This window comes from Ixodes scapularis, unplaced genomic scaffold (assembly GCF_016920785.2).
Source record: "Ixodes scapularis isolate PalLabHiFi unplaced genomic scaffold, ASM1692078v2 PGA_scaffold7__128_contigs__length_106722199, whole genome shotgun sequence".
NCBI classification, from domain to species: domain Eukaryota; kingdom Metazoa; phylum Arthropoda; class Arachnida; order Ixodida; family Ixodidae; genus Ixodes; species Ixodes scapularis.
Genome location: NW_024609882.1, coordinates 23,737,838 through 23,882,016, shown reverse-complemented (window position 1 = coordinate 23,882,016; position 144,179 = coordinate 23,737,838). Strand labels below are relative to the sequence as shown.

At 43.5% G+C, this 144,179-nt stretch overlaps 1 protein-coding gene across 1 annotated transcript; it reads right to left on the bottom strand.

Annotated features, from left to right (window-relative positions):
* Positions 1-40,507: 40,507 nt before the first annotated feature.
* On the bottom strand, positions 40,508-136,513 carry LOC8031753 (para-nitrobenzyl esterase). Its single transcript, XM_029973504.4, has 9 exons — positions 136,106-136,513; positions 78,245-78,445; positions 54,455-54,715; positions 54,121-54,261; positions 53,090-53,279; positions 49,646-49,717; positions 44,418-44,576; positions 43,590-43,738; positions 40,508-40,867 (listed from the first exon to the last, which is right to left on the bottom strand). Exons 1-9 carry the CDS (start codon positions 136,511-136,513, stop codon positions 40,508-40,510), a joined length of 1,941 nt encoding a protein of 646 aa, XP_029829364.4.
* Positions 136,514-144,179: the final 7,666 nt, after the last annotated feature.

Below are 144,179 nucleotides of genomic sequence, written 5' to 3'. Positions count from 1 at the left end.
ATATATATATATATATATATATATATATATATATATATATATATATATAAATCTGACGCTGTTTTTTGCACAGCATAAAATGTTAACAGGTATTCCGAGCAAACACTTAGGCACTAACACCATGCGCTGAGGAAGGCATGAAAAGCTCTCCCGGTCAGAGGACAGTTTCCTAAAATTGCAAAAGAGTCTACTTATCATGTTTAAAGCAACCGACCTCTCCTACGGGAAATAAACCTCCGTATATATTCATGAGAACATGGCACAGTCCGCAAAGTCGCGAGGACTATCAATCTTCCTAGTTGACAGTTGCGAGACCCAGCGAGGAGTCGGGAATAAACAACCTCCGGTGACAAAAGTCTTTGCAGATAGATATATGCTCTTAACTGACATGGTACCCCTTAAGGGCTAAGAATAGGATAAAGCCGTCCTAAATTTCTTAGTTCATTCAATCTAACTACACTTAGCGAAGCTTAGTTTAGGTTGGCTTTGCAACCAACTGCACGAAAACGGCTATTTAAAGATAATTATACGGCCTGCCATTCCATCTGCTATTTGCGCACCTTGTGCGTCGTCTGAATTTAACCAGTGACGTCACGCGCTTCGCTGCCTTGTGATCTCGCTTTCCATAAGTGCTCTCTATGTTGCCTATGTTGTCCGATGGGCAAAAAAAAAAACATTTTGGTACCCTTGCTCGCCGTATAAAATTGGGTGATCATTTTTTTTTTATTCATTCCTTTAGTTACCTTTAAAAGCCCCGAGGGGCATTACATTAAAACAAAAAGGGGAGGGGGGCAATAACGAAAAACAAAAAAAAGCAAAACACGTACATATCAAACATTCATAATTCAGATTCTTACGGGACTTGTAAATAAAAAAGAAGAAATAGTAATAAAAAATAATGCAGATGACTATTTTCATAGAAATTCCCAGGTTGAGATCGGTTATAATTTAAGCTCAAGTTTTCATGTGGCCAACAGACAGCCTCGCCACTTTTTCAGCACTGCTTTCACAATGGCTGTCAAATGCTCTGCGGGATTCCGTTTGCCGCGACTTTATTCCTCGCATGTTTAGCCAAATAACAAAACAAAATAGTGTATTTTATTTTATTGTTTGTTTAGTCCTGACTTCAAAAGGATACACAAACCCGCCGTAATTCAGCGGCTGTGACGTCTGAAAGGCCCATTCTCGAGTCTGTTTTTCTATTCTTTGGAGACCACTTACAATAATATTAAATCCAAACCCCATTTTCGTTTAGTTATTCATAAGAACGAGAATGTGGAGCCGTTCACCTCCTTTTTTTTTTTCTTGTTTTGTTCGCGACGTCCGCACCTTCGCACACGAAAAAAAACAAAAACGTTGTTTGGTGGCGGTGGTTTTGTACACGTCAGACATCTCTTGTCAGCGCGTGCGTACCCTCTCTCGATTTTTCTGTCTTTGAGTTTCTTTTCTTCACTTCATATTGATTTCTTTTTGTGCCTTGTTACTAACTTTTTTTTTCTTACTGCGAAATCGAGGAAACACGCCGGCCGCCTATCGCGATATGTTAAAGCGGGGTACGACATTCGTGGTCTTTTTATGCGCCTGGGTATTGCCATTTTAGATTGAGACAGGCCGCGGCGTTGACAGTGATTGAGATACCATCATTGGAACAGCCGGTTTCCCAGCGCTCTCTTTCTCTAAGCGCTGCCGAAGAAAAATAAAAAAAATGGTTTCCTAGTTTACGTCAGGACAGTAAACATACCATGGCGAACCAACTTGACGGCGTCTCCGCTTCCTCATCTTTGCATCGTCATCACCGAGATTAGAGACAATTAGAGTAGGGGGCTCCAGCGCTTTGCGCAACCCTAAGGTGCTTGGTTCACCCAACGCGCAAAGGTCCCGTATTCTAAAACTCCCTAATAAATGGGGCTCAGGGGGTGCGAGGTGAACGATGATATGGTAAAAGGTAAATTCACATATATCGGTAAAGGTGGGAGGTGGGGGCTGGGGACGGTGGCGAAAAATTTTTCCTTCTGGGTTTTGTATGGTGTGTTAGACAGATTCGGTTTTGCCTAAACTGCGCGTCTAAACATCGAAGAACGATCGAAATCTTGAATATAGGTCCCCAGGCCTTGGCTTTTGGTCACTATTCAGAGGTTTGCTTATAGTTTGCATCAAACTCGCAGAGAGGACAGGAAATTTCAAATAACGTGAAGGTTTTGCGACATGAATGGGTTTAATATCCACGCATTCTTTGGAATCTTCTGTCCCCTCTGTGAATTGAATACAAGCTATCAACAAATATTTGAATGATGACCAAAAGTTATTTTAAACGACAGGAGCCGTCAATTTTAACCTGAAACCGTTGAGGCTGTCCTCAAAGCTTGCGACGTCGTTCATCACATCTACGTCCCCCATCATCCTCAAACAAACAACTTGCCTGAACGCTTCCATCGAACTCTCGCTGATATGATCGCGGTGTACGTTGCATTTGATCGTCACAATCGAGTCACAGTCCCGCCCTTCGTCAGATTCTCGCACAACACAGGAATACAAAGCTCCTCCTCTGGTTTTCTCATTTTCTTTCTTTATGAACGAGAGGCATCTTGCACTATCGACACTATAGGAACGATTTGTCGATTAACTATACATGTCGCGCGGGCAACAGCCTACAGCGAGGACTCGATACGATCGGACACGCACTGCCACAACTTACGCGCCTGGAGACCTTGTGTTGGTGTGGATACCTATTAAGAAACAAGTAATAGCAAATACGTTTCTGCGTAAATATATAAGGCCATATCGTATCACCAGAGAACTGAATGCCGTGACCACGCGGAACACATTTTGCCACCACGTGATGACCGCTTTAGACATGACGACATCATTCGTTCTAACCTCCTCAAGAAATATGTTCCGCCAGTACTGCTCCCTTCCGAACAATGAAGTTCCAGTTACTTACCAACGCAGACCAGCTAAAAGCCGCGGCAAAGTTTCTGTTTGTCGTAGTGCTCCGCACTGCACACTAACCGCACCCTCATATCACATTACAACTCCACCATCTTCATTTTGCTGGGGAGGGGTTGGGGCCGGGGGGGGGGGGGGGGGGGGGGTAATGCGACAAAACAACTTGACAGTGCGTCAATTTTACCTTCTCGCATCTTCATCACCGAGATTGAATGGGGCCCACTAGAGCCACTAAATGAGCCACGCTTAGAGTATTGTCACTCTGTTCCCAGATATTGTTGTTGGTGCTTGGTGCTTGTGCAGAGCAGACACGACTGCCGCCCATCATGATTTCAAAAATACGACTTTCTCGGCATTAGATTCGGTGTCAGGAAGCTCATGTAATATTGCTTTGCTCTGTAGCGAACTGTTTGAACATTTGTGGAGGACGAAAAAGCGTTTCCTGTGATTTCAGAAACAGCCTCAGATAACTGGCAGCCATGAGATTAAGCCACAAGATAAGTTCGTGTCGTTACTCTGAGGCTCAGCTTATTTAGTTGCACTAGGGCCCACAAGGGGCTCGCGTACGCGCTCTAACGTGGGCCATACCATGTTGGCACTCCAAAGTAAACGGTTATAAGACTACAGCAGTCTGTTTTCATCACAATATTCGCCTAAACTCGAGCTATGGAGTGTCTCTTTCTTTCTTCTTCTTTTTTTTTTCTTGCCGTCAATACAAAACGATGCCGGGAAATTTACGCACGTCACTCCAAACGTTTCGCCCGTGTATCACCGACTTTCAAATTTTGCATTAAAAGCAATTACGAAAAACTAAAAAAATAAAAATAAGAGGAACATGCGAGACGCGAATAGACACCTCTTCGCCTACTTCGCGCGCTTCTGGAATTTTAAGCATTCTTGTTTCTTATAAATTTGTTGCCCTTAAGGACTCGAGCCTTTAGTTTTTCTTCAGATTGCTCTATCTGTTAGGTAATCCTAAAAATATGCCTGCACAATTCTATAAATCGTTCTAATCAAGCGATTCTGGTAATAAAATACAAAAGAAGCTCATATTAGTTCATATTAAAAAGAAGTTTACATAAAAAGAAATGATATTGACTTAAAGAAAAAAAAAACGATAATTACGACATCAATTTCAAAACGTGTCATCAATCAGGTTACATTTAAAGTAGTGAAATATTCGGCAACACGAACCGCCAGCCGCAAGAAAGAAAAGCTTATCGCTAACCGAGCATGTATTGACCCATCCTTCTGAACCTCATATATTGTTTTAAGCTTTTTGTCTTCGTTTTCTAGGGTATCTAACGTGCAAACGTGATGGAACAAAAGACACCAGATATGTTTCTAAACAATCGCATGACAGAATAAGAATAACCGTTCAAAAATAGTTTTGTAAAAAACGAGCTGACCGTTGAATTACGTAGTTTTCAGCAGATTCTCTCTCACAGCGAAGCTTGCTGAAGTCATCTTTATTTTGTATATTTTTAAATTATTGCTTCTTTAGAAATGAAAAATAGACCAACTGTACCTAGAGCGTTATAATAAATTTGCCACTTTAAAAAGATATCCAAGGCAGAAGGCTTCATTTACCCCTCATGCCAAAGAAAATCATAATATAATAAAATAAAACTATAAAACAATATATATGTAAATCATGGCCACGTTTTTATTTCGTTGCCTTTCTCACGAACACAATTAACCGTACGCTTCAACTTTTTTCACACATTCATTCGCTTGTTTTTGTATTTAATAATTTCGATTTAATTTTTTCCCCCATTTGTGAATAAAATGTTTTGTCCCTTCTCTTTCATGTTTTTTATTGCGTGGGATCTCATTATTATTTTTTACTAACTTCATTTTACTACTTTTTCTACGACATTATAATCTAATAGCACTGTAAACTAAGCAAAGAAAAAGATAAGTAGAATTACTCTAATCTACCGCAGACAACAACAACCTTCCTCTTAGCCGGCTGGCACTGCGAAAGATCAAACTGCCGCAAACAATAAAAAAATACGCATTCACAAAAAAAAGAGAGTTTTTTTTTTTTTTTTGAGGCCAGAATAAAATTTTAGGAAACGAAACCAACTTCATTTCCTCGGTCCACGAGTCTCAAAAAGCCTCCCCAAGTATCTCAAAAGATTCGGCTGTTCGCACTGCATCCACGTACCGCCATTTTCGGCCTTTACTTTCCTCTCCTGCTAGTTTTCCCCCTCCCCATGCTCTCTTCCTTCTTCCTTTTTTCTCCCTCTCCATGACGCTGATGCTCTCCAATCTGAGTCTTTTTTTTTTTTTTTTCTGCTTTCGCTGCCCTCGCCTTCTGGGAGAGGAGGACTCTAAGAGGATTTTCTTCCCTGCTGAAAACCGAGCTACTTAGGTCGATCCTCAGAAGGCGACTTAATCTTCTGCGCCTATAAACGAGTGACCATTTTAAGAAGAAAAAAAAAAAAAGTCTGAACTGCATGATTGATTTCTTGTTTACTTCGACAGCGTTTCGTCTTCGTCTCCACTGTCACAGACAGCCAGCATTGCGGCTGCCGCTGGTGGTAACAGGCGGTAATGTTTTCTGCAAGTCAACTGTAACAAAACGTTAGATGGTCGGTGTAGAAAATGCAGCGCCATGTTGTTATTTTCCACGACCGTTTTCTTGTGTAATTTGAGATCATGTTTGTCACATGAAAGCACGTGCGTATCTTTTCTTTCTATGTAATCGTGTGGTTTTTTTGTTCTGGCACTTGGCTTTTGAACCTCGTCTTCTTCAGAGCAGATAAATTTCGAAGTCGTTCAGTCACCACCGGCCGCGCGACGGGTTCGGCCACGTCGTAACAGTCGCAAGCTTCTATTGTCGCAGTTGGCTTATAATGTGTAGCGCGTCATCACTTCGACGATGCACTGTTTCGACGGGGAAAAAGAAAGAAAAAGAAAAACTCTTCTTGGCATGCGAATGTAGACTACACACTAAAATTATCAAAAACAAAATAGAAGTGATTTCAACTTTCAATGAAACGTTTGGCTTCATTCAACCCCACTGGGGTCTCGTGGGCGAGATGACAAATGGGGAAGGTTCTGCGCCGTGGATTGAATAACTTCATAGCGTTCTAAGTAAAGGTAGCCTCTCTGCAACGCAGTAACAAGTAGCCATAATAGTATCAAAGTTTGAAAGGTCTACACATCGTGTTTGGGTTCAAAATATTTGATGTGTGCTAAGCGTCACCTTTACATATATATATATATATATATATATTTAGATAACACGTGTTCCGTGATGTACTTTGTATTTTTACTTTATTTCTTTTTAAAGTTTCATTGCTTACTTTCAATTTACTAACATGTTTTCTTGGCTCACTTTAAGACGCTTTTATTCCCTACTAACATGTTTGGTTACCCAACCTGGATTTTACGCTTCACAGGAAGCCTATGGAAGCATACGAAGGACACGTTTATTTGTAAAGCGCAGACGTTTTTCAGAAAACGCTTTGTATTGTGTAAAAAAAAAGAAAACGTCCTCTTCTGAAGCATTCAAAGGTATTTTTCTTTTATGACTGTTATTGTTACCATGATAGTCTTAAGAGAAGAGAGGTATTGAATGAAAATAGCTCTGAAGAGTGATTACTTTCGACAAACGCTCCCACAGCCAAGGCGCAGACTGTTGTAATACCGTCTATCCTGTAAGCTACACGCTCTTTCGGACCGGCAAAGTACATCCTTTGTTCAAACTTTTCCCGGCCTTTGTCATGCATACGAGTGCTTGATTGGCCAACTCCGTCGGTTTCACAAAACGGCTAGCCTGTCTTGTGAAACAGATGGAGAAGTTAAAAAAAAAAAAATTAATAAGGTCGCCTGCTCATCTTCAGGAGAATTTTCTACGAGCACAATCCATTCTTTAAACTAATCCAAAATTACATTTAAAAAGATCAGAATAATTACGAATGCTTAGTTCACTGCTACATAATGCATATTGTAACCAGAAGCGAGTTTGAAAAAAAAAAACAAAAAAAAAAAAACAGTAGCCATATTAAGCACCTTATAGCATTTATAGATGTAATGCTTGCTATCACCAGTTAAAACAATAGTCCCTTTTGAGTAAAGTTCCCTAGATAAGAGCTATTCCTACAAGTAGCGACATTTTTTGAAGCACGGACTGGGTTACGGTGCAGGTTTTAGGAAGCGAATGGGTGACGCACAGCAGAAGACTATGCTGAATGACGCCATTTTGTTCCAGCGGAACGTGCTTTGTCATTTCTATTGCATGGTTGTCGCTACTTGTAAAAAGAAGTATCGAGTGACTCTACTTTTGACAAGTCCGAGCCATCGCCCGTCCGCCGTTGCGTTATGACGCGCTCCGAGCATGTACTGGACACGAGGGTTTCATCAGCGTTTGGCGTCAACTCGTCATCTGCTCGTATTGGACACGAGTCTGACATCAGCGTTCGGCGAGGACTCGGATCCAATCACGCGCTTCGCGTCCAAGCAATGGCGGCTGCCAATGTTGCTCGATGGACATTTGAAGGTGGGTTCGTTACAAGCAGACGAAAAGCGCGGGATCACGGCGCATTCACCGCGCGCGTTCATAGTTTAGATCGTGATAGTAGACGCACAAAAAACGACGAGCGCCATGACGATGCGATTTTTGACGCGGCTGAATTGGCTTTATCGGATTGTGTCGGCTGCGGAAAAGGAAAGCCTTGTCGCCGCTGAGTTCCGCCGTGCCGTCGTCGTGTGACCCTCGAGCTAAGCCTCGCTACGCTGTCGGGCCCTCGAACATGTTCCGGCCGTTTACAGAATCGCTGTTCTCGCTCCGAAACAAAGCTTATCTCGGCTTCAATCTCGGGACGTGGAACTCCATCAAGGCGCTTTCGTAAGCGCTCGCGTGCGATCTCGGGCACTTGTTTGAGCGGGAGATTTCGCTGTCGCTGGATAACCTCACCATCCGGCCAGGGCGCGTTGAATGTGGCCGGAACCGCTTCGCTCGCGCTCGGAGATAAAGCTGTTATATGTTTGGAAGCGGGTTTCTAACCGCATCTCGAAAAAAACTCCGTATTGTCGCTTTATTAGGTGGGTCTATAGAAGTTCAATGTACACGAGAAAGGAATTTTTGAGTTGGAATTTTTTTTCTTATGTTAATGAGGTCGACGCATAGAGCACCTGGCTCAAAGGCAACATAAGTTGACTACACTTATGTTCAATACACATAAAAAAAGAAACTTAGTAAATATAGGATAGCTTTTGCCTTCCTATATTTAAAACAAACCAGTAGTTAATATAAGTTTTTTTTTTTGTGTGTAAAACGTATATTAAAACATTGCATATCCAAGACGATTTGTTCTTAAAAGCCCTAAAATTAAAGCATCTGAAAAATGAGGACACCAAACACAGTCTCAGATACATAATATAGAGTCCGCGTCTTTGAGGTGACTACGATTTGGTCTTTATCAGTATCAGATTTTTTTTAAGGGTAATCAGCTCATGATTGTTTTTTTTTAACAATATTTTGACAAGGTTTTTAAGGGCTTGCGGTGTTAACTGCCACTGCCACAGCCACTTACACTGACGGTGATAAGGGACTTCAATATTTAGAACATGCTTCTGGAAACGAACGGAGGCAAGCAGAGCAACCTAAGACGGATTGGTGACTCGCGCTCCGATTTTCTATGCAAGAAAACCACCGCTAGAAAACCACCACGGCTTTACTCACCTTTTTTTTTTTAGTTACGTGGTAGGAGTGCTGAGAACCCAGAACACTTTCGAAGTATTGAACCGACTGCAGCTTATCTTAAATATTTGACAACTAATAGAATACCCAATTTTTTTAAGCCACTAAGAAAGAAACGTAAAAAATGGAAACTGTGAACTTGTCGTCGCGGTGAGTATAACAACCCACGTGAGTTTTAGAACTTTGGACGGAGTGTTCCCGGCCACTTGTTCAGTAATTTTTGTTTCAAAGACATGAATTAAAACAGTTTTCGTTAGGGAAAATTTTTTGTGATTTTGGGTTTTCTTGCGCCTTGACAAAAGATAGTGGTGCGCGCTAAAAAACAAATGTTTTGTTTTTCGTGGTTACTTCCGACTCTAAAAAAGAAATAAAAGAAAAAAAAAACTTTTGCAGTTCCTTTTATAGTTTACCGTTCCGACATCACAAAAGAAATTAATCGCTATAAAAGAATGCTGGATAACGGCTGCCTTTGTGGTAGATTCGCGCGCTTTTATTAACATTACGCTCAGACGAAACCGCACGATCCTAAGCTCTCCTTTTTCAAACTAGATACATCCTATTGAGACCAACTTATTTGAGAGAAAGACGCCATCGGTGAGTTTGCGATAACCGCCATCATTATTACCGTCCGCTATAATGAATCCCCCCCCCCCCCCCCCCCTTCCCGGTAAACTTGGACAGCAGATGTTCCGAAACAATGACGACGTCGACGAAGACGATGACGAAGAGAAAAAGACAACGAATGCGTCGTAATTTGAGCCGGAAAGAATGATTTCTATAGAGCGGGGGGAAGGATGTCCGATGGGGATGGTTTCCCGTTCTTCGATTCACTGCAGTGTTCAGCAGAGTTTCTGGGATTCTACGTACGGTGCGGAGTTCAGAGAACTGCGTCCTTACCTGTCACCGTTGTTGTTATGGTTTCGGCGTCCGTCGGTGTTTTTTTGTTGTCGTTATGGTTTCTAGAGTTTGCGCTGAAGAAAGTATAGACCCCTTATGGAAACGCAGCGATCAATATTGGCGGTCATCACATTTTGTTCCTTGCACTTCTAGATCTTGATCAAGTTTTAGGAATTTAATAAATTATTTATGTATTTATATCTACACCTGTTGCAGTGGGATGCATTGCATGACTAAGAACTGTCACGAGACGTTTTAAAACAACAAAACTCGGGCGTCAGTGAATCCATAGACACAAGGACGGTCGAAACGTACGTACTTTAAGTAACGTCTAATTCTAACCAACGTACGTAGTTACTAACATTAATAGGGCTAAAAACAACGTGAATCTGATGATTTCACTAAAAAGTGGGTAGAAAAAGCAACTATGTCATTCCCCGCTGACCTGTCGTTCATCTTTTGAGGGTCCCTCAATAGAGGCCATTTCAACTCGTGAACAACCTAGAACCCATAAAGGCAATTCCTGTTTCTCATGCGTGCTAGGTTCCTTTCGCGTCATCCTTTTATCATTTCGCTTTTTCCATCCTCCTGCTCCTCATCCAGCCACTGCACGTTTCATCGTATATGAAGCACCACGCGTGCTTCCACAGCTATTTACCTTACAAATTCTCGCGGGCCTCCCGCGCTACTTACTTGTGAGTTTGGAGAGAGAAAGAAAGAGAAAAAGAGAAAGAGAGGGAACTGGGAAGGAAAGGAGAGCTTACCCGCTTCATGAATAATTCCTCAGAACACTTACGCCGAGTTATCGCCGTCACCGTCGGTGGTGGTCGAGGTAAAACCGACAGTGAGACAAACAACAACAAAACAGAAAAAAAAAAGAACAGTAAAAAAAGAAATAGCCTGCGGAAGAAAGAGGCTCAGGAAACTGAGACGATGGAAACGAAAATATAAAAAAGGATGACACTCGAAGTGAGATTTTGGTTGTAAGGTGTTTTGCGACACAACGCCGGATTTCTCAGTTTTCCAAGGAATTCCAAGGATTTCCCATGGCATGTCTTCGTTGCAGTTTCCTTGAAACTAGTCCAGGCTGTTCAATGAAGTAGTACAACAATTTTGAATTTTTATATATGAATACGGGTTAATACGCTTGGTATGCTTAAATGTGTGTGGATCATCCTACCAACTTGAGTAGCTGAAATACAATTGGATTCAGCAGAACTAACAGCTCGAGTGTCCATTTCCAGTCCTAAGAAGAAATAACGAATTTTATTCACGTTGATAGCATGTGCCCAAAGAATTACCGCGAAGTGCTGACTTTGTGTTTCTGGTTTATGATTTTAGAAAACTTTGTGAAAAAAACAAAACAAGAAAAAAACATAGTGGTTCCTGAAGGAGCATTCTTTTTATTTCAATTTATTTTCCTGGTCCATGACGTACCGAGGAATGAAAGGTCGACAGTTGTCGTCTTTAATGATCAAGCCATTCTAGGACTACCCAAATTATGCATAGGCCTGAAGAACCTAAAGCAAAACAAAAGCTGAAAAGCGATATCTCCAAAGCACACTGGGACAAATTGACGGGTTGTAGCACGATCGCCTCGCGTGCCGAATCCCGGTCGCAAACGACCTGCGTCTTTAGCCCCACGTTTCGAAAACCCCGCGTTCAATTACCCCCGTCCCGTATTTTCCACGTGCCCAAAAGCGCCTTCTTCCAACCCTCTCCGCTCTTCAATCAGCATTGTTCCATTTTCCATGTCCCATGTTCAGGGTCTACTAAAGGTATTTTAAGTAAAAGAAACAACAAAATAAGGTTGACTTAAACTGCCGAAAAACTTAGGTTGACGTACAAGCGGCCAATTAGAAAAATCTGCATCACCAGCGATGCACTACTTTGTCATAAAGGCGTATTCAGACGCAAAATTAGAGACTTTATCTACCTAGATGAGTACAAATATTATTTTAGAATGAGGTAAGAAAAAAGTGAAACTGGTGTTTGGTGCTGTGATAAGTATGACGCTATGACAGAACCTACTTCGTCGGAACTGTGGATTCGGGCGTGCTTCAGGGTCGACGAAAGCTTCGGTTCAATGCTTATTGATAATAGCTGTAACTTAAAATGTCTTGCCTGTGACTGCTATTGTTTAGCTTATTTTTACTTCTAACATCGCAAGACGTGAATATGTTTAGTGCACGCCGGAAGAAAATATTCTTGAATATTCTCTTCAAAATATTCATGAGTCCCGGCTACAGCATGATTACGTTACACAAGCTCGAGTGCACACTTACTGTGTCTTAGTCAAAAGCGGAACGCTCCGTTGTTACGTTAAAGGGGCGGTGCAACGATTTTATGATTAAAAGAATTTGCATCTCGTCATTTTTACGCTGTTTATCGTGTCCCGGAGGACAGAGAAAACACCTCCTTCATTAGAAATGTCGCGGTTCCGCTGCATAATCGCAAAACAAAAGTCGAGCTTTTTCCCCCATCTGCAGCCCCAAGTGGCAGCCGAAGGAACTACGGCGAAAAAAATTACGTGACCTCGCTCGGCTCTAAGCTGCAGCCTAACGCCCGCTAATGTCAGCAGAGAGAGGGAGAGGAAGCGCCCTCCGATATAGCACACGGGAACCCACGCGGCACTCCGAATGACGTCACTAGGAGTGCGACCAGGTATGACCCTGAGGACTGGGAGTGAGTTGAGGGGTGCCCGAAATGCCAACATTTATCTTTTTTTTACGCAACAACTAGGGCACGCAAGCGAAATCGGTTTTCTGTTCTTTACTTCAGAAGTGTCAGAGGACAACTTCCAGAAATCTTTGACCGAAGTCCGGAAAGTGTTGCACGCTCCCCCCCCCCCCCCCCCCCCCCCCCCTTTAAGGACCCGGCCACCTGACACGGGGGATTCGCGTCATGGCCGGGCTTCTGAAACTGAGGCTTCTGAAAGCAGGGCAAAAAGAACGGTGCGTTTACTGCGGGGAATTTGACACGGGGCTTTTGACATTGGGTGCTTTCGTGCACCACCCAAATGGACATTGAAATTTTATTTTAGGAGCACGTACCTTCTAAACAGAAAACAATTACTATAGAATCAACAAACAATGGCATTCATTACACAAAAATAAGAAGACAAATAAAGGCTCTAGATGCAACCTTCCATGCTCGCGCAAAATAAAATTCTAGGTAAAAAAATAATCGCAGAATGGTTAAATGGATGAAGAAATACACTCATGAGTCATAACTATGTGAATTCACGCATCAAAGAACCATCGAGTTGACTAGTGCACTTCTATAAAGCGAAAAGATGAAGTGCATAAACAGTCTAGAGAACAAAAAATACACGGAAACAGTTTTTTGAACTTTAGAGACAAGCCAATGGCATTCTCAAACACCAAACAGGGCGAATTAAAGAACAAAGAGAGAGCTGATCCCAGGGTCGAACTGTCGTCGTTTTTCAGCATCCCGATTCCTTCTCCGCGTGGGTGACTGAAACAAGAAGGACGTTTTACGACAAATCTTCCGAGCACCGGCTCTGCTTCCGGCGGCGTTTTTGTCTAAACTACTCAAACACCAGAAAAAAAAAGCAAAAAAAAAAAAAAAAAAGACAGACCATATTTATTTGCATTTGGATCCGTAAGTTCCCGACACAACTTCAAAGAGACATCGTCCTTTCGTACTCTATTTGGACCTTTGCCACCGCTTATTTACCTTCGCGTGTTGCGAGGGAATCTTTTTTTTTTTTTTCTATATTGCTATCTATCCTGTGGATCTCTTTTTTTGCGCGTATATTTTGCGCACACGTTATAGATTATGCTAACATAAAACAATTTTAAAGTTTGCTACAAATTCTTAGGGTCTTCAAGTAGGACATAAGTCTATCTGCTTTTCCAGACGATTTCACTGTTCCGCCGCTGTCCCACCAACCGATCATTTCACTAACTACTGACCCCGATATCATACCAATCATATCGTCGCTCCGCATAGGAATGCCTATGAACGCCTAGGAGCGAATCACGAAGGAAAAAGCGTGGTCATTATGCGGAAAGTAAGTCGTCTGCTTCTTGCACGGGGGTTGCAGTGACGTCAGAAGGACGCCGAGTTCTGATTGGTTGTGAGTGAAGGATAGTGGGTAGACCTCAAAACAAGCTGCCTTGAGGTCTGCCCACTATGCTTCAATCAGAGCCAGTCAGAGCTCGACGTTAGTCAGACGTCACCACAACCCCCCCCAAAAGGTAGCAGACGAACTTGCGGAACACATGGGACACGCCACGCGTTTGTTAAACTTTTAGTGACTATACAGGGTGTGCGGAGCTAAACAAAAACAAACATGGCCGAACTTCCGGGGTGAGTATGTTGCTTCCGGTTGTTAATTGTTGTTGTTGCTTATTTTAAAGCAATCCGCTTTCTAAAGACCCTTAGGACACTTTGTTGTATGTTTCCTGACCGTCTTTTTCACCCCCTTCCCTCTTCTAAATTTAGCGGCGAAAACGACGTCACATGACTCGAGGTCACGAGACTTTTACACAAATTTAGTTTTCTCGCTAGATTTAGCGGAAGAATTGACGTCACGTAGCCTGGACCATCCGCCGGTGGCAAACGTACAAAATCGATTAAAACCGAACAAAACAACACCGGTGGTTCAATATTTTTGCCCTGGTTAAAACCGAAGAACACGGGTCGTTGAACCTTTCTGCCCTAGCGACGGATATTTTCCTCAAAACCCCTCCTTTGTTGTGCCTCGTCAAGTGTCTGCTGGATTCTGCATTCCTACAGTGTCTGTTCGGTGGTCGCAGTGGTTCGTGGAAGCCAGGAACACTGACTTTGGAGAACGCGTCCCTTTAAAATAATGAGCACCGATTACTCTCGCTGTTGCTATATTTATTCACGTTGATTAAAGGCGTAGAAAGCCCATTTTTTATGGCATTTTTTTTTTAGAAAAAACGTTGAGGACAATTCGGTGCAAAAATAAATAAAATAAATCGATATTTTTTTGTTAGCCCATGATCACTGTTCTAAGCCTCGTTACGACTCGTCCAGCCGAAATACAGCGGTGCTTTATAAAGTAAATAAACACCGAAAAGGCACCGGCCGATTTTTTCATTTATAAACACCGGAAAAACTCACCGTAGTTATGACCGATTATTGTTGTATCGGAACTAAAAGCAGAGCGTTTCTTGTCTACAAACTCTAGAGACTGATCTTTAAAGGTAGTACATCGTTATATCTGGTACCGTTATGAGTGAATTGCACTGCATTGTTTTCTCTTTAAGAACAAAACCATACTCTGTTTTTGACCTCTTTTGTACGCGATACTATAATACTTCTCTTGTTATCTGAACGAAATATGATTAACCGCTAATGCCTCTTTAAGATAAAAAAAAAATATAGCATATCATGAAATATCGTATTGTGCTCTCCTTGAGCGTATAGAAGGGGCAATTAACGAACAGTAACAAAAATCAAGCCGCATTCGGAATATCTTATGGTACAGAAACGAGAATTATCTTGCGAACAAAATTCACATATTTTAGCAACTAGGGCGGGGGGGGGGGGGGAAGTGAGGGGTCGCTCGCGGGCTCAAGAGGAGCGGGGTCGCTAAAAGACCCGCCCCCCCCCCCCCCCCCCCCCCACACACACACACACTATATGAGTGGGGCCAACTCTGCCCAGCAGGCAGTCGCCACTGGGGAGCCGACAGGTAATAAACACTTTTGTTGTTGAACTTGATTCCGGGTGTCGTACCTCCCTACGGGCAGCAGCAAGGCCAAACCGCTGCATAGTTCAATGTTGAAATCCGTGTTCGACATCCACTCATCGTTAAAAGGAACTGTGTCCCTTCAGCAGCTCGTATAGAACGTGCAGAAAATAAACTCTGCCCTAATTATCCCCCCAAAAAACTTTCACCATTGATCTGAAACTTTTATTTGCAAGGTTCTAGATCGCATTTCTTCCTCATTCTCCAAACATAATTAAGGTTAACGAACACAACATTCGAGCTGTTTCCTCCCATGTGGTTCATTAGGACAGCAGCTACATGGGCAAGCTAATAAATCGACTTCGGTTTTCTGCCGATACTCTTCTTGATCAGATGGTGTTATTCCTGTCTTGTAAGATGTTGATGCAGGGACAACGATGAGTACCAATAAACTTACTGAGTGGGTGTTGCTACAAGTAATATATGGCTGAAGAAAAATATAAATAAAACATAAAGGGACACTAGAGGAAAATACCAAAATGCATAGACAAAAGATAGACAAAAAGAGTGAAAGAGATAGGGGGGGGGGAAGTAGAGAAGGAGAAAGAGAGAAAGTGAAAGAAAGAAATTAAAAGAAAATGAGAGAAAGATATAGGGAGGGAGGGAAGGAAGGACGGAGAGTAGAATCCCGCAGTGTTCATAAACCCTGACCGAAACAGGGCACCTCCCTCGACCGGTTAATCTGCTGAGTCAGAAATGCGGTTGCTCCTGAATGGCATGCTTTTCCTGCATTGCACAGGTTAAGGAAAAAATTGCGCCTTGCGTGATAGTGCTTCCAATGGGAAAGCAAGAAGAAACGAGCAATCATGCTTTTCTGTAAAAGTGTGAATTACCGGGCTAGTTGGTTATTTAACGACACGATTAAAAACGGCGCAAACGGACGTGACAAAAGTAGAATGAGCGCACAGGACAGACGCTGACTGACGCCTAAATGTTTGTGGGAAATTCCACACGCGTATCGTGTCTAGTTCATGTTTGTGCTCATCCAATTACATATATGTGTGGGGTCATATTACGGAGTAAAATCAGCACTAGATTAACCCGAACGCTAGCTCGGGTACAGCAGTGGTGTCACAAGTAAGTATGTATGTCAGTCGTTTGTCCGGAGAGTCGGGGGTATAATGAACCTTGCCATGAAATGCAAAAGCGATCGTATATGGTGTTTTTATCGTGATGCAGATGCATGTGACGCTGGTGTTCCTGTAAATCACTGGGATAATACGACATTATAGTCTGTAAGTTGTGATATTTATTATTTCACTACCATGTTAATCAAGGGTAACTCATTAATTGTTGTGTGGTTCATATATCATCGCTGCATTATCACAGTGAGAATAATTGTACAGCGCGTTATTTATTGCATTCCGGGCAATAATTCCATTATAGCTGAACGTGTTACTGTCTATGCAGGATGCGACTGCAAGGGCGAACATATTTGTCCCGCCTTACAAAATTCCAATTCCAACCGTACATACCTAAAATTGGGCACGCGAACCTAGTTTCACCAGAATTTTCATGCCTATTTTGCGTTAGAACTCAATTCTGAGGTAATAAGTATTAAAAATAAAGCAAAATCGGAGACCGTGTATTTACTATGTCATATACCAGCCTGGTTGCCGTCTGCATGCTGATTTATGAGTTCGCTCCCGGGTGACATGCGTAACTCAAAAACGCAAAAAAAAAAAAAAATAGCGAAGGGTGGGGACGAGCGAGAGAATAGTGATAATACATTTAACGAAATATATGAGAATGAACAAACAAGCATGCAGATGGCGAACATTCGGTATAGACCTTTGCATTGCTTATCCCTCTAGGCGAAAAAGGCTGAGTCACTAAGCTGTGGAAGCATGCGCAGCGTCTCATATACCGTATAGCAGATGAACAGCGCATGCTCAGAAGGCGTTTCAGCCCAGCAGACAAAGAAGGCAGCGCGCAGAGGGCAATTTTCGCAAAGGTCTACGGGGCATAGAAAAACCACGGCCGCAGTTTTTGCTTTATTTGCAATATTTTAGCATCTTTCATGGCAGGTTAAAAAAAAATACACAAAAAAATTTCTTCCAGAACGACGTTCGCGTGCCCAATATCAGGTCTTTACGTTTCGAATTCGAAGTTTGCGAGGCGCACCAAATGTATCAGACCTCACGGCCGCACTCTGTATATCAATCGAATATATTGTCTGACATACAACATAAATAACTAGCGAGAGAGAAAAAAATATAGCAAGAAAGCTAAAGACAGCTTATGTAGGTGTTGAGGTGCTCCGTGGGTATCTTCGCACTATAGCTCCATCCGCGTGCCTGCTCTGTGGAATATACCAACGTGAGTATTAACAATCATGTCTCAAATCCACTTACGACCGAACAACCACAACACAAAATCGTGGAATGTCTGTAATATCTTCCGTACATACGAGTGTTGACAAGTTTTAATGTCAACTCGTATATCACCAGTTTCCGTGCCTTAGGTCAATTCGACCCATATAACACCCGTCTCCTATAACGCAGGCGGGAAACGTGAAAAAAAAAAGCAAATCCAGCAAAACTGTAAAACTAACATTCTTATCGTGTTTACACAGCAAAGGCAAAACAAGGCTCTTTCTCATATCCGGGCCAGTTCGCACGTTGGCGTAGAAAATGCAAAGACGTCGGGAAGTGGGCAACGCACGTGCGCCGAACGATCGGGCGCCCAAACACAAACGAACAAAGAAAATCGCATGGTGTAATGGAATATCTTGTTCGGGCTTCGATAATTGAAATTCGAAGTTTTTCTGAACAAACAAGAAGCAAACTATTACAGCGAAGCTGCTTATGGCTAGAGTGCCGTGGATTTTTTGTGTGTGTGACAAAAAACTCTAAGCTCGCACCGCACCCACGCGCCGCACGTGCCTGCATCTGCAGCGGTAAATGCTCTAAAGCAAAAGCCTAAAACAAATGGCATCTTACACGCGCGTTCGTCAACGCTTTAGTCTGGTTATTTACTTCCAATCTTTTATACAAGGAAGGAGTGCGCGTGCGGCGCGTGGAACACCATTCCCTGCATTCTAGCTAATTGAAGCTTGGGTTGCCGTTTTCCATTTTTAATTTCGTTTTACTTCTCTCGTCGTAATGGGTAGGCCTCGTGTAGTCTAGACTCCCGAAGAGCAACGCGCCACGAAGAGCAACGGCGGGAACGGCAACGAGAATGTCAGCTTCGGCGGCGGGCGGCACGTGTGTGTGCGTATCTTTTTTCACGATGAACACCGTTCAATAGAATTAGTGTGTTCCTTACCTTTGTTCGAAATTCTGCGTCACGTCTGCGTTGTATGCTAAACAGCTTCGCTGCTCATTTACCTTCACAAAGTGAAAGGGCTCCCAATTTTTGGGTTTCCGCAGAATCTTTTAGAAAAAAACTAAGTAGGCTTAGATGCTAACTGTGCACGAGGAACAAGATAAGGCAAATAAGGCTGAGCGGAAAATTCTTAGTGTTAAGAAATCGCCATAAAAATAAGGAGAACGTAGAAGGCTGTTTAAATGCTTCAAAGGAAATCTGCAGTTTCTTTTTTTTTTTAAATAAATAATTACCCGCTCGTTATTTTCTACAGTTTGACTATTTGGTAATTCTTGGTAAGGAGATTATTAAATATGCTATTTTGAGTACTCGTTTCTCATTTCCAAAAGAAGCACAAGGGCCCTAAACTCGTCAAACACGAAGTTGGAGTAGAAAGTTCGTGGAGCGCGCCGAATGGGCGCTGGCGACAAAAGCGCGAAGTCATCGTCGTGATAGTCTAATCGGTGCGCTCCGTCAACTTCGACCCCAACTTTGTGTTTGACCGATTTAGAGACCCTGATTTCTAAACTTTCGGAGGGAAACTTAGAACTTTTCCCTTTAAATATAAATTTTCTGAACGACATGTTTATGAACGTTGAATGTAAAGTTAAGGCACGAAAATTAATTTTTTTTACATTACCTGAGTGATCAAAAAAAAAAAAAAAAAAAAAAGAAGTCGTGGCTCTAATCAACGTTGTACATGTGAGAACCGACCTTAAAGGCCGGTTCTCACATGTAGTGAAGCGCTGATGTAGCGCTCCTCACGTGCCGTCAGCTACTTATCGTCTGCCATGAGCAACAGTTTTGACGGTGCGATACAAAGCTGGTGAACGCTCCCGTCAGCACGCGCTTAGCGCGAGGTAAGCGCTATGCTTGTAGCGCTCCGCTGCATGTGTGAACAGGCCTTTACGCTGTCATGTGAATTGGGTACTAGAAATGCTGTTAACTGAGCTTCGCAGGAGCATGACATGCGAAACTTGTGCTGGTGCTTGAAAAGGAGGTTATGAGAGTGTAGAAAGTTTATTATGCTTGAATAGAGAATATGCTCCAAGAGTTAACACGAAACGTTGGTGAGAGAGATGGGACGATAGTCGCTGATTAGTTGGCGATCATCTGTTTTATAAACGGTAATGACGTCAGAAATTTTTCAATCGGACGGATTTTTTTTAGCTCCATCCGATTAGTTACAATGCTTACAAACTTTTTTTTTTTTACTTTTTATCAGGCAATTTTTAGCCCCACGTCGAGCCCCTCTATGCATTTGTCTACAGGGAGGCTTCGTGCTGTCAGCACGAAAGCTCCGCAGGTGCACGCGGCGGAGCCGGGGACGGAGTTTTCCGGGTTGTTGACGTCACGACATGCGTCCGCGGAGTTCTCCTTCGGGTGGATACCCCTTAAAAGGGAAGGGGGGGGGGGGGGGGGGGGGGGGGGAGCTATGTGTAGCAGCCACCGTGGTAGCAGCCAATACCTCCAGTGTCGGCATAACAAAGACAACGAATCGACTCCTTGGCGCGAACCCAACGGCATGCGGATTAAACAGAACGTTTTCACCTAAGCTTGGCGTCGGTCGCGCCATCTCTTCCGTCCTCAACATCGAACGCGCTACAAAAGATAAGCCGTGATCCTACTACGAAGATTAGACTCTGCTCATTTAAGAGGTACGTTTCGTCTGCTTTGGCCATAGATCTTGTATATACAGGGTGTTTTTTTTTTATTCTTACACATTTGTTAAAAAAAAAAGAAAAAAAAAAAAAAACAACCGTGACAGCTACACTAATGCGGTTTGTGCAGGTGGGTTATACGGCAAGGCGGACATTATGTGGGTGGCTAATCTTTGGACAAGTTGTCTAATTAATTAAAATTCGTTAATTAACTTTTTAATTAATCAAAACAGACATATGGTTCCAATTAGAAACTTGCTGAGCGTCATCCAAAACCCCTACATCAGTAATTTTTACAAAGACTTTGAGCGCGTGAAAAGCGCTGTAGTGCGCTGAAGTTACCACTCATGGAGCAGGTACAAGGCCGGGGCGAGATAAAAGACGGAAAAATTGCGCGGGCGCCTTACCGCAACCGCTAGCCTTGTACCTGCTCCACTTTAGTGCACTACTACGCTTCTCACGCGCTGAAAGTTTTTCTGAAAATGTCTGATTAAGGGGATTTGGATGACGCTCACCAAGTTGCTAATTGGAATCATATGTCCATTTCCACTAATTAAAAAGTTAATTAACGAATTTTAATTAATTAGCCGACTTGTCCTAAAGATTAGCCACCCACATGATGTCCGCCTAGCCGTATAACCCAACTGCACAAACCGCATTTGTGTAGCTTTCACTTTTTTTTAAACAAATGTGTAAGAATAAAAAAAAAAAAACATCCTGTATATATGTATATATATCGAGAGAAAGAGAGAGAGACAAAAAAGCTGATATTTTATTTACTTCTATGACACGATGCGTTTACGTTCTTAGCTGGTTTAGATGCTATTTCTTCAGCTCAAATGCAAAAAAGATTAGAAAAGAAACATATATTTACTAGAGAAGGATAAATAATTAAAAAAATCGTAAAGAGGCAAAAAAAGAAAAAAAAAAATGTGGGTCATGAGCAGTGACGCGTCGCACGCTGCCCTAATTAACTAATTAGCTCATTAGCTTCCCGGGAACGCGGATGAACACCAGGCGAGTCCGCGAGAAAACAGAAGTCGCATCAACATCACCCCCCCCCCCCCTTCCCCCCCCCCCCCCCCCTCCCCCCCCACCATCCCTCTCTACTCCGCTTCTCGATGGACCGTAACAGGCTCCACGAGCCATCGGAGCCAATACATTGCGATGCTAGACTCCCGTGACCCTCGGTAGGGGCACAAAGACGTGCAGGGCCCGTTGACACGTGAGGCGTTTACAGCGTTAGATGGACTGGGATGGCCTATAGTGTCCCTCATGGTCCACCATAGGCCAAAACGGAGCATTGCTTCTTCTGCTTACACGGTGCGTATTCCAGCGCAGCACTGACTGAAGTATTTTTTTCCTCCCGTAGTTTTGTTGAATTGATTAAAAGTTTGTTTGATTTGACCTGGAGCTGTTAATACTCCTAAACACCCCTCAGAGCGTTGCAAAAGCTGTTTAAACTATGTACAACCATTTACATCGAGGTAAGTTCATTGTACCGACGGGACATCGGCAGATCGCTGAGACCATCGAGTTTGATCTGGTTTACGCGTCCGCTCACGAGCCTCTTCTTTGTCGTCAACGTTAGTGCGTTCCCACGCACGCGGAAACAAGATGCTGTCCGAGATGCAGCATTCGTCCCCTCTAAAGCGGGTTTCATATGCAGCGATTTTGGCCCTTGAGCGGCGCGATTTCTGCCGTCGCGGCGCTCGTGCCGCTCAACCGCTGGTGCTGGCCAGAGCGCCGTGACGGCAGAAATCGCGCCGCTCTAGGGCCAAAACCGTTGCATGTGAAACAGGCTTTACCGCTCATTCACAATGGAAGCGGATCCGCGTTCGCAAAGCGGTTGCGAACGCGGCTGTATAAAGCTCCAGTACAATTGCACGCGCACTTGATGTCATCGAGTGCGCGTGCAGTTGTACTGGATCTTTATACGACCGCGTTCGCAACCGCTTTGCGAACGCGGATCCGCTTCCAGTGTGAATGAGCGGTAACGGTGAATATCGGTCAGCAGGTTTCTTGGGTCCTGTCGACCGCCGAAGAGCTGGGACGGCTTCGACTTCTGCTACGTCAGAGTGCGCTGGGGAGCTTTACCTTGATCGGGTGGCTCAGGTATCTTGCTCACCGGTGGTGCGGGTGCCGTGCTCTTTCGGGGACGAATTTGGTTGATGTGTCGTGACAATGCGGGTACCTGTTGTTTCCTTAACTGCCCCCGGAAGCAACTTTTCTTCTTCACCAGAGTTGCGTGCCAAGAAGGAGTCGCCAGCGCAAAGCTTGCTTGCAGTGTCTTCCTCCGAACAGAGAGGAAAAGAGACAGAAGGCGGGAATCCAGGCGGGAACGAGTTTGTTACCTTAGAGCCACTGGGACGGAGATCTTGCGTTGTCCAGTGGCGTCCTACGGTAGTTAAATAGCAGATTTGCGAGACGCGTAGAAAAACCACCAGACTCAATTTTTTTAGATACCTTTCATGGTGTGTACGGCTCACTCCGCGAGGCCGTTTGATTGTGAGTGGTACAGCGCTGTACGCAAGTGCTTCACTTTGTTGTTCGACAAGATCGTGGCAAATGCTTTGGATGTAAACTGAGTGCCATTGTAACTCAGGATGGTTCATAACATGCCAAACGGGCTGAATTTTCTCGTAGTGCCTTGATTGTGGACTCGGAAGTGGCGTGTTGCATAGCGATCGCATCTATCCACTTCGATTGTGAATCCACTGCGACCAAGATCATCGCACCGTTTACTAATCCAGCGAAATTTATGTGAACACTTGACCAGTTCTCCTTAATCGCAGGCGGCATTGACCTTGCTTGTACACAGGTGTGGCCATTGTTCGCCAAACGTTTGATCTCACCATCAAGTTCAGGCCACAACACAATTGTTCGTGCGACAGATTTCATTCATGAGGCACCCTGGTGCGTCTCGTGCAGAAGCTGCAGCATCTGATCTCGTGCAGACTCAGGAATGACGACTCGGTGGCCCCAGTAAGTCAGGCCTTGGAGCACGGTCATTTCTAGCCTCCTCGTAAAATAAGCTTGCATGCGTGAATCAGACGCTTTCCTTTCCCGTGGCCAACTTTGGAGTATGTAGGACTTTACAGTACTGATGACCTTATCTTTTGAAGTCAGTTGGTGGAGCATTTGTGATGAAAGATGAGTGTTGTCGAGCTGATGAAGTGAATGAACATATTCAGGTAGCTCATCGCTCGATTCCTCTGGAGTGTCTAGTAGAAATCGACTGAGTGCCTCGGCGTTTTGGTTGTCTGGCCCAGCTTTGTATTTAATCTTGTAGTTATAGGCTCCCAGCAGCAAAAACAGCGCTGGGTCCAAGACGCGGCCATGACTGGTGTTGGGCGGTCCTCAGGAAGGAATCTGCTACTAGAATAAACGATTGACCAAGAAGATAGTCGCGAAACCTAGACACTCCGAACACCTACGCCACTGCCTCACGCTCCAGTTGAGAGTAGTTTCTCTCGGCCTTCGATAGGCTTCGGGACCAGAATTCATTGGCTTGTCAATGCTTCCAACGCGATGCCAGAGCACCGCTCCTTTTCTGTACGGTGATGTGCCACACTGTGGGCCCAACGGCTTAGTCGGATCGAAGTGAGTCAGCATCTTTGCTTGTCCCAGTGCTTGCTTTGACTTTTCGAACGCCTTTTGCTTCTCCGGACCCAAGGTTCAACGGCGATCCTTGGCTAGAAGGTCGTAGAGAGTGGAGCGAATAAGGTAGCCATGTTCGGGAGAAACTCACTATGGGAAGACAGATGTACGAACGCAGCTCGCTTACGCTCTTGGGGCTAGGAAACTTCACGACATCATCGAGGTTCTTCTCAAGAGGTTGCTGTCCGTCGCTGCTGATTTTGGGTCCCAGGTAGGAGACCTCCGGCATCCGGAAGGTACACTTGTCCTTTGTTTCTCTTGACATCCTGCCTCGCGGCTTCCGCCGCCAGCACGAAGCTCTCCATTTCCTGCAATGTCCACTTGGGCCTAGCAAGCAGTACCTTCTGAACGTTGACATTTCGAATGCCACATGTCTCGTAGAATGCGGTCTAACATGTCGCTGAAGTTGCATTTATCAGCCAGCTACCGAAGTTCTACGATGAACCGCTCACATTAATAATCCTCGTTCTGAAGCCTCATAAAAATTGGCTATATCGTTCTGTCTCGGCGAGAAAACTTTTAAAAAAAAATTTTAATTGCTTGAGCTTAGTTTAAATCTTTAACATTCCTTGGCGCGCAATGCCCAATCAAGACGTCGATTGCTCTTGACCCCCAAAACGAGAAGCGTTCTTTTTTACGTTGTTCACGATTCCGTTTCCCTCGAAGTAGGACTCAATGCGGATAATATACGAAGTCCACTTATTTTTCGTGTCGTCGAAATGTGGCACTTGGTATATCATCGCCGCAGACTCGGAGTTGCGTCCGTTGACTTCAGAAGCTAGTTGAGAACTCGGTGCCACTGCTAGACATTACTGGAGACGTTGCTGAAGCTCCTTAATCTACGTACAACAATTTACAACGAGGTTAGTTCATTGTATACTGACGGGACATCGACAGATCGCCGAGACCATCGAGTTGGGTCTGACTCGCGCGGCCGCTCAGGACAGTCTTCTTTTTCTGTCGTCGACGTTAGTGCGCTCCCACGCACGCGGAAACAGGACGCTGTCTGAGATGCAGCAAGTACCGTTCACCAAACACTCTGCTTCTTCAGACCTAATGAATGTATATATAAGTACACATACATGCGTACGCGTGTACGTATGTATGTACGTGCATCGCTCGCATCCCAATGGATGCTTTTTGTGAGCAAATGTCCATCTGCCCGGTGAGCAGATCTACAATTGTCCCCGTGTCCAATTTAATTCGATGGGAACAGCGAGGAGCTATGTGAGCAATGAATTTCCCGGACTAGGGTCCATTAACAAAATAGGTTCATAGTGGGAACTTGGCCCAGAAAAAGGTGGTTACTACGCTCGATTTCACTTTCACTACGACCGCGGATGAGGCTACGATTCAATGTAGCCAATCAAAAGGTGCCAAGAGTGCAACATGCCGGCGGTCATCGGTTTTGTGCGTTTTCCGTAACCGACTCAACCAATCACGCCCCGTAAATATGCAGCGCGAACCTACGTATTATCTTTTCTTGTGTGCGATTGGTTTATCCGGTTATAGTAAACCTACAAAAACGACGAACACTGGGACGTTGAACTTTTTTTTTGTTTTGTTTTTTTGAGTTACTTGACTGGTACAATTAGATCGTAGCGTCAGCTGTGGTCGGACTTCTAAGAAAAACGAATTTTATATGTTCAAAATGTTTTATACTCTGGCAGCGTTGATGTTGATCTAATGGTTAGTCATTTGCTAAGGGTTTCCTGTTTTTTCGATCATCAGTCGGGACATTTCTTTTAGAGCGCTGCTCTTAGGCGCCCGCTTCCGGGTTGAGTGGAGTCGCCGTCGGCGTCAGCGTTGCCGACGGCGTCGGCGTCAGCGTCGGCGTTGGCGTCAGCGTCGGCGTCGGCGTCCGCGTCGGTGTCGGCGTGACCGCGCACGTTGCATTGTGGAACATTTTCCCAGCGGTTATATTTTCCTGCCAAATTTAGCGGAAATATTTCCCAGCTATATTTAGGGGGAAATTTTTCCGCTAAGTTCAGCGGAGAAATGAACGTCACGTGACCTCAACCCCAACTCAATTTCTCCGCTAAATTTAGCGGGCATAATAGGGAGTTTTCGTAAACCGCGTTTCCCCCTCCGCTAAGCCCTTCGCAACGAAGCCGCTACTGCGCCTGCGGGCCGATGGCCTTGGATGTAGAGTTCCAGGTGTCGTAGCGGGCTGCGGAGAGCGCTGCGGGACGGCGAAAACGACCTACGCAAACTCCCTATTTTCCCGCTAAACCTATCGGAGAAATATTTGTTAAATTTAGCGGGAAATTTAGAGGAAATTTCCCGCCAAATGGGAGGGCAGCAGGCAAGGAGGAGGGGAGGGTACGGACGGGGAGGAGGGGCATACCCTACCCTCCGTACCCTCCCCTCCTCCTCCTCCTCAAAAGCTGCGCTCTAATTTGGCATTACAGAGAATCGTAAACGCCTTTAATTTTTCTCTAATATTAAAGTCGCCAAACTCTCAAACATGTAAGAAAATGGGCAAACCAACAAAATTAAGGGAAACTTAGAAAGACTAGTAAACAACGCAATTCAAATTTAAAAAAAAAAAGTGTGAAAAAATACGTACCTTTCGCCCACAGTATAGAAAGAAACGAAAGCGATAGTTGTAGTACGGTCGCGCAATGCGGATGGAATGGTGCCGTCACGTCCCTGAGGACGGAGGTGCGACGTGGTTATTTCTCGTAGCCGTCGTGGTTGGCGTCGTGGAGGCCACTGACGACCGCCACCTGTGATCCGTGAAGTAGTGAAGCGCGGTGAAAGTTTTTAAAACCATCTAACATTACGTGGAGCAACTGGATACCGCCAGTGAGATTTGGCATAACGCGAGTAACGCTCGAAAACAAGTCCTTGAAGCACACGACACGATGTGATTTACCCTTCGTTTCGCTATTCTTGGCGGGACGACAGTGCTGTCCTCTTCGCTCTCTTTGTGCGGCATGGCGGAGGGGAAGTCCTGACTACCCTCTCCTCGCGGCAAAAAAAAAAGACAGATTAAAAAAAAAAATATTTTTTGAGCGCGCGTTGACGACAAGGTATGAAGACGAAATCTCAGCAAAGTGTCGCCCATAGAGCTATCGCTTTGATATCGCTTTAAAAGAAAGGCAATTCTAGCAAAGACAGTTTTTATTTCCCAGTATTAAAAAAAAATCTAACCAAAATTACTATACATTGTTGGGAGTCAGTCACTCCTTTTCGCTTACTGAGAAAGCAAATGAAATGTTCCCGTTTCCTTGTAAACCCATTTCTTCTAAAGGTACAGAACAAATACGTATATTACGGCTCTTTTAAGTTAGCTTTAAGGTGCAGAATTCTGTTCTGCGTATTTAAGGGAGCATGTCTTGTACGAGGCCTCTAGATTGATGATGATGATGATAATAATAATAAGAATTTATTTTTCTTTAGTATACACAAACAGCCAAACAGCCAACAAACACTATTAGAGCACAAAATGCAAATACATCCTGGCTGTGCGATTTCTTTTTAATGTTGTATAATGCACATGTTAAATATCATTTAGAGCCTAAGGCAGTGACTTGTGTTCGAAAGCCAGAACGGCCGAGTGTAAACGCCGTCGCCATGCGAAGCCAAGCAAACCAAAACGCAGCCACGAGAAATAAAAAGAAGAGGCGCGCTTACAAATGACAGCACGCTAATGAAAGTTGGCAGCGACATGGCACGTTCACAAAGCACGCAGAAAAGAGTCGAACAGAAAGTATAAAATATAATTCAATTAGGTTAGGGGCTAGTTTGTGGCGAAAGGTTTGCCTCATTTATCTGTTCTCTCTTTTATTGAATTTTCGTCTTCAAAGTAGGGAATAAATTCAAGTTTTGCGTTTTATTCAGCTGTACTGCAGAGCTCTAACTAACGTGTTCTGGAACAGCAATTTCTTCTTCGCTACCTTTTTTTTTTCTTCGTAACGTTAGGTTTATACTTGCTTTAATGATAGATCGTTAGTCATCAGAGCGAGGTAGTCGGGCTCTCTCTCTGGCACTGAAAAAGAAGCCAAATGCCGGTTCGTTTTTTAGAACTATTCTTCCCGGAAGCAGTACCGCTGTCGTCGCAACATTGTTCAAAGGAAAGAGTGCGTACGTGTTAGCCCTGCTACATCCCTGTGCACATTGTCGGAATTAAATTTACAACGGTCACTGACTACTGAAAACCGACGTACAAGCTCGGTTTTCTGCAGGGGAGTTAATCCTCTTAGTGTTCCCTTCTCTTAACCTGCGAGGGGAACCAAGTTAGGGCAGTGTAAAAAGTGGAGATGATGTAAAAAAGAAGGAGGCGGGCAAAAGTGGAAAGCGCAAAATGTACGTCGGCCTTTAAGACTCGCAGGTCGTGTAGAGTCCCCGTTTTGTCCGCAGCCAATGAGCTTGCTACATTAGCCGATACTAACGCCGAAGAACAAATGACGAAGCTTGAAAGGGAAGTATAACAAGTCAGAAAGGTCTGAAGGCCTCATACCAAAGTCTGAAGGCCTGATACCACAGTGTTTCGGTGCTCCTTCTTATGGTTCTTTTGGTATCCACGCTGCCTTGTCTCTCAGACTCGTATTACTTTTAACTTCGCATAAGTGAGATTGAAAACTCTCTCTATATATATTCGTATCTACGTTTACATGAGGCATTTCAAATCATATTACGCGTTTCTTTAAATTTTATTAGCACTTTTTGCAGCGACAGGCTTCTATTTGAATGTCCTGTTTTAGTGAAATTATGTCAAATGCATTATTTAACTTTGCATCACGGAACCTACCGCTACGTATGGGATCAAAACCTGGCAAAAAATCATCACAATATGAAATTTCCACGCTTTGCTTCATTCCCCCCTCCTCCTTCCTCCCCCCCCCCCCCCCCCCTTTTCCGGAAGAAAGTGGACAAGCCGCTAAGAACTACTATATAGATATAACAATAATGAAATGACCATCAGATGGACCTAATTAATGTAGCCCCACTCGCCCTATCGCAGAAAAGGCAGTGGTAACACAAAGGGTACACGGCGCGCAAGTAAAAGAGAGGAGAGGAAAAGGCGCCGCGAAAGGGAGTGATCACGTGCGCGACGAAGCTCCGCCCCCGCAGATGCTCCTCGGCCCGGAACAGATGACATCTCCGCCGTGATTCTTTCGTTCATTGTATCACGCGTGACAAATCTTAGTCAACAAAAACAACGTACCCTCCAAAAAAAAAAAAAAGAAAAAAAAAGAGCACGAATGTTGAAGTTTTGATGAAAGTAAGAAAAGGAATGAAATAGTATAAATACGATATGCGAATAAAAGAAAGAGAAAGAGGAGATGAGAGAGCGCTGGGACGTCAGTGAGCCGGGTTTCGATTGGAGGGATTAGCGGGGAAACACCAAAGGCTGGCTGCTTTTTTCTCTATCGGCTGTCTCCCTCCAATCAGAGCGAACAAGAGCGTCGTTCGCTCCTCGTGCAGTGCCTCGCCTTCACCTCTACCCCCTAATCATTCCAATCAGAGATCGGTGTTCTTACGTCATCGCGTGCTCTAATCTCGTCTTTTTCATTTTCTTAAAAAAAAAAAAAATATAAATAAGGTTTAAGGTGTAGCGGGGACTACGGAGGGGAAAATGGGTTGAAAAGTAGGCGGCGCGAGTCTTCCCTCATCCATCCCAGATGACTTCCCCAAACACAGCGGATGCCTCTTGCCTCCCTTCGTTCTCCCGGAGATGCCACCGATGTACCTCGGTGTTATTTATGTTGACGGATTTGTCGCTCCGGCGGGCGTGTTGGGGCCGACAGCGCGGAAGAACGTCGCCGCCGCCACCGCTGTTGGGGTTTGAGGCTGGCGCTCCCTGCATGCTTGTATTCCCCTACGCTCCGTTGACGCATGGCCCCGCGCATGCTGTTGTTGACGATGTTGTGTAAAACCTACACCAACCTTCCCTCGTTTTCTTTTTTCATGTTCTTTCGTCAGGCTGGGGAGAAAGGAGGTGAGATTGCTTACCCTGGGCCGTTTAGATGACGCTGTGTGACGGTTTGAGACTAGAAAAGTAGAGAAGAGAAGTCTCCTTGGTGCAGCAAGTTCTATCTTCGGGGGCGTTTTGGGGCGTGCGTTTGTTCACTTAGCAAACAAATCTCTACGTGTGCCGTTTTGTGCGTGTATCATGAACGCTAAGCGCGTTTCTAAAGGCAAAAGGCACGAGGTATGATCAATGAAAAAACGGTTAAAGTGCAGGCGAGCGGGTGTAAGTTATACATGATGATTGAACACCTGAGACTGTGGTTTAAAAAACAGAAAATCGTGAAGTAGAATCTACTTCACGATTTTCTATTTTTCAAACCACGGTCTCCGGTTTTCAATTATCATGTATAACGAGGTATGCTTTTTTTCTGCGTTAGTATTAAAATATGTAAATCTGGGGTCTCTGAAAACGTTTTCCAGCCCCAAGGGACAATGAAGTGGTTTTATATTAATACTTGGTCGAAGATATGAACGTAAAATTTGCTGATGATTGCATCGTTTATTCACAAATAAATAACCCAAACAACTAGATCAACCTAAATAATGCGCTTTAACGCATCATACATTGGTGCCATAATTTTTCAGATGGAAATAAATTTAAATAAAACTGTATTTATGACCATAACCAATAAAAGACAACAATAATCCTTTTCTTACCAGATAGGCAATGACCTTTTGTAACAAGTCGGTGAATAGAAATACCTCGGCCTCAACATAAGTCAAAATTTGCTTTGGGACTGACCCGTTCACTCCACAACTAATAAAGCTTTAAACAAGCTGAGTTTCCTTAAACGAGTTTGAAAAGTTTTCATCTCCTGCCACTAAATTACTAACCTACAATACTTTAATATGTCTTACGCTCGAGTACGCCAGCGTCGTCTGGTTTCCCCACACAGTCTCCGGCATCAATAAGGTAGAAAGAGTTCAGAGAATGGCAGCGAGGTTTATTTGCAATAAATATAGTAGGCACGTCTCTCCCTCTGAACTTTGCAGGCAACTGGGTTTCTCCTCTCTAGAAAAAATATCGAAAATGGCTAGATTTAAATTTCTTTACGAATTAGCCAATGATCACTTGAGAAAAGAAAATGATATTATCCATACAAGCAAACGATTAACAACCATGGCAAGCTTTATGAGGAAGACGCCGCTCATAATAACTGCTTTAAATTTTCTTTTTTTTCGCCTAGCCATTAACGAATGGAACCGCCTGCCTCAAAATGTTGTTCATTCCTCTTCTATTGAAATTTTCTTTGATTACGTAGATGCCCACATTTCATCAAAAACTAATAATTTATGCTGATTTTAAAAGTGCAATGTATCTATAGTATTAAAGTTAATTACTAATTTTTCATTTTTGATGTCTATATTTGCGTTGAATATTGACTTGCAAATTGTGTAATGAATATTTTTTCTGCTTGTAATATTTCAAACTGTACCACCCTACAACAACCCCGAATGGGGTTAGTAGTATTGGAAAGTAATAAAAAAATTATGCTCTAGAGGCAATACATCTAATGCGCGTCGATCAACCAGATTTTATCTTTTTTGCACAAAGAAAACAGTTTTTTGTTTTGTTTTGGTCATATTACCACTCAGTCGTAGCGAAACACTAAATAAAGAACACCAGGAGTGTCGTCATGTTGTTTGGGGCTCGGCGCAATCCAACGTAGGAAGAAAGTTTCCTGCTCTGTGTAACCCGTAGATAATCTAATTCCCTCCGAGTTCAGCCTTTTCCCATTCAATGGAGGCACGTTGTGTGGTTTACTACATACATCCTTTGCTTGTCTCCAGTTTCCAGATGCGCGTACACGCAACTGTGCGAAACGGAGAGAGATCGACGCTGCTTTGCCAGCAAATTATCTCAACCCCAACAAAACAACAAAAGCAAAAAAAAAAAGAAATTTACAGTGCTGGTTGTTTTAGTTACCATAGTTACCCATAGCTTGAGGAACACAGAGCGGCGGGGCTTATTAATTGGTAACAAAAAGAATAAAACAAACTCGGAACGAGGGACGACCTCCCGAGCTTCTTTTATTCTTTCTGTTGCCGGTCAATGTTACCGAAACGCTCTTCAGTTAATGTAAGGCTTATTAGTTCCCGTTAATTTCCGTACCATTAACTTATTACGTTTTTCGCCCGCCAAGCTGACAAATAAAGGGGGCGGGAGCATTGTCAAGCAGAATTACTACAATAATTAAAGTACGGCAACCAACCTAGTCCTAAGCATGTAGGAGCCCTACGTTTCGAACCTACTTGGTTTTTCGTCAGAAGCGACTGTGGGCATTGAAAAGCGGCGTTTTTCCGACTTCTTCTTTCAGGAAAGTGGCACATTTCTCGATCTTCTTTTTTCACGAATATGGCGAAGCCCGTTTGCATAAACTGTTAGTAAAGCACCGAGGCACCTATTTATGTTTCCTGGCGTCGTTTTAATGTAAGGACACGATTAAAAGCCAATGTCGGTTGTTAGTCTCTGCGTCAATAATGCTGGTGTTGTCGAAATCAGTCTGGCGGTCTTTGACTTCGCAGTGCTCCGTGACTGCGCTGCGCTCATGGTCGAGCTTGCGAACGTCGTTTTTTGTGTTGGCGTATTCTTTCATTAAAGTTCATTGTCTCGCCAATGTAAGTTGCTGGATGATCTTCACAAGAGATCTTGTGCAGATTGTCTGGTTTAAGATCGCGTCCACCAGTGTCAAACCCCAATAAAAAGAAGGGGAACTGGATCTGTATCTTATCTGCAGGCAACTAGAACACCGTACGCTAGCTATGTTCCCTCACTTACACACTTTCCCCGAAAGCGTTGCCTCCACCTCTGCGGAAAAGCAGAGTTTCTCAGAACCTTAGAATCTCGAAGCATTCTCGAAGGTGATGGAGAGAGAAAAAACAAAACACGAAACCGACACCACCAGGTTTGTCATAAACTTCTTTTCCTGAAAACTTTCTTTTTGCGAGACCAAGGTTTTAGCCAAAGGCCACGACTTTAACATGACCACAACGAGACCACTTCTGCCAAAAATGATGGCAGCCCTTGAGGACGGCATCGGGCACCTGAATCCTAGCGATCATGAGCGGGTGCGACAAAAGGTGATCGGTATCTTATCAAGCACCCCGCAGCATGAACCGCACAACATCCCAAGAAAAGAGGAAAGTGCACTCCGGGAGCTTCACGAGGATAAAAAGATCGTGCTTCTTCCTGCAGTTAAGGGCCATTCGACCGTTGTCCTCGACCGGGAGATGTCTACGACCAGAACATACAAGACCTGCTTGACCCCTCTGCTGATGAAAAGTTAAAAAAGGATCCGACATGGCAAGTCCAGGCAACACTGAACAAGATTTTAACTGAAATTTTCAAAGAACATCCAGACTCGAGGAGCCTCCACCTGCAGCTCCTCTGTAGGAATGGATCTGCCCCACATCCCTGAAAGAAGAAGACCGAATAACGCCGTTCCTCAACGGCCACAGTCGCCCCTGACGAAGAACCAAGTAGGTTCGAAACGCGAGACGTATGAAAATATGTATGCATCGCAATATTTCACGTTCTGCAGTTTTTCTCTGCTTTTTTTACTGGTTCGGATAAAAAAGGAGCCAGTTGACATTAGGCACATCAACAAAAACACGTATCCACCCCGCCCCCCCCCCCCCCCCCCCCCCCCCTCGGCCGGAATTTCGTATTGGCGTGCCAAAAGCGCCCGTCGAGACACGCGAATGGAGAGCTCTTACGTAGATCAGACGCATATGCCTGGTGAAAAAGAAATCTCTCTTTTGTGCTTGGTATAGTAAAGACCGTGGTAATACCGACGTCAGCTCAAAGTCTCAAAATAGGTTCGAAGAAGGTATCAAACAACGAACGTGACGATATATATCGTTCAAAGGCACTGCCGGTGAAGTTGTAGCGAGCTACTCGCAAGGCGCATTAAAATTTGCTGTTTCGACTAAAAAAAAATAAAAAAAAATAAAAAAGTTAATTGTTGTATCCGGCAAAAATGCATAGCCCAAGTTTCCAAAGTCACCATGGGTAAATTTTTTGTCACCGACAGAATGAAAGCGGGATCCAGTTAGCGTCTCGCGAAGCGAGCCAAGATAACCTTCGCTGGTGATTGGTCTGCTAAATTGAGTGAAAAACGCGGTTTGGGGACTGCTACAAAGCGTCTTCAGCACACGAAAAGAGTCAAAAATACACTGCCCATAGTCTGCGAAAAACAAAATACCTTGTCTGTTTTTCAGTGAGTGCAGCAGCGAAGTGGGCGCAGGATGAAATTGTGACCATGTGCTATTTCACGATGAAAGTCATTGCCAACCCGCGCTTCAGTTGCATGTTGCATATATAAAGTTGTTTTGCTGCCTTACGCAAACTGACATCGACCCGTGGATGAAGGAGTGAAATAATACATCAGAGGCAGCGGTACATCCTTCACCATTTGTATGTTCGTGAGGCGTTTTCAACAAAGTGTTGCCCAATCGTGAAATGGTCAACAAGTAAAAAAAGGTCTCATTAGTTGATAGCGCGGGCTCAGCAGAAGGCTGCGATGCGACGGAATCGGCAGTCAAGAACTCCCAAGTTCTCACTCTGATCGAAATTGGACCCCAGGAGAGCCGTTCATGTTCATGGTCAACTATTTGCGACATTTGTTGTTGCATAAACGCTCGTTTACGAGGCAGGAATTTGCAATGAACTAGAGGCCCGTGCATGTCATAAAGCACAACAACAATCTTGACAGTGCTAACGTATCAAAAACACCCTACAAACAATCATGTAAGCATAATTCACAATAAAAATCAAGTACCATTTCAAACATGCTCGTAAATAGGGTAAGTCCGCTTTGGGGGAATTGAAACAAATTTCCTGCCTTACACTACAACTAATAATTTTGTACATGCACAACACTATTGGCTTTTTTGGTTTTAGTTAATTTAAGTGGTCGAGCTGAGCCACCATTAACAATTCAAAGGAGGTAACTCCGAGGCTGTTCTGCAGCCGCTGGAACAGCGCAAAGCCTGTCTGCACCGAGGCTGTTTTGTTTTTGAGGAATGAGATTTATAACCACAGTCAAGCGTTTAGCACAAGTTCTGGGGTAACTATGAGCTGCTGCACGAATGACGCACTATTAGATACAGATGGACATCAGCCAATCACAGTAGTCCTCTATAAATCCATTACGCTACCGCCGCCGATACCACAATAAATGACGCTGCTTACAATTATCGTCTTCTCATTTGGAACGCAAACCCTTCCGTTTTCGTGTAAATGCTTGTAGAGTCACCAAAGTCCTGAGTAACACAAGGTGGGGTTTAATATGTTCGCACGTTTTGATTCACAAGACGGTTCGCGGAAATCGGTTTCTCAACCTATCGGGCCGCATTTTCGGGCTATGACAGCAGACGAGCCCACAAAAAGAACCCAAACAGGCCGGCGCCCCCTCAACGCGGCGTACGCCGTCTGGCGGCAGTACCTCTCACTACGCGGGAATCATTTGCGAAGTGGTGGCGTTGAGCGGCCAGGACGGGTTGCTGTTTTTTTCTCTTGAAAGAGGTAATTCCATTTTTTTTATTTTTTCACTGTAAACACCCAGAAGACTCTGGCAGCTCTGTAGTAAATCGCAGCGCGATACGTTGAGAAACCAAATTTTGCGGGCTGTCTAAAGTGCTTTTAACGCGTTAGTTTACTTGTTGTACGATTACATCGCAACCTCGGCGACTCAGGCGCAAAGGATGAAAGGCTCAGGACGCGCTACACCCAGCGTTTCTTTAATTATCGGTGACTATAGAGCACGAATAAATGATTGTATGACATGAAATAACAACTAAGAAGGCACGGCTGGTCAATGATTCCGAAATGTTTTATTCACAAAAAAGGCAATCCCCCCTTCCCCGGAAGTAAAGTATGCTACGAGATAAAACTGTTACATTCAGTTTGCTCAGTATCAAATGCATCAGCGATTATGTACACGTATATCTCTATTTCCTGGACCAAAAATAGCAGGAAACATCATGAAGAAACAACGGAGCGGCTGAAAAGGATGGCAAAAGATGTACCCTCGTTTGGCAATTGTACACATTTGAGATGATGCATACACGTTTACGAGACAACACACAGTCAGACGTCATGACGGAGCAAGACATGTTTCAAAACAAAAGCACCCTTAATGTTCACCATAGTATACTGAAGCTGGTGCGTGAAGTTCTTAAACCTCAGTCTCTACTGTTTTATTGGTTTGGCGTTAAGACTACGTCGATTATTTGGACTATGTTGCTCGCCAGTACAACTAAAACTGATTTTACTCAAATTGATAATTGAGCTTGACATACATATTTCCGATGGAACGCGGAAACTGCTATTTATGCGTTCCTACATTTATAACCAAGTTTTAATGTTCTATATACTTGGATACTTCCTAAAGGTAACCTTGCATCTCTGTTTGCTGTCTGGATGTTTCTACCTTTAAAAAAGAACATGTGCCGCGCAGTACTTATAAATACGGCTGCGTTCCAGAAAAGCCACACTTAATTTTGTTCGTGGAGCAACGACCCTGTCATCTTTGGCACCCAAAGCGGCTTTCAGCGCTTTATGATAATCGACACTTTAAATTGATCGAAATGCTTCCTTCGCGAGATTGTAGTCATGCGTCAATAACAACAGACACGTTTCAGAAAAGAAAACAATAACAGTGACAACGTTATTCATAAAGCAAAACCTACCTGAACTACGCAGTTGAAAGTTGAAAGTTGAAACGAATCAACACTATTTTCAATTGTAAAGCGAGTTGCGTGTACAGTCGTCGTAAACTTAAGAAACTATGAGCGTTTCGAGATCATTATTGCGAAGCAATAATGGGATGTTCAGGGCGAACATCTCATTATCGCTCCGCGACCAATCAGATTACGGTATGAATCGACAATAGCCGCGAAGAGCCAATCACGCAGCAAGAAGGCTGAAGATGATTTACAGAACCCTGTGTTTTTTAAGTTTTCAGTGACCATAGCTCAAAAGTGCTCATCCGTAGAAGCGCGTCTGAGTGACGTCCTTTGCATTTAATTTACTTTCAGAGGAAGTAAACGACATGTGGTTGTTATTTTGGGGCGACTTCAAAATCCTCTGCACCAGAACGATGATGCTAATCAATAAAGTTATAACGTTGTAAAAAAAATTTACATACGCGCATCAGAGATAAAGAAGTACGAATTCCGATGAGGCAAGTAGAACCGGAGCCGTGCTTTGATCTGGACAAACATGGTTTTCAGATTTTTGTTTTGTGTGTGCTTTGGATGGAATTTTAAGGGTAGAACGGGAAATAAAAAGAAAATAGTCATGTTTAGGAGATAATGAAACTCAGTAACCAAAACTACTTAAATAAACGAAAAGTTCGCAATATATATATATATATATGTATATATATATATATTTATGTTTTATATTTATTTTATAGAATATATAACAAAAATAGCACAATAGCCTATAGCGAGATGCCCCGATAGCAAAAAGGGAGTACTAAACAAACTATTTGATGCAACGAAGACGAAATGAAATCAATACTAAGGTACAGTAATATATTCAGTTCCTAATCATAAACAAGGACGAAAAAAAAGTGCAGTTGGAGAGCACAAAATATTAAATTAAAAATATAAGCTTGGCGAACATATTTTTTTTCTTTGCATGGTCAGAAAGAATTTTGGCATCGACTGTTCAGAGAAAGTCTGGTATAATAAAGCGGTCCGCTGCGTAAGAAGGGCTCATTATTAATGCATTGAATAATCTATAGCACGAAATAGATCTTGCGTTTTTACTCTTATTGTCTCTTGGTGCGCTAAAATGCGGCATCAGCTTAGTGGGTCGAATGAAATATTCTTATACAGTTTCAGCTGTACAATCTCGGAAAATATGAGCGTGAACGACACGCCAGCCAGTGTTTTTGGGTATACCTGAGGTTGTAAAGAAGCGCTAAATCAAAAACAAATGTTCAAACACAAAATTCACTTCCAGCTTTTGAATTTTTTCTTCGCTGAAAGAAGAAATAACAAAGCTTGTGAGGGATCTGAACATTTTTAATTCGGCAAAGAAAAATACTTTCGCAGCAAAAGGTGGGTTTGTCTGTCAGAGTTTATGATGCCCAGAGGGTACTACAACAATATCTTGATAAAGGTGTTGTAAGACCAAAATTTCACCATGAAATAATTATCGAGAAGGGTTTTACGACACCTTGGCCGGTCTCTTCTAAATATACTTATAAAAACAATAAAGGATCTTAACAAAACTTTACGATGGCTTTGGAATTCTACTATAGCCATAAAACCCCTTTATCGTTTTTTTTATCATATACGGGTGCTCTATGCAGTTACCCTCTGTGTTGCTTCAGTTATTTTTAATTGGCTGTCATTTTGAACGAAGCACACTCTAAAAAAAAACAAAAAAAAAACGTGCGTCCACTTTTCCGCACAACACTCGAAGAGCCAATCACGGCAACTTACGAAGGCAGCTCAGCGAATGACGATGCCGAAACAGAAGTTTAGACCAAAAAATGCAGTCTGAGTTGTGACATTAAGCAATGCAAAACGTAACGCTTGCATTGCTTAATGTCACAACTCAAACTACGTTTTTTGGTCTAAACATATGTTTCGCCATCGTCATTCGCGAGCTGCCATCGTAAGTTGCCGTGATTGGCTCTCCCAGTGTTGTGCGGGAAAGCGGGTGCATGGGCTTTTTTTAGAGTGCAACTGCTGAAAACAAAACGTGGTTGTTGTGCTGCCACAAATATTCTGCGAAGTTTAACATGATTTAGAAAAGTATTACATTGATGACGCTTGTCGTATCTCGCATTCATGCATGATGAAGCTGTTTTTAACTTTTGTAATTCCTACCCTAGCGGGTTTAATAGTAGTGGATATTTAAACTGAGGATAAAAAAAAACAGAACGCTGAAAAAACGCCTATATTCGCACTTCAGTCCTGAAGTGAGTATTGGATTTAAAATAATGTAGTCAAATTCCAAAATTTAGTCCCTTGAAAATATCTAATGTTTAAAAAAATGTTCGTGAATATTGGGCTAAATAATAAATACTACGCGGTACTCCGGTCGGCTTGATGTTATGCTATTGTTTGTTCTAATTGTTGTAAGTGCAAACTTTAATTATTACCAAAAGCTTCGTGAAAAAATAGGGTAATAGATGCTAATTTACACATTTTGTAAGCAGAAAGCGATTTCATTTCTTAACGAACTATGTTTTTGTAGCTGCGAATTGTCTACTTGATTTTTCACCATGGTTTTAACAAGAAAGTGTTTTTGGGCGCCAAGGAAGCGATAAGACATTAAAAGGACGATGTTTTACTTAAGCCAGAACGTTTGACGCCGTGAGTTCAGGCACTGATATCTCAACCCTCCTACAGGTTTCGAGAATGCAAATGATTGGCCCTTCTGTTAAACAAAATAGAGCCCAGTTGCTATTGCAGCGTTTCTTGTCATTCAGTGTGGTAGCAGTAAAACGTTATCGTTTGTACGACCGTGTAAAAAGACGAATAAAAAAAGTTCTCGCTTCAACAAGGCACAAAATCAGTGTTCTTTGAATGTAAAGAAAACAACAAGGGCTTCAACGCCACCATGAGTTCCGGAAGTAGTTAAACAATGTGCTGCTTTCAAGTTTGTTATGAAAGCTCTAAGGAACCTTGATTTTGAAATACAATGAATTTATGTACCGGCATTTGAGGTGAGCAAATTAGTAGAAGCGCATATATGATTCTACGAAAGTTTTACATTAAACTGCCCCGTAATGCGTGCGAAGTAGCTTTAAAAGCTTTTTTATTGTAAACAGCCACTTGTGTTCTAGAGTTTATCTCGGCTTTGCAGCTCGTCAGAGTATCATTTATATTACCTAAGCAGAATGCGAATAATTAATCACTTTGTCTTTTATAGGGTACAATAGGCTTCTAACAGCGTGTCGTCTTTATCTTTTTTCACCAAAACAAATTGCCGTCAATCTCTTTTTACACCTCAAATTGCCCTTCATTGACTGAATATTAGGGTAGACAAGAGAAAGCGGTCCGCGTGCTATGCACACATTCATATCAAGACGCCTGGAACGCACCCGCCGCGATTGTGCCTTGCAGAACGCTCTGTTACTGTTTTCTTCCAGTTAACCACACACGTTCGTGTTCTTCTCCAGTACATAAGACAATCACGCGTGGTAAATACGGCCTCACCTCGATGGCACATCCTATTAACGACCGCCATCGGTAAGCGAAACTGAAAGAGGCGGATATTTCCCGACAGCCTGCTGCTGCTTCTGCAAGCCGGCAACGAAGCGTTAGCCGAAATAGTGGCCGAATGGGATTGAAAAGCTACTTTTAAGGCCTGTTCATACCTTCACCGTAGCGCTAGTTCAACGTGGAATTAGCACGGACCTTGCTGACTCAGTGCTGACTTCATGCTATATTAGTGATATATCACTGATACAGCACTGATACAGCTCTGAATCAGTGCTCAGTTACGTTCAAGGGAGTGCTACACCAGCGTAGCGTTGATTTAGGGCTGCGATGTTACGTGTAAACCGGCCTTGACCCTTCCACTCGTCATCGGGTGAAGGCGCCACATCGTGCGTCGAGGCGTCCACGTTTTTAGCTGACCCAGGCGTACTGCGTGAGTCCCTCCGAAGTCCAGAACTTGCACTCAGTCTTCTGGTACGAGTTGGCGGGGACGGTGTTCCACGTGACATTGCCGAACGACGACGACGTGAGCCCGCCGCCGGTCAAGATGGCGACGACCTTGGGGTAGCGGAGCCAGTCCGGCACGGGCACGGAACGACCTCCGGACCGCACGAAGGACAGGACGAGTTCCTGGACGGCGTCCCTGAGGGACAGGTCTTCGGCCGAGGGTCCCCCGCTGGCGGCGGGAAGGAAGAGGTCCAGCTGATCGAAAAAGGCCACCAGTTCCCAGGGATGGAAGCTGTATGGAGCTTCGTGGCCGAGGAGCTTCACCTGCGGGGAGGGATCCAGGTGTGACAATGTGTGCGCTCGTTGAACTGGACAGGGTACGCTTACTGATAACCATAATATAATAAGAACCAAGGTTCCATGAAAAGAACGCTGGTGCTGAGATGCCACTAGAGATCTGCTTCTCATCACTGGCTGATTAGCCGCCGCATCTAAAATATTCCACATATAAAAAAAAGGCACGATTAACTAGGCGCATCTTCTCTGGAAAGTTTGGATTCGGCAAAACTTTGCGCATGCCTTTATGAAGCAGCACCTTAAAATGCGGTGGCAAACAATTAAATACATACTGCATTTACTTTTTGGCAACTTCTGTGTGATTTGTTAGTTCATGAAAATAAGTAATGTTTTTAGTAAATCATTAGAAAAGTTCCGCCGTTTTGACAGGACCATGTTAAGTGTCTTCACTGGTCTTTACTCCCAGTTTTTTTTTCTTTTCCCCAGCATGAGTAGCAGTAAGTTCAGCATTATAAGGTTTCCACGCTTATTGCTCTACCGTTTTGTGATCTATGGTGTGCGGCAGCGTTTCTCGGACGTGCCGTCGCTCACATTGAATTGGTTGGTTATTAATGACAGCTCTCGTTGTTTTTCCCCCTATGACTTGCAACCCTGGGTTTATATTTGCTTGATAATTTCCTTTCTTTCCTCAAGTAGACAACCACTACAATATAGTGAGCCTCTATTATGATCCATGGCTGAGTGTATTCAAAACGTAAATATCAGCTAAGGATGTTTTTTGCTTTAAGTTTTATCGCGTATGTACAATGAGCGTGGCGACCGACACATTCGCCCAACATTGCATCATTTTTAGCATAATACATGGGAAGATGTTCGGTCTCCTTCATTTTTATTTCTCATTTTCGAAGCTAACAGCACCACCTTCAAAGGTAGGGTCATCAACTAAACGACAGATGTGCAAGCAACAAAAACAATCTTATACGCATGAGGTGGAACGACATGCGTAGCTTATCATAAGCACAAAGCCACCTAACTTCGCGAGTCTCGTACTCAAAATGAGACGTTGCAGTACTTGGCAAGGAACCTTGCTCGCACCTCACTTATGCAGAAACGCGTCGCCTCTTCGCATATTCCTGCATACATAATATATGTTGACACCCAGCTCAACTCTCTTATTTTCTTTTGTTGTGCCCCTTTCTCCTATTCTGGATTATGTCTTTACTATACTTTTATTAGGCATATTTGCTTTCAGCAGTAGCCGTTTTTAGTACATTTTTTCCGGATTGAGTGAGGCAACGAGTGCTCAAATGTTAAGATAAATTTATTTACGGCTCACAAGCCTCGACACGCATCATTTGGCCTTGCGCGTTGAAAACAAATTTTCTTAAAAAACAAAGAAGGCAGACACAATTTTACACCCGCTTAGCACTGAACTGGGGCACCAAGCTTATAATTTTAAACAAAAGCGATCAATACAAAAAGAGAAAGAAGAAAAGGGTAGAATCAGAAAAAGTCATCTAGCAAGATGGCAGCAAGCGCGATTCCTCAAGATTTCTCGTTCCTGTTTGAAGCTTTCGAGCACCCAGCCCCTCGAAAAATACGCAAACAAGCAAACACAGCTTTTTTTTTTTCGCGAGGGTCGTCTGGCTCAGAAGCTTTAGTTTATTGCGTATGTATTGATGCTGTGCCGACGAGATGGAACATAACACTCCAATTTTAATGTGAAACATTTCGTTTTGTCGCGTTTTCCTTTTTTAATTCTCGAGATGAGTCTCAGCTTTTGCGTTGAATAGTATTCGAATATTTTGTGCCAGCTTTTATGGTTTGTATACTTGCTTGAAAGCGTTAAAATACACTAACAAGAAACAATTTTTAGAAAAGCTTTAGACCTAGCCACATACCGGCGTGTCTGCTAAAATACGCGTTAAGCCATGAAGTATTTACAGAATATTACCTCTAAACATTTATTGTTTTTGAGCATCACTTACCGTTAAAAATATTTGCTTATTAACCACGTTTGTGCACACGACGTGTTTTTTTCCCCAAATAGGTCAAAGCGCATGCGGTTGTTTTTGTTTTGTTCCGCTAGCCTGTTTGTTGCAATGGTTCGCCGATAAAATTAGGCAAGGTCATAAGAGTTTTAGAATATGAAAACATTATACATATTATGTATCCAGCACCGTATATATTGTCCACGGGTTATGTTTATGTAATAAACGCTCTCAGATTCAAACATTTCTATCCTCTAAAGTTTATCAAATACAATGACAATACAATCTATAGATATAAATAAATAAATATATATATAAATAAATATATATATATATATATATATATATATATATATATATATATATATAAGCATAATTTTTTGTTTACCTTTTGACGTGCCTTTTTATGTTATTTATTAAAAAATTCAGCAATGCAAAAAATGAAAGGTCCGATATTTTGTTTTGCTGTTTTGGTTTGTGCACTACCCTCCTAGCTCCGCCTAAAGTTGGTAATATCACACAATAAGGAAACAGATGGTCCGAAAGTTTTATGTTAAATTAAAAAAAAAAGCGTTCTCAAGCTGATAGTAACAAGACTCTTCTACACTCTTTTGGCAAAAAAAAAAAAAAAAGAAAAACCAAAACAACAACTTCAAATTGACCTCACCAGAACGAAAAGTTCTACCCCCGCACATAAAAGTCTGAGCAAGGCTTCTCTACTTATTTCAGATGGTACATCTGTGCAATTCGTAGCTCACCGGTCTGGACGGCCGTACGTCCGTGACGTATCTATAGATGGGACTCTGGAAGCCTGATGCCAGGTCGAATGCCATGCTGGCCGCGGGGCACCCGACCCTCAGGTCAGACACCATGCCGCTGTAAACCATCTCGGGTGTCACACTCGAATCTGAAAATAAGAAAAAAATTAAATGGGAACCCTAACGTTTTCTAATATTATAAAAAAAAAAAAAAACGTTATGTTAATTATACCCAAGCGTTTTAGCTTGACTTTACTGCGCCAAGCAAGGATCAAGCAGAAAGACTCGTTTAGAATCCCTCGACAGATTCGGGCTAAGCTACGAAGATTCGGGTTTTGAAGAAAGGGGAGCGGAGACAACCTACTGCTACAGTTATTGAGTGTTCAAGAAACGCAGGGCCTAGTGATTTCTTTGCTTGCATAATTTTATTATAGCTTCGCAGCCAATGAAGTTGAGACGTTAGAATATATAAGTTTACCAAAGGACGAATAAGAAAGCAAGGAACGTGAACATAAGAAGCCCCATCCTGCGCTTCTTTAATTGTTATTTTTTGAATGTCACTAATTTTAAAACAAATAAAAGAGCCAAAAAAAAAAGAGAAAGAAAGACGGCAGCGTTTTTTTTTTTTTTTTGCTTTTGAATATCCTCCATCTTTTTAGCTGCACTCATTTCTTTGTATCTGTTACGCTGACAGGCTCAATAGTCACGGCCGAACGTACGACCTCCCCAATTAGGCGTTCGTGCATCATTTCCCCACCCCTTTTTTAAGAAAAAAAAATCGAACAGAACTTGGAGGTTTTTCTAATTCCCGTGAAATACTGGACGTACCTGTTGTATTGGTGACATTGTACAACTGCAGCGCCATTTGCGTGATACCGGATCCGAAACTGTCCAGGCTGGTCGTGACATACTTCTTGTACTGGTTCCACGACCAGTGTCTGAGGTCGTCCGGACCGGGCCAGACATCGATGGCTTGGGTAGAAGAGCCTGAGAAACGGGATGAATGAAATGATTAGTGGACATACTGATTCCGTTTAGGTAGTGAGGGAGACGGTAGCTTATTTTAAGACCAGTCTTGTGTGACACCTCCGTTTCAACCCGACATATTTAGTAGAAACCAAGAATCGTTTTGTAACGATGAAAATCGTAATATAAGGTGCGAAGCAAAAACTTGAACATGAGATAGTTTATTACTTGGTGTTTTTTTTTAACACCAATGAGTTTTATAACCCCGATACAATATAGCAAAAATGCTCTTCTTCTTCTAAACTTAAAGAAACTTGATCTAGCCTATCCCTGTAGCTCCGCTTTCGCGGGAAATTTTGAAAAAAAAAAAAAAAAAAAAAAAAACTTATTTCGAAAAGTACCTACGCACAACCCATAAGTGCCTAAAACGAAGTTGCGTTTTCAATATACGACTAATGTCACCCAAAAAAAGAATATACCTCAGTTATTTCATAACACCGACGGGCATGCTTGACTGCGCACGCTTTGGCCATTGTGCCTTCCTAATGACGCACGTTCACTTCTCGAATGACAAAGCGCGCGATCAAATTTCCTCAATCTCAGATGTCCAATTTGTTCTCCTAAATACTCCCGTGTAAGCCTTTAATGATGTAACATTCGCCCAGCGCTGATAAAATAATTAGTGGCCCCTTAAGCTAGCGAAAATGTGGCCATTTTTAAAACCAAAATCGCGACGCTTTGTTTCCGAATTTAGAGGAAGCGCTTTTAATACATGTTTTTTTAGTACATTAATTAACACGATACATTTTGTGGAAAGCAATCAAGTCTTCCAAGCCTCAGGTAATTGCCTGCGGCGTGTCAGATACTGGTAGTGATGAAGTAAGCGTAAAAAAAATACAGAGAAGAGGGCAAAGCGGACACAGCTATTTTTTGCCTGGTTTTAATACAATATCTATCATGTTACAAATTTTTGCATTTTTAATTGTTAGAAGGAAACAGAAAAACTTGAACGTTGTGAACGTCACTTAATTTTTGTAGACTTGTCATCAATTCATGCCGGTCACAGTTCGTTCAGTTATAAAATTGGATAGCCTTGCCTTCTGCTCCTGAGCTCCTCTTATGTTTGCGTGCAATGCATGCGTGTTAGAACGCATAGAATTGGGTCCCTTGAGGATGAAACATCGACACCTATGCCTTCAGAAGCCGTTTAAAAGGGTACACAACTAAAAAAGACAATAGGGTAGAAAATCCAAATATCCCGCCCCGAGTGGTTTGACTGAGTACCAAAACTACGGATAAAAACAACAACACGAGTTATTTGTTCGTGTTTGTGACGCAGCCGTCGGCTGATGTGAACGAAGGCAGCGTAAGCCTCCTGCTGTGGCTCGTGTTCAATCAGCGAAGCACCAAATTACAACGATTCCCGCCCAAACACTGACACGGCGTCCCTGCCTAATTTGTACCCGGCACGCGATCGAAAAAAAAAAAATATTGTAAAACAGTTAGCTGACAGGATTTGAGTTGGTAAATCACTGAGCTCCGTGAAAAATCAAGCTGGACAAAACAACCCCCTGTAGTCCAACCGCCTCGCCGAAAGTCCGTATAGACTTGAGATGTACTGCAGAAAAAATTACGAGCCGGAGCTCCTCGGTTGAGGGCGCACCCCGACTGTTCAAATGCTTGTGCTGAAGAGGCAAATGCTAAAAACTATGAGGTGGGACTTGTAGGTTTTTATGAGGTACGTTGTGTCACACTAGCTGTTAACGCAAATCAACAATGGCTTTTTTGTCTTTTTTTTTTATAAAAGAAGGGGCTCTTTACACAATTACTATTGTTGGTGACAGGTTAAAAAAGCGGACAAGCTCCTTTAAAGATCTTTTCACTTTTTCTACATTAGCAGAGGGAACCCTGGAGGGAAGGCGAGGAGGGACTTAATTCCTCACCACCGTTCGTTTTGTTAAACTAAAAAGAGGAAAAGGCATTGTCGGAAGAATTTTCCCTGCACCCTTATCCTGTCACAGAGTTTAGTGTGGTGAGCTGTGCATATGTCCTGTACTAGCGTAAGCGGTGCGATCTGCACCCCTCCCCCTCCCCATCTCCCTTTCAAATATATTAAGAGAAAAAACAGCAATGACATGTTTATACTACCGGTGTCCAACAGTGTATATCTTAAAAAATACCGAACTAAAAGCATATTTTTGTTAGTTGAGTGGTTAAACTAAAGTCCCTGGTTCCTGGGAAAGTAGTGTCATTGCCTTCCTTGCTTGTTAGCCGGACACCAACAGATACGAACATACAAACAACCAAACCACGCAAGGTGATTGGCTCATCGGTCTCAGTTGCTATGGCAATTCTTCATTTCGGTTCATTCAAATCTAGGAAGCTTCAAATGGGTCGTTCTGAACCCGGCGCGCCAAGGTGGCTATAAAGCGTCATTGTACGGAAAGCGTTTATCGTCAATATAAGCGTATTTGGCACGGTGCGTGCAATACACTTACCAGTCATGTTTATATGCACAGATCTCTTAGAACGGTACTGTTGTGCTCGCGTATTTAAAGACGCGAAAATTATTTTTCAATGTCGTCAAGCACCGACCAAGAATCTGGTGGGGGTGTGAAGATGTGTGCGTGTTTATCCTGTGTGCGGGTAACAAACTCTCGGTATAGAAGAAATGTCTTTATAAAGCAACTTGTCACCGGGAATTGGAATCGGCGCAGTAAGAAGGAAGTGATCATGAAGAAACTGCACATTTCATATAACAAAACGGTGAACACACCGGAAGCCTAGTGCTACTTTGTGAGGATCTAGTGGCTTGAAATAAACCAAATATGCCACAGATGAGATGTTCACCGATAAAAAAAGAAATTCCTAATATTATACCTGTGCCACACGGGCAACTCGAATGCCATTTACAACGAATGACATTTGAGCGGACGGCCAATCAGCGCGCGACACTCCGGGCATGGCGCATTCCACGCGCGACAGATTGCAAGCTGATTCGCCGATCACACAAATGTCATTCGTTGTAAATAGCATTAGAGTTGCCCGTGTGACACGGGTTTTAAATTAGAGCAATATTTTTGTTGCGAGATATGTTTTGAGTTAGGAGCAATTTCGAATATCTGGCACGTCGACCCGGAATAAATGAATGTTTTCTAATCACTCCTTAAAAACACTGAACTAAAAAAAAATAATTATACCACCTGGATCGCAATTATATGCCACAATAGGAACTAGGAGTCGTTTTAAGGAAGTGACCAAAAGTCATAAAAGCAAGCTAATTTCTAACAAATCAATGAACAGGTTTGCAAAGTATAAAAAAGAGTAGATTTACTTTTTTGGGGGGAACAATGCAACTTAGTTTTTGAAGCAGATCTTTACACGTTCAGCAACACTAAACCAGCGCTACCGAGAAAACTTGGACCGTAATAAAAAAAAATGCAGCAAATAAAAAAATTGAAACGTAATAAATAAGCGCGTCAAAACTTGATGTGATTTGCTTCGTCCTCGAAACTTTCTCCCCTTCGTTGAGCATCCAATCGCATTAGTTGAAAACGTGTCGGGATCGGGGCATGAGGACTTTTTGAACTCAATTTTATTTATGGTGTTTCCGTCTGACTGGGAATTTTACAAGCTTATGGCCCCCAGGTAAGGTGCACCTGACGTGAAGGTCACGCGAGCAAACCCGAAAAAAACCTACAACTGCACTCGTCGCAACACTTTCAGAGTTTCGCGAGATTTCAGTTGAGTGTGCATTACCACCAAAGCTCTTTGATGACGAAGCAGTTGTAAACGGCTTTTAATATATTCTAGCTCAGAAAATGTAAATGTTAAACGTCACGAAAGGGTGCCTGCGGGGTATACGTATGCGATTGTAAGTATGGTGCCCCGACTGGCGCTCCATGAGTGCAAGCAAGTGCAGCTCATGAACATAGTCAGGGGGGAGGGGGGGTACGGGCTCCCCCCCCCCCCCCCCCCCCCCCCGGGCCTAGCTACGTGTCTGGTGCAGCTTGCGCGTGAACATAGCTTTGGCAAGCTTTAAATTGCACGGGGTGTCTCTGCACGAGCACAGCCATGGCGGCGGCCAATGGCCTTGCTCGCAATCGTCTGCGGGGTGGAGTGATTTCTCCTATGAATCTAAATACGAGTCGGTGTTTCGCAACCCTTGGCACCAACCAGACGGACCAAGTGGGTCCTGAGGAGCGCGCTTCCCAGCATGATGAGAGCTTTTGAGAAGAAGCCATCGCGACGTTTTGCAGAGGAGTTCAGCTCTGCGCGTCTAAAGGATTTCTGATACTATACGGTAGGCTCTTACAAAGATAGCTACTGGGAACTTTCGACCATCGTAATATTGTGATGCAGTTGGTTTAAACCCTTTTGTTTTAGATAATTTAGATTGCCGCTGCTATTGCTTATATAAAATAACGACTTCTATAAAAAAACGGTCACTGATCTCGGAATGTCACGAGTATAGTGCACCGAAAATTTCACGAGCTAGACTCGACCCGTGTGTCTTTGGGCTCAGGTCCACACACTAGTGAGCATACTTCTGAAGAAACATGCCCGAGCAACCACCTTCATACCAAAGAGCCTCCCAGTCAAAAAATTTCAGTTACGTTTTTGCACCCTATTCGTGCGTCATGTATTGATGTGCGTAATGCGCATGTATCAAGTATTGTCCTTGAGAAAGTAGCTCACGTGACTTTGACTTCTAAGCGGAGTAAAAACTCACTCTACAGACCACATATATACGTGCTTCAATTACCACCTCTTTCTATATGAATAGGCATGGACATTATTGAATAGCGATGTGTAGTCTCCACATCACTATTCTGCGATAAACATTGAACATTTATTTCGGAAGTTGTATTGCGCTGGTTATAAATCTCCTCTATAGCGTCCGTCAGTGACACCATTTATATAAATAAGAACTTTCCGTCGCTCGATAAACATGCAGAACATTAAACTTAATTTTAGTTTTACTCATCATGGACTTCTACTTTTCGGTAGATGATGAGGCAATTCGAAAGTGTCACTTGTCACTACACTTTCCTAAAATCTAGAAAAGAAGATTACAACAAAGTGCTTACCAATGAGAACTGGAATGTCTGATTTGGAATCCGCTTCAACCATCTCTACTGGAGGCTTGGTGAGCAGGGTGCCTGTGAAAGCCAAAAGCTTAATATCATCACACGATGAAACCACATGTTTGTCACTGAGAAAATATTTCATAAAAACGTTCGCGCTTAGGAGCAATATGTTAAAGTATAAATAACGTTCCTGATGGCTATATAATATTTTGAAGACTTTCGCGTCTACAAAATATATCTGTATGATTTTATAACACAAAGTCACATTAATTTATATAAAACAATATATTTTGGTCAATTAAATATATGTGAAGGGAAATACATTAGTTCGTGAGCTTAATTTAAATAAACAATTTTTTTGTGCATAAAAAGACTGCGTACAAAAAGGATGTAAATCGAACATTCTTTAAGCTGCTGCTTCTTGAAATAAAAAAGAAGAAAAAAATAAGAAAACGTATAAGGTTTGCAGTTTTAGTTTTTCCGGCAAAGCCCCGAGATTCCTCAGAAAACTCTTTTAGACCAATTATAAAGACATCATATTTATAATACGCGTTTTGTTTTTTTGTTTCCTCCAAAAATCGAGTGAGAAAAATACCGCTGAAATTAAGTTCGCGGTGTTTAGAAACCACCCAATGCTATAGCAAGCCCCTCTCGCAAAATCAACGCAGTCACCGTAACGCTCCCGGCTTAGAAGGACGGGTGGGGGAGCGACTGTGAAGGGACCGTGACAGTTTAATTAGCGATTTTCTGGCGGCCGCGGAAAGCAGCCACAAAAACAAAAAATAGCAACAACAAAGGCAGGTTTCCGAGACGGCATTGTCTGGCAAAATGGCTCGTTCCTTAGGAGCAATTATTCCACCGAGACGCAGGTCCGCGATGCCCCGATTTAAAGTCTACGCGCTGAGGGACGCGTGAGACCGTGTGACGGCCCTCCTTGCGTCGACCGAGGCGCACGGATACGCAAACATAAATATATTCGCTCGGTGGGCCGCTGTCGCAAAGCCTGCCGCGTTGGCTGTTCCGAATGTGCTCCCACCTGCCTAAATAACGTGCCGGATGAACAGCTCCTCGTAATCTGTTTGACCATAAACACTACCGAAAATAGCTTCACCAATAAAATGAGGCCACAAGAACGTCATCTTATGTAAAACAAATGTGACTTTTTATTTTTAGGCGCGATAAAATGACACGCGTTTGGAGGTTTAGAAAAAAAAACAAAAACAATTGGCGTAATAAAAATACATAAAACTAGAGAATCAAAAAAAAAAAAAAAGAAGACGCCTCGAGAATTCGATAACGAACCTGGTCATTGTAGATGCCTTCCTAATTTTTGTTTTTGTTTCTCGTGATCCGTTTATAGATATCATTTGTTTTACATTAAATCCGAGCGCAGTGGACACTGTGATTTCATAGAGCCAACCAAGCATCTCCGAAAAGTGTATAGTTACGAATGTCATCGTTTTTGGACGCTTGCTATCACGAGCTAGACCAATCACGCAAAAAAACGAAACAAAAAAACTCAAGATTATGGGACATTCACACTGTGTGATCGGTTTAGCCTGAAATGACAAATTCACGAAGAAAACCATCTTCATGGCTATGCGTTTTTGGCACTGCTTGAATGGTTCCATGGGATTCTGGCGCCGATTGCAGTCGAACATGGTGTGAAACAGAATATGGTTTCAAAGCGTAGCTTCGTTTAAAGGGCAACTCCGGCCAAAACTCAAAATGAAATAAATTACTGGTATCGCTGTGGTGACACAAAATACGACTCCGGCCAAAATATTACGTCCGTGGGACGCCGCATTCTCAACTAATGCCGATAACAAAAATGCGACCCGCCGCGAGCCGCTGCTCCTTAGCGGGCGGCCAGCGGGTTGCCGATCGCTAAAGCAACATTGGGCCGTGACGTTCGTATCGTTCTCTTTTTTTTCCTCTGGTGCGGGCGTTGCGCGGAGTGCGCTTCTTTGAGCCGCTACCACCGCTACTTCGGCTGGAGATTGGCGTGTTTAGCCGTTGCTTTTATCTCTAGCCCGTGTAGCTTCGGTATAGCCTTTTGTTTATTTGCTTGTGAGGACTTTAAGACTCGTTTTAGCGAGCAACTCGATGCGCCCAAGACTGCCCAGCTGTTCTTTAAAAGATTCTGAGTGCAACTTGTAGCGCTGTGGGCTGCTCAAACAACCCTCTGCGCAACACGGAGGTGCTTTTTCACAAGTGTCCGACGGACCGGAAATTGAAGAAGGTGTGGGTGAACACTGTTCGACGAGTGGACTTTGGACTTCGGCTTTTACGCACCCGAGGAAAAAAGAACGAAAAGCAGTCGTGTTCAGCCCAGCACACGTGTGTTCGGGCGCCGCGGCCCGCGCCGGAGCCTAAACCCTTCGTGTCTGGGACCGACCCGCAGCGCGAAAGCGAGGGCCCCCAGTACTGTACGTCACTGGCAGCGCGGCGTAAAGCAACGCCGTTCCATCCACGGAGCCCAGATGACAATTTAGGCCTAGCGACGAGTAGGGAAGACCACACACAAGGCGACAGCCGCCGAGTATGGCACCGAACGAGTTCACTTGTTTTCCAGTCGCTAGCTTTTGGGTATACAAGCGACGATTACGGCATAGCGCACGCACGGCGCGGTGGCCGCCGAGTACGGCACCGTACGAGTTCACGGGTTTCCTAGTCGCTAGATTTTGGTTATACGCACTAACTTTTGCTACATATAGTCGATAACTACCACGTATACAGAATTAAAACAAAATCAGCTTACCTCCTATCTTTAGGCGGCTAGCGCAACAGAGGTAGGTGGCGCTTGACCTGCGTACTCGTTGAACAAGGACGATCGTGACGTCACGTTCACATAGCGGCTGATTTCCAGTGTTGCTGGAGCCTCGAGCGGCTAGTTTCAGTTTTGTTGGCCGCGCCCCAAACAAAACTTTCAGGCGTCGATATCTTTAAAACTACGCACAATAACGAGAAAAAAATGACACCTTGCAATTCAGGGACGCTGACTGCACTAAAAACAGTCATAATCCCAAAATCGAAAGTATGGACCGGAGTTGCCCTTTAAAGAAGGTTAGATTTGAACCCGTGCCAACCCTCTCGAATAAAGTCCCGACTAGTTTCTGGATGCACAAACTTGTCAACGTTGGGAAACCTGGCGTTATCTAGCTTAACGCACATGGCAGTCAACTGTCTGCTGCATCCGAATGCGACAACAGCTAATGGTGTATTCGCGCGACGGAGTTTTTCTCGCGGAGCAGCCTTGGGAGCGGACATACGTCATCGAGTTCGGAGGTCACGTAAATTGAATTACTCTTTGCCCCCCCCCTCCCCTCGTGGATAACCGCGGAGGGTCTGTCGGCGCCCTGGTTTTTCAAGTTTTCGCCACGGAGATACATCTCTCGTGCGAATACACTACTATAGACTCACAGAAACAGAACCGTTTCTCACCGTCGACTACGAGAAACTGCTCGGGGAAGATTCCCTGAATGGGGAGGTCGTTTTGATCCCTTATTCTGAAGGACGGGTCGTCTTTTCCTAGGTGCGCCTTGATGACGTCGTGGGCGTCCAGCGCCCTCAAGCAGGCAGCGTCCGTGCACCCTGATCGCTGCAGAAAAAAGGCCTTGTTGTGCTTTGCGACCTGAAAAAAAGCGGAAAGGGTTTCAAGAGTCAGAGGGCTAATCGGTTAGCTTTCTTCGCCATCGGAGGCGATACGGTTTCAGTCGTGGTTTATACCTCACGTACCAGCTGTGACGTCTGACATAAGGAGATGAACATATAAGGCTGCAGGTGAATCTGACGGATGTATGATACATTCAAAGAACGAAAAACTTAAAAATATATTAATTAAAAAAATACCTAACATAAGTCCTGAAGGAAACAAAAACGTTTTTTTATACAGGGTGTTTTAGCGAAGGCTCAAAATTTGTGCCAATAAAATGGTTAAGAAACTTTTTTTTTTTTTTTTTGGGGGGGGGGGGGGGGGGGTGTTAACCACAACGGACGTTAGGGGTTGTAAAAGAAATCATACGGATTATACAAAAATTGATCTAAAAGTTACTGATTATCTGTTTAGTTTGTGAAAATAAACAAATGGATGCAATTGGAAACTTGCTGAGTGTCATTGATAACCACAAAATCAGTCGATTTCAGGAAGGCTTCAAGCACGTGCTAAGCATAGGGGTGAGCTAAAGTCACCACTTCACTCATGAAGCAGGCACAAGACGGGCAACGTGAAAACGTGTATGATACATTCATAGCTTAGTTGTCAAGGGCGGGCAATTGGAAACAAACTTTGACAACAATAGACCTGACTCGTAATGATTATATATCGTTAACCTATATTTAGAATTCTCCCTACAACAGTTTTTTTTTAACGCGTGGAATGCATTCTTTTACATTTTCCTCTGCGTTTTCCTTTTCTTTCGCAAATCTTTATACAGTTGGAGACAAAGTTTTGTAAGTTTGACCGGCGACCCTACCTGGGCGTATGTGCGGTTGAGGACGGACGCCGGTCCCACGAGCCAAGCCGATCTGAATAGAGGACCCCAGTCAGCTCTGGGTGCGGCGGCGAGGAGGGACAAGGCGACGGCAGCCCCGGCATCAGCTCCAAACACCGTAACCTGCATGACAAAAACACACACACTCATATATATATATATATATATATATATATATATATATATATATGTATATATTGACAATATGCAGATGAATGCACAGTATATCGAATGAATCAAAAGTTTTTTTTTACGAAATCACCAAAAGTCAAAATATATGTCGCGCTAATTAATGTGCGGTGAAAATGTTTCATACCTTATTTGGATCTCCACCCAAAGGTCGAATGTTGTCCCGGACCCAGGCGAGTGCGAGCGCCGCGTCCCAAAGACCATGGTTGGTTTCCGGGCCCAGGGCTCCGAGGGCCAGGAATCCGAGCGGGCCCAGACGGTAGTTGAAGCTCACCAGGACCAGGTTAAGCTTGCGGGCGAGGCGGCCCGAGGGACTCAGTCCGGGGGTGTGACCGGAGCCCAGTTGTAGGAACCCGCCGTGGATCCAGACCATCACTTCGAGACCAGCCTGAAAGACAACGCGCCGAATGTTCGCGTGTATCGTATCCTAACTGGGGACACACAGTGCATTTGCTACGTGATCTTTGTACGTTACATAACTTTCAAATTAACTTCTTTTTATTTATGTTGTTTTATATTATTTTCATTTACTTTTTTTATGAAAAAAAAGGGGGCGGGGCGAGGGGAAAGGGGGGGGGGCTGAGAGGGAATAATAAATAAGACAGGCGTTGGGTATAAATTTAAAGAAAAAATATATATATCCGTGATATCATTTATGCATCGCCGTTCAATTATTTAAATTGAAAGAACGTAATTTTCATCCATCACGGTATATATTTTTGAGACTGTTCAGGTTTAAATATAAACAACGGTGACCACGCGGTAACACCTTCGTGAATAATTAAAATCAGCGGAATCAAAATGTCGATTCAATCGGTCTACTAGACCGATTAAATCGAAATAAAACAGCGCGTATATTTCATTCAGTAGAAGAAAAAAAAGTGGGCAGTAATATGTCGTCCTTTCGATTATTAAAAAAAAGATTCGAAATAAAAACTCGAGCGGCCTGTAACGAAGCTACGCCACTACGTATAACCCGATGCTGCCGTTAAAGAACACAGATAGACGGGGTATTCGTTACTGGCCAGGTAATACAAAACTTTTATTTAAGAATTAATGGAGTAGTGCGCTGTATAAAACTCCGAGGGCTGGAAGAGTTTTCTAAAAATCTCCTAACGCGTCAAATGATTAGTTCAACAACCGCGCTTCAATAGAGCATAGCGATCTTCATCTATTAAACACGATAAGAAACATTCGCACAGTTTACAAATCAGCGGATCGTGAATGACAACTGCGCATGCTCCCTGACTAGCTGTACTCTCCGCCCTCACTCGTGCTGCGCGTTCCACGACAGCACGATCGTCTCTAATCCCACGAAGCCACAAACGTTCCAAACGCAGACCCCCCCTTCTGAACCAGACACACGGACGTCCAAAAATGCCACCGCGTCCGAGAGAGAAACGCGTAACGCGCAAACATTAGCGTGGCTTCAACGTGCAACCTCCCCTAACGAGCAGACATCTCCGTATTCGGAAAGTCAAGAACGCCAGAATAAGGCGCCTCGATTAGCGAGTATATCCAACCGCTCGATGACCGAGGTCACGTGTGCAATACAAACTGAATGGAGGAAGCGAACACGTCGATCGATTGCAAGCATCTCGAGGCTGCTCGACTCAACGTCTTTGTCCGTTACCCTTTTCGCCACGAGCCATTTCACACGTGCGCACGAGCGACCGATTTGCGACGCGAGGTATACGCCAATGAATAGAAAACGCTCTCCTCCATGGTTTCAGTTGCTCCCTCTGTCAAATCTAGGCTCTCTGCGTCGGGACGCTGTCCCGCAAAACACACCCACATTACCGAGGCCGTCGTTGCGCGGCGGCGACCGTCGTACTTAATGCGTGTCCGACGCCGTATCCCTTAATCACGCACGCCACCAGAACACTCCCCCCCCCTCTCCCTTCCTCCCAGGGGCCCCTCTCCTCAAAATCCAGAAAACGCAGTGACGGCAGAGACGTCTACGCAACAAAACGCGCTCAACGAGCCTCCTAGTTTTCTCCGGCATCACGACGCGTGCGTCCCCCGTCTTCCGCGCAATGCATGCTCCGGCGCTTCCGAGAATGCCCCTAGGGAATTCACGGCAGCCGGCGCGCGAGCAGAGTCATATAACAATGGTTCGTCCATCTTCTTTATACTTCGTCCTCCTCCGTCCCCATTTCCCTCTATCCTTCCCTTCCTCTCCCTTTATTTCCTATCCCCGCGTCATCCGCGGCACTACGGCTCAACTTAGGTGGTGGCTCTTTTCTTCCAGCGCTTCTACGATGTACACCGTTTCACGTAAAGTCTGTGCACAACCGATGCTACGATCCGATCTGGAGCCAATCAAGGAGTGCCAAAAAGTGCACCGTCATGGCGCTTGTCTTTGTGCGTTTGATATCCCCGGCTAAACCAATCACGCCACATGACCTTGCGGTATTTTTGTTCATGATTGGTTTAGCAGGTCATAGAAAACGCGCCCTTTTTGAACGTCGCGTCTCCCTCCGACAACGAAATATCGTGTGAACTACTTCGCACGACGTGTGAACAATGCGCAAAACTTACTTCTTTCTTTTTTTAGGTCTCTGAAATTTGATTATTTGTGCGCATGCGCAAAATTTTGAAAACGAGCCGACTCTACCTAGTGGAGTAAAAGCGCAATTTTTTTTGGGTGTATCGTTGCATTCATTTTTACATTAATAAAGTAGCCGAAGTATTAAAAGAGCTTTTATATTGCGTAAATATTGGTGAATATTATATAAATATAGGAAATAGGTTACTTCATTAGGTATTTGTTTTCCACAATTTTGAATTTCTGTGCACAAGTGGGCCGGCACTATCATATAAGTGGTGCTTTGTAAACCTTTGACGAAAAACTCGAAGATTTGCCGAACCAGCCGAACCTCTGGGTTGGACGAAAATTCGCGGCACCCCTATCTCTGACTGTTCTATATTCTTCGTTTGTGTGTTGTTCTTCGGCAGTCACCGCTAAGCCGAAAAGAACCGCTCTCGGCAAGACACAATGTTTCTTGGCGCGCCAAAGGCGAAATTACCAGCGTTGCAGAAAGCGATTCTGCCCCTTTCACGACACACACACACACCGATCGACCGACTTTCATTGTGTCAGCTCTGGCTCGGCCAACGCGGTTAAATGACAAAAGCTCGAGTCGTTCGCGACGCCACGGTGTGTGTCTGTCGAGGTTTGGTTGATTGCTCCGTTCTCCCTTCCGGAGTTTGCAGTGTCGAGAAGAAAGTTCAGTGTCACGACGGCTAATCTCTTGGTTATTTATCTTATATCGTGTGGTATGATTAGCGGTAAGCTCTTGGCAGAGTCGCCTGCTTTATTATATGTTCATACCTTCAAAAAAGAAAAGAAATGTTCAGTAAATTGACCTCTTGTTAAGAGACACAAAACACCCAAAGAAGTTTTAACGCAGATAGTGTTTTATGCGACGAATTTTATGAAGAAACCGTAATGAACTATCGTCACGAAGAACAGTCATAAAAGAATACACCGCCCCCAAAGTCGGACACGCTGGACCGATTTTGAGGGCGGTGTAATTTTCCCTAATTAATCTCGTTTTCAAAATGCCATAGCCCCCACAAATACGCCACGTCATAGCTCGAAAAATATACTTTCTTGAAGTGTAACAACTTATTTAGTTTATATGAACAGGGGACTGCAATCTGATGCCAGTTAAACATAATAGTTAAAGCGTTAGTTAACTTATTTCTGTTAATTGAACAACAAATTGTTTAATTGTAGTCGCGCCGTGGCGTCTGCCACGGTCGATAACGTTATTCTGCAGAAATAACTTCTTTATTTCTCGTGTCCTTTATGTTTTAACAATTTCCGGTCTTAGAAAAAAAAAAAAACACCCTGTATACAGTGTCTTCAAGAACTTCCACCAAACTTCACATAGAAACAACAACAGCAAGAAGAAACTGAGCGTTTTGTGGGAGTGTTAGCAAGCGTTGTTAGCAAGCGTTCTAGGAAAGCGCAGGAATTTTTTTTTGTGCGCCTAGTTATTTCGGTATTTAAGACTAGTTAGCTAACTCCAATTATTTATTTAAGGGCAAATCCATGAACTGAAAAGTTGTAGAAACACACAAGAGACGCCCAAAGAAGGTATTTGTTACATGATACGCTTTTCGAGTATTTTTTTTTATTGGCCTAAAAAAACACCGCATAACATTTTTTAAAAGAGACCACGTGACAACGCGCCCGCTGTCGCCGCTTGTACGTTTCTTACGGTGCGTTTACACTTGCGGATTCCCGGGCGGACCCGCACGGGCGGAAAGTGGATGCAAGAGCCATGGTGGCCAAATCGACTCGTCGCTGGCGGAAAATATGGATCAGTCCGGGATCCATATCCAGATTTTAAGGCAGCGACGAATCGATTTGATCCCCCGGCTCCAAAATCCACTTTCCGCCTGCGCGGATCCGCACGCGAATCCGCAAGTGCAAACGCGCCATTAGACCCGTTCACCGACTTGTAACTTCTTACACGTGCTTCTTAGGACCGTGTGCCTTGAGAACTCTTAATATCTCTTACGGCGAGAGCGAAAGACCGGCGCCACCTATCGGGGAGACGTGGAACACTTGGCGGTCTCATATATTTTCTTTTTACTTTTTTTTGGTGGGGAGGGGGGCTCAAAAAAACTTATCTTAACGTTATAAACGACCATTTTTCACAAGTAGTATACGTACAATTTACCTCAAAAATATCAAAAACCTGCGCTCTAGTGAATACAGTTGTGGGGTAAACACATAGATGGCGCCAGCGTGGCAGTGTGCCTAAAGCCCCTCGATGTGTTTACGTGTCTTGCAAGTAGCGTCAAATGCGCGAGCGCACGAGGCCCATGTCTCGAGCGGCCCTTGGAAGCAAATGGCGGTGCAGCACTGAAATGAGCGGCCCTTGGCAGCGAATGGCGGCGGAGCACGCGCTCGCGGCACGTGTCTCGCGCGTTTCCACAACAATGGTTGGCGGTACTTGTAAAAAAGGCCTTTATCAAGGGGCTTTAAGTGTGCCCTCTCGCCGCATGCGATTTTAACCGGTTTTAAGGGAAGTCGCAGGTATGTGAGAGGCCTTTAGACGTGCTCAAGGGAGACCAAGTACACCTTATCACTGACGCGCTGTCTGAGACAGGACTTTGCGGCAGCAGGCACTCGCGCTTATCTTTGGTGCCTACACCGACACGAAGCCCCATCTCGAACATGCGCGCCAGGGATAAGATGCACTTCGTTCCTTCAGATCACGTCTGTAGGAGCTGGAAGCGCGACAAAATATTCTTAAATATTGTGCGAATTTTTATTTTAGGCTAATAAAAAGAAACGGGCCAAGAGTATCATGCGGCAAAGACCTTATTTGGGTGTTTTGCAATTAGATTTAGATCTTTCCCGTCCACGCCTCGGCCCTTAAAGTATCAATAAGAAGTTAACTTATTAGTCCTAATTAACTAAATAAACAGGCGCACAAACAAAATCATTCATTTTCTTAAAGCCTGGGTCACGCTGCTTATACCTTATACAAAAGACCGTCTGCACAGAGATTCGCGCGCGAGTCACAGCGAGATCCGTGTTTTTAATGCCGCATGGAACTAAGTTCAAGGGAAAAACTTGGCACGCAGCATTTGAACCACGGATATTGCAGTGATTCGTGTTTGCAGACTGTCTTTTGTATGGTGTATGAACCGTGTGACCCCAGTTTAAGGCGCTCGCCAAAAACGCACAATTAATTACACCCACAAAACGCTCCCTTTATTTCTTGAAGTTTGGTGGAAGTTAGCTGGAACACCTTGTATATAATTGCCAAAATGGTCCGCAAGTCTGAGATGTCCACAAAAAAAGTATATTAAGCAGAGAGAACGAAATCTACCATAACACCACTGTTACATCGACGACAAAAACGCGCTCCGAAATGAAGAGATGACAATAAATAAAATGAGTTAGCGACATGCGCGCGAACATGGTATGCCATCCATCAACTGAGAAGAAAACTGCCACACAAGCACTTCCCATGCTAATGACAGAAATCCACACACACACAAAAGCGAAATAATGTTCCAGAAGTGTGGTCGAAGAGCTAACGAAGCGATAATTGTACGAAAAGGGCCGAACGACCAGGCTGCAGACCAAGTTCCCCCCCCCCCTCCCCCCCCCCCCCCCCCCCATAGAACGGAGAAAGTATTCAAGAAAGCTAACGGGGGGCACGCGTACTACAGCAGAGTCGAGTCCGCTCCCGGTTATAGACGCAGCACGGCCGGGAACAGTTCCTGGCTCCCCATACGCGCGGTCCGCTGCACAAGGCCATGGTAGAGAGGACGGGAAGTTATCAGATCACCCAAGTGTGTCCAGGATGGAAGAAGCAGGACGGAAAAACAAAACTAAAAAGACACACGCACAAAAAAGAAACGGTGAAAAAAAGAAAAAAATACGCGAGCCCGCAAATCACGAAACCATTTTGGGCCCCCGAGCGACATCTCCAGCGAGTTTCTCTACATAAGTACATTGAGAGATATTCGATAGAGCTGCCGCGGGCCTTGGGCTGTTGCCCCTGTAAGCTAGCTGAGTTTGTGTGTTGGGGCAAGCGGCATAAAGAGACGGGAAACGGTTGACTCCGTGAGATACTTTATCATTGTGTGACGTAGTCTTTGGCATTTTTGTGTTTTTTTTCGGAAGCCTTCGTGGCTTTCCCAGTGAGGCTTTGGAGGTGGCATCTGACTGAACTCCGGAAGCCAGACTTGAAAACCCAGGGATCCCCTGTCAAAGGTGAAATGCTGTAAAGGGCGGCGAACTTCGATCGGCGAGCTTCAACGCAAACCCACCCTCCTGGCTCCCCTATCCTCCCCGCCCCTCCTCCACCCCTCCCCCGGCCTGGTGCGGTTCTGTGCCTGTGTCGTTTCTTTCCCTTCCATTACCCTCCTTGTCTCAGCCTCCATCCATCGAACCGCCCCTCTCCTTCTGTATCTCCGCCGCCTATCCGGGTTTCCCGGCAGTTAAGACTGCCTCTTAGTTTAACCGGATTATCGGGTGTTCTCGGCAACAGCATGTGCGCGTACTGCTAGGATCAATTCAGAAGGACTGCGTCCTGGCCAGCAGGATCCTCTCCAAATCATTAGGCAGTGCCGGGACCGAGACAGTTGGGTCTCTCGTCGCAAAGCGGATTTATGAATTTTCGGTATTTTGACGTCTCATTCGTACACAACAAGTACAAGCGTCGGTAAGATCTACGCGAGTGTATTAAGATTCCCAGTGTAATAACACTGAGCTCAGTGGCGACTCGCTAACTCGGATACTCGTTGACTGACCTTGGGCTCTCAGACACAAGGGGTTTTGTTATGGATATTGAAAACCATAATAGATTATTTGGTATAGATGTTTTTCTTGAGACTGCATGATTCCTGTGGTGTATGAGTACAAGCTTATAAGTGTATTTATGCGGGCGCAAATTGTGTTAGCGAGCTGGTAGTGGCTGGTTTACGATATAAGGTATTCGGCGAATTCATTTAAAGAGTGTTGCCGCCGAATTTGATATTGATGTATAAACATAGCACCCAATATCAGAAAGCATACGGAAAATGACAAATTATATTTATTTTAAAATACATTGCTCTTTGAAGCCTGGATAGTTTCATTAAAGGCTGCGTCTTTCACTTTACAAAATTCACACAATACCCGTTAATACCGCACGAATAAATAAAAACACTGACTTGACAGCTATATTAATACAGTTAAGAAAAAGGTTATTAAAAAATTAGAATCAGCTACACAAAAACAAACAAAAGTCGATTAAGCATCGGATTACACACACACAAACAAAAAAAAAGCAAATGTATTTTTTAAATGAAACTGAAAGAATAAACATAGCTCATGTGCTGTTGTGCCTGTCCCTATGTTTATTCTTTCCGTTTTATTTGACTTCACCAGCGCTAACGTCCAACTAATTATTCTTTAACAAGACGTACATTCTGTCAGTTTATTAAATGTTCGTTCACTGGGAGACATCTAGAGCCGTACGCTCAAAAAAAAAATTAGTGCTTTTGCGAAAAGAGAGTTAGCTTGTGTCTGGTACTTAGTGCTACATCCCCTTTGCACTCGTTGGGTTGTCAAAATAAAACGTGAAATCATCCCTCCGCCGCCACCGCCCCCCCCCCCCCCCCCCCCTTCCCAGAGAAACTGTGCGACAATCGCACGACGTGATCCGGTTAGGCAGCGGCAGCTGCGCCGTTTATTCGAAGGTATGACGACGACGATTGATTGATAATCCGTCGATCGTGCGTCAAATGCTGATCTCATACTGAAATGACGTAGCGTTCATTTAGCTTCGATAGGTTGTTGGCTAATAAATTATTTTAAGGCCGTGATGGGTTTTCTCGCCAAACTTAGCGGGGAATGTGAATTGGTGCCATGGGTCACGTGACGTCGATTTTTCCGCTAAATTTAGCGGGAGAACCGAATTTTTCAGTGGGGTCCCGTGACCTCAGGTCACGCGACATTAATCTTCCCGCCAAATTTAGCTGTGAAAAATTTTGTTTACGCTCACGCCGTCGCGAAACCGGGGAATGAGCCACTACCAGCTGCCGCCGTAAAACTTAATCCTTTGATAAATTCGCCTTATTAAATCGAAGTACTTTCCATTGAAACTGTAAAACAACGCAGACAGGGGTCATTTGATCAAAATTTCGCAACATGTGCTGGAAAACGTCATCTTTCCAACGGCGTAAAAAAAATGAATCGATTCGAAGGATTGATGTGTTAATAATTTGGTAGGAATGAAAAAAAAGAAGAAACGATGACACACGTCCTATCACCCTGACCTTTCAAAACACTCTTAAAATATTGCAACACAGAAAACTACAAAAAGGAAAAAAAAGACACTAGTTAGACAACTTGTGCCTTTCGCCGTGCTTGTTTCTTCTCGAGTGAACTAGCTAAACTTATCAAAGACCCAGCGCGTACGGAACCGTAACTGGATCAGCGGCCCGACTTGGTCCGAGGAGTGCCGAACAACAGATCGATAACGACAACGAAGGGTCGGAGGTAAAGAAACGAGCAATTACGGCGGGGGAGAGAGACACCGCTTCTCCCGCGTGCACGGAAACACGAGAATGCTGGCACACACAAACACACAGGGGTAGATTGACCGCGGCAGCTGCGGCAACGGCGAAGGAGTCACAAGTAACGCACACGTGGTCACACGAAGAGCCTCGTGCACACACACACACACACACAAGTGCACACGCTCTGATGAACACACATATTCGGCTCATAGGCTCACACACACACACACACACACATCTGCATGTATACTCTTTCTCGCAGACATACATACGAGGGAAAGTGACCATGACAGCTGCGGGAACAGCGAAGGACACAGGAGTCACTGGTCATGCACATGAACGCACGCACGCATGCGCACACACAAACACGAACACACGCATGTACAAACACGAACGAACGCATCTACACATACACGCGGGCGCACACACACGCACGAAGAACACAGGGGCGGAGTATTAGTAAAGGAAAAAATAATGCATTATGCACCAGTAAAGAAATACAACTCAGTGCTGCTTATCGAACTACGTACAATACAAAAATAAAAAAAAAGGCGACATAATGCGAAGGGCAAAGAAACGGTTACAACTCTAGTGCACGTTCGCAACCTCCATGACTTTTCTTTCCCCTTTTGGTTTCGACACTACGACTCTCACCCTTGATGGGACCTGGCTAAACCGGTTAGGTTCGGAAGACTTTTTGATTCTTCTCACCTCTAAATCCACGACTCCCCTTTTACTTTTTTTTTTTTTCTGGTATCGGAAAACTCGGTAATGGTGACAGATGCTCGATTGCCGGTCGTCGACCTCTCTAGACATCACCGGTCTTTTGTCGATTCCATTGATCGTCAGTGAACGTGTTTGAACCCGAGTCTAGGGCTGTCGCCGTCGTCTCGAACTCCACTTAATGTTACACGCGCTAAAACGTTTTATCACGCTAAGCAGAAATACCCCCCTCCCCTCTTCTCCAAACACGCACACACACAAAATAATAATAATAATAATAAATATATATATTTATATCTCAACCCCAAGAGGAGTGCTCTCGAGGGCAAAGATCAGATCGGCCAGAAAGCCAACCAGGAGAAATAGTGAGGCGCTATTCATACCGACCCGGCGTAATGTTTAGTTCCACAAGTATAGCGCCATCTTATGCCTAATTCTCGCAACTCCGATTCTGGCAATGGCCACAATCATTTGACGAGGACTCAAGCTTGAAAGTTTGAGTGCTCGCCGGAACTGTGACGAAGATCTCGAGTGAAGTAGTTCAGTCAGTAACACTAAGAGACGATGACTGCACGTTTACGTCGTCGTTGGTGAATACTCTTCTGCCCACCGCAAGCGACAGACAAGCTGAAGGGAGACGCGTCCGTCTTGGCGTTACCGCGTGTTTACGTCGCCTTGTGTGTGAGACGCTACGGGACGCGTTGTCGACGACGCTGACGAGAACGTGGCGGCTTTTCAGTTGCGTGTGCTTTCTGCGATGTACCGCTTAATTTGGGATCATGCGAGTATATATGTATTTAACTGTTTACGATACAATCGGTTTGTGTTACGAGAAGCGTCTTTTTTGGTGTGCTACAGGCACAGTCTGTTGCTTCCAGCCTCCGTGGCTCGCCGCTCGGGTCTCCCCTTGCATCTCCTGTCCTAATGTCTCGGGTTGCATCCGACGTTGTTCCGGCTCAATAGGTCGTGTTCTCTACACAAGGTGAACACGCACATACAATACACGGCACTGCCCAAAGTGCCAGTTTTTACAAACATCCGCGCTAACTGGCAGTCAATCCAAGTTCCTCCTGTTCATTGCCGTGGCAATGCGCGGGGTGTCAAACAAGCTGAACAAATCGTCCCGCATAGTTTGAATTTCTCGCTAATACTGAGCTCAAAATTTCTCCCGGTGTTTAAACAGACTTCGCGGTTTTTCTAACGTCTCAAGATGTAGTGCTAAAGGATGGCTCTTCTTACTTGTATCGCCAAAGAAATGCCCGAAGCAGCCATCTTGTTCTAAATGCGGCGGCTAAACACCAACACCCTGTTTACAAACAAGCCCTCGTTTGCGCTTGCGCAGAAACCAGGCTCGCGTCAAGTGAACCGTCTGCGCATGCGCAGCGCCGACAGCAGCGCCCCCGCAGCGCCGTGACGTCAGCGATTTGAGTTTGTTTATACATGGCTGAATTTGACGTCCCATCAGCCGCCATTGCTCCATGCCATCCTCCTGCACCCTGCTTCTAGGGTGTACTAGAGCTGGGATATGTGCCAACCGCGTCGGCCTCTCCATAGGAGCTGGTAGTTGTGTGGCCTAATACTGCCGCAGGGGCCTGGGGTGGCGCTGCCAGTCATCGCGGGGCCATGAGGCCGGTCAGGCAGTGTTTTGCGAGGATGCAGCTTGGGGCACGTTGGCGTGACTATTTCTTCTTGTTTTGCGTCGTATGTGAAGCGATGCAATATTCTGTGGATGGGCTAGCTGCGCCGAGAAGACAAAAATACTCACAAGGACTTCAAATACCGCGAAGAAAAATACGTAGCAGTGCTGTTTTGTGCCGGAGTGCAACGCGGGTTACAGCCCACGCAAAGAGAAACACTGCTTGTTTCGGCGTTCACGGAAGAGATTATGCAATTCCAGAGAGAGACAAAAAAAACTGATGTAGAAAAAAAAGATAAAAAAGAAGTAATCTAGAAAGCTGCTAACCTTAGTGACTTGTCAGAGAAAACAAATTTCTCCAAGTCGGTTTGCTCTTCAATAAAACGGCTTTTAAGTATTCTATTTATCTTCCGTCGGATGGCTCGCTCTGCCCCACAGCGCCTTCACCGGCGTGCTTCGGAACCTTTTTAGCACTGTCGGAGCCTTTGAAGTGCTTCAAAACAGGCTTCAAAGGCTTCGGTAGTGCGGTACGCGGAACACGGTAAAGGTTTGCTAGAAGTCCCCAATGTCTACTATATCCACAAAGCCTAGCTATTCAGCAAATTACGAGGCGCCCAAAGCTTGGTTTGACTCCACAGCGCGTTCTGCGCGGAGACGGAGGGGAAGCGAGACCTGACTTTTTGTTCTTGTCCAGGTTGCGATTTCGAGCCAAGCTACGCCATGAATAACTCTATCTGTTTTCTGTAAAAAAAATAAGCCTTCACAAGTTTTGTTTACGTCATTCTTTATGTGGGGTTATCATAAGTATGTATATAAATTTGCAAAAAACTGCTAAGGTTTTTTTTTTATTATTTAGCGTTTCCAGACAGATTGATCAATACCTGGGCAGCAGAAGCAAGTCCTTGTAATAGTAGAAATTTTGAAACAAAAAAGAAACGGAGTTTAGTGAAATGATGAATTAAAAACAACTGTACGACGAGACTTGGACAGAAAAAGTTCAGTAACACGTGACTAATGAAAAAAAAGTTTTCTTCTTATGTCTTGCTTTCAGAAACTATCGCGCTGAAGTGTAAATGTAAACAGACAACTTCTTTTCTAATTCAATTACGACAGAAACCAGGAAGTATTTGAAAATATGTAATACTCGTTGCTGAGCTCGCAATATTCATCACATAAGGTATAATAAATAAGGGATTTCGCGGGGGAAGTTGAATAACTTACGCAGCCGAGAGGAAATTCGCTTCGCAGATTAATTACGACTCGCTCTATGAGGTTGTGGGAACTTGGGATTAATAACTTAAGGCCGGTTCACATTTGCCTTTGAGTCTGCTCGAGCGTTCTACATTCCTTTCCACCAACGTCGTTTCTTCAGTCTAGTTTAGGCAGTTCTAGGGCTTCACGATAGAGAGCGCAAGAGCACCAGTGTGATCGTTCGTCGTAAGCGTCCCCGAGGGAAGGCGATGCACTGCTGCTCACTTAACGCAAATGTGCGACCCATCGGCCTCTGATGACAGAGGCCGCTGAAAAGAAAATGTCATCTACCTGAGCTACTTGCTCACAAAAACTAGAAACACGCATCTTTTCATTTAGGCTAGTAAAACGAGAGAAAAACGTTCCGCCTTTCCACTCTCGTGAATAAGGAAGACCAGCGGAGCTGTACTCGATACATTATGTGCTTCTTCTTCGTCGTCGTCTGTTTTTCGCGCTGCTTCCTACGATGAATTCTCTCAACGTGCCCAACTATCCATTCTTCTATTATAGCTGGAAATGTTGCCACCATCTACGGGCGACGGCGAAAACTATACTGGTTGTGTGCTGGCCGCCGTCGCTTATAGATGGCGGTAGCTGTCCAGGTAGGTTTGTGTCGACATGCACGGACATGATCCTGGGGAACCTAGCCCTTAACAGCTCCGCTGTAAAAAGGAAGAAGCCATACATTGTTTCGGCTAGTCCACATTTGACTAAAAAACCCAAGACTGGGGCGAGAAAGGACGGACAAACACAATAGTCTCAAATACTACTGTAACGCTACATACTGTTACATACTGTAACGCTACGTGAAGTTCTGCTGGATTTATATGTGTCCGTGCGCATAATAATAAAGCAGTAAATCTGGTTGCCCAGAGTTAGGTTTTTTTATGTGAGACCTATTTTAGGTCTCACATAAAAGAGACCTATTTTAGGTCTCACAGTCCAAAACAATGTTTCCAATGCCTAGAAAATATCGTATCTCTGATTAGGTGTTTGATTGGCAGCCTCTTTAGGAGCTGGGGCTCAATATCGAAATTAGGAATTTTCGCTATTGACCTCTAACAAAAGCTTAAGAAGGCAAGGGCGTGGTCAGTTCCAAGCATCTCCTTATCACTCAGCGGCCAATAACATTTCTGCACTAGCCGATAAGAACGCCAAAGAACCAATCAGAAAGCGAGGAACGTGAACAGAACAAGTCAATCTTTGCGTTTTCCAGGCTGTCCTTGACCACAGAATCAACAAGCGCGTGTATATTTGTTCGCACGTAGTCTGGAGTGACCCTTCTGAGAAAGAAGACAAATTGGTCACGAGGGAAGCGCAACTGAAATTGGTTACGAGCGAAGCGCAACTGGAATCGCCGAGACGCGTAGCGCCGATTCGAAGCTCAGCTCATCGTACAAAGCCCAATTTAAGAAATTCGTGTGAGTCTACTAACCTGCAGAACACTCAAAAAGCCAATCTCCAGCTCAGCGAATTACAAGGCGGAACATCTGTTTAGACCTCAAAACTAAGTCTGCGCTGTGGCATAACGCAATGCAAGCATGACTCTCTGCGTTGCGTAGTGCCACAGCGCAGACTTAATTTTGAGGTCTTAACGGATGTTCCGCCTCGTCATTCGCTGAGCTGATTTCGAAGATCGCAGAGATTGGCTCTTCGAGTGTTTTGGCGGGTAAGTGGAAGCGCAGACATTTTTTAAGAGTGCAGGGCCCGGGAGCCGCGTTGCTGGGTGAGGTCCTGTGTCACTTGGTACCAGGTCACCAATATGGAGACGCTTGTTTCCCTAGATAACGCTTCGTTTCTATATTTACAAATTAACAACTGCACTGTTCGAACACATCAGGAGTCGATACTACTCCGTAGCTCGCGGGCCTCTCGTGACAGCTTTGTCTTCTTCATTGGAATTGTAACTACAAGTCTTTCGAAAGCGCACGTAAAGTGAAAGTGAAATTGCAACTGTATCTAATCGACCAAAAACTATAATGGCTATTCATGCCGCGTCTGTTGAGCGAGCATAAACTCTCGCTACTTCTCGCAAAAAAAAAAAAGCATAGCATCGAAGTAGTTAGGTTTCGAAAAGCTTGAACCCTTAACCGAGAGAGCCAACAAAAACAAAGTGGTCGCAAATACATGCTCCGCTGGGTTCAAGACGACGTCGGACTAATGGTAGAAATAAAAGCGAACAAAACGAAAGCAACATGCGTGCACTCCGCACCGCATTCTTGCAAAGCTTAGTGTTTTCCACCCGCGTCAGCACTCGATTCTGCATCTGTTTCTTCCTTCGTACGAACCAGATGCAAGGAAAGGCAACCAAAGTCAGCGAGAACGAATCACGTAGAATACAATGTTCAAAACCCCAGGAAAAAGTGGCAATATAAAGCAAAATATCTAACAAAGATCTTGCAAAACTGCGAAGTCTAAACATTCGGAATTTATGTTCTACAGTGGTCGCGCCGCAGCTTTCGCAAATTGAGCATGAAGAAAGGCACCGCTAAAACAGTTAAAAAAAGAGCAATCGTTCATTTTCCGAGCTGGTTGTTTTAAGTGCGGGTCATTTAGGCGAATGTCTATGGTTTCTTAATCTCGAAAGCAAAGTAGGCACCATGTCATCCGGCTTCGTCTGGCGAAGCATACCCCCTAACGCGACATTAAGCGTAACGACCACTTTCTCGAAAGGAATCGGGAGGAATTGATAAGCCTGATGTTTGTACTTCCAACCTGATCCCGGTTCCTTTGAAGTTCAGAATCGATTCTTGCTCTTTGTTCCGTCGCCGCCCTAGATTGCTGCACTTTTTTTCCTTTACTTGGATTGCGTCATGTGGGAACGGCAGGGGCGGATTGTTGCCGCCGTAACCATTAAACCAGGCTTTGCGGAAGGGCCTAAATCGCTCCGATTTGAAGTTTGAGGCGTTAGCGATTTCTTGCGTGTCGTCTGAAGTAATTTCCGAGTTTTTTGGGGAGGCTCTTTCTTTAATGTTTAGAAACCAAAAGGCGTTGTTAACTTAACGACACACATTTTTACGTTGTTAAAACCTAGTCGTATAGGAACGTTTGCTCATGTTTCCTCACGTTACGTTAAACTTACCGGGACATTCGTGCTTCAAATGCCGCGCGCAAGGCTATTTCTTGAATTGGCTGCCAGGCATCATACGAAATACAGATGCCCCGGTTACTCATGATATCAGGAGACGTAAGCTTCTGTAACATAACGCAACGTAAGCCAAAGGTGCTCTGCAAACCTGCCTTTATTCTCCGTTCTAGATTCATGTGCGAGTTGGAAAAAAAAAGATTGAAATACATGTGCTCAAGTAACGATTGCGGGAGACGAGGGTGGAAGACGACGGGGCGGAGGGCACGTGACAGTGCGGTCGGCCGAAGAGACACAAGCTGGCGCCAGGCAGAGCGTGCTTCGCAAGGCTGGGAACCGGGCAGGAAAGACGGAGCCGGTCTGGCTGGTCTGGCCCATGGTGATACTCGGAGCGGTCCACCATCGAGATCCTGAACATGACCGGAGGGAACGGCCACTCCGGCCTGGGCCATGACAATCCCGGGGTGGTTCCGCAGAAATACTCGGGTTATGATATAGCCAGGGACAGCCAGCCTAGGCAGCGCTGGCGTGGGAAGGACGATCCGCAGGCCTTGACATGTACTTCGACTGCGAGCTTTAAACTACGGGCGACAACCAGAGTCGGCGGGCCCCGACTGCCGACTTTCCAGGACGGGCGACTGGAAGTACCAGTAAACGCATTCGCGTTCTTCTAGGTGTGTTGTGTTGCTCCTTGGGAGACGAGCGAAGCGCATACCGATCGGGGGGCGATTATTCATAGAGCTTAACACAAAAGAATACCACGAATGGCGCATCCGACGTGGGGCCCGGTCGGTATGCCTGTGCTCTTAGTCGTCCCCAGGGAGTCCCACGGATTCGTTGAGCGGGTTGTTCACTAACGCTAACAATGCCCGTCGACGTCGAGACAAAGTCTTCTCAAATTTCGGCGACTTGTCTCATAGCAGAGCTCAGCAGGTGTCTCCTCGAATCGAGAACCAAAGGGTCTCGAAGAACGAGGTTGAGGACACGCTCTCTCGAGCACCCCAGAATTGCGGTTCGGAGTAGGTGATGCAACCGGGGTGGTGGCGAGGAGCGTGGGTAAGATGTAAGAAAGTAGTCTTCGGAGGCAGAGGAGAGGCACCGCATGTTTGCTGGAAGGCAGGATAACGACTGGCAGGAGGGGAAACATTCAGGACGCGTTGCAGATTTAGGATTTGTTTTCATTAGGAATTAGGATTTAGGATTTAAGATAGAGATTTCGCATTTAGGCTTGGGGTGATGCGGTGAGCAAGTATGCGCTTGTGGAGGCTCAGAGTGCAGATGGGTTTTTGTCAGCGGGTGTCGGAAGTATTGCGGTCATAGCAGTTGAGACCGGGAATTCTGGCGGAAGAGATTGTCAGGGTGTGTCGAAAAAATTGCGGGAACAGCATTTGACACCTGGAACGCTGGCGTAACAAGGTTATCAGCGGGTGTTGGAAAAAGTGCGAGACGAGGAGCGAACAGGAACGGTCGCAACGGAGCAAGCCTTGAACGACTCGGCGGAATAGGAGGTATTCACTGGACGCCATATTTGAGGGCGATGTTTAGACAGCATGCTCAGAACGAGCTCACATTAATAGCCTGCTAAGACCGGCAACCTTGATGGTGCTAAATGCACGCTCCAAAAGGACCGCGGAAGCTCGCCGTCAGCACGCGCTCAGCAGCAGCGCACACGGATATGGCCGCCAGTGAATACTCCCTATACGAGACCGAGCCAGCCCCGCGGAAGACGTGGTCTAGAACCAAGGAATAGTAAATTGTTCTCTCACATCTTTTCAAACGTGTGAGTTCTTGGCTGGGCGGACCAGGCGAAGACGGATTGGAGGGCAGTATTATAGAGCGACCCACAATATCTATAGCGGCAGTGTTGTTTCTTGCTACTTTAATAAGTTTGTTGGAACCAGGAATATAGCACCCAACATATTTTATGTAAAATATTTCAAAAGAAAGGAAACTGTAGTGGACATCGTTCGACATATCCGTCGGGCCGCTCAATCGCCAAATCTTGAAGCTCGTGGTGTCTCGTTCTGTCTGCGCGCGCCGACGTGCTTCTTTTTTATTGTTTCGGTAGCACCAATAACTCGGCTGCTACATGTTCCTCTTTCAGTAGCCGCAGCAGAAAACACGTATTTATGCGTGCCCGATAGTTGCGGTGAATAAAAAAAATAGGTAAACAATAAGATTAGAATTTTCAGTCATCAGCGTTTTCTGTTATAATAATGAGTATGGACCTCAAAAGCTATCCTTGCTATTTTTCGCATTAAAAACTACCACAAAGTCCTAACGCTGCGTTAATTATCATAAAATAAAATCCTCGAGTTATTTCGGTTTTAAAAATCATCGAAGCAAACCATGTATGACATTCTCTTACTTTTTTTGTTGCTTTCTTCAGCACGGGAGAAAATAAATCAATCAAATGAAGGTAATTCTAACGTCCGAAACGATTTGTTCCTATCGATAATGGCATCAGACCGAGACGTGGGTGGACGAGAGAGCTGTACGTTTTCTTTTTAAATCGGGTTATAACTCGCGCCACCTGCCGCATCTGATCCCAGCATTGGGAAACCGCGATTGCCACACCACACGTCCACGATGTGTGGAAACTCATTGGATGGAAATGGAGCTCCCCGAATGCTATCTCGCTCCCCAACAAAGAATAAATGGGACGCTAAAAAAAGAAAAAGAATAACATCGGGACTAAAAAAAAAAAAGAAAATCGAAGGAAACGAGGATTGAGATGGAGCTTGCTTCTAGATCGGCCAACATTGCGACGGCAGAGAAAACTCTTGGTGGCCATTCTGCGAAAAGTTAAAGGCCACAGATCACCGGCACTTTGCTGGTGAAGAGAGGAAAAGGAAGGGGAATGGCGAAGAGAGAGACACGTTGGTTGTGTAGCTGATTACTTGTTAAGGAATACTTTTGCCGATGTAATAATTTTCTGAAAACTTTTTGAGCAGAGAAAGCGGCCTACACGAAGCACGAAGGACAATGTTTGAAACTAAGAACATCAATTATTGTTTTTAGTTATTTCTAAATCATATTTAAAAAAAGGAAGACCTTTACATTTCTCTGTAATGCCGAATTGGAGCGCAGCTTTTGAGGTGAAAAAGGGGAGGGCCACGTGACGTCACGAGGGTAACATTTTCCCGCTAAATTTGGCTGGAAATCGTTTCGCTAAATTTAGTGTAAATTTTTTATTTAGCGAGAAAGTTTTTCCGCTAAATTTAGTGGAAAAATTTACCCTCGTGACGTCACACGTGAGGTCACGAATGATGTCAAACTCGACGTCACGTGTGACGTCATGAGGATAATATTTCCCCGCTAAATTTAGCGGAAGCATTTCCTGCCAAATTTAGTGGAAAATCACACACTCGTGACGTCACAAGTGACGTCACGTGGGACGTCATTATGGGGAGCGTCCCATAATGCAACGCGCGCTTACGCCGATAACGACGGCGACGCCGCTCCAGTCGGAAACAAAGGCCTAAAAGCTGCGCTCCAAAAAAACAAAAAAAAAAAAAACAACAACAACAACAACAGAGCTATGGTTGGAATTTTGTTCGGGCTTATTTCATGCAAACGCGATCCTTGTCAAACGTTAATATATACGACCTTAACCCGCGCACGTTATCGAAGAGGGAGGGGGGACTGTTTCTACACGCACAAAAATGAGCGGAATGATTTCAGACGGAAAAGGAGATGAGTATTTGCCTCTCTAGCGCTTCGGCACTAGGTTAATATTCTTCATATTTTCTACGCACGCGTTTGAGTACGATTGCCTGTTGTTCGTCTCTTACCTCTAGAGGCAACCCTACGCCTCTAGGTGATGGGTGTTCCGGAGACACACCAGCGGCAGACTTCGAACATGCCCAATTAACCTTTGTCGCACCCTTATGCAAGAACAAAAAAAAAAAAAAGTTTCTGTCGTTTCGGTATGCGCATGCTCGGAAACAAGATGCTGGCAATACTTTTATGCACCGGGTTTTTAATGAATTCATCGCTACACGACTCTTTTTCTAAACTTTTCTACGGAGAAATTTGACCGCGATATAGCATGTTTTCAAATGACCATAGCAGGAAACAATAGCGTTTCTATCGTTCTTTCTTTCTCTTGATAGTTATGTTTACATTGAAACCTAGGTTGCTGCTGCTGCGTGCCGAAAATGCATCGACATCGACGTGTATTTATACGCGACTTAATTACTGATTAATTATTAAGCGTATTCGAAAGAGCCGTGTTCTGAAACTTTTAAATGAGCGAACACCCAAGTGCCTCTTATGAAGAAGTGCGTTTCGGTGTTAGATTGTATACCGGCGTGTTTGAGAAGTTTCAAAAAAGCAAGGCACCATATAAAGAAAAAGGTACTCAAAAACATTCTCATTAAACCCTTTTAGTTCAAACCCTGAGGGCATTTTGATTAGTATCCACGCAGCTGATACTCAATGGGCTTTGTGTTTTCTCTCTTTTATCTTATGTTGCGACGTGTTTCTGATGCGAGACTGTAACGCCGGTTGAAGCTATTAAATTGTTTTATTAACTTATTTAGTTTAGCGCGCAGGATGAACACAGAGTAGCAGAACTCCAACAGAATCTTAAACTTAGAATAGCAAAGAGCTGCTATATTTTCTGTCGGTGTCATATATCGCATCCAACCCTGTAAAACTAACTGCGCATTAGAATTTAATCTTGCGCTTTTGTAACAAAGAGAGAGAGAGAGAGAGGGAGAGAGGGCGGAAACATACACCAAACTTAATCGTAGCGTCGGGCAATATGATCTCGAACGGGCTTAAAAAAAGGTATATTTAAATTTAATCTGCAAGAGTTTAAATTAAATTATATAAACTTTTCAGCAGCTCGCCTGCGCGCTCACTTTTTTTCAGCATTATAAAAAAAATTCAGTTCTCGTTACTTTCAGTCTTGGTATGAATTACAATTAACATTATCAAAAATATATTCAGTACCACCCTGACTCGCTGCAGAAGTAACCCCAGTTGGCGCCTGAAGGTCTAGGTGACTAGTGTACCAGATTATGTTTTTTAACTTTACTTTTAAGCTTTAAAAACACAGAGAGATTTAGGAAACAAAACGGGAAGAAAACTAGAAATACGTGTCGCGTTCAGGGTAAAGAAGCATACCAGTCGCGCTATGTTCATACGTATAAATGTTATTTCTATTAAAATGTTTCCGCGGGGAACACGAAGAATGTTTTTTTTTTTTCTTCCTGGGGGGAAAAACAAAGAAGAAAAAAGTGGTCCGACTTGTAAGTGCTTGTCTTTACACCGGCATCCCAGGGAGGAACAAGAAAGTGCATTTGCCGCTGTGTACCCAGCCGTTACCCCAATACCATGCGCTCTCACAGTAGGGGCTGCAAATAAAATAAACACGGACAAAAGAAACAAAACAAACGTTTGAAGCAACCCAGTCCAAAGCTTCTCCTGGAGTGCAGGGATGGAGGTGCATTTATAGCGAGTCGAATAACAAACGAAATTGTAGCAAACGGTTTTACAGACCTAAAAGCGCTCCAAACCAAGAGCCGAAAAAAACAAAAGAAACAACCCAAAAGAAAATAGGAGTCGGTGGGTGGAGGGGTGTGGGAAAGGGGGGGGGGGGGGGGCGGAGGTAAGTGACAAGAAGGGATCCGAGCTTTGAATTCTACAGAGTTGGTTTCGGTGTCAGGGATGATGTCACGCCCTTCTTCTTCCCTTATCTCTTCGGATCTTCCGTTGTCCCGCCGTGTTTCGGTGTTTATCGTGTTTGCCGCCTACAGTTTACGAGGCCGAGGGAAGTGGCGCGGAGGTAGGGACCCAGACGAGCGGGAGCTATCGGAGGAAGGGTCCGAAAAGTGCTTTTATCGGAGGGGTATCGCCTCTTTTCATGTCTCCGTGTCCCCCCTATAGTTTTTGTTGTTTTTTTACGCCAGGACAAAACGTGGTTTCTTGATTCTTTCTTTTTTATTCATATAACCAAGTGTAGAAGTATGTTTCTTTCGCTATTTATTTTTCTTTTTTTTTATTCACATATCTGCGTATTTTAGTCCTTGTGCGTCTCTGCACCGTGACAACATCCTACGATTTTTTTTTGGCGCTGTTTTACTTTTTTGTTAATCATACGTACCACTAACTTTCCCAACTTTCCAACGGATTTTTTTCACTGTTCTGCATACTATACCACAATAGTTGTCTTTATATTCTACGATTTTCTCTTTTTTTTCCGCTTGAATTTCTGTCTTGCTCGGCTATTTGCTCTCTTTGAATATCTTTCTCGTTCTGTAAGCATCGTTTTAAGGTTTTAATCCTTCGTGTGTTTTTTTTTTTCATTTTCACTCTAAAATATCTCCCACTCTGTCTACTTTTTATCTTATTTCCCTCATACACGATGTGTTTATTTGAAAAAATTTTTCATTCTCCGCCAAAAAGAAAGAAAGAATCAATACATAAATAACACTTTTATCTCGAATAAAGACAGCATTAATTAAAGATTACTCATTCATTCTGCGTTCTCCTCCAATGTAAGGAAAAAAACCACATCAAGAAAAAAAAAAAGAATGGTATAAGTGTTGGGGAAGAACAATGAACTAAGTGAAGTTTGTATTGTAAGCCCATTCACGGCCGATATCGTTACAGCGAAATAGACAGCAAGAAAATGCTGCGCTTCTTTTATGCCTCGTATCATCAGACACCAAACCGCCAAGAGGAACTTGATTTAAACAAAAAAGAACCAAACATTAGCTGGAGGCCAGAAATATTTTCAGATAAAAATAAGAATAACGTAGAATCGATTGCGAATTTCGTGGGTTAGAAAACGAATGGCGCGCTCAAGCAGCTATTGAACATCGGGGCAACAGCAAATTGGCAATGGGAAAAGTTAAAATTGTATAATTTCCCGTTTAACTGTTTCCGAAGGAAAACGATTCTTTCATTAAACTTGTTTAAATTTGTGAAGCACAAACGTATTATGTTAATATAAAACCCACTGAAGAAACAATGTATCGTTGGTGAGTCATATCAATTCTTCCTTACGGGAAGCCGTTACAACTTCGCAAAAATATTCAAAATATTTTAGTTACGCCAACTATTTTAGAAAACACTTTTTTAAATTTTTATTTGGATGCGCAATCGTTAGCTAGTCAAGTCTTCAAATTTTACTTAGCCAGCACGTAATTGAAACAGCAGGAACTCAAATGCAGATTTAATTATTGAACACCGTTTCTTGCGAAGAAGAGAGGAGTTTCTTTTTATCTAATTTTAGCCGAAAGCTATGTTTCTTTTTATAAAGTTAACTATGAAAGTATTCTCCAACCACCGAATGGTTAAAAAAAAAAGAACACAAAATAAGTGGGTAATAATTTAGATATAGCTGAAGTGCATCCACGTGCTGCCGTTAAGCTGCACCTACACACATATACCGTTGTGCCTTAGAATCGGAAATAGGTAGTTTTAGAGAACCATTTTTGGCACATCCGATACGGTGCGATGGGCCCTGCGGTACGAACTGCGCATGCGCTGCCACAGAAGACTCGCGCATGCGCACTTTGTACCGGAGGGCCCGTCGTACCGTATGGGGTGTTTGAAAAACGGTTCCCTAAAACATTCTAATATCGGCCGGTGATTTGAATCCGTGACATCGGTATTCGCCGAGGAGCTGTACGCCACGCAGTCACGTTGTGCAATATTCTTTTGCCGCAGAATGTGTTATAGGGCTAGGTTTCGTAAGAAAAACGATCCCATCATGCTCGAGTGTCACGCTGAGCCGATATACACGGGTCGAGGTAAAAATAAGTCACAACGCCCACGATGACCTTCACTTCAAGGTCATGGCGGGCGACCCCGACGTCACTTGACATTATGACGCCACGTGACGCCATGACGTCAGGTAAGATCATGACGTCATTTACAGAGTCGCATACAGCGTTTGGCCAGCTCCTTCGCAACACTTTCTGCAAGTCTCCGAGTTAATCGAATGTGGAGAGCACAGGACTGGCGGAGACGTCAGAACAACGCCGAGCCCTGATTGGCTGATGAAAAAAGAAATAGTGGGTAGACCTCAAGGCATTGAGGTCTACCCGCTATTTTTTCAATCAGCCAATGAGAGCTCGGCGTCCTTCTGACGTCACTGTCACTCCTGTGCAAGATGCAGACGACTCGCTCTCCGCATATAATGCAGACGATTTCTGAAGAGTTCTCACGGTAACGTCGATGCGCGGCGTCCACACGTTGACGAACAGGCAGTCTTCGGAACCCTCGAACTTTTTCGTGACCGGGTTGAGTTGGAGACACGGGGAACCGAAGATGGCCGCTTGTCGTCCAGCCCCGCAGGATTCCGGGCTGGCCTTGACGGGACGGCGCCAGCGTCGATCTCCCACTGGGGCCTCGGCGTATCTCAGACCCTGCAAAGTAAACAAAACAAAGTCGAAGTTAATAAAGTGGGGCGTATGCTTTTACGACTATTGAGGGCTGACTACCCCGAGTTTTTTAATTTGTCAGATGATGTACGAATCGTGACAAAGTTAAAAGTAACAAGAGATTGTTAATTTTGCTGTGCCTCTCTAAAAAAAAAATGCTTCGTCAAAACGGTCTTTTTTTTTAATAGAAAATTCCCCTCGGTATACATAGTTCACCTCCCACTTGTACAAGTGACGTACGAAATGTCGTCACCTCAGTAACAAGGCCACATGGTTACGCGGTACCAAACCAATTGGAGAGTTCGCCGGCATAAAAACAGTGTGTGCAAAGAAAACAGGAAATCGTAACGTCACAACGACAAAGGCGAAGAAATGAAAGCGGAACAGCTCTCAACATTCCCAGGTCTCCTCGCGCACGCCATGAGATGGCGCGCCCTGCTTCTCAAAACAGTTTATTCGGGTGTTATATCTTCCAGCTGTTTGTCGATAGCGCTAACGAGATGAGTGCCAGTGGCGATATTATTGGCAGGCACCCCCCCTTCCACACACGCCCACACACACAACACTCAAAAAGAAAAAAAATAGGCATCAATGTATTACCTCTTAGAATGCATATTTTCAAAGAGAGTTGTTCGCATGCTCAAGCCCCCCCTCATGCAGCGACGAAGACTCGAACTACAGTAGGCGTTTGGTAGAGGAATTGCGCTACCTCTCCTACCTGTCCCGTGACTCAGACGAGTCGCGGAGGCAGAGTAGAGGTAGCGCAATGCCTCTTCCTGACAGCAATCGTAGTTCGCGCTTTCGCCGCTTGGTGTCGTCCTTGCGAGGAAAAAAAAGTTTATTAGAATCACTGTAAGAACACGAGCATGAGATAAGATAATTCTTTTTTTTTGTATTGCACACATACAAAAATGGACTTCCAAATATATGTACCATCTCTCAACTATAACTCGACGCCGATAAAAGCAGTTATTTTCATCTAACAATCTTACTTCTTCTGCATGATTTATAACCGCATTCTTCCAAACTGACGATGTCAAAATTAAGGGGGTGTTGTGTAACAGCAACAAAGAAAATGGACCCCGTGTTGATGTCATGATTGGTTGCAAGCGTCTTATCCTCAGCTGACAGCGCCTTGGAACACAGTTTTTCAGCGTCAACACGCGTGTCATGGTGTCCCACGCCCTGTTTCAATCGTGGTTTCTTGCCGGAGGCAACTTCCACATCGTTTTATTTTTAAAACTCTGAAACCGCGATTTTGTCTTTCTATTTCTCTTTCTTTACAGTCAGATAAACAACGCCCATTAATATATATCACGCGTCTCAACTGTCCCTTTAAAAATAAAACGACTTTTTTGAACGAAAATTTTATATTTTACGTGAGTGAAATTTTAACACATTCCTTTTAATCCTTTTTTTACTCTGCTTTGGCTTTTTTTTAATGAAAATTTGTGTTTGTTGGTAGTTTCGCACAGTGCGACCGCAAAAGCTAAAGCAAATAAAAAAACCAAAAAACACCAAGATAAATAAATAATGATAAACTGATTTTTATCTACTTACTTTGAGCTAGGATTAACTCGTAGTTTTTACGTGGAAATTGGCAAAAATGTTCGTTTTGTGGGTGTTTCTTTTTTTTTTTTGTACTCACAAGGTTAGCTGCACTGTATCCTCCGACAAAAAACTGACTAAAAGTGGAGGAAAGGAGTCTGTTTGTATTTAATGCTATTTGGGGGGGTAGGATTTAGTGTTTTTATGTCTTCATACTTGAAGGCTCTGGGATTACTTTCCTTCATTTCTGTTTGACCAGCGTCTCGGTTTGACCAGCAACCTAAATAAAGCGGAAAAAAAAGTTGTTTTTTTTATGCGCGAAGATTGCTTTTCTTTAGTCTTTTTTATCAGAAATAATAGAAAATGGCGCTCTTTATGGTATAAATTATAATCTAAAGTGACACTTTTGCGCCAGTTGTTTTTTCTGCGTTCTGAAATTGGGTTCCTCGAGGAATGCCTTTTTTTCATACCAAGGATATTAGTTTGTATCGTTACAGTTAATAATGAAAAAAACAAAAAACAGTGGGACCACAAAAACTGTGTAATCTGTCAAGCAGCACAAAAGAAAACAAGCTTGTCTCGTAAAAAAAAAGATTGATTCTAGATTTTTAGGAGTTTTTGTTAAATTCAAGGTAACGTCAAAAATGTACTGTACCTCCGTTCATAAATAACGTTGTCAGATTTTATAATTGCGTGAAAGTAATTAAAAGCGTTTTATTGAAGATCTCCGAAAATTTATCATACGTAAATGTTTATATCCAATACTTATTATGGTCGTACATCTTAATTTATTGATTTTTGTTTTAGAAACGAAGCAATTTGTTATTGCCTGGAAACGCTAAGTACTTTTGTCAGGGTCAGAAAAAAAAAGAAACAGAAGAAGCGCTCAAGTACATGCATAAAACCGGGCGGGTCCTTAATAAGATAATGCTTCGTGGCCATTCATTTTACTTAGTGGTCCCAGTTAACGAGTAGAAAATGTCTAATGCCTTGAATATATATTTCTAAAAACTTGTTTCTGATGCTCTCGTGCCTCCGAAGAAACTTTACTCAAAGAGCTTCATGTTGTTCACTTGAAGCAGTTACAATATACAGAGATATATAAATTTTAGTTTAAACTCGCACATCCGTAAAGCTCGTTAATATTGCCGCGCGCGCAGCTGGCCAACCAGGCAGCGCGGCCGTGGCCTAACGGTTATCGTGTGTGCTTCCCACGCGAAGAGCCAGCACTCAATTCCTGCGAGCGACGCGATTTTTTTTTATTAATTCTTGCAATTTAGTGTTCTGGTAATTTCGAGAATCCTGTTGCCTGTTCGAGGTCCGAATGCTCTACGCGCCGAACCTTCTACGCTGATTGTTCCAGAATCCCACGCGTGTACATTAGAGGCTTCGCGTGCCAAGCCGCAAGCAGTCTCGCCCCAGCGTTCGATCCTGCTGTTATGCCGACTTCGACGCCCGAGACGCTCTATTGTTTTCTTCTGTTTCCTTTTTGTTTTGGACACAAGTTTTAGTTTCCTCCGTTATTCTCTGTTACGTCACCTTGTCATTCGTGACAATGTGAGTTTAACCTAAATGTCCACTTAGTATAATGCCAAAATACGACAGTGCCTTGAAGGTTCAAAGTAATTTTTCATGATATGTTTTCATTACCTATATTTGTGATATATAAAAATAAAATAAAGAGTGTAATAAAATGCTCAATTAAGCGAGTTCTTTTTTAAAATCTTTTTCGCGTGGTTAAATTCGAGTGCCCCTGTTCCTGTGTTACCTTCGCTCAAGCTGAATCTGCCGGATTTACTTCTTTCTTTTTTTCTTTCTTCAAATACATCTGAGTTGTTGTGACTGTGTGCTTGTCTGTTTTCTACGTATTTCTCTTCTCAGTCCTTGTCTTTTTGTGCGCATCTTTAACCATGTTTAAAAGAAAAGCAAGTTCGAGTTTTCTGCGTCCTAAATCTGTCAGGAGTCTACTGGACGTTTTTTGGATGACCAAACCTTGTAAACAGACAACGCTGATTCACTGATCGTCGGTGTAGATATAAGATAATTTATGCGATTACACCTAATTTATTAATAATATCTGCATCATTATGCACTGCTTAGAGAAATACCAATGGCGACCCCATTTTTCGTTTGAGCAAGATGCCACCAGCGACTCAATCATCTGCCGCAAAGCAGCTGATTACTGACCCTGAATGCACAATTTGTTTTAATATTATTATTGTTATAATTACTGGCAGTATTTTAAGACAATGAATTTATTTAAAAATTGACACATACTCAGACATCAGATGGAATTGTCTCTTTGAAAAAAGCTATAAGGGCAATTAATATCTCAACTCTTTCGGGGATTTTTTGTATTTTTAGAAGGAAATTCGTTGTTACAGGTATTTAATACGAAATTACCAATACAGCTTAATAAATAAAAGCCAATTAATTCCCTTTGCAGTTCCTCGCACTGAACGTGTGTTGAGATGGACTCGTGCGGAAAAATGGATTACACATAAAATGTTTAAACTAGAATACGGCTCTACACTCCTGAAATTTTTCCTTTAGAACACCTCCTTACCAACGCGATTGTCTGTTTGAAAAGCAAGAAAAGAGTGAACGCGAAACGGTAAAAAAAGTCTCCACACCTGCTGAAAAAAAAAGAAAAAAAAAGAACGGAAAGCGACACTTGTGTTTTAATTGCGGTCCTTTCTACTCCAGGGAATTCTATATTTGGCTTACGTACCTGACGCAATAAAAAAAAAAGATCTTGTCATTAATTAGAATTGTGGTTGAAAGCGAAGCTGCGGAAAAATTACAGTCCAACATAAACTTTAAAGGTGCCCGATGGTAGTGTGTGTGTGTGTGGGGGGGGGGGGGGGAGGGGGGGCAGGGTAGGAGATATGCAGATTACGGTTGGTTTCCTAATAGAAATAAGAGCGGCAGTGGGAAGGTCTTGACAACGGGACGGTAGCGCACAATAAGAAAGTGTAAAAGAAAGATATTCTGCTTTAGAATTCAAATGAACATAAAAATCCTGCCGGTTGAGAACATGTTTTGTAGCACTCTTAGATACAATTTTACATAAGCTAATGTTAGGGAGTCTACGTTTAGTATGCACCATATCAAACCTTGTATTTTTGAGCGGCACTGCCACGTAATTAAAGGATTCCTAAATTATTATCTGCTATCTACGATAGCTATGCTCATATTAATAGAGCAAATATTATAGTCATATTAAACTGTTGTGAATATCTTTTGGACGATATTCGAAGTTTTTGTTCCCATTGAATTAGTTTTTAGAAACCTCTCGGTCAGTCGTTAATTACGAGAAGTTGGGCTTTCCCGAAATGTATGTGTCTAATAAATGTTCAATGTTCTGTTGCAACTGAAATTTATTTCAATCCTCTTGAAACAAGGAGGACTTCGATGTACGTAACTTGATTTTTACAAAAAAATAGTCGAAGGTTACACTAGAATACACAAATGTCTGGCCTCTACTACACGCAGTTAACTGCTCAAGTGGCGTAGTACATTTCTGCAGCATGGTTGGTCCAACTGCAAGATTACTCAAACCGAACTTCGACCAAGTCCGGGTGAGGATATACAATCTCAAAATGGGCCTTTAAAAGATTTATACATGCAGTACATATTATTTGCTTAAATACATTTCGTGAGTCAGATGCCAACTGCCTGCTACACTAAAAAACAAGTTTAATTATTGGTAAATAAAAACGATTGTGGTAAAGTGCGAATATTTAATTTCGTTACCAAACGATTCTTGAAATATTTAAACCTAAAACAATTTACTGCAAAAAAAAAAAACAAAAAAACAACAAAAACAAACAAACACGGACCTCATTTTTAAAATTACAAATTGCGCTTGCTTTAGACACCACCAAGTTGGAAATTTAGACTAAAGAAAGATACGCAGAGTAATATAAACATTGCGTTTTTCGTGGTGTGCTAAGTTTAGTTCTACGTTCCGTTAGCTCCAGACATTTACATTTTACCCCAAAAAAGTAACTAAATACCGTTACTCGCTCAAAAAGTAACCAAGTACGTTACTCGTTACCGATTCTCAAAAGTAACGCGTGAGTTACCTCAAAAGAAACGAGCTACTTTTCACGTTACTTTGACGACCAAATACATAACTGTTTTTTTGTTTATGGTTTCTTGTTTTCTTTTCAGTAATCGTTGCACTGAAGCAGCAGCTGCCTCTCGAAGCTTTTATCAGTTATGCTTCCCCGCTTCCTTGAAAACGCATCTCCGGCGACGCTGAAGAGTCGTTCTACCGACGCGCTCGAAGGAAATTCAATGTTGTGCTTCAGGAAGAGCTGGTGAATCTTCGGGAACTGTGCCTTCATTCAGGACAGCGGATAAAGGGTTATTTGCCTTCCCGTGTTCGCAACCTTCGAGTTTACATTTGGTCCGTATCCGGGTCTAGAAGGTTCAACCAACGAACCGTATTGTGTTCGCTGGGTGGAGGACATTCCTATGCTTCGTTTCAGCTTCGTCCGAGCGAAGTCAAAGCTACATGTGGCCGGAGCCTATCACACGCCGGCAATAGGTCACGCGATTTCGCCTGCACTTTTGTATCACTCCGCTGCGCCCTGGTCGTCCGCGCCGTCCGCGCTCGTCGAGTAGTTCGTGTGCTGCGGGTATATCAACGGTATCGTCTGCTACAGGTTTAAAAAGTGCCCTTTTACGTCCTGAAATTTAGTCACAGGGGATTTCAGCACGTAGGCTGGCCACTGGCGTGTGTCCGAGCTTTCCACCTGTTCGGCATAGCTTCGAGATGTAAGTACACGTTGCGTGGCGCCCCTTAACCCGGCTGTTGATGTTTGCTTGTATTGCCTGGACATACCAGGGGTCGAGGCGCAGTCCTTTCCACCAGCTTCTCGGTGTTCAATGTGATCGGCAGGTAAAGGGGTGCCCTGATTTCGCCGCGTATCAGTGATTTGTAGTGGCCCGGACGCTTTTCTTGTTTACAGCGCATTCGCGGTACGACGTGGCCGGAGTCTCCTGCCGAATTTGAAAGCAGACATTCATCACGACCTCTCGCGCCTGATGTCCAAACACGCCTTTCCGAAAGTACGTTTTGAAGCGACTCGGTGAGGAAAGCAGCGAAGCACATGATTCGGCCATTACTGCAACGAAATCACACAGAAAAACTGAGCGCTGCAGCCGTGTTGCCAGTGAATGTACGTGTTTTCACCAAACAGCATTCATTTACATACTATATTAATAAAAACATAAACTTAAGATATTTAATTCTTTTAGTTGCAAATCATTCTCAGCAGTACACATCTGGAATATTGTGCAATGTTTACGCACAAAGCAGTTATTTAAAAAAAAAAATGTTACTTTTGCGGACAACTTTGTGGTGCGTAGGAATGCTCTTTTCGAAGTTGCGAACCGTCCAGCTTTCGTCCGAGCGCAGCCTTTGGCTGCGCTCGGACGAAAGCTGGAACGAAGTATAGCTGTAGAGTTCAGTAGATCAACGTTTATCGCTGGACACTTCAGTCGAACTGTTCGACTGACGTGTTCAGCGATATACGTCGCTGTACTGTCATACTGTTTAGTTGTTTTTCGGGTTGCCCATCTGTCTTTGTCGCAATAGAGGCGTACTCAGGCTAGAATAAAAACAAGGCCGTTTAAGCGGTGTTGTACACCTCAAAAGTAACGAGATACCGTTACTCGTTACTCGGCCCTAAAAGTAACTAAATACGTTACTCGTTCCTTCTCTAAAAAAAGTAACTAAGTACATCACTCGTTATCGAAAATAGTAACGAGGTAGAAGTAACTTGTTACTTGTAACGCGTCGCGTACATGTCTGGTTAGCTCTAAACAAACAAGCTTTGATGATCACCGCCAACGTAAACTTCGTGTATGGGAGAGCAAGTTCGTCTGCTTCTTGCATAGGGGTTGCGATGACGTCAGAATGCCGAGTTCTTATTGGCTGATTAAAAGAAAATAGTGGGTAGGCCTTAAGGCATCTAGTACTAAGGTCTTCCCACTATTCTTCTAATCAAAGTCAATCGGAGCTTGGTGTTGTTCTGAAGTTGCCGCAACCCCTGCGCAAAGAGCAAGCGATTTGCTCTCCGAATACGTAGATTTCGTAGCCCTACAGCAGTGAGCTTTTAAGTGATCTTGTGTATTTACGGACCGGACTGCATGTTTGTTAATGTGCTACGTTTATTTAGGCAAAACCAATTTCGCTCGTAACAAACGTAGGTTTCAAGTTCCTATAACGAGCGTTCATAAAGAGATATAGGCCCAAGTATGGCAAATGGGGTTGCCTAGCGTTTTACTTACGTAAACGTTTCAGTTCAATAGTTAATTGCAACGTAAAGGCTGCACATGAGGATACGCCCATAAAGGGAAAAGTTATGCTCATTGTTCACAGTGCTGAAGCCCATTGGGCGATATTACCGGACTATATAATCCACATCCGTTGTACAGTCCACAAAAGCGAGTGTTGGCTAAAAACTTCTTAAATGCTGAAGCCAAAATCTGTTTGAAATAAAACAAAATTATACCTGATTCTTTCTGGGTGAGGTTGTTTATTAAAACAAAGTTTTGTCATAATACTTTTTTTAATCGATTCTTTGTTTTGTATTTTAACAACAAACAGGGTACGTACGAATGCTCTAGAAACAAGGAAAGATCGATGTTGTCAGGAGAGGTGTTCACACACGTGTTCGAGAAGAATACGATCCAGGGATGAACTCAAATCACGCCCGCGGTACGGACACAAAGTATAAGTGCAACGCATGAAAGGAAACAATCCTCACCCGAACAACGTAGGAAAAATAAAAAATAATTAAAAAAATAAAAATAAATAAAGAGGTGGAAACAAAAATGGCTGCTGCAGCTTTAGGACCAATCACCGCGCGAGCATCCCCCAAGCCTCCAAAGAACGTGCGCCGAATAACCAAACACTTCCGCATTGGGGAAGAAACAGTCCGAGAGAGAAACAAAATGGGGACAATACGGGGAGAAACAGGGAAGAGGAGGAACTCGGGAGGAGCAATGCAGGAACATGGTGGAAATCCTCGCGAGGCCGGAACACCGGGCAACATTTTTTGTTATATTTTTGGAAGAAACTGAAATTTATAAAGTAAATCTCACTAAAAGCCGATGTTGCCTCGGCTTATGACAGTTTGTTGATGACAAACCGATCGGTAAAAATTGTCAAAGTCAACACACCTCTCAAGGACATGTACCTAAACTCCGGATAGAGAGCGAGCTCTTCGTGTAAGGTCCGAAATGTCGCGCTAGTGCAGAGTTTTTCTATAAAGGAGATTAATTTATATATCGCAGTTTGTTGGTGTATACACGAAAGACTACGATCTTTAATTCGACGGATGTAGAGGTTATGTAGGAGACAGGCGTGGATACAAAATTCTCAAAGAATGTTGATCTGGGGGAAAGCGCGAACACAGGGAACGTTAAAATAGTGTGGCTAGGTGTTACTTTATCTGGCGAACGTTATCAGAACACTCAGTGAGCTAACCAACGATGTGGCTGTGGAAGCCGTTTTGTGTGAGCTTAGGATCTTACACCTTCGTATTAAACGGGAAGGCAGAAAATGAGAAAGACGACTGGAACAAAGCCGCAAGAATGAAATGACCGCGTCGTGGTATAAGGGCGGGGAAGCGTATAAGGACCGACAGAATAATCTATCATAGAAGATGACCGCTCTCAATGCGTGCCCTGCATGAAGCCGAGGCGCTCTAGCGCCACGCAAAGAAACCTTCGCTCGTTCTGGCTCCCCATTTATTTTATTTTCCTTCTGTTTACAGACACAATGGTGGTATCCTATCCTACTTGGTTATATCTTAGCGTTCTTGGAAAAGCAATAAACGGGAAGAAATAAAGATGAAAGCGACACGTTGAAACAAAACACGAAAAGAATTCTAAGTGCTCACGTCGCGTATGTTTGCTTAATCTGAATTCTTAAACTAGGATCTTCATTCTAGTTTTAAGAACTTTTTTGGGGGGTAAAGTATGCGTCAGTTTAATTTATATACGCAGATCACGTCACAAAAAAAAGCAAAAAAAAAAAAACACGTTGATTCCTTTATTGCTTAATTATTCGTTGTAAGCTCTATTATCTTCGACGACATAAAAACCGCAGTGGGTGGCCTAATATAGGTTTTCTCTTCTCGCTTTGTGATTGGTCCTTCGGCACGATCTTGTCGGCTGACGCCGCTATCTGATTGGCTAAGAAGTGATAATGAGATGCTGGGGACTGCCCACGCCCCTTGTTTGTTAAGCTATCGGTGACTGTATTAGTTCGTAGAGTATGACTATGCGTCTTTTTAAAGATTTCTTCTTTTATTTATCTTTTTTTCTGCAAGTACTGCGACGTAACAAAAATTGCTACATGCTATTAGCTTTTTTGTTGTCTGCCACAGAATGTAAACCATCCTATTGTGTCCATCGCGCTTTTTAGACGTTGCAAGCTACAAAAACAACGAGGTGTGGCTTAATATGTTAATTCAAGCATCTTGCTTTGTGATTGGTCCTTGGACGTTCCTATTGATTAATGCAGCAATCCCATTGGCTATGGAGCGGCGATGATAAGATAAACGGGGCTCTCCACTCTTTGCGTTTTTATGCGAAAGCATTATTTGTCCCATGGAGCGAGTTGACATCATAAGCTTGGAAGCAGCGCCAAACGGTTCCTAATATCCTGCTTCCAAATGAAGCAGAGATCTGATGGCTCCCAAATTTGAAGCCGGGCGAAAATCCTAGCCAAACGGCACCTGGTTTCCCCGCTCCCAATGGAGCGCAGTGAAGTCGACATATGATGGATTTCGGCTTCCGCCCCATTGGTTCGCTAGCGCCATAGTTTCAAGGAACGAGGCTCCTATTGGGCACTGCGCGTCAGTTTCAACGACCGCCACCCTATGGCGCTGCGTGCCCGCGCCGCTAGCGCCCCGGTAACACGAAGCGTCTGGCCGCCGAGCGAGGCAACGGCTCCAAGTTTGCGCAGAGCCGTGTATAGAGAGAGTCTGGTGAATGGGAGGCGCGGGTAGAGCCAGGGCGTGCACCAGACGCAGAAAGAGGGCTTGACATGCTCTCTTGGCCAATTAGAAGCCGAAAAGGATTCCCTAGCGGTGGTAGCGAGAAACAGTTTTAATCATAGGTATATGTTGGTATTTGGTTTTATTAAGCGCGTAAGAGTGAATTGTATTTACCCTTCCTGGTTGAAGATAGGGTGCACGTGACGTTTCGATCATGATCAAGCGGAAAGATGTAAGAAACGAATGTGCCGCTCGAACTCTGTTTTGCTCGGACAGAGTGTGACCGCTCGGACGGCAGATTCCCGGCCCTCGGCGCTTGGCGTACGGATTATGTCGATCATTCCGCTAGTCGCACTCTTCAACCATGATTTTAGATGACCGTGATTGAAACATCACGTGCACCATATTTTTAGTCACGGAGAGCTGCGCCGAGGCACTTAATAATTTTGTTTCTCGTGACCACCGCCAGGGTAATATTTCCGGCTTCTGGTTGGCCACATTTGAATTTCTGAAGACGCCCTGGAACACGGCCAGCCCGCTTTCCGCCAATGGCGCCTCCTCATTCGCCTCCTATACTTCTCAACGAATGGCCAAACTCTCTACATATGCGGCTCTGCGTCAGCGCGGCGAAGGGAGCGCGCGATCGGCCGTCGACGCAAGTACGCCTCAGACGAAATAATGGAGTGGAAGAACGACATGCATGCTTTCGCATTCACAACTCATAAGGAGTGCTTAGGTACACCTCGAGCCTTTTCTTAAGATGTGTGCTCGTGCGTGACCAGAGTCAACTTAGATTTTACGCTGACAAGGTATTCCGCCTTCCGTTCATTGTCCCTCGGACTACTACAGGCTTCAGCCGGAATTTCCTTCATTCCTTCCATTCCCCCTTGCGCTCTTCGAAACGTACAGAAATCAGGACAATTATGGAAGCGCTAAAACTGGCAATTTTCAATAAGAGGTCTATGGGCAAAAAGCCTCCATTCCTAAGCAAGGTATAGTCTGTATCGCGAATCTTTACCACTTTCACTCCACGGCTTTTATAAACAGTGTTTTTCGTTTTTTTTTGTTTTTTTTTTATTCTTGTTTTTTTAAACATTTTGGCTTCACCAATCTAATAAACGAGTGACGTCGTTGTTTAAGGTAATAAACTTGGAATTGCAGCCTCAAATGATATTGTGTAAGCACTATCAGACACGACTGAAAGGAAAAAAAAAAGTGTAGTGCTCGGCCTTCGATACGTGCTGCTCTACCTGAAAACAAAAACAAAGAAAAAGGAACTGCGGTGTGGAGAGAAAGGCTGCTAGGGTGTGCTTTTTACGTAAGCAACAATAGGCGCACACAAAATACATCACTAAGAGAGCATCTTGCTCCGCAAATATGTAATGTCCTTGGCGCCAAGCGATTTCGCGTATTTGGAACAACTGGACGAGCGCGTAGTCTCGGGGTGCTCCCCTTCGAATTGGGATTTGTATGTATACCGACTGCTATCGTCGTGGACGACCTTCGAAACAGCAGAGACAGCGGTATCTGCTGTCTTGGCGAATCCGGTGTCTTTGGTGTAATGATGAAAATAATCCCTGGAGAAGGGGAACAAGAGGGACAAAGCACAAGTACAAATCTCCCAAAGGGCAAACACAAATCTCCAATGTTTGTCCCTCTTGTTCCCCTTCTCCAGGGATTATTTTCATCGTTCTTGTACAGCTCGCTTGCACCTTGGTATTTAATAGCATTATATTCATAGTCTTTGGTGTACCTCGGTGCGTCGGTGGCAGCCCTCTCCCTCGGCGGTGCACGAAAGCGAGGCAGCATGGAGAGCCCGATGCGCAGGTTGACTCTCGGAAGCGGGCTGTTCCCGCCGCTAGGACATGTTGTGGCGCTGTATGCGCGTTGTATTGTGCAAATGAGGGGTGAAGAATGTATTCTCCTGGTAAAGACATATGTACGCGTATACCCTCGCAAACCTCCATTTCCACATCACAGTTCTGTCCCTTCCCGGGCACCTCCAGGTTGACGTTTTGGTGGACCGGCATGTATCGAAGTCGAAGGACACGCGCACCGCAGTTTAAGTAGCATTCGTGACCAATAGTATATACCTGAACTTTGTTCCCGTAATACTACGTACTTAAAAAAATACTATCGCTTTTATTATATATATATATATATATATATATATATATATATATATATATATATATATATATATATATATATATATATATATTTTTTTTTTTTTTTTTTTATTATAGCTTTGATTGTTGCTCTTGCTGCGCGAAAGTTTGCAGAGTCAAGTGCATACTCGAGCAATGCGCTCGCACTTTTTATCTTCGCGGCCGAATATTCTATGCCGATTTGATCATTAATACGTCCTAAAGTTTCAGATTGCTTTTCATAAATGGGAAAGTTTAGTCAATTCTTTGCCGTAAACTCGTAGAAGATGGGATATATATTGCCACCAAATCGTGTTTCTTTATCTGTTTTATAAAAAAAACATAAGTTTTTTACAGCAAATAAAAGATATAAAAGCGCAAACTATAAAAAAAACAACAACAACAACACTATATATTTAAACGCAATTTCAAAATTATATTGTACTGAGCACGAAAAAAAAAATTAAGGCGAGGCACGATTTAGAGTTCAGCAACACGCGACCGTTTCAATCACGCCACGCGAAGCAGAGAGAAATAAGCTAGAAACAAATAAGCATGATTAAATTGTAGCGTTTTCTTGATTGAAGTCAGTTCGTTCCCGAGCAAAGAAATAAAATGGACGTAAAAAAAGTAGAAATTACCTAGAAACCCTCTAAAAAAATGAGACAAGGAATGGGACCACTCAGAGAACCCGGTGACATGCGACGCAATTTCTTCGGCTTTGCCCAAAATAACAATTGATCGCCTTTTTTTTTTTGAGGGAGTCGACTACCCAAAACAAAAATATATGCATCCTCTTGAGGGACCAAATATATATATATATATATTAAAACAAAAAAAAAACACACATAAAGTTACGCACAAGTCGCAAGCACCGTAGCTTAATATGAACGACACGCGCCAGTAATAGGAGAAAAATAAAAAAAGAAAAACTAAAACGACGTTTTTTGTTACTTTTTTTCGGAAGAGAAATAGGAAAGCATCTGATTCGCAGGAGGCATTTCAAAAATTGCCTTAGAAAAATTTGCAAAGATGGAAAAGCGGGAAATGAACACCTTTTTTGCTTTCCTAATGATTTTTTGTGTGCTAAGTTTGATATAAACCTCAATAAAACAAGTTAAAAATATCAAGAGCTGTCGCTTTTGCATTTCAGAAGCCATTCATACAAGTGCATTATAATAAAAGAAAAGCAGAACGATAGCGAAGAGAAAGGATTTCGTACAGTTATTACGCATTTACCACGCGCCCAACACACCAGAGGGCACCGCGAATCGTAGAGTATGACAAAAAAAAAAAAAGAAATACCGCAGAAACAAACGAAATATAATTTGAAGTCGCAAGCTTGCTATCCCTCAAAATGAGGAGTGTAAACGTAAATACAAGGAAGGTAGCAAAAAAAAAAAGTTTACGTAAAAAAGGTATGTAATGGTGATAGAAAGGTCGACATATTGCTTGCTACCTGCCGCTTTACGCTTTGAAAGATTTTTTTGTTTGTGACTGAACCAGTATTTTCTTCTATTTCTTTTGCGTTTTTGAACATATATATGCGTTTGAGACATATTAGAATACTAAAAAAATGATAGTTCATATTAAGGCGTATCTAAGGTGTTGCAATTTCGACGACGAATCTCTCAAACCGTCTCATATTAAAGGGAAACATGAAAACGCAGAACAGAGCAATAAAATACGTGCATGGTAATGTCAGAGGAAAAAAAAAAAAAAGATTATGACTGTGTTTGACTATTCAAATAAAAAAAAAGAAGGAAATATAAAGATGGGACAGAAAGGAACGATTTGAGCAGAAACCTTCGTTTTTCTCCTTTGAGTCGCACCTCCAAATTGCACCTAAAAACTCGCACCGCAATGGTTTTTTTTTTTTGCTTTTTTTATTAGTGTCTTTTGTTTTGCTTTCAAAACGTTTCGTTAACACGATTTTGTTTATATAAAATGTTTTTTTTTTTAATTTCAATGAGAACAAATTTAGCAACTTTTTTTAAGGGACGTCTCAGCACGTGGCCTATTGAATTGGGCATTCAATATCAAATTTTAATATACAAACATCAAAATAAGGTTTTACTTTTTACTGCTTGCTCGTACCTCGACAGACATGTGAAGATTAAAAGTGAAATTAACTTTTAAAGAGCCAAGAGCAACAAAATTAGGGATATAAACATAAAATACTATGAATGTTTTACACACTCCTATCATTTTCTTTAACAAAATATACTTTTAAGTAGACGCACACAAAAAGAAAGAAGTAAGTTATTAATTCAGAAGTTAGTTATGGGAACTGTTCAAAGGATGTATAGGTTATTGTTTGATGGTCTCTTATTTTATTAAAGCCGACTCCAAAATATATTTCTTCTTCGGTATGGAAAAAAACGTTTTAAGGATACTGAGAGTTTGCTAAACATCAAAATGTTCTGCTTATGAAAGCGTGTCATTGAGAAACATTTCAATGCAAAAATCAAAACACTCTGCGAAACACCGGATTCCGCCCTGACGCTTTTCGCGAACTTACCGGTACAGAACGGATAACAGTGTTACGAGGAAATAAAACGAATGATAACGTCGGATTAACCCGAGATAATGATACAATGTCAAGGATGTCGCGGGGCAGGTGTATACTCATTGACAGCCGAACAAGCGAAAGGGGGCGTAGCCTCCTTTATATTCAGTCTTCTTGTTTCGTGATTCGTTTTTCGGCGATCTGACTGGTTGATATGGCGCAATCCTAATGATTTTGGAGCGATTACAAAATGCTCGATGCTTTCCACTTGATCTCTGCTATCAGTAATCATAAAATTCTAACAAATATTTTTTTTTATTATTTTGCGCCATTATTTGAGACTGCAGCCCCGTTGTTTTTGCTGCCACACACTCACAGGACATTTCGTACAATGCCATCCTTTCCGTTTGGCATCAGCTCTGTTACGTCAGGGCGCGGTGGCAGCGCGTCGGGCGCACTTCCGGTCTGGGTCTGTGGGCGGAAGTCACCATGCGGGACGTGCATTCCTGTGTTGTTTTGAAGGAAACCGGACAGAAAACTGCCTTCTCTTCAAAACGCCACGACTGGGGCTGTACCCAAAGTGTCGGGAACGGTTTGAAGGTCAGTTTTCATGTAAATCTGTTTGCTCACGCGGTTCGTCAGGGAACGTGGACAGGGGTCGAGATAGAGGAAAACCAGAAGTCGTCGGAACATGATTGCTTGTGCGGGAAGCATTTTGGGTTGAATTCACGGGTACCTGGGGTCGTCAGATTTACCTGTTTTGTTCCACTATAAAAGCGGGAAAACTGGCAAGCTGTACAAACCACCTACAGCCTACGTTCAGTGCGTCTTCAAAAACGGCCACCTGATCGTTCAAACTGTCGTCTGCTCTTTCAAACAATCCTGCTTGTTGTCGTCTGCTCGTTCAAACAACAGCGGCCCATAGACCAACCGTTGATCCGGTAACTGCGATAAGAAATAACTGCAGGTCTCAAAATGCTTTTAAGTTTGAAGGTTAGTGTGGGTAAGTAAGCTCGGTGTAAACAGTAGATACAAGATTCAGTGGATACTTGCTATGCCTGATTCACTCGGTCCGATCCTGCTTGCGATTCTCAGTATCGACGTCGAAATCTCAGCTAGAGTTCAGGCTTTTGCAGCCCGAGCGACGTCATGACTGGAAATAGCGAGCAGAACCTCATCATGCGAATCAGGCCTTAGCGTCCGTTCTGCGACGTCCACGGGAAATGAATCGCCGCGTGTCAGATTATTCACGTGAAGGTCTGCGGTGTAACGAGCGTCGGCAATTTCGATGAGGCCGCTGAAGTAGTCAGACATCGCCAGAAAGACGTTAAATCAACAATTCCGACGCAAAAAAAAAAAAAAAGAGTACGGCGACTTACAGCGAAGCTGACAACATCGCCTTCCAATGGTTTGTTTATGGTCGACGGCAAGCTTTTTGCCCACACTCCATCGGGCATGCGCGGCGCCAGTGGCGTCCGCTGGGGGGGCGCTCCGGTTTGCTTGTAAACACGAGCTGGTCTATGAGAGGGTTCTCGCAAATAATGTTCATTCTAAAAAAAAAAGAAATGCATAGTGAAGTGCCGGGCATTTGTGTCGCACTTGAAACGTTCCGTTATTTCTCTACTTCGATGATGCCTGCTTGACTCGTTCGACGCGCATACGGTCCTGTCTAGTGCGCGTGAGTGACCAAAACCGAACTGAACCGAAAACCCGAACCCAACCATTATTTTTAGCCGAAAGGGAACTGAAGTGAACCGAAATTTTCGCCGCCATCTTGGAACTGAACCAGAGCTCAACCGGAAGAAAATATAACGGTAACCGGTTCGAAACGGCTCACGGTAATTTTTGCTTGTATTACAAAATGAATGTTTCGAGAAATAAAAATTGGCAGCTGGTATTTCTATGTAGTGATCAAATTGTCATAAACCAAATTGAAATGTATGAGAAGTTGTGGGTTTTCGTCGCAACTTTTCATTTGCTTCTATGATTAATTAAGTGGCCCGTGGAAACGTGACGTCTTGGTCTCAAGACATGCTGTCAAGTAATGTCACATCACGTGGCCCCGCGACGCAGTCACGAGATTCACTGTGTCAAGTCGACTAGAATTGGGAACGTCACTTCATTGATTACCGTTGTTGACATCGTGACGTCACACAGCATCACGACTTTTCACTGCGAGTCACGTGACACCGTGACGTGCTCGATTGTCATGAATCCGAGTCACGTGCTCCGGTTCATGACAATAAGCACCGCCAACCCTACCAAAAAAAAAACCAGTATAACTTTTCATTATCTGGATTATGGTCCTTGGAATCCAGTTCCATAATTCTGAAATCCAGAAAGAATCCGTATAGATTACCACTTCAATAATCCAAGTAGCGAAACGTTATAGTGGGATTTTCGGTATGGAAAGATAAGGCATGGTGCCTGGAACGCGTCTGCGACTGGTGCGTTTACCGCGTCCAAAAAAGTGGTCCCTCGATTTCCGCCTGATGACGCCATACAAGTGTCATGCTGTTGCTGGTCGCGATCCTGGCGGCGTCCCTGCAGCGGTGCTGGATGTGGCAGACAACGTTTCTGCTGCAGACTGCTCTCCAGTGTGACATTCCACGGAAGTTTCGGCAGCTACCAGTTGGGACGCCGCCTACGACAGTGAAACTTTCATTCGCTCGTGATTTTTGCCAGCATTTCTACGACTAACCGCCGCGATCGCGACATGCAACAGCATGACACTCCGACTTCTATGACGTCATTTTTTGCCACTTGGGGACCGCTTTTGATGTATTGGCAGCATAGGACGCTGAAAACGCCAGTCGGAGACGGGCTCTAGCGACCATAATTCGGGTAATGGCTCGTGTTCACTCAAATATGAGAATAGCCGAACTATAACAATGTCTAAAGCTCAACCCATGCTTTATTCTTGGCCAACCTCAGCGCATGTCTATGATGAACACTGACGGTATATATTTAGCATCAGGTCCAGTGGCCGCTTGTTCTAATAGCGAGTTGAGGAGAAGAAAGCAGTTTCTATCCCTTATTTCTTCTGCCTATGCTGTTGAACGAAGAAGAAAACTCGTTTGGGCCTGGGATTAGCTTTTAGCGATATTTACTGAAACAAACAAAAATTGTTTCACGACCCTTTTGACATGTACACATCTTTGAGGCACCCAAATGTGTTTTTGTTGCTAAACTATCTCAGAAAGTATAGTCCCCGAGAATAGAATCATTGAGAGGACTAAATGTGACTTATTAGTATGATGTTACATATAACTGCAAGTGTGTACGGGAGGGATACTTCAAAATAAAGATCTTAGAGGCCTCAAGGGGACAGCCGAACGCTGGCAGCCTCTCTAAGTCTCACTGGAGTGTCGTTCTCAAGTTCTTCCCCAAGCTTCGACCACCTCCACATTTTGTTTAAACTTCACAGTTTTTGGGTGCGAAATAAAATATTTTGGAGGGTTTATTGTTAAGAAATGACACAAATATAATTGTCGAATTAACACCCACAAACGGAGGAGAGTGTTCCTCGGTAATAAAAAGTTTTATCTCGAGGAGCGTTGAAAAAAGGAGAGGGGGGGAGGGGAGTTTTAAAAAAACATTCAGTGTTGTAAAGGTTCCTTAATTTCGCATTTTCGACACCAAACGAAAGACGTGGTTCCGTTAACTACTTTGTTTGCAAGAACACTCCTACCAAAAAGCGAGTTTTCGTGGTGCTAGACGCTCGCGCCGTTCCTCACGGCACTGCTCCAAGCAAGGATAATTTGAATTTCTCGAATATATGACTTGCACTGTGCGCGAATCTTTTGCTGCGCGCATTTTGCCAGACCGGGCTCGTTTTTTTAGGAAGACCAAATCGCAATGACCATCAGCTTATATTGCAATGACGTCAGATGCAAATTTCGTTAAAAAGCTCAGTTTGGTTGGTGAAATGGGATGTTCTCAACACTAGCAGAAGTGGGTGTTCGAATTCATGAGTTGAGCAGTAAATATAGCAGCCTCGCAATGATATACGGCAGCCTAATAATATGTTTGAGCGCGCATGACTGATAAAGAACAGAGTTGTTAAGTGAGGGCTGAAAACAAGTGCACGTAAATCCGAATATAACATTAGCCTCCCGAGACAGCATTTCGCGAAGTTTTGAGCTCGTCCAAGACAATGTCCTAGCGTGATTTATTGTAGAAATATAATGGCTTTCCTAAGCGGCAATTCAGTAGGAATGAGGAATATCATTGCATGCATCTCTATGTATTTTTTTTTTGCAGTAAGGCGTTGTGTATTAGATTATTTAGAACAAATACAATTTATAATCTCTCTTGCTGCACATTTCGTGTGTTTGCTGTGAGTACACAAATTTCTCTTGGCATTCCCCGCGACCCGCTGTTTCACACTGTCAAGCAGCGAAAACAAAAGCATGTTTCCACAGATTCAACAGCTGGTGTATTTTCGAGTGTCGTCCTCCCGTGTCGATCTTAAGCGCCTATGTTAATTTCACAGTGTCAAATTTATTGATAAAATAAAAATATATTGCATCACTCACTGAAGATTTGACAACACAGATAAAAGGCCGACCACCTTAACGATATACATAATAAGTAAATGTCCTAAACTATATAAAATATGCTCTGCAAATCATTTCCCACGTTTCTACCCTCGTTAGACTCGCATATAAGTGATAAGGGAGAACCTTAAACAATTTTTTTTAGCTGATTAAGATATTCAGGCGCTCTTGGCACATGCTTAACTGAAACATACAGAAGTGTGCTATTGCCTCTTTTAGATGTTGAAGAACAATTTTATGAGTTTGTAGGCTGGACAAAAACAAAGTGTGCAGAAGCGCGTGGCGGAACTATGACAATAGCGCACGAAGACCGCCGGAAAGTGAACAATTAGGCAGCTGCAAAGTGGAGTACGCTCTATATAACACAAAAGCGTCAATTAGCAAGGGTGAGGCTCGTTTGCAAAATGAATTCAGCGGCCTCTCGCCAAGACCAAATCTCAAACGCCAAGCTATGCCGAAAATATTCACTTAGGTAGGCGCTGTTTTAGGCCGGATTCGATCTAAATACGAAAGTGCAATTCAATTGGAGTGAAAAATTTTGATAACTTTTTTCTGCGTGATTATTCGCCTGCATCGCTGTGCTGAGGGTAAACGATGTTGCTCTGGAAAAGAATCGTTGTGATATAAAAGTTAGACTGAGAGGGCTTGTCCTAAAGCTTTGGTGACACTTTAAAAGTATATACATTGCTTTTAGCTGGATTGCATCTTCATCATATGTATTGTGAAAAGTATTTTATAAACTAGGTTTCAAAATATATATGGCGAGGAGGTGCCCATTCTATGATTTTATGCACTGTAATAAATTTCAAAGTTAAAGGGCGCAATCAGGATTCAACTTTTAATACTGCGACGCAAAGTTGTACCGATCACAGGTATTTTAGTCGACCTACCGGACTGATGACATTTAAATTCAGGTAAAATACAGGGTGAAACAAGGAGACGGCAGGCTCTTTAAATCGACCGGAAAATTCGGTTTTTTAACCTATCACGCTACGACTTTGTGCAGTGTTGTCCACAGATGGTGCATTCTTTTTTTTTGTAAAATTTGCAAAGAGCGAACTTGCCTGAGGAAAAAGTAAAGAAAGAAAAAGGCTTAGCTCCGATGGAAATGGAGCGACGCCACCGGTCTTCAAACAACACGGCGCCGTTTCGCACTGGAGACAAGGGATGGCGCGACGAACGCCGCCAACGAACGAGCATACGGCGCCGAGAGCCAGCGTCTTTAGCAGACAATCTTTTCGACTCAAAAGCGGCGCGCGTTCCGCAGGCGGCGACAGTCGCGGAAACAAAAACAGGCGCGGTAACAGCAAGGAACTGCAGTTCCTTGTCTGCTAATTACGCCGGCTCTCGGCGTCGTCTGCTCGTTCGTTGACGGCAGCTGGCGTCGCGACCGCTTGCGCCATCTCTTGTCTCCCGTGCGAAACGGCGCCGTGTTGCTTGCAGACCGGTGGCTTCGCTGCGTTTCCATAGGAGCGAAGCCTTTTTCTTTCTTTACTTTTTCCTCAGGTAGGTTCGCTCTTTGCAAATTTTATAAAAAAAAAAAGCACCATCTGTGGGCAACGCTGCCCAAAGTCGTAGCGCGATAGGTTAAGAAACCGAATTTTCTGGTCGATTTAAAGAACCTGGCGTCTCCTTGTTTCACCCTGTAGAATGAGGTTAACGAATAGATGTTGAGTTGTATAAAGACGGTGTTTTCTATGTTGGTCTAACTTTTCACTTACTGTTTCGTCCAAATTGAATAATGCAATTTCTTATGTTTGGTGCGTCGAAATAAAAGTTGATTGTTCGAATGATGAAAAGCTACATAGCTACTCGTTTCACGGTTGAAATAGTTTCTATTGCCAAAACAACTCGGAACATATATAATCATTTTAACGGTTCAAAATGGTTCGAACCGTTATTTTGGTTCCCCGGAACTGAACCGGAACTGAATTGAAAGACGTGAACTCGAATCTAAACCAAACGGATCAAATTTTTGGTTCCACACTTTGCACTTGATAGCAGTTTCTGAAAAAAGAAAGAAGACGGTAATCGTGGTTAAAAACTAAAAAAAAAAAAGAAATCAAGGAATTAGCTCGAGTTTTGGTGTAATACGTGACGCCATAGCTGACTCAGCCAATCAGCATCGAGTTAATCAGCTGCTGAAGAACGTTTCACGTTAATTGTTTTAGTACGCTGTTGTTTTCCACTCCGAGGTACGCACCGATTGTCTAAAAAAAATGTTGATAAAAATAAAGGCGCCGCAGAACTAGAAAACTTTAACCCCCCCCCCCCCCCCCCCCCCAAAAAAAAAAAAGAAAAACCAAAAAAAAAAAAAAAAAGAAGAAAGCAAAACGTTTGAGTTTTTGCCGGATTTATACTCCGTTCACCTTCGAGCTGATACTACAGTCAAAGCTACAAGCGCTCCTAGCTTTGAGGAGCGCCTTTCTAGCGCGTGCGCTTGTGCTGCGGAAGAGCATCTCAAAGCCTTGACCTCGTGCTCTCGCGCTTGTAGCATTGACTGCAATCTCAGGGTGAACGAAGTATTCGTGGCGAGAAGTTGGGGTATCGCCACCTGGTGGAATTTTTCCACAATCCATAGAGACGATACTTCAACTTCCTTTGCTGGTGCAAGCACATGCAATGACAAGCTTCTACGCACTATGGAAATTAAAACATAGCCACTTGGGTAGCACGTGCACTGCCTATAGTGAGGAAAACGGAAGCGCCCCTATCAATCTCCTCACCGCGAATAGCAGTTTTGAGTTAACTTATAAGACGAGGTGTAACATGTATGCAAATGAAAGGAGCATTGCTGTTTTTTCGACAGCCAAGATAGATCGGGAGAATCAACCTAGAACATTGCACTCCATTCAATATTTTTTTTTCTTGTGAGGCTATAGGCACGGTGTGGAGGTTCACACCTTGCTTACACCCGTTTTATGGCGTTGTTACTTTTTACGGTCAACTATAAAGCTCGGTAATATTAGGACTGCAGCTTTCGCAACCAACAAATCAGGTTTCGCGACCTGTGTTTCCTCCCCGTGACTCGCAAAAATAGAGTAGCCCAGATGGAAACGCGGGAAACCTTTTCAACTCCTGCGAAGAGAACGAGTGAGACTCCAAAACACCACGAGATGACGTCAGTTAACCTGTGTAAGAGCACCCGTTGTCTTCGGAGATCTCGTATCCGTCATGGACACCCAGCATTCCCTTCTATGCCTCGCCCTTCTCTTCGGATACGACAAATAAGACGAAGCACACTCCGTCATCACTTCCGGACTCCCGAGTAACGTTTGGCAGCGGAAACATTCGCGCCATCTCTCGGTGTGGAGTTCTCCGCGGAAGCCTATCGTTATATGAGGCTTTTTAATTGTGCGTAAGGTCACCGACAGCTAAAAAAAAAAAAAAAAAAAAAAACAAGGGGGGAGGGCGACTTTCAAGCATTTCATTATCGCTCAGCGGCCAATGAGGTTGCGACGTCAGCTGATGAGCATATCGAAGGACCAATCACAAAGCAACACGCGTGAACATCTTATAAGCCACGCTCCGCGTTTCTTTAGCTGCCAGTGATTATGCGGAGCGTAAGATCGTCTGCTTCTTGCATAGGGATTCCAAAGATGTCAGAACGCCGAGCACGTATTGGCTGATTAAAAAAATATGGTGGGTATACCTCAATGCATCTAGCATTGAGGCCTACCCACTATCTTTTGAATCAAAGCCAATCAGAGCTCGGCGTTGTTCTGACGTCACCGTAAATCCCGAGCAAGAAGCAGACGATCTTACGCTCCGCATAGATATTGTTTTTCTTGGTGACCCTCGTCACGAGCCACGTAGTTTACAAATCTGGTATGCAATATAAGAAATCAAATATAAAATAAAAACGGAAGGCATTACAACCTGGAACAGGTAAAATAATGTAGAAAAGACAAAATAAGAATGATAGACAGTCACGATTAATGCGTGAGCTTCTCCCAGTGTTGTGGCGAGAGCGAAACGACGTTTTTTCGCATACCGGAAGTTCCGCCATTCAAGATGGCGGCGCCCGTGTAGTAAATGTATATAGACGTTTGCGATCAGTCACATTTCAAAAGCTAGTCTGGTACCCGTGAATCGAAATTGTTTTGCCCGATCCCTCAAATGTCATCCTTGTGATCTCCCACACCGCCTAGTGAGTTGCGAAATTGATGATGATAAGCAAACGGGCTTAGAAGGACGAAGGGAGGTGTCATACTTATGGTTTTTAGTTTCAAGGTTATGTGGTGCAAGCTATACCGACCGATATAAATAATACAGCCGTTAGCATCCATCCATCCATCCATGTTTGGGTGCCAGCTTAGCAACCGTAAGTACACGCCTTAAGGCGTACGACAAAAGAATGAGGAAATAGATACGCGTTGTGACGTATGCCATGGGGAAGATGAGATAATAGAACATGTGGTTTGGAGGTCCACAAGGCTTGCTCCCCGGGGGGGGGGGGGGGGGGGGGGCGGCAACGGATTTAGCTGGAGCGCTTGGGTTCGCAGACGAGAATGGAAGAATGGATGATAAGTGCATCTTAATAACAAATGAAGATTATCTAGGAAGAATTTAATGACGTAAAACTAACTAGCATATCTGGGAACCGGCGGGACGGAGGAAAATTAGGAGTCCCTCCCGCGTGGCTTCAGCCCTGTGTCTTAGTGGGCCCGGTGTTGTGGTAGCGGTGACTAGGTTTGACCAGAAGAAAATTTGCGACTACCTCGCCGGGGCGAAAAGGAGGGGGGTGATTTTTTTATTTTGTTTTGCCGGATCTTCCAAAGGTCATTTGGTGATATCCCACACCGCCTGGTGAGAGTTACAAAATTGCAAAAGGGAAGCAAACTGGCTTAGAGGGGCAAAAGAAGAAATCATACTTGTGGTTTTTAAATTTTACGCTAGGTGGCGCAAGCTAACGCCCGTTTTAAAGGGTACTGCGGTTGGCATTTATCCTGCAACGCTTGACTACCTGACGACCTACGCCACTGATGTCCATGACGATTTTCTGGATTGTTAATCGCCTTTCCACAAATGCAGCCACCGGTCGGCCATCTTACGTCACCCACCCTAGCGCTCTCGAGCCTAGACAATTATCATGGTTACCATTTGTAGGTCTGGTGACAACAGACGAAAAGGTCACGGGACTACAGCCTCGACAAGTCTACAGCGGGTGACGTCAAGATGGCCGACTGGTGGCCTCAATGTCGCAATGGGCTCGAAGCGGAGATCAGCGATTCTGCAAATCGTGATGGAGGTGCAGTGACCTACACGGCAGCAACAAAAAGGCGGCGCCTAGAGACCGCACCAGCAAACATCTGTAGTGTCCGTACTCCGTTCAACTTTAGGTTGGGCCACGGCCGACGCTATGATTCGAATGGAGCCAATCAAGCAGCCCCAAAAGTGCACCGCCCCGGCGTTCAACGATTTAGTGCGTCTGCTTTCGCACACGAACCCAATCACGCCTACTGAATGCGGCGCGATATGGCGCTTTGTTCTGTGCTCGATTGATTCGTCCGACGATGGCAAACCCACCGTGAAAAGGTGCGCCGTGACGATGCCCTTTTTACATCTGTTTGGTTGGCACCATCGAATCGTATCGCCGGCTCCGGTCGAGCCAGAGTACAGCCTTCCTACCGGTTTACTCAAGTGACTTGCGCATGGCCCGACAACGATGACACAGCAATATGATCTAGCTTTCTTCTTTTCTATCTTGGTGTTGCACAAAAAAATGAGTGCTATCGGATCGATCGTGTATATGTCGAGGCAGCTATCTGCTCCCCTTGTCGTTGCTTGTATCGCCACACGTATTTGTGTCTTTATTTCGTGCTTCAATTATAGCATTTGTTTCTTCGTGTAGGTTAGTATGTTTCTTCCTCTCTTTTTTATTTTTTGTCAGGAGAGGCAGGAACGTTCGGTATCGTTACAATATCCGTCTTTCTCAACCCAGCTAATCTAGCGTGCCGTAGGAATTTCCGGATTCGGGTGACATGGGGAACGGCGCATTCAGGCTATGCGGGAAAGACAAAGGGAAGGAGCTCCTATCGATAGAACGGTAGCGGCTGTCCTATTCCCTTGGACTGGATTGTGTTCTTTGTCTTAATGTTTCCCAATAGACTCTCGTGTCGGAGGAAAGGATTACGGCGATTGGGAATAGCTGTCGAAAAGAAGCTTTATTCAATTAAATGGTACTGCGAAAATAAGCAAATCGTCAGATCGGAACCCCGAGAAACCGAGGCGCTGTGTTCAATCTCAGACAGCGAGCTTAATGTACGGAAACATGAGCCAGGGGAAAATGGAGTTTTTTTTAAATTTTTTTTTACGATAACTGAATTACATTTTCCCAATTTATGGTGCTTGATCTCCTTCTTAAATATTAGGGGCTACTTCTGATCTAGTTTTTTTTTTTTTTTTTTAGTTCTGAATGCTATGCAAGTGCAAAAAATAGAAAGCATGTTCTCGCAAATACTTGGGACATGGATACTCACTTAACAGAGCAAAGTAAAATAAACTGAATAGTTTCTTTTAAACTACTGAGTGCAATGAATAATAAATATACCATGTTTGTGAAGCTAATCTATTGCAAAATAATTGAAAACCGTAGAAATGCTATTTTGAACGGGTTGACAAAATTTTCTTAACTTTTTCATTAACATAAATATATATATTTTAACCAAATCTTAATAGTTGCGTATCATACATATTTTAAAGCATATCTAGGCCGAATTTGGTGGGGATAGGACAAAATTAAGAACACAAATGCTTGCGCGAAAACTGTGAAGACGCCCCGAAATGTCATAAGCGATAAACGTTTTTTAATGGTACCATAGATTCATGGCAACTATCTTTCGCAACAAAAACAATGTTTTTTTCGTGTATAGTAAGAAATAAAAAAAGTTAGAAGAGATTGCGATGGAAATGGGAAGGCTAAACTTACTGTCCGAATTCGAAGAACCGCGTGCACCAAAGTGGTTCAAATTTATGCCGTTCTCTGTTGCCGGGAGTTCTTTAAATGCGTATTTAACAAATTTTGCAATCTAACTGGTCCTTAATATTTTTATACACAGTACATAAAAAAAGAAAATTTAAGCCTTTTTACTCTGGCGAGGATAGAAGACCAGTGAAGCTGCACTAGGGTGTGATTCAAGTTTTTATAAAAACAGTTCAGTCAGTGTGGCGTCCTGTCGTCGCCGGGCCTCACGCTTGCGCTTTTGTCGTCCGTGGCGTTGGCCCGTCGACGCCGGTCACATCACCGCTTCTCTTCTCGGCGGCGTTCCAGGCGAGCGATCTGATCTTCTTTCGCAAGGGATTCGGAACCACCCGACGCAGTGGAACTCGAGGCGATAGCGGCTTCGCGGCGAATTTGCGCGGCCATTCGCGCTGCTGCGGACGTCGCCCGGTCTTTGCGCTCTCGCTCTTCTTCCTCCGAACGAACGGTACGCGGCCGACCCATCGCAAGTCCAAAGGGCAACCGATAAGAGCGCTAGCGCGATTTCGACGTCATGGGACACAGGACACACACGATTGGTAGTTGAGACGATGACGTAGGTTGACGGTGAATTTGCTCGAGTTTTGTGTCGACACGCCGCTTGCCCACGGACGCTATAGTGTGGGAACTAAAGCTTAACAGCTTCGCTGTAAAATTTAAGGATAATAAAACAACACAAAAATCAAAAATTACGTCACACATATTGACATTTTCCGATCCGCGTTTTTTTCTTAACGACAAAACGTGCACAGCAATCCTGAACCGACACAGTGTTCGATTTGCTTAGAGTAAATTGCAGCAATTAGTTCTTGTGAAAGAAGAGCAACAGGGGCAGTATGCAAAGGGTGTTTAATTTTGTTCTACCAAACATTAGTAAACCGCATTGAAAATATTGGATGGTGAATATTATGGCAGAGGCACTACATCAAAGCAGAAGGCATAATGTTTATTTTTATTTTTATTTATTTACTTCGAATACTTCCAACCCTTTCGGGTTATTGCAGGAGGGGGTACAATAAAATACTCAAAAATACGTACCCAGACGTTATATATTTGATAATCATAAATGCACTGCTACTGAGAGTGACGATAGAGAGATGAAGCTAATCATCAGTAAACCTTTCCATCAACCTTTCCTCAAATCTTTCAACATGTATTTACTTTGTATTTTTTCACATTACTAATAAGTTCATATAGTTTGGAGGGGGTATATTAAAATACAAAAGTAATTTTCAAGTAACGAGGCATGCCCTAATATTAATGATTTTATCGTGAATCTAGTAAAAAAAATGAAATCAAGGAAGGGAGGCAATGATGATGATGCTTAGAAATCACACTCTGCGAAATCGTTCTGAACTCAGACGGTTGATGTGACTTTGCACTGCTTTTGGTTCATGGTGCTTGATTGAAATATTATAGGTCTTAAGTAAGCCTTAGCTTAGATAACAATGAAGTAACGGATTAAGAATGCTTCACCAGATAAGAAATCAAATCTGATTGAATTTGTTAGACGGGCTAAAGGCGAGCCGTATAAAATGGTTAAATTATCGCGATCGTGTAACTATCACATTATATATTTAACACCGATTATTGGGACTCCTATAGCCTCATGGATAAAGGTACAGTAGGTTAAAATGAAACCATTTAATTTCATCTTCTGGATTACTTTGAGATATATTAAAATGTGATGGCATATTAGGGCAGACGGAGGTAAATGAGAAAACAAGTTTGCTTCCGTCAAGTTGCCAGCTTTGAAGCACTACTTAAGTTATAGAAAATTCAAAATGAAGTACAGTAAAATTAATACGACTTGTACGATTATTCCACAAAATTTTAACAAACAACAGCGCATACATGCATACCAGCAAATCCTCCTTGAAAAATGTGCGCATGATTCGGTCAGTGATGGCTACATATTGATATTAGAATTATTTCACCGAATGAAGCTCGTTTTTTTGTTTGTTCGTTTCTTAACCACGAGTCTTGCTGTAATACCCTTTACAGCAAGAAGCATAAGACGTAAATCTCGAAGGCTTCTTTGAGAGCTTCGAAGTTGATCAACGTTACAACCCGGCGGAATTGTTCAATTTGGACCGATATTGATCAATTAGGAATTGATTTGACGATGAATGCACTAATCGATTCTTCTGTAGCTAGATCGACTAATTTCACAGTCTATAGTTGTAAAGCTTGAGAGTCAAAATAGCTGCAGACTTTTGTCACAGGTGGGTAGTCTTGGGGATGTCAACAACAGGGAATATAGTTTATTTTATTGCTGTGGTGCGCGCCGGGTCTGCATTATCAAGGCAACCCGAGTCCCTTGTATAAGCTTCCAACGAACAAAGCCGGATGTTCAATTATTCAAGTTTTTTTTTTTTTTTATTCACGTCGCCGCATGAAAGCTCTGGTTGCTGCTTCTGTCGTAGTTTTTGGCAGATCCGTTCATGTTTAATCAAACGTCAAAGGAAAAAGAAGCCTGTCTGAAATTCGCTCGATTATGTGTTTCATTTCTCGCGTAATAAGAAAGAAAAAAAATACTTGCAACGCTGAATGCATTGTCCAAGGCGTGAGATATTTAAGCTGGGTACGCTAAGCCGGGAGATTAAGGAAAGCTTAGCGTGAGCATCGTCTGGCTCCGCTGGTTTTCTTTATCGCGCTGTTCAGTATTAAAAGAGAAAGTTAAAAAGAGCCCGCTTCTCCCGCTCTCCACAACTTGCTCGCCGTATATTCTAATATTCTAATTTACCAACCGCAGCAATACCAGAGGTGCGTAAATTTTTAATTAAAACGCGTCTTTAATCAATCAATCGCCGCCTACAGCTGTCCGTGAGCATAAGTTGACGAGAAGAAGCTACTGAGTTTTTCAGTCAGGAACACAGCAGATAATAAATAACAAGCGAAAACGTAAAAAAACGCAAGGCGCGGAGATTCCCAAAACATCTTAATGTTGCTCCCTAGCCAATTAGATTGCGGCATATGAAGATAATAACACAGAGGAACCAATCAGAAAGCAGGAGGCGTGAACGTCTGAAGCCACGCCCTGAGCTGCTTATAGCGTCAGTGACCATAGAGATTCCTCCAATGGGTATTGATCGGGAACGTGCCCGGTTGATCCCCGTAATTAGAGAACGAGTAGTGGCCACCGACAGTGTGGAGAGGCTGCTAGGACTTCGCGGCGGCGTCTCTTCAATAATGGAGAAAAAACGAAACTAGTTTTACAGCGAGGTCAACGAGCACGTGCCTCGCGCGTGTTGTCAGGGATCGGGCACCAATTTGGAGTGTCCGTTGAGCTCGACCGTGTGAATGCCGTACGTGAGCACCACTACGAAACTCGACCAAGAAACGCTAGGTCGATATATTTGAATCTGAATCACGTAAAAAACTATTCCCGAGTAGTCCCACACACTCACACGCAAAGAAGAAATTCGTAAAGCACGGAAAAGAGCAGTTAAAGTAGATATTAACATTTATTCCTATAGAACTAGTATGGGTGAGTTGACATTATTTTAAATCCATAAGTTTTTATCAACAGACACAGTTTGCTAGCCACACATTTAAAATTACATAAGAAACAATTAAAAGAACCAAAGCTTGGAAAAACCACCCAAAGAGAATCTAGATTCATCGAAGTAGCGTCGGCTGTTTTTGTGAACGTCTCTGATAAATTTGTGACTTCGGATGTTTGAATGTCGGCCGCGGCCTCCCAACAAATCAGAATTCCATCTTCGCATTCTTGCACAATCCCTTCAAGCGTAGCAAAGTTCTTTCTAAAGTGGACTTCAGAGAACGTCGAGAGATGCTCGTAGAAAGGTAGAGGGAAAGAACTCGAGTGGAGAGAGAGAGAGAGAGAACTGCTCTAAGAAATACTCGGAAGAATGAAAGAGGGAATTCGAACAGCTTTTTTTTAAAGGCCTCCTTTCCCATTTTCGCGCATGCCTAGAGAGAGGCCCTTTCAAGCTCGTCCGCGAATCGATAGCTTCGCGTACTAGCCGTAATTTGGAGTGCGGGGCAACTAGCGTTTGCGCGTCCCTTTCTCGGCACCGCTCCCTCTCGTCAACAAATTGGGGAGATGGGGAAACACGGGGATTCCGAAGAGGGAAAGGAGGAGAAGGGCGGGGAAGTCCGGTCCAGAGCCACGCTTGACGGCAACTAACAGGATATTCTGCGCGAATCCCTCAACGGAGCGCGCCACTCTCACTGTTCGTGACATCTCTGCACTTCGTTACAAAAAGTCTGGAGTGGAGGTGGCTCTTTGGCGAAAGTGGGGCGGAAAGCGTGCCTAGTCGGGTTGAGGGTTGAAGTTACCCGTGCTTTGTTATATTTTTTTTAACGTGAAATGTTATTTGGCTAGTTGCTCCGGGTTTCGTGAAGCCGTGTACTGTGACGTCCCATAATTCAACGCGCGCAGTGTTGCATTTTGGAACGTCACAGACAGACGTACACACTAATTTTGTTTCTCCGCTAAATTTAGCGGAGAAGTTGAATCGGTGTATCGGTCACGTGACATCAGATCACGTGACGTCAATTTCCCTGCTAAATTTAAAGGGAAAATTAATGTTCCGTGACCTATAGACACCAATTCAGCTGCATCTGTTTTCAATAGTTTTTATGCTTAATATAACCAGTTCCAAAAAAAAAAACACATTAAAAAAAAGTCGAAATGCGCGTAAAAGTAGGTGTTGACCACGTTGGTCGCGCCGAAAGGCGCGCTTCGAAAATAGCGACAGAGGGAAGCAAATCCAGGGGAGAGGGTGTATTCATGCGCAGAAGTTTACTTAAAAAATTTCCATTATATTTTGCCATTTAAATAAAGCCGCCCACCAAACGAGAGCATCGATGGATTTTCTTTTTTTACGCGGAAGAGAGTTTAACATAAGCTCAATGACGAAACTGTTTATAAGACTTGCTTCTGCCATATGATACCGTGCTCGTAGCTTGCGGCACTAATGAAACAGGAATGGCGGAAGTCGCGGCTTTCAGAGAGCCTTCCTTTCAGAGCAACCGAAACCGTAAATATAGCGCATGCAGTTTAATGGTGGACATCACCTAAACAGATTGGTCGCAAGTGCGGACGCGTTGCGTTCTCGCGTTGCAAGCAGGAAACCGGGCCGAAAGGCGGAGGTGCTCGCAGACGACCGACGCTTTCGTCCCGTCCCCGCAGCTCGCATTGCAAACGCTGCCCACAAACCGCCTGACCCCGTACGAGCATTTTGAACGCTTTGAAACTTAGGCAAACAAAATCGCTTGTAACTTTGTCATAACAAAAGGGTTAGTCCTGAAACCTTGGCATCCGGTTCTTACTGCTAGTGCTATATTCGCACGGGGAATAAGCGTTTGATGATAACTCGTTTCTTTTTTGCGGTAAAAAAAAAAAAAACTCCGTAAATTTATTTTACATTGTGAACACGAGTGCTACGTTAGCGTTCGACCGCGACTCGTGTTTAACCGTTGAAGACACGAGTTTCAGTGGAACGTGGAAGCATGAATCGTACCAAATCTGTGCCGTGCAATCCAAAAAAAAAAAAATCTCTTTGCCTTGAGATCGACCAAGAGGTGGTGCTACTGTCGCGTTATCATCATCATCAAAGCGGGGATGGAAGCATGGCCGCCCCATACGCTCTTCACGTTCGCGCGCGAGGCGGTGTAGATTCTTGCGTGTATTTTGTCGCGCCGTATCGGCGGGAAAACAAATTTAGCGGCCAATGGTTCGGTTCCGTTCGTTGCTTCAGTGAAGATCGAATCGTGTTACGTGTTATCAGCGTTCGGCCTAAATTTAAGTGTTCGCTCGTGGGGATGCGTCGTCTGCTCTAGGCAGACGTTGGGAAGCATGGATCACCACGACGTATGCCTGTCTCCGGGTGAACTACAGTATTTACGTAAACTTTTGCTTCCTTTAAAATGGATGCTTCGGTTCACCAGCTGGGAATTCAACAAAAGAATGAATTCCAATTTCGGATAACATAATACGGGTACTGTGGGCTGTGGAATCGCTATCTGATTTTGTAACTTTTAGCTTTTTCAGTAATATCAATATTTAGCATCAAGAGAAGTTAGTGCAGTATCGGAAATTAACCGCGATATTAAGTTCCGCTGCAGCCAGTTTTTCCCTTTACCTTGCCTTGGTGTGGTAAGCTTTTCATAGTCGAAACAATTTTACTACATTGCGATAAAGAGAGAGTGCCTCTTCCAGTTACGATCCGGAAGCTGTTCGTTGGCAGGACAACTGATAGAAGTAAAACAAATTATTCTAATATATCTGCCACGATTGGAACCAACGGGTGTAACTGAGCGACGCAGTAGCGTGCGTGTCATTAAACGCTTTATCGGTAGTGTTGGTTCACCCGCTTTAAATTTTTCGGTGAGGGCCGTGAATGTCAAAAGGCTAATATTAAAGTTCTGGCTAAATAATCTGCTATTGAAACATAGTAGACTTTGCAACTCCAACAAACGACCCGCACCACGACACAGACGGCATCGGCCGCAGCGACGCTCTTTTACTGATGAGGGCTAGTCATTCTCATGAGACTTTTCGATCACCCTCCGCCCTCACTTTACGCATTTAGGGACTGGGCAGTTGGTTGATCAACCATAAGATTATTCAAATAATGCTTCAATTGCGATGTTTTTTGCCGTTTTGTCGAAGGCTTGTGCTGGAGAAAGTGAGGAAAAAGTGAAAAGTGTCTGCTTTAATAGTTCGGACCTCTTTATTTCTTTTAAGACTTGTAAGGTAAACGCCTTCAGCATTCCTGGGATTGTTATCGAGGGTGATTATAGTGTTAAAATAATAACTATAAAATTACTTCACTTTCATATATCTGTAGGCGTCACAGCGTGAAGCTTAAAATGGGAATCTAATATACCATTTATGACATAGTAAGCATTATAAACAAAAGTGAAGTTCTAACGTCTTCCATGCAATACGACCGGTGAGAAATCAAAAACAAATTTATCAACTCATTAATCGATTAAATTGTAGCGATAAGTCGGATTAATTTTTTAATCTAGCCATAGCTCCAATCAACATTCAATGTTTTATGAAAGTTATGGTTTTTTAGAGAGAACAAACATATGTTGGACCAGCGGTTGTTTACAAAACCACAACACTAAGATTATAGAAGCATCCGACTTAATAATAATCGCTTTGCAGAATTTCCACGTATGTGAAACGCTACAGCCAACTTTTAGTAGCAAGAAACGACAACAAAAACAACAAGCGTTTAATGAGGAGGGCTCTGCTGAGCCGGAAACTGGGTTGCGTCGTCGAGATCCATGCTTCTGAACGTGCGCCCGTAGCAGACGACACACGGCGGTATCCCCGCTTTCGTATGTTTCGAAGGTCGGCAGCGCGGTGGCGACAGGGTTTGATCACGAAGCGAATATATTATTACAACCTTCCAAACTAAGAGTTGATGGTAGCAGCCGCACCCATGCAGGCCCTATTTCTATCATGCATTTGTATGAGTTTTTAGGGGCTTCCAGGTGGTGCATCGTGTACCGAAAGCTTTGGCTAGAGGGCGGAAGCCACCACCCGATTAAAAGTGTCCTGTTTCATCCCTCCATTCATCTGGCCCCGCACTCCACCATTTGCGTTTCAGTAGCGTCCCGGTAATTCGTGTAGATGGATAAACGCGTTCCAGCCAGAGGCAGCAGGGCTTTCTGCTCTAATAACGCACAGTCAAAGGCCAATTATTCGGAAAGCGAGTAAACCCGAATAATAGCGATAATCTGGGTAGTTACCGTCAGAGTGCAAGCGTAAATCTGCATGTGCCCTGGAGCACCATTGACTAAATACAGCAGCCTGCGATGCGATACTTTCACAGAGCAGTTGCCGTAAAGCGTACCTATCTGAGAATATTTCTATCGAGCACAAGGCGATGATTTTATGAAGAATAAATCTCAACAGTTGTACGAAACACATTAAAAAGCTCGAACGTGATTGGTATAATGAAAAGCCCTGTATATGCAGGGTGTTCAAAACAAAACACACGGTATTTTCACCGCAACGTTAAACTACGCACCGCCGAAAATTATTTTTTTTTTCCCGAAATAAAGCGTAAGTGGCCCGAACCAGATTCCAAAGTTTATTTATTTATTCATTTACAAGATAGTGCAGTCCAGTGATCCGGCCCAAGCAAAAGTGGATGTGGTTTTTCTTCACATGATACCCAGAACTTATACATCAGAAGAAAAGAAGGGAAGATTAAAAACACAATCCACATGATAAAACACAAATTACACTTCAAAAAGCTGTTCAATTTATAGTAGAACATTTTCTGAAGTAAAAATATCTGGAGGCAAGGAGTTTCACTCTGTTGCACTTCTGGGGCACGAACCTCTAATTTATTCAAAAGTTAAAAGTATCTTTTTTTTTTTAATTTTCAATAGAAAAATGGCAGTCGCCGGTGCTCTGGAGTACACGGAGCTCTACGGCGCCAGTTATCGAAAACGGGCGAGAATGGGCCTCATTTTGTCATTGCAATTTTCAGAAATTTATTTATAAGTTTTTAATAGGATAGTGGTTAGTGCTAAGGCTTTGGCATACGGTTCGGTACACAAGCGCTACATTTGGGCGGAGAATGAGCGTCTAACAAAAAATCGTTAACTAAAAAAACAAACACACACACATAATAAGAAAACAACAAGAAAGTCAATTGTTAATGGAAATATTACAAAACAAAGGGCTTTTAGCAGTGCTAAGCTCAAGGGTGTTGAGAAAATAGTATTAACAAAGAACGGTGCCAAAGCAAATCTTGATACAAATAGAGGGCCACTGAACGACAGCAGCAAAAAAAGTACAGAAGACGTTAGCGCCTGCAAAGACGGATGTTAATGATGATGGCACTCGGTGACCCTCAAAGTTAATGGAGCGAGAGAGAGAAAGTTGAAAAAAGGCCGCTTCCGCTGGGGCTTCTTTCAAGCAGAAATGATTCATTCCGAACCCTTCCAAAAAGCGACTTCATAGCAAGTGTAAAAATTGACACGTGGCTAATTGTGTGCATAATTGCAAGCAAGAAATCATGACCGATACATGATGCCTGCGAGTGAGTGTTGGATGGAAGGACATGCAACGTTTGTAGGTACACAATGAAGTCAATTAAGGAAGCAAGCGACTCGTTTCCAGCTGCTTACGCGCGCCGTTACTTTGGACTCAAAAGCGAAATTGCGAGGGGGGAAACGGGAAACTGCTTTTCTCAAGCCGATCACTACAAGATATACCCGGTATAAAGAGAATAGTACGCTCTTTTTTTTTTGTAATAGTGAAGTAGATTAAGCTAGAATTATACTTTTTTTTATTAATTTTATGTTGTAACCGTACAGAAAAAATGTTGGGTGCAAACTGACGAAAGCTTTGAACAGCCGAAAAGAGCCACCATAACAACAGCAACATTATCACTTTCAAGCGTTTTTCCTTTCTTTAACGGCTGCTATCCTCAACGTTCCGAACGCGAACACGAACACGAACACGAACACTAACACGAACACAAACACAAACACAAATACACACACACACACTCACACACACATACACACATATATATATAGTGTCACAATGAAGGTATTTTTTAAGCCGCACCGGCAGCTTCAAATGAAAATTTATTAACGTGTGGAGGAAAGTACGGGCACCAGAACTTCAGCGATCTCGTCCAGACAATAAGAAGTTTGAATTCCTTCAACCATCATATATATATATATATATATATATATATATATATATATATATATATATATCAAACTTATCGTCTGGACGAGATCGCTGAAGGTTTGGCACCCGTACTTTCCTCCCCACATTAATAAATTGGCGCTTGAAGGTACCGGTCCGGCATAAAACTTATATCCTCATTGCGACACTTTAACTCGGACGAAACAAAAAAAAAAAAAAATAAATAAAACAAGAAGAAAAACTACCGAGAAGGAATGTCCCTTGCTGATGAATTTAAAAACGCAGGCTCGAGATGTGTGACAGATTCCGGATCCTCGAGAAGGAGAAAAGGGTAGCGTACACCAGACGCTAACTCTGAATAATGTTTCTCGAGCTGTCTCGGGCACATCGAAGCCTCGGAGTTCGCAGTGATTGAAACTAATGACAATCTCAAATATCAGTCAAAGCATCAGAATGAACACTTGCGCAGCGACTTCGTGGTACGACTTCAACTCTCGATCATGAACGTGTTTCAATCTATCGTTTGTTTTCAGAAAAAAAAAAAAAAAAAAAAAACGTGATAATTTATTAAGGTTTTTGTTTCTTAGTGACGTCATTTCTAAAATTTCGGATCTCATGTTACCGGAAGGTAACTCCGGCAGAAGCTCACCGGACAAAAACTCACCGGATCTTTTTACAGACCCGGACGAAATCTCACCCGGATAAAATAATATTACAATTGAAGTCGCGCATACTATGAAAAAGAGTGTATGACTGGCGCAATGTATGTTTCTCGTTTAATTTAAGGATGTATATTGATGAACACTTTGATGGCGAATACAGCCTGTAAAGCAGTACCGGCATGTCTCTGTAAAGGACCGCACACCGCTTCCACAGGCGGTTCTGAAGAAGCTGCGTCCCGAACCCGCTTCAACGAAGGTTGACGCGCTTGAAGCAAAACTCTCGTGACCTGTTGAAAATATTCTATCAGCCTCCAGCCATACCCATCGAGAACTTTCTTTTTGTTGGTCAGGGGTATGCTTAGGGTGACCACTTTCCCGCTAGCGAAATGCGGGACACGCTGACCGCGGGGGGAAAGGGGGAGGGGGGGGGGTTGTAAGAGAAGAACGGCTATATATTTCGGCTGTGGCAACTGCGAAAAAGAACTTAGTGCGCAGTCGGGCTGATGGAAGTTTACCATGCTGCCTTTCAACCCGAGACTGGGGCGGGTGGATGAAAATTGTTTTTCCGCCTTCTGCCCCAGTCTCAGGATAAAAAAAAAAACATAATGGAAAAAATAAGTATTCGAGCAAATTTATCAATACAACCCACGAAATGCTGTTCTGCTGGCACATTTGATATCCTGCCTTGTCTGAAAGAATATTATATAGTTGCAAATTGTATCGCCACAATTAAGCTCAAATAATTTCACTACAAGTTGTCCGAGTTGAAAACATAAAATCGACTGCAACCTAACACAATGTATCAAAAGGAGAAGAAGCAGTAAATCTTTTATGGCTTCTCGTTTCCTTTCGATTAGTATTTTTACCAACATGCTCCTACACAAAATTCGAATTTTACATTGTTTTTGATCGTTGTGAGCTGCAGTCTTCTTGCCTTGTGTGACCGTCTTTACTAAAAAAGAAAAAAAAAAGCTTTCCACAGCAACCTTTTCGCATTGACGCAGCACGATTTGAAAATAATTAAAATTTTGTATTTTCAACTTTTGGTGAGCAATTGTCCCTTGCAATATTTTGCCACCAAGGAAAGAGAGGCACAAAGGCGCATGCGCGACAGATCTGCTGCAAGAACGACGGTCGCTTCCCACGAGTCTTGGATAGAAAATGGTGTACCATCGCGATTCACACATTCAACAGCGATCTCCGCGCTTCTCTGTGTCCCATTGTTTGGCAGCGCCATAAGCTGCGTAGTAAGTTTTACGACAATGTGAAATGCGGGACATTTTGAAGATTTTCGGAATTTCTAGGCGGGACGCGGGACACGAGCCCTCAATGCGGGACAGTCCCGCGAGTCGCGGGACGGGTGGTCGCCCTAGGTATGCTTCCGTCGTACAAAAGATAAGTTCGACTATAGTCCGTTGCAACCTAAGAACGAAGGGCGAGGGTAAGGCGGGCCGGGGAGGAGGACGCAGACGGAACGCTGGAGAAGAGGGAGAAAAACCTCCTTCTCTCTTAAGCGTTCCGTCTGCTTCCTCCTTTCCGGCCCGTCTTACCCTCGCCCTTCTTTCTTAGGTTGCAACGGACTAAAGTAGTGTCCCAGAGTCGCTTTATACAGCATCCACATATATGAAGTAGAAATAGGAAAACCCCAGCAGAGCCTCTAAATGTTTTACATTTGTTTTTTGGCCGACCGCTTTCAAAAATTACACTTTTGAGTATAATCTTTGCTGAATGGCGGGTCTCTTATGATGAATCACTAATGTGACTCCATTTAGCTGGCAGTATAGCCCAGCCCATTTTATCCCGGGAAAACGTTTTGTCCGGGCTATCGAAAAAGAAAAGGTGAGTTTCTGTCCGGGGCCGCCGAAGAATTAGTAAGCTTTCGTCCGGGTCTGCCCAAAATAGGTGAGCGTTTGTCCGGTGAGCATTTGTCGGGTAAGCATCTGTCAGGTGAGCTTATGTCCGATGAGCTTCTGTCCGGTTACCTACTGAAAGACGCACTTAATTAAGAAAATAAAAATGACTAATAGGTTAAAGTATACTGGAATTCAAACCGAACCCTTTGAATCACCCCTTAATGAGAAAAAATAAAGGCGGTGTTTACTTTAGATGAATAGAATAAATTTGAAACGTGCATAAAAAGCTATAAAACATGGCTAAGTACTGTAAACTTTCCAATTGAGGCAATTGTTCCGGGAGTTTGTTCAGCGGGGTGTATAGAATGGAACGCAACAAAAGCGGACACATTATGAGACAAAACTAGTAAGACATTATCCGAAGCCATATTGAATCTCCGCTCTAAAAAGCAATTATCAATTAGCAGAGCCCTCGGCGTTTAAACCAGCAATGACTGTGCCATTACATAAACTTAAGTCTTATGAATAACTAAGTACGCGTCATTGTAGGAATTCTACGATCTAACGAAAACCACTCCTCACAATCTGGCCTGATAAAATACTGCACAACGGCATCATTGAGCGGTCATCAGCATCTTGCATTGTGTCATCCTTTTTTTGTGCATCGTATTCAAGTTAAGTTCTCTGTTCACGAGCACGTACAATAAATGCTGCTTTAGTTGGGGATGATGCTTTGTTTCACTAGTCCAGTGATTCTCAAATGGGGGTCGCCAGTATTTTTTTTTTTTTCAAATTGAGCAGGAACATTTTTAGGCAAGTCTACTTCATCTACCCTTTAGTTATATCCATTTAGTAACACATTATTATAATTAACCTATTTTTTTCCCTTCCCCTCACCACGAGCAAGGTCCTCCATCATTTCCGCCGTCCGTTGGCAGTTCTATTTTCTAAATTATTACTTGCGTTGAAACTAGCTGAATTGTGAATTGAATTGTAATTGTAATTGAAATGAATAACGCGGGTCCGGTTTTGTACTTGAGTGTTTTTTCTCCCCCCCCCCCCCTTCCTTTATGTAATGCCCGGCAGGCCCTTTAAGGCTGAAATAAATTGTACAAACTGATGGTGTTATTGATGATGACAGCATGTGCTTTCTTTGGACATTCTGGACGTCCTACGCAGCGGCGAGCCACCTCGAGACGTCATATTTCTTGTTTCAGTAATGTCACATTGTTTGGTTTTATTTATTTTGTTTTTTATCAGTAGATAAAAAAAAAAGTAAGCACCTAAAACAAATAATTTCTGTTTTTATTTGTCTGCATCTGCGACATTGTTACGCAGGCTGTTAAAACTGGATCATCATGGCTAATATTTTGTGTTTCCGCCGACATTATCTGTAATTAATACTCAACTTTGAGAGAGCTATGTATTTACGCAAAATAATAGATGGATCAGTACGATTTAGGCAAATTGTGTTTTTAATACTCAGATATAAAACACGCCCGATGCGCTTCCATAAAACAAAACGACAAAAACGTTTAATACGCTAGTAATGCCACTCAATATAATGGCGTATCGGGGAAAAAATACAGTAAAGCTTTCTTGAAAGTAAAAACAAAAACCAAAAAAAAAAACGAACATTATCCTAATGAAACAAACTATGCACAAAACGCAATAATGCTATGCTCGAATGCCATGATATTTTTATTCCCATGCAAAATCACGGCAGAACATTTATCAATCTCCTATCCGTTCGTGGCAGCAAAGCAAATGCAGTAATGCCGATAACAAGCACGGTACTAAGCAGAAAAAAAAAGCAGTGTTCTCACTAGAGTTTTTTGCGAATGAATACTGACAACCATTGCGTCGTTTCTCCTTATATCTTTTACCAAAAATACACCAAAACTGAAACAAAACTTTATCGTACTTATTAGATACAGCGAGCTTCGACGTAGCAATTAGCCTAATTTCGCTTTTAATGTACGCCCCCGCCTTTCCCCGCTTTTTATCTTTCTCTCTTACGCGTCCTAAGCCAATACAAAAATCAATAATTAAGCCTCGTCACGCGGGGAAACCATTTTTTTACGCGAACGGTTGTCGAGCTCGGCCGCATCGCTCGCATCTCTAATTGTGTCGCGGAATTCCTATAGGGGCGAGGTTCTCAATCGGTATCCATTAAATCACTTCCCGAATTTTGTTCTTCAGTTCCCAGAGACGCGATACAATAGCGCTTACGCGCTACGCGGAATATTAGGGAGTTTCAGTGGGCCACAACTTTGAGCGCGGATAGTCCGTTCCGCTTTTAATCAGGTTAGAGTTGCACACAGAGAAGTGCCGTTTTCCGTTGTCAGTTCTTCGCTAGTGAATGGTCATACACACAGTTGTGCCTGAGCGCACCGCGGTCAGCTGGAGAAAGACGAATGCAGAACATTGCAAAGCGAGTTTGCGCGAACCTTGCAAGCAACAGTTGCGCTAAAACGCAGTCGACCACACGAAAGGGTCAGTATAGCACATATACTTATGATTCGGTGATTTCTCAGTTCTTCTTTTTTTGTGTGTGTGTGTGTTACGGTTGATAGTGGAGCTTGTTGGTACATACTTGTATATATATTTGACAGCTTGAACCAGGGGAATATATAGAGAAATTGTGACAGGAGAGAATAGACAGCTGACTACCAACGATTATTTAGTGGGAACTTCTTTTTCCTTGCGTGTTTTCAGACACCAACAAAAATTATTACATATTAAAACCTATTATACTAATATAATAATGCATGTGTATGTTTACAAAATTTTCACATTACCTAATCCTAAACTAATATTTTAAATTCACCCGCCACAAGCTCATACTGCCATTTTCTGGACCGTGATGCACCGTAGATATTGTCTCTCCTTTTTGTGAATAGTGATGGACGGGGTGCTGACGCACCCACTCGCTTGTTCTTCGATAGCAAGCGCCTCGAGCATCTCGCGCGTATGAGTATTGTTATTACTGGCTAGGATGGTTATGTCCTTGCACGCTGCACTGCAGTGGCAAGTCCTGCAATGAGCTGCAAGATGCCCTGCCGACGTTCCTTTAAGGGATGCTGCGTGCTCGCGGGCTCTGTCGTTAATGTATCGGCCCGTCTGGCCGATGTAGCACTTCCCGCATGAAAGGGGAATGTTGTAAACCACTCCTGTCATGCATGGTACATATTGTGTTCTGTGGGCAATGTCGCACGTTTTTTCTTTGCCTGTTCTGTTGTTAACTCGTCTGCACATGGAGTACGCTTTGTTAGGCGCGGAGCATACTACTTGGATCTCATTCCTCGCGGCGATCTTTTTCAATTTGTGCGTAATCCCGTGAACGTATGGTAGCACAGCGATCTTCCTTCGGGTTTCCTCTTTTACTTTTTTGCCCGACTTTGCACTCCTCAAGTTTCTGCAGATGGTCTCACAAACGGGTACCAAGATACTTGTTGGGTATCCCGAATTCCGTAATCGTGACATCTGTTTTTCAAAGCTCTGCCCTATCTGGTCTTTACATGATTTGTTTAAGGCAGATGCTCGAGGCGCTTGCTATCGAAGAACAAGCGAGTGGGTGCGTCAGCACCCCGTCCATCACTATTCACAAAAAGGAGAGACAATATCTACGGTGCATCACGGTCCAGAAAATGGCAGTATGAGCTTGTGGCGGGTGAATTTAAAATATTAGTTTAGGTTTAGGTAATGTGAAAATTTTGTAAACATCCACATGCATTATTATATTAGTATAATAGGTTTTAATATGTAATAATTTTTGTTGGTGTCTGAAAACACGCAAGGAAAAAGAAGTTCCCACTAAATAATCGTTGGTAGTCAGCTGTCTATTCTCTCCTGTCTCAATTTCTCTATATATTCCCCTGGTTCAAGCTGTCAAATATATATACAAGTATGTACCAACAAGCTCCACTATCAACCGTTACTCAGTTTCTTTCTAGTTATTTGAGCCCCTCCTTCCTACGCATTCAATCAATGGCCCCGCAGACTCTAAGCCATCTTATTGCCACCACCACGTGCCAAGGTAGGCTACTAGCACGTAGCATCAACAAGAATATCATCCTAGATGATGTAAGGCAAGTCTTCGGCCTTATAGCTCCGTCGCAGGGACATGCTATGCGAGTAAGCAAGATCCTCAGGTCAGAGACTTGGCGACAACAACGTCTTCTCACAGATTTTCTACGTGCCAAGTGTCCCCACTACAATGTTTTTATTAACCACCTGACTATCGCAAGGCATTCAACAGAGACCATGTGGACAACACAGTATCTCCCATATTTCAAGGAGCACCTGGCAAGGAAGGACAAGGAACATCCAAAAAGACAGGCCCTTCAAGTCATCGGAGATATCAGTATCTCAAATAAGGCGAGAAACATACTAGAACAAGGGCCGAAGTTTGCTATACCACCACGGCTACAGCCCATTGACAAGGTTGCCTGGGTCAGAAACATCGCATCCAAGGCTCAAGATGAGAGCGCTTCAAGCATAATCAGTGAAGGGATTGACTGCATCGCAAGCCAAAGAAGCTCAGCAAAAGCAAATAGGAGCTTTGGTACCACAGTACATGAGCTAATCAGAAAAGATCTTAAGCTCTGTGTTTCTGATAAGGAAGGCGGATTTGTGGTCTTAGATTCAGACGCATACGAAGAAAAAGCTTCTGCTGCAATGGCTAAGAACTTCATTCACGTGGAAGAAAAAAGAAGCAAGAAGTCTAAACCAGCAGCCCTGAAGCTACTTGATAACAACGAGCTTAACAGCCTCAGCACAAAAATAAAGAAAACGAAGAAGGGACACCTGCAAGTGTTTTTTTTTTTTTTTCAGCAAAAACACATAAGGAAGGCACACCGTTTCGGTCCATTGTGTCGGAAAGAGGAACCTGGCAAGTCCATTTGTCGACGTTCCTGGCGAAACAGTTGTCCTTGATAGAATCCGACGATCCGTACAGAATTAAGAATTCGGAACATTTAATGGAATATCTTAAGAAGAATGGAGAAAGCGTCACATCTGGATTTTCCATCGATATCCAAGATATGTATTACTCAATCCCACACAGAAGACTCATGGCAATTCTCCGATCCACCATCGAGGAGCAGGGCTCTACAGCGTTTCAGAATACTGCTGGACTAAGTGTGAGCACCTTCTTGGAACTATTAGGTGTATATTTGACTTCCACTGTAGTAGACTTTCAAGATCAACAATATGTGCAAAAGAGTGGAGTGTGTATTGGGTCTCGGGTAGCGCCGCAATTGTGTGACTTATTCCTGGGGGCATGCGGAAAGATCATCGCAAGTAATCTGACAGATACAAGGGTCACAGCCATCTTCCGATATGTGGACGATTTTTTAGTACTTTGTGCCACAGAAGGTGACGACCAGAGTGAAGAATGCAAGGATACTATTCTGCAAGTGTTTCAAGAAAGTTGCCCCGAATTGGTGTTCACGCATGAATCACCTGTGGACAAAAATATCAAATTCCTAGACCTCGCGCTAATTTTCCAACAAGGGCACGTTTGCTGGAGGTACGAACCCCGGTCAGCAAAAGGGTTTCTGCCGTTTACCTCTGGCCACTCAAGAACTATTAAGAGAGGTATTGCCAGCACGGCGTTAGTTTCTGCCTTAAACAAATCATGTAAACACCAGATAGGGCAGAGCTTTGAAAAACAGATGTCACATTTACGGAATTCGGGATACCCAACAAGTATCTTGGTACCCGTTTGTGAGACCATCTGCAGAAACTTGAGGAGTGCAAAGTCGGGCAAAAAAGTAAAAGAGGAAACCCGAAGGAAGATCGCTGTGCTACCATACGTTCACGGGATTACGCACAAATTGAAAAAGATCGCCGCGAGGAATGAGATCCAAGTAGTATGCTCCGCGCCTAACAAAGCGTACTCCATGTGCAGACGAGTTAACAACAGAACAGGCAAAGAAAAAACGTGCGACATTGCCCACAGAACACAATATGTACCATGCATGACAGGAGTGGTTTACAACATTCCCCTTTCATGCGGGAAGTGCTACATCGGCCAGACGGGCCGATGCATTAACGACAGAGCCCGCGAGCACGCAGCATCCCTTAAAGGAACGTCGGCAGGGCATCTTGCAGCTCATTGCAGGACTTGCCACTGCAGTGCAGCGTTCAAGGACATAACCATCCTAGCCAGTAATAACAATACTCATGCGCGCGAGATGCTCGAGGCGCTTGCTATCGAAGAACAAGCGAGTGGGTGCGTCAGCACCCCGTCCATCACTATTCACAAAAAGGAGAGACAATATCTACGGTGCATCACGGTCCAGAAAATGGCAGTATGAGCTTGTGGCGGGTGAATTTAAAATATTAGTTTAGGTTTAGGTAATGTGAAAATTTTGTAAACATACACATGCATTATTATATTAGTATAATAGGTTTTAATATGTAATAATTTTTGTTGGTGTCTGAAAACACGCAAGGAAAAAGAAGTTCCCACTAAATAATCGTTGGTAGTCAGCTGTCTATTCCCTCCTGTCTCAATTTCTCTATATATTCCCCTGGTTCAAGCTGTCAAATATATATACAAGTGTGTGTTTGTGCGGAGAGTAATTTTCGAAGTCTTTTTAAATAAAACTTAGAAATTTATCGGATTTTATTTTGTTAGATTCCCAATAAACGTCAGTACTTTGAAATAGCCAAACCCGTAGTCGCATAAAACCTTCAGCTTCCCTTCCTATCCTATGGAATCTACAGGTTCACATCTTTCACACAATTAAAAACACAGCCCCTCCTCCCACTACAAAAGTGCAACTATAGTCCATTGCAACTCAAGAAGGCAGGGCAAGGGTAAGACGGGCCGGGGAGGAGGAAGCCGACGGAACGCTGGAGAACAGAGGGGGAAAGCTCCTTCTCTCCTTAGCGTTCCGTCTGCTTCCACCTCCACGGCCCGTCTTACCCTCGCTCTACCTTCTTGAGCAGCAACGGACTATACTGCAGGGGTGGCCAAGCTGCGGCTCGCGGCCACGACTCGCTCCTCTAACCCTCCCGCTCCTCTGCCTCCCTTCAGGTCACAACGAGCACTTCCCCCGAAAGACAAATTGAACGCGTTTTAAATCGAAAGACATGTTGCGGTTCGATAGTCTTTTGCTACTGCTACCTTACGTACAGTTGGACTGCATTTGACTCAAATAGATTGAAAGTATAGTTTGAGTTTTGTGTATTGCTCCGGATGAAACTTTGCGCCCCCCCCCCCCCCCCCCCCTCTCCCCCGCGGCTCTTGGAAGTTTCGTTGTTTTGTTTGCGGCTCTTAGGCCAGGTCAGCCTGGCCACCCCAGGACTATAGAATAGATGATACTGGAGATCGGTACAATGGCTTTTGTCGTGGTCCAGGAGTACATTGGCCCATTGTACTCAACACATCTCGACGAGATAAACAGTAAATTTCTTGTCAATAACCTGAGATTAAAAAAAAGTGAAAGCCGTTTACAACTCTCTGTAACGCCGAATTGGAGCGCAGCGCTTGAGGACGGGGAGAGAAGGGTACTGAGGGCCACGTCTTCTAGGGGGGGGGGGTCACGTGACGTCGGGGGTGGGGTCACGTGACCCCCCCCCCCGAGAGCACGTGACCTGGGTGGGGTCACGTGACCTCGGGGGAGGGGGGGATCTATGGAGGGGGGAGTCACGTGTCCCCCTCCGAGGTCACGTGACCTCGGGGGAGGGGTCACGTGACCAAAACTTCCCCGCTAGATTTAGCGCGGAAATTTTTCCGCTAGATTTAACAGGGAAATTTTTCCACTAGATCTAGCGGGAAAATTTTCCGCTTAACTTAGCGGGGAAATTTTGCTGCTAAATTTAGCGGGGAAACTTTTCCGCTACATCTAGCGGGGAAATTTTTCCGCTAAATTTAGCGGGGAAATTTTTCAGCTAGATTTAGCGGGGAAATTTTTCCGCTTAATTTAGAGGGGAAATTTTCCGCTAGATTTAGCGGCGAAATTTTTCTGCTAGATTTAGCGGGGAAATTCTGCCGCTAGACTTAGCGGGGAAATGTTTCCGCTAGATTTAGCGGGGAAATTTTTTCGCTAGATTTAGCGGTGAAATTGTTCCGCTAGATTTAGCGGGGAAATTTTTCCGCTAGATTTAGCGGGGAAATTTACCCATAATGCACCGCGCGGTTACGCCGACGGCGACAGCGACGCCGACACCGCTCAAGCCGGAAACGGGCGCCTTAGAGCTACGCTCTAAAAAAAGTGTACTGGTTTTTGGTGTTTTGATGTGCTCTGACAAACTTTATTCTTAATATACCGTATTTTGTTCAAATGACCTCGAGATTCGGAGTTTTCGAATAGATCCGAATTGTCGAAAATTTTGTCGGCGAGTGTTTTTCTCAGTTTATTGGATTTTTCCTAAAACGCGGAACCCTACCTTAGGTATACAGGGTGTTTAAGATAAGTTGTGCCAAGACAAAAAGCTGGTTCACACTACGCTTGTCGAACCAATGCAGTACCTTTAACATACCTCTTGAGGAAGCTTATATATATATATATATATATATATATATATATATATATATATATATATATATATATATGTGTGTGTGTGTGTGTGTGTGTGGTGCCAAAGTGGCAAAGTACCTAATTCCCCAGAAAACATTCCAAATATTAATTTTCGCGCGAGATATTTAACACAAAAGTTGTAAAGTGTGTTGATTAATATCCCATCGTGTTGTTTTCATCAAGGGAGTCCCTCTGTATCTAAAGTTTTCGGAGTTTTAAAGCAAGCCGGAGAATGAGCGATATTTAAAAAGTCCCACGTGACTACGCACTAGCGAATTGCGATTCCTTGGCAACAGGGGAGTTTTTTTTTTTTTTTTTTAAATATCGTTTGCGTTTTTAATGTTTGAAAACATTAGGCACGCGAAAACTACCGAGATGCATAGGATCACGATCGATCGGACGTTCCTAAGCACAAGTTACAGCTTTTGCATTGGATGGTTCGCGCACAAGTCAGTATTTAAATAGTTGGCAAGTTAATATCTGGTAATTAGGTACTTTGGCCCATAGTTACAAATATATTTACTTGCTCAATAGCTCCGTGAACAATACTGCATCTCTTACACTCGCGTAGCATGCACCAGACTTTTGTTCAGACTTGTCACAAGTTATTTGAAACACCCTTATAGATGCCAGATACAAATATCTGGTTCCCATGCTTTTTATGTATATGTCTATCTGTCTCCGTGCCGTAAACAAATTCAATTTAATAATTGTACCCGAACAGAGAGTGCTATGGGCTGGTTTTCATGAGATAAAAGTAACTTTGCGAAAGAGCGTTACCAAAAACCGCCACACCGCCGCTACAGTTAGTTAAGCTTCGTGAGATTCACTAACAATTATCATTTGTTATAATGATATTTAAATCATTATATGGAACATACCAGTCCTTCCGCTGCACCACTTGACGTGTCTTCCTAATTTATACGTAGAATTAATATACACCTCATTTTGCTTTCGTTGGAACAAAAACACGTAAGTATATGCACGCATACTAAGTTTAATACGCGGGTTTGAAAATGAACAGCGCGAGACCCCCAGAGAGTTCCTTAAATCTTAACCTGAAAGTAGTGCGGCAAGTCTTCACCTTTGAAAAAAATGCTGAAATCGAAAAGTCGACGTTTTTGCAAGTAATGATGCACCAAAAGGAGGTAAAATATTATCCCATAAAATATTTGAAAACGGGATGCATTAATACAGCCTAATATTTAAAAAATTGATAAGAAACCCAGAACGTCAGGACAGCGGAAGTGCAAATAAAATAACATAAACTACTAAACTTTTAAACGAAAAAAGCTCGATGAATATTTTTAAAAGAAGTGTAAAACGAAGAAAATTGGATTGAACACCGGATAGGAAATCATAGCATTTAAATTGGCGTTCGTGTTTAATTAAAAAACTGACTTCTCTCCGCGATATAGGCGTCATTACGAGGCTTAGGAAAAGCTCTTTTATTCGCTCATTCAATATATATTCAAATCGCCTGCCGACGCGCCTATCGTAAATACGTGCCACAATCTTTTTCTTATTTAAAGCGAATACCAAGCAAGATATCAAAGTATAGATTAGAAATCATGTATATATATATATATATATATATATATATATATATATATATATATATATATACAACACGAGCACTTTTTCATCATATTGTACGTGGTCTCCAAGGAGGAAATAGATGAACATATGCAGATGAATGAACCGTGCTTAATCCAATGAGTCGAAGAATCAAAGTTTTTACGAACCTGCCGAAAGCGAAAATAACGGCGGGGCCAGGATCCTGGCTCCGCCGTTATTTCGCCCACGCGCTCGGCTTACCTTAAGGATCGTGCCATTTCATTTAGAATTTCTTTAGATTTTAGAATTTAGAATTTAGATTTAGAATTAGAAACAAAGCGTTCGTGCGTTTGGTGCGCCCTTTGCTGGCCTTCCGAAGCGGTGAACATGCGCGTGCTGGGCTGTGTCCTAGCACATGTAGGCTGTGATTCTCGTAAACATTCAAATGTAGAGAAAGGAATGAACTGCATTCCTATAAGTCAGATAGACGCTTGCTGTTCATAAAGATATTGCTAAAATAAAAATTAAATTAACTCTGTAACCGACAAGACAAGCATCAAGGCGCATTGAACAACGTACAAAATACAAAAATGCACTGTTCCTTTTCAAATAAAAATATTTCTTTTAAACAGTGCGTAAAGTACAAGAATACATAATAAAATTTTAATTCAAAATAAGATAACAAAATTTACTCTAGAAGTTTTGTAAACCTACATATATTTTCTTATCGTTGGAGTAGAATGCAACACGCTCAAACATTCATCCACGAGTGCACTATATACGATATTTTAATTAAAAGGAAGTTTTGGTTTTGCACAGCCTCCGTCAGCTGTAAATTTGCATGCCTCTCCTCAACGACATTAATATTTTTATATTTTTCAACATTTTTGAGCTATATATAACATGTCCCAGCAATATAATGAAATAAACACGTTTCCAACACCTCTCCTGTTAGAGAAAAGTGCACGCCAAATATTTGAAAAACTAGGAAATGGTACTATCGTATATTAATGGAGTTCAACACTTGCTCCCTGAACCTCTGTGATATTACGCATGAATAGCAGTGCGTCGAAATTCATGTCGCAACTCGGACTTGAACTTTGTTTAAACGTTTCACTAGTCTTCAACGCATCGGCCGCGTGAGTGGAACACTGAGAGTAGCCCGAGGTAGATTCGATGTCTCAAACAAATATAATGTTCATGAAAACAAAAGAAGAAATCACTGAAGCAATTGTGAATAAAAATGTGACAGCGCCAAATGCCTACTATATGGCTAGAATGTGCACTATTTTTCTCCATATTATTAGCGCTCCTCCTCGAACGGATGTTGTGGTCACAGCCGACTTGAGTCAGGGCTTGCCACTCTTAAGGCTGTTCCAGCTGCAGGAGGATACTCAATTCTTAGCACGCAGCTATGAAGTATGTAGCCCCACACTCAAGCCCCTAACTCTGAACTATTCCGAGCATAAGCGAAGATGTTTCAGGTGACACTAGTTCTCTCGGCACACAGCTCGCGCAAAAACACTTTTACGTGGCTGGCTCCAGTGCTGCCCATTGCAAAGCATTGCATTGTTGCGCATTTCTTTTTTCTCCCATGAAAATTAAAAAAAAAAAAAACTTTTCCCGACACTGTTCCTACACTGTACCACGGAGCACAAATTGCTGCCCATTGCAAAGGGGCCTTCAATCTTGAAGTTGTAAAAAAATGATCTCGATCGCTGGCGCCCGGAAAGCAGCTTTGCGTCTGCCCGGGTCGCTCGTCCGCCAGCCCACCGATGACATACATGGGTTGGGAAAAGTAGGGATTTCTCATTGTTGCCAGTAGTGAGTAGCCTCCTGGAACCCTCGCGCCAGGAGTAAATTGAAAAATTCTATAACTTTAGGGAAGATGTTTAATTTTATAAAATATTATGGCTACAGTTGAGAAACGGTTATTGATGCGGTCTGTTAATTGATTGGTAAAAACAAAACCCTAAAGGTTTTGTTTCTACCAACAACACCTTGCTCTCTCTGTAACGGGTTTTCAAAATGAAGTTGCACAACTCTACTGCGTTATGGTTCTAAGTTCCATTGACTGTGTAAATTTATTGACCTACTTACTATAAGCATCCCAAGCAAATTGGTGTCCCCTTTTGATTAAACTAGAAAACTTTGAAGTTAATTTGCCGCACAGATTACTTTTGTTTATACGCCAACTGCCACCAAATCGACGGGGCGCTCTTCGTATTACCTTCTGGACGTCTTGCGTTTTTTGTAGCAAGTCATATCGTTTCCGAATATGCACGCATTACGTCTTGATACGGTATAAAATTCCCTGTAAATTTGTTTACATTTTACGCCTCATTCAGCAACGAGTCAAATTGAAACTTTGCAGCGACCTTCATCTCCAAAGTTCTATATTGCGTGAAATCCAGTACTTATGAAGCGATCACTTAAATTTCTAGAAAACATTAAACGGACAATTCGGGGAGTGAATAACCTATTTTTTCTGTTAATTTTCACGCTAAATTTAGCCGGAAATCTAAATTGGTGTACACGTCATGTGACGTCAGGTTCGGTTGCGTTAAGATTTCCGCTAAATTTGGAAAATTGAATCGGTGTGTAGATCTTGTGACATTGCGTCACGTGACCTATTCACCGATCTAATTTGATGTCGCGTCCACTCAGGCCACGTGGTATTAATTTACCCGCCAAACGTGGCGGGGAAACTGAGTTGGTGTCTAGGTCTCGTTTCGTGACGATAGATAGGTCACCTGACTTCAAGTTTCCCGCTAAACTTAGCAGGGAAACGTAATTGGTGTTTAGATCGCGTGACGCCGATTTCCTCGCTAAATTTAACAGGAAATAGACGGGCGGACGGACCGAAATTTGGGATCGAAAATTCAGTAAAAAGAAAAAAAAAAAAAGAAATCATTTCGTGCTTTAAAACAACAAATAGACAAAGCAGGAATCTTTGACACGAATGTTTTTTAGGAACGCATTACCTGTATCCAGATGCGGGGTTTACCCAGAAACCACACGATTATTTGCACACAGGCAAAGTAGATGGGAGCACGAAATACTTCGTTTCCGAAGAGGCATTACATTTTCAAATATCGCATCTTGAATGTGTCATAAAAAAAAAGAGGAAAACTCCTACTATTTGAAGAACCACGGATCGGACCCACCGGCATGCATATTTCACGGCTTCAATTTTCGTGTATACCCTCCTATATTCTGAATAGGACATCGTATACTTGGGGACAATGGAACGCACACATCAAAAACCGGGGACTCGCTCACATATTCTTTTCAATTGCCTACACGTGCCTGCTCAACAGAACCGCCGCTACGAATCGTTATATCATGCCGAATGCGGAATGATAATATTTCATTCAAAATGGCTACGGCGCGCACTCGTTTTCAGCGCGAGAAGGAGCGAGAAAGCGCGAGATCATCGAAGGTGAAGGGGGAATAACGTCGTACTGAAATATAATGTGTATTACATAGGCACGGACTGCTTAAGAAAAGCGGGGCACGGAGAAAAATCGTCCTCGCGCATTTTCATTTCTGATTTTATTTTTTTCGCCATTAGTTTTGGCAGACGCCGCAGTTCCACTGGATGGAAAGCAATAAGAAGATGCTCGCCCGGATTCGCCACGCCTAGCATGTCCTACTCTCGCAGCGACTATGTCTACAAAGCAACGAGAAACCACCTAAAGTGGCTTGAGAAGTGGAATCCTTTTACGTAAAAAAGCGCACAAAAAAGTGATGAGAAATAAAATTCGGGGTCACGTAGTCACGTCACCGTGCACCGAGGGTTGGACTTTATAACCGCGGTAGTATCGATGAATTTTACGGTCATAGCATTGCTACGCCCTCCGTTTTTGCTGGAATCTGCTTGTGTGTTATCCTTCTCAACACCAATATGGCACGAGAAGTTAAAATGTCCCTATTTGTGGTTGCTTTTATTTGCCGAAAGAGTCGCGGTGTGGAAATGTAATTGCCGCAAAAGTAAAATAAATGCGAAGAGAGTGCATTTAACGCGTTATATGAGAAAAAAATGCCAAAATCAGAGAAAGGTAATCTTATGGCGAGTGCTAGATATGAGTAACGTGAGACGGTTCAATTAAGTTACGATGAAAGCGGCGAACGAGGCTTCAACTTAGGAAAGGAATCTGAAAATGCTCATCTCCTAAAAGCAACCTTTACTTCCTAATGCATCAAGCAGCCTTTTGAACGAAATACAACCATGGTTATTTGTTTTACGATTAAAAAACTGATATTCTTGTTTCATAAAATGTATAAGTAATCGTGCTGTATCTTTCATTAAACACTAATGTAGCTTAAGAGCAGTACGAGATAAAGAACACTGTACATCCAGCCTCGGAAACCAGGTATTACGATCGAGAGCCTGCTGTGAAATATTCATGCCGACAAATCAATTTCAGCGAGAGTCATTTGCATAAAGCGTTATTAAAGTACGGTCGCTCGAAACCGACATTTTAATTAGCGCGCAATTAATCTCAGAAAACATTTTTTACTTATATTACCAGCAACTGTATCGAACCGTAAAACTTTAAAAAAAAGAAAAATTTTGGGTAAGAGAAAAATACTTCAAAGAACTCGGAGTCCACGCAAATGAAAGGAATTCCCGGTGAAAAAAGGAAAGCAGAAACGGGCTCCACCCATTAATCACGAGAACACTCGGAAAAGAATGCGATAATATTAAAGAAATAAAATAAAAAGATACGCGGGAAAGCAAGACAAAAATTTGAATGCGTCCCCTAGTTTGGAGTCGATACCACTTCTCCCTGCAATGCGCTGTGTGATCATACATTACGCTAGGGGTCCCACTCAAGCCGAAACGAGGCCATTAAATCAGTCCATTACCCTGGTACAACGAATATCAAACCTTAATCAATTTCGCCGGAGGCCCGAGGGATTCGAGCACTTGAAGGTTTAGCGAACCCGTATTTCTTTTTATACCTTTTGGTTCTCAAGAAAATAAAATTATCATACAAAAACTATGTAATTCTTGGGTGATCTCTAAAAGTCGATGAAGCTTCAGTGTTCTCATTTCATTTCACGCTGACTACCAAAACTCCAAGGTTGATTAATTTGAGGCTCTAAATTTATTTGTGTTTGGAGTTGGTACCAGAAGAAGGGGCGGGGTGCCAGTTAGATTTTTTTTTTCGTTTTATTTCCGCTTTTTAGACATTTCGTTCCTAGTAAGTTTTATTCTCCTCAAGATGCATTAAGTTTCTTGTGGTTTACTCGGTGAAAGGGGCAGTTTTACAAATCCCCGTTTGACAAAATCTATGTCGCTGACAGTTCATAGTCGAAACTTCGCCATACGCATGGCGAAGCTTTGACTACAAATTAAAAATTGCATAACATTTTGTTCGAAGTCTTGAAACTAATAATAATAATAATACTAATAATAATAATAATAATAATAATAATAATAATAATAATTTTATAAGGATTATCTGCATGGTACAAAACCAGGCCCACGAAAGCACGTGACTGTTTCGCGGGGATGAATCTTCCATCTAGCGAACAGGGCAAGCGCGGGGCTGCTGATTGGATGGCAGTGCCAAGTCAGCGTTCGGCTGGGGCTCGTGTTTTCTCTGATTGGATGGGAGTGTGAACCGAATGATGACGCATTTGCCTTTATTGGTGGCGCGCGCCTCCGCGAGGACCACGTCCGAGCGGATATGAACATGCACGCGTTGTTATTGGTGCACCGTGAGTGACGTCATTCCTGACGACCGACGAGCTGCAATATTTTGATCGGTGGCTTCAACCAACGTTAACAAACGTGATATTATGACGCCACTCGCTTGCTACGTGTTGCCGTCCCCTTTATTATCGCAAGAAATGTACGCGCAAAACTGAAGCGGATGCCTTTTTTATTTTGTTTTTACGTTAACGCCTGTTATGTTTTCTCAGTACATTACGTCTTTTAGTATGAATTTTGTCGGTCCATTACATATCGCGAAAAACACACGCGAATCCCAAAATAAAAGTACTGAATTGGAAACGAATTTTTATCGATGAAAACGCAATTATCCAAGAAGAAACAAACACGCCACAGCAACGGCAGCGAGCGTGGCGAACTTTTAAAATGCGCCCACTAGCACGCCATCCCCTGCCTGACAACCACTTTACACGCAAGCGGGGCACACTACAAGCTTTCCACGCCGTCGGATCGCTCGGACCGTTAGGGCCTCGCTTTCTTTTCTCGAACAAAATTTTCAAACCGCCTTAAATTTCAGAACAAGAACGATAACCACACACACACAAAAAAGCAAACTCAATAGAGAAGGCACAGTGGAGGGAAGAAAGTAAGGATTGTAACAAAATTAAAAAAAATGCAACGTACTTTCTTGCTTCGGTGCGGTACAACTAGTTGTTTGTATGTAAACACGGCTTGCAGCCAACCACAGTCACTACTCCGCATCGCAGGTGCTGGGTAGAGGCGGAGAGAGTGAGGAGAGCACCGTCCAGCGTTGCACGCGAGAATGGATGAGCGTGCGGTACCACCTTCCGCTTTCTCGGCCGGACGTTCGATTTTCAAGCGCAATCAATTCCGTCGCGCCGTCGCCTGCGACCGACCTTTTCCGCCGTCGTTTCCCTTTCCGGTTCAATGTTTTCACTCTCCTTCTTTCTGTTCATCTCTCTCTTTCTCTTTCTTTCAGGAAGACGATTTAACGGTCTGAACTTTAAACTCGAAACAACGTGAAATTCCAACGGGGATCGGATAAAACGCCCGCGTCATTTGCCAGTTTGAAACAAACATTGATTTGTCAAGGCATACAATAATTGTTCTTTTTTTTTTTTTGTTGGAAGGAAGAACCGATAAAAAGAAAGCTACCTGCGTATCTCTCCTCACTCTTGAGACTGCATATCAGTGCTTCACAACATGGATGGCGCAAAGACACTGCCAAAGACAACCTATAATGGAACTATCAAGAGCAGGGATCTCCAACACGCGCGGCCCACGGGCCGCATGCGGCCCGCGCCTGACTAGGATGCGGCCCGCAGGCAACCGGCTTTGAGCCCGGGCCCGCTCCCATGTCTCGAGCGCTTGAGATGGTACGCATCATAATGATCTCATGTCGCCGATTCATTTCCGCTCCAAACTTAGCTACGCTGTAATGACGTATTCACATAGTTTATACTATTTTGTTTTTATTTGCTTCGTGGTTTGTTTTAATTTTTTCTTTCCAGCTTTTTGTTATGTAAAAAGAAAAACACCTGCATGACAATGGACTTGTTCGCTAAATTGCCCGAACTCAAGGAGAGTGCGCGAGTGTTCTTACACGCGCTGCGCGTACTGCCTCCTGCAGCAGTAACCGTTTAAAAAGTAAAAAAATCATTACAATTTGAACTTCGCACGCGTGTTCATGAACGTCTAAATTTGGTTGTCTACTTCGTGTATTTAATACGCATAAGGCGAACGCGCGCCAGTTCGTGTACTTACATTCCGAGCAATTCTTTTGATGCTTGGATAATTTGGAAACAAAGTATATTTTGCTACCAGGCTCCAACTGCGAGCTGTTTGCTCAAGGACGCACCTAGACTGAAAGGACTTCCTATCACCAGGAACAACTGTCAAGGATAAAGCTATGAGTTCAAGATTCTCGCATCCAGAAAATATCACCCTTAAAATACGACTGCTGCTGCAAATATTAACAAGAAAGCAAGAAGTTGCATATGAAGATTTTTTTTAGACAACCTTTCGTCCAAGTCTCTTTTGATTTGGGAAACGGGAACGACACTTCGTTTTCTCTCTAGTTCAACTAAAATACTAGCTCGCGATCTATTTCTTGTTATGTGACAACCAGAATTATCACGTGTGGGCCTATAAAGTAAAACAAAAAGTAGTCCTATAAACAAATGAAAGCTAAAGATGTTCACAACTGCAAGTTTACAAAACACAGAAAGTGCAAGATCAAAAAGGTCGACCCCCCCCCCGCCCCTTCTGGCTTACGGTGCCCTGCGACCTTTCTCGGCTGGGCTATCCGGCCCCCAAAACCCAAATGAGTTTCACACCGCCGATCTAGAGGAAAGCTGTTGGAGAATTCGGCACCTTGCAGGCAATTCCGGAGAAAATAAAAATGTGCTCCTAGTAATGTTCGCGTTTGCTTATATGCATATCTGAGTTTCAACCTGTGTGTTTGTGCGTGTTTGTGTGCGCGTGTGCGGAAACTCATACACGGACACGGTCTAATTATGCACCCGTCACGTACACACACAAACTATACACTTCCCAGACGCCCAGCGTATTTTGACGAAGTCCAGCGAATTTTACCGTGAGATCGGGAATACATTTCACGATTTTCTCAAACCCTTTGTTTTGCCTTTCTAAACCAGACGTCAAGCGCTAACGATTGAATTCCCGTTGTTCCAGCGATACTCAGTTTCATCATTGTGTGTGATGTTGAATGTGTATCCGCTAAAATAAATGCGTCTGTACACACTTTTTCGGGCTTTCATCACCTGAGCTAAAATTGCCGAGTCACTGTGCGTGGACACGTGCGCGGCGTCTGATATTCAGTGGAAGCTCTCTTCTTCGCATGCTCGAAACGCGTATATTAAGAAAAAAAGGGGAAAAAGAACACTCACCTTGAAGACAAAAGCTCCGTCTTCGAGGACGCCCGCCACCTCTCCACAGCCCACGGACCGGACACGGACCACACTATCGATGACCCCCCCTCCCGACGACGACGCGGTGGAACCCCCGTCGACCGTGGAGTCGGACGAATTGTTCGCGGGGCTGGCGGTGGACGCGAGCAGGGCAGCAGCCACCGTCACGAGCACTGCGAGAGTCACCAGGGTGGTGATGGCCGCCACTGCGCACATCTTGGAGGCGTTGCGCAATGTCCAGGAGGAACGAGTGCGATGCCCTTCTTCTACGAGATGGCTGGCGGGGAGAGCGGGACCGCCGAAGGAGTCTGGCTCTGGATAACGTAGGAGGTCGTCCTCGTCGTTTAGGTGGCTGTATGGTCGATGCGCGCTTCGCAGCAGGGACATGCTAGTGTGGGCAGACCAGGGACGTCCTCTCCTACGCCGCACCGGCGTCCAGTGCCATCCTCGACGTGGTTACACGTCTTGAGCTCTGGAAGGAGGGGAGAAACGCAACAGTATGAATTGAAATCTGTCTGATGGAATCTTAAAAAAAAATACCTTATAGTTTTTACCTTTACATTCGTCATTTAGAGCGTCACGGATCTCTGTTGTGAACCATCAGCGCTACAGAAGACATCCAAGTATCACCAACATGTGCTTTGAGTATATTTGGCACTTTTTTTTTTCGTTAATAAATACGTATCAACATGCCAACGACCACAAGACGTAATCTATTTCTGATGCTTTTCCTGTAAGAAAGTAGTGATAAACATTGTTACTCCAAACCTATGGACATTGTTTTTGTTCAGGTTTCACTTTTGGAGACTAAAATTAGACTTCACAATTAAACCACTCTCGTTGGCTAAAAAGAAAAAAAAAATCAGAGCTTACTGCTTTGATATATAAATCACTTCTTAAGATGAAAGATTGGGTGAGTTGGCTGTTCATACTTATAATTTACAGCGCACAAGAACAATTCACACTCGAACACGCGCACCAGTTATAGCCAATCACTCATACAGCGCTGTGTGCTGAATGTTGCTAAATGAATGGGCTGAATGCTGAATGGTGTGCGTGTTTAAGTGTGAACTATTTTTGTACGCTGTAAGTTATAAACATAAAAATTACATTTTTATACACATTAAATAAACGAACAGACTCAACTGATTTCTGCATATTTCCTTGTGATGATGTTTGGTTTAGGAGAAAATAAAGCATTAAATTTCAGCTTAAACTCACAGATTGTAGGCCGCCACAACACAACGAGAGACAGTGTGTGTACCTGTGGAATCATTTTTCACGAACATTACATCAGCACTAGGCAAGGCCACGCGTCCACTCCCAAACTTTCTATAACAATGCCACTACATTACTGGGAGGTCTTATAAATTACCACATAGACAGATCTTGTCAATGCATTTTAAAATTAAAAGTGTCAAGACCCTTTTTATTTGTGATACTTAATATAACGTTCTTCCATGGGCCTATTAAGCTGATACTTACCAGAAATAACTGGCCGTACTTCCATTGTGTAGTAGAGCTACAAACAAATATAAAGAATGTCTAACTTTCACGGAAGGAATGATCAGCGCAACAAAAAGGATGGTGCAATACCTTTTTCTTCATTTTCTTGTAAGACTTTTCATCAAAGATTTGCGGTTGTGACCATCAGCGCTCTGTCTGTGTCTTTCTTCATCGGGTCCCTCGTCTTTTTTTTGTTTTAAGTTTCCAAAGTTCTGCGTAATATTGCCGCGTGGATGACCGAGAAGGAACGTTTCTGTGTACTCCTAGAAGATTCGTGTTTCTTCTTACCGTGAGTGGAAAATATAAGAAGAACAGAATGATCTTGCCTAGTCAGTCTCGCCCTAGCTCACTCCCGGAAATTCTAGGTCGAATGTTTGAGATGCCGAGAGTAGTAGACAAGGAGCCGACCGTGGTCTTGCCGACTAAGATTATACCGACATTCACAGTCGCGCTAGCCACCTCACACGCAGACGCACCGTCGCTCGCCGCAGCCGCCGTCGACGCTCGTTGCCGTCGACGACGCTCGTTGCTGCTTTCTCGACGTTTGTTTTTCCCTTTTGTTTCTGGCACAAGTTTGCCGATTAAAACATTTATTTTCAGTTCGTTATTCATCGTCCCTTCGTTTTCATCCGCGACAATATTTTATCGTCAAGCTTGTAATCTTCCCGACAGGGCGGATGTTAAGTTTCTTAAGCCATCGGCTGTAGTTAGTTAACACATTAAAGTAGCATTTTCATTTTGATCGATCGCCTTTCGTACCATGAAAAATGTTTTGTTTTCCTGTGTGACTTAGACCTAGCGGTAGAGGCGCCCGACTACGACATATGCTGCGGAAACGCCCATCAGCAGATCTTTCACATTTCCTTCTTGCTCATCATTAATCCCATTGTTTTATCGCTAAATTCTCGCTAACTATCACGAAGTGCCGGCTCGTTTACTATACGCGTTCTACAGCGATCACTACTGTGACACCGAAGAGAGAACAAGACAGACCCCATGTCAAACATGGATGACGTTCGATTCGATAAACGGCTTCGAAATATACTGTGACGTCAAGCTGGTAGAAAAAAGTGACAAATACTTTCGTGAGAAAGGAAAATAAGTTGGCGTTTGCCGAGCTGAAACAAAACTCTGAAAGGTCCAAAAGTTTATTCGACTGTCTAAAGGGAACTTTACTTCCCTCTCGATGAAGGCAGTCTTTTGTTGCCAAGTGGAACAAAAAAAAAACATCCGAAACTTTTCCCGAAGCAACCTTGTCTTTGACACCATTCCGGCCAAGTGAGGTTGAGGCGACTCTAAATGTAAATCAGTGTCGCCGTTTGAGAAATGGCCGCCCTGGGCTTTAGGGGTTCAAACGACCCGCCCTAAAGACACACACACAAATACTTCTCAAACTCGCTTCGTTTTAGACAACAACAAACAAACCTAAAGTATCTACAAAGACGGTAAACAAAGAGGTCGCATTTTTATGTCCTGTCGCAGCTGTCGGTGTTGGCGGGTGTTTTTGTGTTGTGTACTTTGTTCCCGTCCGCCTTTGTCTGGCTGTCTAGCTATATCTGGGCTGCCGAAGTTTGATGCTCGCGTGTCTGCCCTCGCTATTTATTTTTATGTCCGCTTGCTTTCTTCGGTTTAGATTGTTCCTCGACGACGCGACTTCCAATTCATTTTTACGGGACGGCGCGGGGCATGACGCCGCCATCGTACGCTTTTTTCTACTAACATATTTTGTTTTCGTAAATGTATCATGAAGCGGATGGATCCTATATAGAGCCGTCCGCGGCACCAGACATTGTCGTTATACTCGGCGTATTCTGCTGCCGTTGCGAGGCACCAACTTCAAAGATGGAAGTGCAAAGCAAGAACGTGAAAGGCCTTGGTAGATTGCCCACATATCTTATATATGTGGCCATATATTTATATTTTGGGTTCGAAGTTGTTAAAAGAAACAGTTTTCAAACTATATAGCTGCGTGGCGTGATGAAACCCGAGACCGGATATTTCCATTCCAATCACGTTCAGCTTTGTGTTATTATTATTTGCTTTTCTTTGATACATGTCAGTTGCTATTACGATTCCAAAATAAAAGTTAACCTTTTACGTCAAGCGGTGCAGTTGTGGGGCTTCGCCAAAAATTGGATTTCGAGTGTGGATACGTTATGTGGCGTTCAGGCGCTTCTCTTAAATTTTTTCGTCATCGTAACGTGCTTCATTAGAAAGAAGAGCACACTCAGAGTGGAAGCAGACTGGAAATCATATTTGAACATACCAGAAACGTGCAAAGAAAGTCATATACGACGTCAGAGTTCGTCTGCTTCTTGCTAACCTCGGGCGTTTGTTTACTCCCCAAATGCGCCCACGTACTTTTAAATCCTTCTGACCTTAACCAATGATTGTCATAAGCATTGCTGCTTCGTCATCTCGCGTTTTCTATGTTGCCCGTTGATTGGTGTGCCTTTCTTAGTGTTTCGATGCGCCAAAGACACATTTTTGAAAAAGTTACTGGCCATCTGAGTATCATCTCTTGAAGTATGAGCTCGTCGCCTTTCACCATGGTGCCATTAACAAAGGTGACGCTCGAGGCAAACTCGGAAACAACAGGACGAAAACGAGTGCTTGAGAAAAATGAAAGAGAAACAAAAAGAGAGGAACGCAGACAGAAGAAGAACTGTGGAAAAAAGCCAAAATACACGTACCAAAAAAAAAAAAAGAAAAAGAAAATTCAAGGAGTGAACACTTTTGGTTGGTTTCTGGCAATAGTGCAGAAAAAAAAGCGAAGACCAGAGAGTGCTCTTCTTTTTTCCCCACCTAAAAATACAACGCAAGACAAACTTCTGGAACCGTTGTGTCGGACAGAAGGAAATTAAAACAGAAAAAAGAGAAAACGGAAAGGGATCTCTTCTCGAGAGGAACGGGAACAGGGAACACACACTGACGGTCTCCCAAAGGAAAGCTGCTCGGAGAAAAACCCGGTAAGCAGAAAACCGTTCGACAGCCTTCCCTCGGACGTGATCGGGGACTCCAAACACGACAGTGTCTCTTTGTCGCCTCTCCGTCGCCCGTTCCTGTCCCCTCCTCTCCCTTCCCTATTCCTTTCCCGTTTCTTCCTTTTTTTCCCCTCGTTCTCACCACTGTCTATTCGCACCGTCGTCGCTGCGTCACCATCTTCCAAAACACCAACTCAACTCTCCTGCGTCATGTCCCTGCAGAGGCGCTGCTGTCGGCACTGCGCTTGCGCAGACGCTATACTGCACAACGCTTTAGTCATAGAATGAATAAACGAGAACTAGAGAAGTGTCCATACAGCAAGATTCGTTTGACCTCTACACTTCGTTTCAGCTCAAAGGCAGCCCCAGCCGACGCTACGAGCTGAGGGGACCAATCGGACAGTGTCAAAAGTGCCCCGTCATGGTGTTCGTCATGTTTTTGTATGTGCTGTATTATTGCTGAACCTATCACAAAAAAAGGCCAGTTTTTGTTCCTATTCCCTTGTAGCGTCGGCTGCGTTTGGACCCAGGCTGAAACGAAGCATAAGCGCTGCCATTTTTCCCTACTGGGATGTAAGAGGAGCTACAGGGATCAAACGAGCAGCGCCAAAAGTGCGAGCCACTGGGCCTTCTCTGTTCGTGATTGGTTCAGCGATGATAGAACACGTACAGAAACATTCGTCCGATTGGTCTCAATGCATCAGCGCGTAGCGTCTGCTGCGCCTGGGCTTATAAGGCGAAACGAAGTATAGCTAGCTGCCTTTAGTAGCGTACGCAGGAGAATGGTTTGAGGGGTCAAATTCCCCCCCCCCCCCCTTTCCCCCTCCCTCGAAAATAGTTCCTGGCTACGCCACTGGCTGTTTTTTGCTGAATATCAGGCTCCGCGCTATCGTGCACAGCCCAATGACTCGGCATTTTTCGCAGATCGTTTTCTCCCTCCCACAAAGCTTTCCGCAACCTGCTAAGAGATTCGGAACTATGCAGGAAAGGCTAGCGGCGCGCAAGCGCCGTATCAGCGGCTTTGTTGTGAAAAGCATAAAAAGGAAGGAAAAAGCGGTCTAAAAAACACAATCTTCCTCTTAAGACTGATTTATTTTGCGTCTGGATGTGATCGATCGCATTGCGACTGACGTTTCCGCTTGGGGACATCTACACTCGTGTTCACCTCAAGAACCGTAGTAAAAAAGTAGTCTGGATCTTCGCGGAGTACTACTAACTTTACCCTTGATGTGGAGAATGAAGATGCATGTAGGTGCATTTTAGATTAGATATGTGATGCCTTATCAAGACATACACGTTTCAAACACCAAAAAGCATCCCTTCTTCTTCCAACCAACTAGATCATGTAAGAACTACTTCGCACAGCGTATGAACAATCCGCAAAACTTCCTTTTTTTTTTTCTTTTTTTCTTGGGGGGAAGACATGTATGGATGAGAAAATGCACGATCGCCATCTTTCGTGTAGCCCTCGAACACATTCAATGTCTGTACATTTTACGCGCGATTATTTTTACTTTTTTTTTACCATCTGCTTAAAATAATTCTGGCGATGACAAAAAGAGACAGTTTCTCAGATATAATGGGTATATTTCTGATCTTGCCAATAGAGCAAATCTTCCCGTGCCTGCGACTCAAGTTGTGCAAATAAAACGAGCAAGACCTAAACGGGTTCCCCAGCGTTGTCAAGTACTGCCGTTTTGAGAACGCTAAATTAACGCGACTAATCAGCTGCGACGTTTCATGTGCCCATCTTTTATTTCGAATTTCTTTTTTAAGAGCTTAGCTTTTAAGCGCGATCCAAGCCAACGCGCTTTGTGCGCACGTAAGCTGTGCGCTTCCCGGAAATTGCGTATTTCGTGACGTCGCGCTGATTCCTTGCGCCTTGCGGCGCACATAAGAAAGTTGGATGAATTCAAGTTTTTCTGAAGGCGCACGAAAACGCGATGTGACGTCGCAGGGCGATCCTTTCCCGGCCAATAGGTGGAGGGCAGCAGTTCCGGCTCTGCTAGGTGGCGTAAGCTACCGCCCGATCCAAAGGGCTCAGCCGTTTCCATCCATCCATCCATCCATCTGCGTTTCTTCACGGCGCAGATGCTCTCCGCTCGCCCGAAGTCGCAACGTCCTAACCAACGCGCATAGTTGTGACTCAGAAAGCGCCCCGGAAACAGCAAAAACGTCACGAAATACGCAATTTCCGGGAAGCGCACGGCCCACGCGCGCACAAAACGCGTTGGTTTGGATCGCGCTTTAAGGTGCCCGTTTTCAGATTGAGCGGCGTCGCCGTCGGCGTAACCCTACGTTGCATTATGAGACGTTTCTCACAATGAAGCCACACGTGACGTCACGTGTGACGTCACATGAATGAATGTGACGTCACTTAAAATTTGGCAGGAAATTCTTTTTCGTCACTTAAATTTGGCGGGAACATATTTTCGCTAAATTTAGAGGAAAAATTGTTTCTCGAAGTGTAGCGGGAAAACTTCACCCTCGTGACGTCATGTGTGACGTCACGTGAATGAATGTGACGTCACGGGAAACTCAGCGGAAAAATGTCCCTGCTAAAATTGGTGGGGAAATTGACGTCTCGTGACCACAAGAGAACTTCAGCTTCCCCGCTAAGTTAAGCGGGAATATTTCCCCGCTATACTTAGCGAGGAAATTTTTGCTAAATTTAGCGGGAAATTTAGCGAAACTTTTTCGCTAAATGGGAGCGGAGCGAGAGAGGAGGTGGGGAAGGGGAGGAGGGGCATACCCTTTCCTCCGCACCCTCCCCCCTCCTCCTCAAGAGCATGGGCTCTAATTTGGCATTCCACAGAATTGTAAACGTATTTCATTTTTTGACTGTATGCCACCTTTCCAGTTGCAGTAATCGCATTCATTATCTAGTTCCATGAAGTTATTCATGCCTCCCGTCATCTGTACAATTGTATATATACAAATAAAATATTGATTGACTGATTGTTTGAATTCGTGCTGTTGGCGTCATGATTCTTTTTTTATACGAAGCGTCCGTTTATCTTTACACGTGAGAACTCGACGTAATTTGACGGCAATGGTGGTGCAAAATTCAGGCATGAACTGTCATCGCGAACCCTTACAATTCTGGCATTCCTAGTTCTTTTTTTTTAGTTTAGTGAACACTTTTTGTGTATAGTTTCTCTCTTTGTGTCTACGAGAATGATGAAGGACACTGACCGCCTATTGTCAAGTGCGATAAGTACGCCATTTGTTATCTCTTTATGTCTGTGAACTGTTATCTGCTCACATTAGAAAGAGGCCGCGCAGGCAGCGACTGATATACAACTAAGAGAATAATGGCTTTGCTCGTAGATAACTGGTCCATTTTGCGAATCTGACATGAGCTCAGTTTTTGTTTTATATTCTGGTAACTGGGGATAATAATTTACTCATTATTTATATAGTGAACAGCAGAAGTGTCGACACAAAGTTTACGGACAGCGCGGAAAACCAAGAACGATATAAAGGAAAACATGGGAGGAGCGGTTGGGCATGTTATGTAATCATAGATTTTTAAACTCTTCTCTTATAGGACACGAAACAAG

What these genes read in the sequence shown, in the direction of transcription:
- LOC8031753 (XM_029973504.4), bottom strand. Translation starts at nt 136,513, where the DNA reads ATGTCCCTGCTGCGAAGCGCGCATCGACCATACAGCCACCTAAACGAC. An exon ending in CGCCGCGCATCGACGTTACC is followed by an intron (nt 54,716 to 78,244) that starts GTGAGAACTCTT and finishes GTTGTCTTTCAG; the next exon opens with GCTGGTCTCGAAGTGATGGT. An exon ending in ACGTACGGCCGTCCAGACCG is followed by an intron (nt 40,868 to 43,589) that starts GTGAGCTACGAA and finishes CCCTCCCCGCAG; the next exon opens with GTGAAGCTCCTCGGCCACGA.